This window comes from Rhinolophus sinicus, linkage group LG04 (assembly GCF_036562045.2).
Source record: "Rhinolophus sinicus isolate RSC01 linkage group LG04, ASM3656204v1, whole genome shotgun sequence".
NCBI classification, from domain to species: domain Eukaryota; kingdom Metazoa; phylum Chordata; class Mammalia; order Chiroptera; family Rhinolophidae; genus Rhinolophus; species Rhinolophus sinicus.
The window spans coordinates 178,019,805-178,162,974 of NC_133754.1; the positions used below are offsets into that span (position 1 = coordinate 178,019,805).

The 143,170-nt window shown below is 46.3% G+C and overlaps 3 protein-coding genes across 12 annotated transcripts; 1 reads left to right on the forward strand and 2 right to left on the reverse strand.

Annotated features, from left to right (window-relative positions):
* Positions 1-915: 915 nt before the first annotated feature.
* LHX6 (LIM homeobox 6) lies at positions 916-26,043 on the reverse strand. 4 transcript variants are annotated; one of them, XM_019731237.2, is made up of 10 exons: positions 25,691-26,039; positions 24,504-24,575; positions 23,990-24,172; positions 23,501-23,622; positions 14,507-14,727; positions 11,764-11,864; positions 11,455-11,550; positions 11,067-11,241; positions 7,471-7,574; positions 916-3,060 (listed from the first exon to the last, which is right to left on the reverse strand). In XM_019731237.2, the coding sequence occupies exons 1-10, from the start codon at positions 25,772-25,774 to the stop codon at positions 3,040-3,042; spliced, it is 1,179 nt and encodes a 392-aa protein (XP_019586796.2). In that variant the 5' UTR covers positions 25,775-26,039; the 3' UTR covers positions 916-3,039. The 4 variants fall into 4 exon arrangements, with proteins under 4 accessions (XP_019586796.2, XP_019586797.2, XP_019586798.2 ...); XM_019731238.2 differs by lacking the exon at positions 7,471-7,574 and having other exon boundaries at positions 25,691-26,043; XM_019731239.2 differs by lacking the exon at positions 24,504-24,575 and having other exon boundaries at positions 25,691-26,040.
* Positions 26,044-35,965: 9,922 nt separating this feature from the next.
* RBM18 (RNA binding motif protein 18) lies at positions 35,966-56,697 on the reverse strand. Of its 2 annotated transcripts, none has more exons than XM_019731242.2 (6): positions 56,561-56,697; positions 53,530-53,658; positions 46,091-46,217; positions 43,016-43,102; positions 41,207-41,292; positions 35,966-37,931 (listed from the first exon to the last, which is right to left on the reverse strand). In XM_019731242.2, the coding sequence occupies exons 2-6, from the start codon at positions 53,640-53,642 to the stop codon at positions 37,772-37,774; spliced, it is 573 nt and encodes a 190-aa protein (XP_019586801.1). In that variant the 5' UTR covers positions 53,643-53,658; positions 56,561-56,697; the 3' UTR covers positions 35,966-37,771. The 2 variants fall into 2 exon arrangements, with proteins under 2 accessions (XP_019586801.1, XP_019586803.1); XM_019731244.2 differs by having other exon boundaries at positions 53,530-53,648; positions 56,561-56,678.
* MRRF (mitochondrial ribosome recycling factor) lies at positions 56,651-108,236 on the forward strand. 6 transcript variants are annotated; one of them, XM_019731241.2, is made up of 7 exons: positions 56,651-56,783; positions 61,771-61,982; positions 65,320-65,475; positions 69,443-69,561; positions 75,873-75,964; positions 98,096-98,255; positions 105,905-108,053. In XM_019731241.2, the coding sequence occupies exons 2-7, from the start codon at positions 61,799-61,801 to the stop codon at positions 105,980-105,982; spliced, it is 789 nt and encodes a 262-aa protein (XP_019586800.2). In that variant the 5' UTR covers positions 56,651-56,783; positions 61,771-61,798; the 3' UTR covers positions 105,983-108,053. The 6 variants fall into 6 exon arrangements, with proteins under 6 accessions (XP_019586800.2, XP_074187064.1, XP_074187063.1 ...); XM_019731240.2 differs by having other exon boundaries at positions 56,659-56,783; positions 61,774-61,982; XM_074330960.1 differs by having other exon boundaries at positions 56,730-57,095.
* The last annotated feature ends 34,934 nt before the right edge of the window (positions 108,237-143,170 follow it).

A 143,170-nucleotide genomic window follows, 5' to 3' on the forward strand; every position in this document is an offset into this window, starting at 1 on the left:
ACAATTAAAACTAAACTACTTTCAAAGATACATATATATCTAGATCGACATTTGATAAATGGATTGGAAGAATGGAGAGGGAAGGGGCAGAGATGGGGTTAGGGATGGGGTGATACAGCAACTAATAAAGAGAGGGGCCGTGGCGGGGCGATGGCCATGGATACCCTGAGCTGAGGTTTACAAGCAGCTCTGCAGGGCCAGGGTGCGGGGCGGGGGGAGGGGTGGGAAAGCCTCTGTCCCAGGCACGGCCGCTGCACTCCCCTCCTCACCAGCTCTGGCTTGAACAAACTGTTCTGCTGCTAAAGAAAAAACTTGGCACCAGCTGACAGGTGCTCTCTCTCTCACTCCCCAGATTACTTGGTGGCTCTGGAACCCCTCGAGGCCAGCATGAGACCCATACTGTGCCAAAGCTCAAGCCCAAATGTCCTTCACGTCACGTCAAATTCTCCCCATCTTTCAAACAGGCTCCTCTGTGCCTCACTTGTTGGCTCCCCAATACCTCCTGGTTTGCACTTAGTCTGTGAACTTCTCATCTGATAAGATCCAGCTCCAATGCCCCCCAAACCATCTTCCAGCACATTGAAGGTACCTGTTTGTTTGCAGCATTTGCCAGATTGAGAGCTCCCCTGAGGCAGTCGGCTGGGAGGCCCAAATCCCAGCTCAACCACAGTTCCCCAACTTGAGCCCTTAGCACAGGGCTCAGCCAACCACGCATGTTCAGGAGCAAGACGGAGGATGACAGCTAGCTTGATTTCCTACAAAGCTTAGATTAGAGAAGAAATCCACCCCCACGCCTTCATGACGCTCATTGTACTAACTGGGGAATAGTACCAACTTTCTAGGAAGGAGAATGCACTGGGGGCAGGGGCCTGAGCCCTTAACCAGAGAGCAGGAAAGAAATGGAATCCCATCGCGTTCTGGATGTAAGTGCCAGCACTTCTACTTGCATTAACTTTATTTATTACACAAATAAGACATTTACAAAGCACAACATGAAAGGTATGTAACAAAACAGACATTGGTTTTACAAAAAAGTGCTTACAATTTTTTTCCATGTGTGTGTTTTCCCCTTTTGTTTTGTATTTAAATAAATAGTCTTGATGGCCTGTACATTCCCAGGCTGCTCTAACAGGTTAGTGGAGACATGTCTGAACTGCAACATGCTATGACCACATGATCCACGCAAGGAACAGACCCTGGCAGGAGGCTCAAGGCAAAATAGGTACTGGGTGACCCTGGGCAGGGCTCAACTGACCACCAACTACATGGTTGCACTTGGGACCTCAGGAGCAAAAACCAAAGGAAAGATCAGAGTTCTCCAAGGCCAGGGATCGAGCCCAAGCCACTCCTGTCAACATCAGCCCCTGGCACAGGGCTGGGGACGCCTTATTCACTGGATGAGTTCTGAACTGAGCTGTACTGACCATATCTTCAGTGGTGCCTTCTCTCTGCCCTGAGTCAGCAGGAACCATCTTCAGAAGAGAAAGCGGGAAGGTTTTCTTCTTGGGCTACACACATCTCTCACCTTTCTCCAGGTCCCAAAGCAAGAATGGCATATAGGCTTTCATTTTAAGTGCCAACTTCAAGCATGTGGATTCTGCAACCTTCTCCAGACTCAGTAAAATGGAGAGTGCTGTCATTGACTAGCAATGTCTGCCGTGGGTAAAAACAGGGACAGCCGATATGCATGTGCCATGGACTTGCTTTCCCTGTCCTAGAGCCTCCTTCCGCAAGCAACATATCAGGTTAACCAGAGCAGACAGGAGGACTTGGGCTAAAACATGCCTACTAGCAGCCTCTAGTGGGAAATGTATCAGGACACCAAGTACTTATAAAACTACGGGATAAACTCACTCGGGACAAATGGGCATCCCCTGAAAACATAAATCATGGACTTGTGTAGCCCAAGCCCTTTTGTTTGGGGTGGAAGAGCTGCAGCAGGACAGGGTGGATGTCAGCACGGCTGTGTCTAGCCTCCGTTCTCACAAGCGGTGGGAGAGCCCAGAGGTACCACGTGGAATCCTGGGCTTGGCATGCTCACCTAGGCAGGGGCACCCTCTCTTACTCAGAGTTACCATGCTGACTGCCATTTCCCTGGGCTCTGTTCCCCAGCCCTCTATAAACGGTCCTCCCAAAAAAGACATGACCCAAGCACCCCTACCAGGAGTCAACAAGTGACCGACAAGGGCCCCCAATTGTAACCTGCCCAAACATTCGGAAATGTCATCACGCAGATCCAACACCATCTCTGCTATGTCGCCTGTATACATGCTGGATAAGTAGGTGGGAGGAGGGTCTCGCACACACACCCCGAGTTGTCTCTTTCCTCTCACAGCGCAATGTGCCACATGCTTCTCCTTGAACTCCAAACCAATGGGGGTCTTTGTCCCCCCAACCCCCCTCCCCAGCTCCCTGCCTGCTGGTCTAGGCAGGCCTCCATCTCTGCCCTACTGGGCCTCTCAGGGTTGGTCAGTGTCTCTTCTCTTTCTGAATTAACTTGACATAACCAGACAGATGGAAATGATAAAATTAGAACACAGCTTCCCTTTGGGGACACCCCACAGACACTGTAGAGTTTTCCAGACAAAAGCAACAGAGTGGATAACATTGGGGGTTGTCGGCTATTCAGAATTCGGAGACGGTTCCAAGGAAGTAGTGAGTAAAGGCCAACATGGGAGGAAAGAAAACCTGTCAATTAAAAGGCTGTTGGCGTTGCACAATTCAATTCGGCCTTTTGCTATTGTAATCAGCCTAAGCTGAAGACGAGTCCTGTCTAAATGGAAAAGACTGACTGTTGTTTTCACCCTGATTCCAAATTTCAGGGAGCTCTGCCTTCCAAGAGGCGGACCCCAAGGTGCTCCTGGCGGGTTCTGGTTCTCAGCAGGAGAGGGGATGGCCAGGCCCAGGGGCCCAGCTGGTGGCGGGCAGGATGGCGTTTGAGGGGTGGGTGGATCCCTGGCAGTGGCTCGGACACTGGATCTCAGCGGCTGAGGGGCAGCTGTGGGGTGCCCACGGACAGATACGGAAGTGCCGGCAGCGTCAGTACTGGAAAAGGATGACCTGCAGAAGGAAAGCGGGGAAGATGGCTGAGCCCGGAGCCCACTCAGCAGCCCCCAGAGGTCCTCACACGTACAGAGAATGTGGGTGGCTCAGGGTCCAGAGCTGGCTTCACATCCTAGCTCTGTCACTTGTTGTGAGCGTCTCACTTCACCTCTCTGAGCCTGTTTCCTCATCTGTGAAATGGGAACGACAAAACCTCTCTCAGAATGGGGAGGCTTCGGTGAGACACAAGAGCAGCAGCAAACGCTCACTGGCCACCGCACCCTGCGACCGGCACCGCATAAAGTGCCGGACAAGCATTATTTCACGGAAGCCTCGCCTCAACCCGAGGGTGCCCCACCATTACCTCCATTTTACAGGGGAGGGCACTGAGGCTCAGAGAGGTGAAAATCAGTGACCCCGCGCTCACACAGCCAGGGAGAGGTGAACCGAGCACTGCAGCCCAGGCCTGGGTCCAGAGCGATCTCTCTTCACTGTATCCCACAGCCTCTCCCTCTCCCAGGCCGCCACCACAGCAGTCATCGACGCTTCCTAGGCCCCAGGCGACGGGCCAAGAGCTTCATGGGCACTTTGTCTTCAGAAAGCCGAGCGGCAGGTCGGTGGCTCAGACACGCCAGGTGCCTGACACAACGTGGGTGATGAGGGACTGTCTGCCCCTGTCCTTCTCCCTCTTCCACCTAAAGTGCCTGGCTGACCTCTTATTGCCGTTAACACAGCCCGTTCCCTGAAGTTCTGGTCGATTCCTGGCTGTCTGGTCAACGGGATGTGCCTTTTCACAGTGAAATGTCAGGAGGAGGTTTCAAGTGGTCCAGGGACAACAAGTGGGTATGGCCACATGGCTGTTCCATTTTCTTATCAAGAATGTTACGTGCCCAGATCAGTTACCATGAGGAGGAGATGGAGGAAAGCAACGGTGATGGTCTCCATCAGAGTAACCGCCATCTATGGAGCACTTTCTATGTACCGGGCCCTCTGCTAGGCTCTTTACATACATTACTGTCTTTGCTCTCAGCCACAGGCTTGCGTGGGGGGACCTATTATTATCCCCATTTTGTGGATGCAGGAACTGAGGCTCCGAGAAGCTAATTGTGTTCCCAGGTCTCCGAGTGAGAAGGTAGCAGAGGCTGCCTAACTTGGCGCTTATACTGCATTGCCTAACCCACTCCCCTAACCTCGGGCAGTGCTCTCCTCCGGCCTCCTGGATGCCTGGCTTTGGGCTCTTAGTCAAAGAAGCTCTCTTGAGAAGGATGACTCTGGTAAGACCTTCCCCTCCGCGGGCCTCAGTCTCTATCCGATCCGTGACAGCTTGGCTCTGATGTTCTACAAGCCTTCCAAGCTCTGGAATTGTGGGGTCAGAGGCCATGACCAGGAAGAGATGTGGTTCTGGAAACTCACAGGTATGTGTGGCCAAATGATGTGATGGGAGCAGAGGGTGCTACCCCCAAATGCTCAGACACCATTCTCCTGACCAGGCCAGTGCTGGCCTTGATGAGTGGGTTCATGGGCCTGCCCCAGGGGGCTCTGGGTGTCCTCATAGCTAGGCTGGCTCAGGCCTGGAGGCACTTGGGAGAAAGCCCTGCACCGACTGACTACATACACCTACCAGGCCCGATGGGTTTGGCAAGATGTGGACAGAAAAGGTCCCCAGGAGCTGGCAGGAAGGTCAGGCACTGAGGGGCAGAAGGTCACGAGGGGGGAGACATTGTTCTGCAGAGCTGCTGGATGTGAAATTAGGGACGCAGCCCGGCAAGCGAGAACTCTAGCTAAGCAACCAAACCCAGGGGCCAGCAAACTTCTACAGCCCAAATTGCCAGACCCCAGCCTGTCTCATCCTTCAAGCTGAACCAGACATAACCACAAGCTTAGCTGAGCAACCAGAAGGCATGGGCTCAGCTCCAAGCTCTGAGCCCAGCCCTAAATACTTCCAAGACTCCCCCCGCCCTCCAGATAACGCCCAAGCCCCTCACCCAAAGGGCCAGGCCCTTCATTATGTGACCCGTCAGCTCCACCCACCGCCCTGCACCTCAGCCCCACTAAACACCCTCAAACCCAGGTTCCTCTGTGCCCCTGTCCCTAGCATGTTCTCCTCTCCCGAAGCTTCTCTCCTAGAGCTTTAACTCCCTCTTCTGGGTCCTCAAAAGCCATGTTCGCCCCTCACCTCAACTGCCCTGTCACCCTGGGGTGTAGTTGCCCAGCTCCTGCTCTAAGCCACACACGCCCTGAGGACAGGGACGCCCACGCCCACAGGCCTCTGACGTCCCTGTGCCATCTGATAGGATGAATGCTTTCTTGCAGGAGAAAGGCAGCTCCAAGGCAGACAGTCCTAGGATGCAGGCCAGCCCTGCCGTGCTCTCTGTGTGGCCTTGGGTGAGCTACTGCCTTCTGAGCCTCAGTGTCTGCAGGTGTGACACGGAGTCAACAGTAATTACCCTCCCCCAGGAGGCTGTGGAGGGTGAGGTCCGAGAAAGCACTTTGTAAACTGTAAAGTGCTGCACGAAAGGAAGTGGTTATTGAACTAGGTGGCCTTCCGAGTCCCACAGACTCACCGCATCCCTGTGTCACCTCTCTGAGCCTCTGTCCCCTTATCGTTACCATGAGGATGCCATCCTCATGCCCGTGAAGTGTTTGGGAAGTGTCACTCAGTAAAGTGCCTGCCGTGAACAGAGGAGCTGCTCAACAAACTGCAGCTCTTGCTGTGAGTATGGCAGTCCAGAGGGGCCGTTCCTGGGGCCTGCCTGCCCCCCACCAGGTGCTGCACGATTCTGCCTTGAGCACTACCAGTTACTGATAAACCTATCTGTCCAACTAGGTTGTCTGTGCCTCCTCAACCTATACCTTCCCCCATGCAGCCCAGCATTGAGCGTAGCACACAGTAGGTGCTCAATCAGGAGACAGAGTCAGAGGGGCTGTCCCAGAGGAGTGGTCCCCACCCCTGGCTGCCTGCCAGAATCACATGGGCTGGGTATAACACTCACAGGTCCCTAGGCCCCGCCCCAGACCTCCCCATCAGCTCTCTAGGGGTGAGGCTGGGGAATCTGCATCTTTACAGACTGCCCAGGTGGTTCTGAGAATCACACCAACACTGTGTTCTGCTGGACTCAAGGGCTCCTGGGGCCCCTTCCAGCTTGAAGGCCCCAGCGCTCTCTCCCTGGCGACCACACCTGCTGACTCCCGGGGTTTCCCCCACCTGTCTGAGGACCACTAAGTGATGTTTCCTACGCCCTGGGGCAAAGGCCATACTCCCCACCTGGCAGCCCAAGCTCCCTCCTCCACCCCTCACTGTTCTTCTGCCAAATCTGTGCCAGCACACAGCGCCACTCAGTGTCCCCTGCAGCCACCAGGGATCTCATGCCTTCCCTCAAAAACTGATTCAGCCTTCGGGCCTGGGCTCAGACCTTGCTTTCCTTCAGGAAGGCTTCCTTTCATCTCTCCTAATTACACCCCTGCCCTTCACTCCCCAGCTCCCTTGGCTCCCCCATCATAGTTTGATCTCACTGTGTTGTAACTGTTGGGAGGTGGCCTCCTCAAGGTCAGGGACCATGCTTTCCTCATCTCTGTGCTCCTGGCAACTGACTTGGGGCTCCTGGGTATAGTCAGTACATAGCAAATGTCAGCTGAATAAATGAATAAGTGAATGAATACACACACAGGTTTTCACTTAGTCTCTGTGACCGTAAGCTACCTGGGCCTCAACTTCCTCTTTTCTAAAAAGGCGGGGAGGTCTTAGAGCTGTGGCTTTTGGGCTAACTGGAAGATATCTTGGAGCTGAGAGGGAGGTAGGGGGCTGACTCCCTCTGCAGTTTCACCCAGATCAGCTCCATCCTCTTTCATCTGCGTTATGGGTTTTGGAAAAGATTCAACAAAGGGCCCTGGTGCTTAAAAACAAAGCTCACAAGCCACTGGATTAGCTGATTCCCAAGCACCTTTGTGGACATTCAGTCCTAAAGCTGGAGACAATCAGAGACCCAGATTCCACAAAGGAGGCCTTGCCAGCTGACCAAGGTCACTTGCTGACCTACTATCCCTGGGCCCCACCAGCTCAGGATATGCACTGCCAACAGACAGGAATAAAAAGAAGGAAGGAGGAAGAACCAGGGATGGTGGGAGGCAGGGTGCTGTGTGAAATGAGCCTTCTTTGGGACCACCAAGTAACTAAATTCACAAATCGAAAAAGAGGCCAGCCGTCAGTGGGGCTACTGCAAGGAGGCCTTTGGAGTGCCCATGCACATAGAACACACTGGCACCTGCTAGAGTGACTGCCTCGGAGGCACAGTGGGGGCCTGACTATGCTGGGCAGAGAGGCTCTGCTACAAGGCGGTATGGTGCCTGCTCGGCGACGAAGAATGATGCCCAATACCCAGCCCCAGCAGGATGGCTCTGACCCATCAGACCCAACCTGGCTCCATTTACCTTCTCACCCCGGTTGGAGAGCGGCCCATCCATATCGGCTTTGAGGTGGACGGGGGGTGCGGTGTAAGGCAGCCGGCAGTGCACCTGCCCGCACTGTACCTGACCTGTGGATGAGAGGATGCTTGGAGCCCATACCCAGGCTCCGTGCAGGATCCCACCTGCCCTGTGCTCCATAGGCTGGAGCCCTGGGACCAGTTTCTCCTCTGCTACTTACCAGTCAGCTGACCCTGGGCAAAATTTCAATAAGGTCGTTTGCAATGGTCTATGTGAAAGTCTTTACAGAGTGCTATATACTATGGTAACTGTCCAGCTCACTGATAAACAAACACTCATAAATGAATATGTATTGAACACCTTCTACATGCAAGCACGCTCTCTCGGACCACCCTATTTACAAATGCAACCTAACACCAACGCTCACCTCCGCCCTCCCTGTCTTCTTTCCCAGCATTATTTTATCTCCTTAGTACTTAACCATCATCTGACTTACTATATATTTTTATTTTTTATTTGATATTATCTGTCTTTGCCAACTAGAACACAAGCTCTAATGAGGGCAAGGATTTTTGTCTGTTTTCTAGATTCTAGATCTTTGTTAATTTCCAGTACAGTGATACCTCAGTTTTCCAATGTAATCCATTCCGGAAGACCGTTCGAGTTCTGAGACGTTGGAAAATAGCCGACAGCTAGGCCTCAGGATCTTGGACTCAGCGGAAGCCATGTGACATGTTCGACTTCCGAGGCATGTTTGAAAACCGAAGCATTTACTTCTGGGTTTACGGTGTTCATAAACCAAAATGTTTGTCAATGGAGACGTTTGAAAACCGAGGCACCACTATACCTAGACTAAGGCATGGCATCTAGTAGGTACTCTTTAAATATTTGTTGAATGAATCTCCGTACCCTATTCTAACATCTAAAACTGTGGGAGAAAGTCCATTCTTGCGTCTGACCCAAATCTCTCACGTTTCCATCTCTTTATCACCACAGTAGAGAAGAAGTCCACGGTCTCTCTCCCCAGCACTTCAGCAGTTTTGGTAACAGGAGAAAGAGCCCTCCATAGAGACTTACAGTTGACATGCAACTTGGAACTAGTCATGTGCCTTTCTGAGCCACCGTTCCCTCTCTACAGAATAAAGTGGTTGTATAAGATTGGGGATCCTTAATCTGGGGTGTCCTAGGAGTCCACGAACAGCCTGAGATGACATGGAAAACTATGCATGTATGTGCATTTTTCTGGGTTCTGGTTCCAAAGCTTTTTATCAGATTCCAAGCTCTAAGGCTCCAGGAAACTCAGGATCCTGTGAATTTAGTTAACTGCAAAGCAAACTGCTAAGGGGACCTTCAGCCATACAAGAGGCAGAAGGTCCAAACACCCTTGACGCCTCCTGCCCGAGCTGGATTCCACCTCAAGGTGAAAAGGAAAGAGCACCTCAGTCCCTTCTCTAGGCATCAAAGACAGATCTAGGCTCAGTCAACAAAGTATATAGGCAGATTCCTGGCATGACTCTGGAGGCCATGGTCCCCCTCCCAAGAGGGTCACTTAGACCCATTCCCAACTCCACAGTAGAATGCTAGCTGGTAGCCCAGACTCGTACCTACAGAGCCCCTGGTCCTTGTTGCCTTTAACAGATAAACTAGATATTCAACGGGCTCTGTGCAGCAAATAAATCATTGTTTAGAAAAGAAAGGGAGAGAAACTCCCTCCCACTGAGCAGATGGTTCAAAAATGGAACAGGACAAAGAGACATAGTTTCCAACTGGCAGCCTGGTGCAGCAGGCAGGACTCTGCACCCCTAGCTCTGCCAGCCAAACCACCATCACCGTCAAAAGAGCAGCTAATAGTTATCCAGCACTTACTAAATGCTGAAGACGTTAAGTCCATGGTCTCATTTCATGCTCACAATACTGCTTTGAGAAAGGTATTTTTCTTGTCCTTGTTTTTACAGATGAGGAAACTGGTATTCAGGGAAGCTGAGAAGCTTGCCCGATGTCACACAGCTAGGAAGTGGCAGGGATGGGATTTTAAGCCTGATAGTCTGATACAAAAGCCCACACTCAAGTCTTTAAGCTCCCACTAACTTACTGCGGACCCTTGGTGGTTTCATCTGTATCATGGGATAGCTATCTCTGATGTTTAGAAATACGGTTAAGGGCACATGGCAGAGGCGAAGTAAATAGCAATGTCTGTCTGACATCCCTTCTCTCTCTTCCTTTTAATTGAAGCCAGAGAAGGGAGGATCTGAGTTTATGAATATATTGTACTGACTTCTATTTTTCTGCTCATGGCCCGCTTTGAGGAAACAACCAGTGAAAACCTCAAAGGGAAAGAAAATTTGTGATAAGCACCTGATCAATAGCAGATTCACTGTATGTTCATTCCCCAGAAATGCACACGGCTACTCCCTCTCTCTTCCAGGTTCCTGCTCAAAGGTCACTATGCCATGACCAACCACTATCTCCCCACAGTGCTCAGTCCCCACTGACATGCCTCCCCTCCCTCCTGTATTAATTATCCCTCCACCCACCTCCCACTCTGGAGTGATCCCCAGGAGCACAGGGCTTTATTTAGTCTATTGTCTTCTATGTAGTATCCCAGTGCCTAGAATACAGAAGGCCCTCAAAAGATACTTACTGAATAGGGAGTGGGTTCTCACAACCCTGTGAGGTAGGCGATTAATGTCCCAGGTTACAAATAAGGAAACTGAAGTTCAAGGAAATTGGGTGATTTGCCCATAGCCTCACAGCCCTGGGTATTCCCACCACACTGGCCTTCTTCTGGGATCCTAAATACAGTGGTACCTCGGTTTTCAATGTCCGTTGATGAACATTTCGGATTACGAAGGCCATAAATTTTATGGATCTATGGTATCATTAGATAGTAAAATTCATGCTAAATTTGCAGTTTTAGGGGTTGATTTTAAAGGTCTGGAACGGATTAATCCATTTTGCATTACTTTCTATGGGGAAACTGTGCCTCGGTTTTCCAACGTTTCAGAACTCACTGTCTTCCGGAACGGATTATGTTCGACAACTGAGGTACCACTGTACACCCACTGCCATCAGGCTCCCTCGGGCAGGCTGTTGGCCTGCCTACATTAGGTTCCTCTACCCCCCTGCACACCTATTTCTCTCCACTCCTGGTGTCTCGCTCACCCTACCTATGCTTCCAGCCTCAGCTTGCTGAGAGGCGGCACCTCAAACTCCCACCCAGCACCTTTCCTCTAGGAACCATCAGAACCGAAACCACGTATTCATCTACTTGGTTATTGTTCGGCGTTGTGTCTCCCACCATAAGGCAAGCTCCACCAGAGTAGGGACTTCACCCATCTTGCTCCCTCCCTAGTCCTTGGGCCCTGGCACACAGTGGGTGCTTGGAAACTACTTTTTGGAAGGCTGGAGGGAGAGCTTGCTTTTACTGGAGCAGAGCCAGGGAATTTAACCCTTCGTCCCAATCCTTAGGCCCAATGATTGCGGAGTCCACATCTTCACCCACCAGGCTCGGAAAGGCCTCCCCACACCTTCGCCGCCCGCGCGCACTCCTTTGAGCCCCTCTCTCCCGCAGGCAGAGCGGACTGGGTGTCACGGTCACTTACTCTCAATGTAGCCGTGCAGAGTGACCATGCGCGCCCGTTCGGGGCTGCTGAACGGGGAGTAGTGGATGTCTTCGGACAGGGCGGAAGGGAGGCGGGACTGAGGCGCCCCGGAGGGCGGCACAGGATGCTGCGGTGTGTGCTTTTTATGACGCGCCCGGCAGTTTTGAAACCACACCTGGAACGACAGCCTCAGCAGCTTCAGCTTCGCAGAAAAGGGTCGGACGCGCAGCCGAGGGGCTCCAGGCGGGACTGACTCGCTGCCTCCAGAGGAACGCGGCCACGTGCCCCCGAGACCTTGGCTCCGCAACCCGGCCAAGCGCTCGAGGACCCACCCCCAGGCCCTAGGCCCCGCCTCAGACCCGAAGGTCCCTCCCTTTCCCGTCCCCACCTGGATGACCCTACGACTGAGGCCGGTCATGTCCGCAAGCTTCTGCAGCGTCTGCGCGTCGGGGTTGTTGTCCTGCGCGAACTGCGCCTGCATAACCTGGGGAGCGCGGGGGGCGGTGAGGCACAAGTACGCGGAGGTCTCAAAGGCCCTGGCCCAATCAGAGGCTCCAGCCTGGAGGACACGCCCCAGACAGCTACAGCCCCGCCTCGCCTCCCACGGAACCGGGTGGGGCGGGGCCAGAAGGCCTTCTCAGCCCCGCCCACACCAACGCCCCTCCCACACCCGACCACTCGCGCCCTGCCTGGTTACCTGCAACTGCTCCGCGGTGAACGATGTCCGCGCTCGCTTGGCCGGCTTAGGCTGGCTGTCCTGCTCCGAGGGCACTGCCCCCTCCAGCGTGAGGCCGTTCCCTGGGGGCGACAGAAGTGGCTGATCACGCGTCCCCATCTCTTCTAGTGGCAGCCTGGAAAGGACGGGGGTGGGGGGAGCTGGTCCCTGGAAGGGTCAGGAGCGGAATTGGCTGGGAGCGGGGACCCCAGGGTCCTAGTCCCTGAGCTCAGTCTTTGGGAAAGGGGCTTTCATTTCTGGGCATCCCCTTAGGACCAGACGCTTCTCATTCGGTGTACCATTCATGTCTCACAGCCCTGATGACGGGTGACTTTATCCTCACTTTAAAGTTGTGGAAACTGAGGCTCAGAGAGAAGTCCCTGCCGGATCTTTCACTAGTATTCTGACAGCTGGCTGACTCAAGCCCCCCAAAAAAACACAAAACAAACAAAAAACAAAACAAAAATAAACAAAACCTGGGCTCCCTCTTACCTAATCTGGGAAAACCAAAGATTGGTGGAGATACGGAGCAAGCAGGTTACAGAATTATGGTCCTAATTTTGTAAAAACTGATGAAAGCAAAAAGGTTGGAAGGTGTTAGCGGTGGTTCCTCCAAAGAGAGCGATTATGGAGACTCTACTTTCAATATTTATGTAACTTTGGAGGTTTTTATAACAATCATATGTTATCTTACTTCTCTAAGGTTTAATTTTGTTAACTGACATACAAGTTAGTTATTCTCTTCCCACTTACTTACTTTTACAATCACACTAAATATACTCCCATTTTATTTTGAATACCTCATTTTTCTGAATGCAAAGGTAATATGTGCTCCTTATCAAAAACTCAGAAAATTCAGGTAAGCACAAAGAAGAAAATTAAAATCACTAGCAATTTCACCACTGTTTAAAATTTATTATATTCTTTTAAATTAGAAAAACACTGTGTCGAGGGGGAAAAAAACAAAAACACTCTAACATACATACATAGAAAAAAATCTGGGAACATACACACTAAAATACAATGGGTGGTGGCATTTGCAGTGATCTTTGTTTTCTCCTTTTTGCTTAACCATCTTTGCTAAATTTTCTATGATGGACGCGTGTGTGTGAATGTTTCAGTTTAAAAAGTAAAACAGTAGCCAAAACTGAGGGCTGATCAGTAAAGGAGATCCAGGCCCCAACCCATCAAGCTTCCCCACATAGTAGAAGTCTGGGGTGAGGCCTGTCTGGGAGAGCAAGAGCATTACTGGCAAGGCTGTGACTAGGGGTTATTCTGGTTGGTTCACGTGTGGAAAGAGCCTGGGGTCACTGACGGGCCATGGTGGGGGGAACCTCTGACTCCTGAGATTCCATGCCAGCTCTACTGCTGACCTGCCCACCCCCACTGCAGGTAACTTCATAGCACCCCATCTTCACTTGCTCCTCACCTAAGCCCACTCAGCATCAATCCTGGCAGGAGAAAATGATGGCCCTGATGTGGCCATGGCCAGGAACACTCTGGGAATCCCTAACCATTCCCCAGGCTGGAAACCGAGGCAGGGTGGTCCATGCCCCTCTCCAGAAGCAGTAGGGATGGGATAGATACTTTGTGGTATTAATATCTCCTAGGAGATCAGACAGGACAAGGATGAGTGTGTACCCTTTATTTCAATGGGAAAATGAAACTTAAGAGTCAGCCACATCCAAACAGCTTCCTCTGCTTGATGAGGTCTGCTTCAGGGGCCCTGGAGCTTGAGAATGGGGTGGTATAGAATGGTGGTGAAGAGCCGGGGCTTTGGAGTCAGGCAGACTTACTACTATGTAACCTTTGGTAAGTCACACACTGTAGATAACCTCTGCCTGTTTCCTCATCTGTAAAATGGGGATTCGCAGCTACTTGCTAGGGTTGTTGTATGGATTACATCAAATAATCCACATTACAGAGAAGTGAGCAGCTTCCACAGATCCAGATAGGGGGATTAAGAAAAGGGTCCCCTACCTCTGCCCACAGCCGAGCCTCTGATCCCCCTTTCCAACCCCAACCCACCTGTGACAGCCCCCACAATCTCTAGACGACCTGGACACTGTCCCTGGACTTACGTGTCTTGGGGAGTCACAGTATCAGAGCTAGAAGAGATTTAGGGATGTTTGTAGTCCACCATGCATCTTGCACAGATGGGGAGACTGAGGCCCAGAGAGGAAAGGAAACTTCATATGTCAGCAATAGCACGCCAGAAGCAAAACTGGAGCTTCGGTCTCCAGACTCAAAGGCCTTTCTCCTTACAGTCCAGGATGAACCCCACTCCCAAGCCTCTAGCTCGGAGCTGCTGGTGCTGGTTGGGTTTGGGAGAATAGAGTCTGTCATCTCTCCAGGACAGCTGGAGGGGATGAGCCGTCCAGCCAACCAGAGCTGTCCAAACAGAAAAGTGGGCCACCCCATTATGAGCATCACCTCTAGGGTTCACCTAGTGCCTCCTGGCTTTACAACACATCTGCTCATCTGCCTTTGAGAAAGTGTCCTATCATTAGCCCCATTTTACAGATAAGGAAACAGAGTCACAGGGAAAGGCACTGACTTCCAACTCCCAAGCAAATGGGGGAGCCAGAAGCTGGCTCCATGCGCAGCCTCCAGGTGATAAAGCAAGCACCTGACCCTAGAGGAGTGTGGGCAGTTCCTGTGGTGCTGGGGTGGGGTAAGGCTGGGGGCAGAGGTGTAGCGGATGCTGGGTGGGCGGGTTGGGTACCGTTCTCCGCGGCCCTCTTGAGGTTCTCGATCATGGTGTCGTAGTGGATGCGGCACAGCACCTTCTCCTCGACCAAGCCAAACTCCTCGCCCGTGGACAGCTGGCGCTTGCAGGAGAAGCAGGCAAAGCAGGCCAGATGGTAGGCGTTGCCACGCGCCCGCCGCACCCAGTCGCTGGCATAGATCTGTCGGCCACACCGTGCGCACTTGGTCCCAAATCGGCTGCGGGACACCGGGGCAGGGAAGGGGATGGCGAGGCTCAGACAGGCCACCCCTCCTCCCTCCAAATCCCAGTGGCCAGCCCGCACCCAGGCTCCAGGCCTCAGGGCCTTCACTCCTCACGAATTGCCCTCTACGTGGCTCCACCCTACCCTCAACCCTCTGGAGACGAGTCCCACTTAGAAGGAGAGCTGGTGGATGGATTTTATTGTCTTCTTGTTGCTTTTCTGAGTTTTCCAAATTTCTATAATGGTCACATTTGTATATAACATTAATCTGTCCATCAAAATATTTCATTAAGTGTTAGGGAAATATAATAGTAGTAATAATAGGCAAATCTTTGAGCACTTACCATGTGCCCAGGAAGATTCTAAGTGTTTTATGTTGATTACCCCCAATTAATCTTCATTTTGCAGACGAGGAAAATGGGGACCAGAGAGTTAAGTAACTTGTACAAGGTCACACATCTTGCAAGGACAGGGACCTGAGATGAATAAACTGTGCCCCCACGATAGAGAAGCTCAGGGTTTCTTGGAAGGATAGACAGATATGCACTTACTGGCTTGATGGCCCTGAGCAAACTGCTTAACCCCCGAGTTGTCATGTTCCTTGCTCTGAGCCGAACTAGATGACAATAGCAACGACTACTACTATTTGTCAGTGCTCTGCAGTCTATTAAGTAACCACCTAGTCCCAGAGTCTGGAGCCCGGACATTCCAACAGTAAATGTTAAAAAGACACAAAAGCCCGGATCAAATGCCCTCTCCCCCTTAAGCCTTCCTTGGTGCTGCCTCTTTCCCTCCTCCCTCCCGCTTTGTAGAGTGGCTTTTCGGGTGTGGCTGCCTCCACCACCGGACTGGGAGCCTTCCAGGAAGCAACAGAGTGTGTCCCTGTCCCAGAAGTCAGCCCAAGGCCAGACCACTGAGCACCAGGGAAGGTTTGTGCTTTAGTGGACCCTGTCCCAACCCTCTGAGCCTCAGTTTCCTCTGGCGCACACTCTATTTCAGGAAATGGTGCCACGACTCATCCAGACGCTCAGGCTTAGACACCTAAATCGTACACTCCTCCCCTTCCTTGACCCCACATCCAACCAATCGTGAAGCTCTGTTGGTTCCTTTTTAAGTATGCCTGGGACCCGTCTTCTCTCCACTGCCACTGCCGAGCTCCTAGGCCAGGCTCCCATCATGCACCCCTCTCTGCCAGTCTCAGCCCTGGTCTTCTCGCTGTTTCTAGGACCATCCCTCGCAATCCATCCTCCACAGAGCAGGCGCAGTGAAGGTTCCAGAATGCGCACTGAATCCTGTCCTGCCCTGCTTCAAATCTGGTCCAAGATCCTGGAGTTTACAAAGCCCAAAAGACCAACTCTTCTCAGGCTCGTCTCGTCCCTAACGTTCCTTCAGATCCTTCACCCCACACCCAACCAAGCACGAGTCCAGTCAGGCACAATGGAAGATCTGTCCCCGTCTTTACGGCCACCTCTGAAGCACTTTCCCGCCCCCCCCCGCCCCCAGCCGGCCTTCCCACAGGTTGTTCTCTCCCCACACGCCCTCACCCTCCTGGAAGAGTGCCACAACTCCCAGCACGACCCTTTAGGCACTGATCACACTGCTTTGCAGAAGTCGGGTTCCTCGGCCCTCCCATCCACCCCTGGCACCCCTGGGAGAGGAGCAAGAAGATTTGCTTCTGTGTCCACAGGACCGGCACACTTCCACCCAGGAGGATTCAGAAATGCCTGTGTGTGGAGGAACCAGACCAGCAAACCAACTCTGGTTACAGCGTCGCCTGCCTTGGCAAATGCAAGCAACTGCCAGTTGAATAAATGGTCTTGGATTGAACTCACTGCGGGAGCGCGGAGGCCTCGGCCAGCCCGGCTCCTGACATAATTCCAACGTCACTGTCTCGGACCAGAAGCTGTTCGCTCAGGCCGTGCTTCGCGCCTTTGCCGGGTCAAATGCTCCCTAAACGGAGGCGGTTCCCGACGTCGGAAACTCGGCTTCCCCTGGGGAGAGCCCAGCATGTGGTCTCTGTTCCCAACCCCTCTCAGTAAATGGGAGAGGAAACCGCTTTGCCCACCCCAGTGTACTCCCTCCGTGGGCCGATCCCAGATTTCGCTGCGGGTCTGGTAGAGTCCAGACTGGGGGCACTTTCTGGCCTCCTAGAGGAGGGAGCAGCCAGCTGTGTGCTGAGCCCTTGCTGCGGTCTCGGGTCCAGAGATACAATTCCTTCCCTCGGCTTCGCCGCAACCACGAGAGGTGTGGACACTGGCACCCACTTTGCATACGTGGAATCGGAGGTTCAGAGTGGGCAACTGACTTGCCCAATACAACAAAGCGAGCGGGTTCCGGGCTGAGGTCCGCGCGGAGGTGCTAAAAGGACCTAGAGCCTGCGGAGGCAGCCGGACGGGAGGTGAGAAGAGCTGGATCCCGACTGTATGAACAGGAAAGGAGCCTGGTCTGACCACGTCGAGTCCCCACTCGTGGTCGCGGGTCCTGGAAACTCCGGTGCGCAGGGCCGGGGGCCCGGCGGTTTCCGGAAGTGCGATCCCAGGGAGCGGGGGAAGCCGGGGAAGGGAAGGTCCGGCCCTCAGAGGCCGGACGAGAGCTGCTGCGTCTCCCAGCTGTGGTCTCTGTGCGCCGCCGCGAGCGCGCCGCGTCACAGTGTGCGATCCCGGGTCCTCCTCGCGCTTGACTGTGCAGGATTCCTCGTCTTCTGCCAGGGACGCATCCAAGATACCCCGCGCACCCTGACCTTACAGTTCCACGAGTCCGCGACGCCCGAGAGTGTTACGCGCCTACGGTGGCAGCGCACAGTGCCCCCATCCATCCCCTTGATCCCAGGCGTGCGCCGCGAACGATCTCTCAGCAACTTTCTCTAACAACCCCGCCGTGTCACCCCAAATGCCAGGAGCGCTAGGGAGCACCCCAGTGCTACGATCTCGCCGCGCTCGCTGTAGCTTGGCTTGGTCAACCAAATCATCCTCGCGCTGGGTCCTTGGGTGGGGATTGGGGAGCTCATGACGCAGTTTTGGATGCGTTGCGAACCACTCCTGCAGCCTGTTCCCCACCCAGGGCAGGGGTCAGTGGCACAAACAGGGGGTACGAGGAGGCTTACGGATCCAGGCTGTGACAAACCGACAGACTCCTTCCCAGGCGGGCTGTGAGGCCCGAGCTGCCGGATTCCGGAAGCAGCGAAATTGGCGGCGGAGACAACGAAACTTCAAGAAAGGGGTGTTCGAGAGCTGTGAAGGGAGCGCCAAAGGGATTAGGGGGCATAGCTACCGCCCCCGCCCCCAGCCTTGTGCGCTCCCCTCCCCGGGTCCTGGCGCGCGCCTGGGAGCAAAGGACAGAGACTCTTTGGGGATGGAGAGGTGTCCGACAGATGCTGTGCATTTTAGCAACTGCTGAAAGGAGTAGAGTGGGCATCACGCACCTCCTGGCCCTCTCTCCCCCGAGTGGGAGCAGTGGGAGCTGGGTGCTCGTGGTTGTGCGGAGGGAGCTGAACGCCCTCGACGAAGTCAGGCTCACCCTCCCGGCCTACTTTCCGTGGATAGCGAGTAGCCGCTCAGTAATAATTGGTTGGATGAACGATCCTTAACGAAAGAGCCCATCGGAGTTTCACTATGACCCCGTCCCGCATTATTAAGCTACCCTTTTTATGCACGAGGACACCGAAGCTCAGAGCGGGAAGTCCAACGTTAGTTACGAAGTTAGTGAACCAGGGTGCGGAAACAAACCCGAGCTCAATTATTTTACCTTTAGGATGCTCCCTTGATGGCCTTCGAGTCTATGAGGCCAAACAAGGGGGATTGGAAGTGGAGCCCTGCCTATCCCCTTTTCTCCGTTTCTTCTAGGCAAACTCTTAGGAGAAGAAGCCGTAAAAAAAACAAACAACAACAACAACAAAAAACAGAACCAGCAATTAAGAGGTTAAAACGTCCCGCGCCTCGGAGGTCCCGGCCCGAGGCCCCTCCCCCGAACTCCTCTCTCCGCTCCCCCAACATCTGTCCCCCAACAGCTGGCGGCCACTGGGCCGCTCTCTGCCACGGTGGGGGGCCGCTTCCCAGCTCTGAGCCTCCCCGGGGACCCTCGCTCTGAGGGGAGGAGGTGGGGTTCTCCCGCCGGAGCCAGGGGTGTAAGCTTGGGCTCTAAGCAGAAAGCTCTAGAAGGCTGGGGGCTTGCCCTAAGTCACGTGGGCCAAGTAGGGGACAGGAACACCAAGCAGAGGCCCCTTGGCCCAGCCCAAGGCACTCTCTGAAGTCCATTCTATAAACACCAGCAGCTGTACTTAACCCTTTACTCCCCTCTCTCATGGTCAGGAGGCCAGCGGGCCAGGGACCACGGTGACCTGATCTTGGCAAAGTCAATCCAGTCAGGGTCTCTGAGGAGGTCACTCCTGCCCCAGTGCTCCCAGAAGCCACCCAGGAAGAGTCACACATCAGAGCACACAGCGGGTGCTCCCTGTGTGAAGCCAACCAAACTGGGCAGGGAATCTTAGGGCCAGCAGACAGGGGTCTTTGCCATTCCACAGGCCCCGCCTAGTAGAGAGGGGCTGCTGACATATCTCATCTATAGAGGAAGCATATTGATGCAAGGATGGTGAAGTCAGGGAGGATGGTGGAGTCAGGTAGCCATGGGGCTTATCCAGGCTCTGCCACTTATTAACTGTGTGACCTCACGTCTCAAGGCCTCAGTTTCCCCTCCTATAATATGGGGATTATGAAAGTATCATAATCACTGGGTGGGCCTGAGGATTCAGTATGATAAAGCATGTAAAGGGTTAACACGGTTCCTGGCTTGGAGATGAGCTCCATCCATTCTGAGACCAGCGTCCTCATCCCTGCTCAGCCTCTCTACACTCTCTCACCCTGTGACCCTGGGCTCTTCACTTGCCACTCTCCCAGGATATCAGTCTCCCCATCTATACAATGGACATGATGCTTCCAGGAGGCTGAGGGAACCAGGAGGGCACTGCAGATCAATCCATGCCCCATTTGGGGGGCAGCAGATACAGGTCTGTGGATAGGAAGAAGCTGTCTGGGGTTGTGAGTATTGAGGCCAGTGGAGCTATGAATGTTCCCGAAAGGAACACTATTTCCTCCCAGGACTTTTCTTTAATTCTTGGAAGAAAATGGGGAGAAAAATGGTCTTAAAAAAAAAAAAAGTGAAGAAGTTAAAAGCAATATCATATTTCCCTGGTGGTATTTTTTTTTTTTTTCTGCTAGGACTCAGGGAGTGAGGGGAGGTGGGAATCTGGTTGAACCCACAAGGGCTGGTGAAGTCCCTGTTTGGAGGGAGAGTTGGAGAAACTGGGGCAGAGAGGTCCAGTGACCTGTGTGCCAAGGGCAAACAGCCAGTGGAAAACCAGTCCCTCCCAATAATGCAAATGAGCCAGGGGCAGCATTGGATCTGGACTACCCCCATAATCCAGCCTCCCTCCCTGGTGAACTTGGGTGCCTTTCTAACTTCTAACTTCCAGCTCTGCCAAAGGTGACAGACTGAAGGAGGTGTCCAGGAGGGGCAAGGTGGGGGATGAAACCCAGCAGAAACCCTTCAACTGGGGAATAAGACCCCAGGGCCCCCTCCATGGGGTCTTGGCCACTTTCTCCCTCCCTCCATCCTGTTGAGAGACTTCGGCCTCTCCTGGGCAGAGTGCTCTGTCCATATCCCACCAGATCCTTGACCCTGGAATTCAGGAAACAGAGGGCTAGAGAATCTCAGAGCACAGCCCCTCCCTGAGCCCCAGCTCTTGAGAGGGGCAATCTGCCTCCCACGCCACCATTCATGCTCTCTCCAGGAAGACCTCCCTTACAACCACCACCGGGAGTTCAGGCTGCTGCTCAGAGCAGACAATAGTCCCTGCCTGGCGCTCTGCCGGCTTTTCCTTTCCCTTTTTGTGGGTTTTATTATTTTTGTTACAGGTGGGGCTACCAGGGATGGGTTATGCCTGCAGGGAGACCTGGCTGGAGGAGAAATGATCAGAAGAGCCACAATTCTTCCCTCCTCCTTGGGAATGTGAGCTTTTATTCCCTCCATTTTCTTAACCAAAAATCTGTTTTAGTTTTGCTTTGGGGGCTCTTGTCACTGGAAAAGGATTAGCGCTCAGATCCTGCAGCCCAGAAATGGCCCAGCCCCATCTCTCCAGGCAGGCCCTGCTCCTCAAACTGCTTGAGGAAATACCATGAGGGGATTGTGCCATGGTGACCATCGGGGCACCCACAGGACCTGCCTTTTAGGGAGCCTCTACTGAGCCTTCCTGTCTTCACCCCCTCCTTCGTAGTTCAGAGAGACAACCCTGGGAGTAGGACACTAAGGGCAGAGAGAAGCAGTGATTTGTCCAAGGTCACACAGTGACTTGGTGTCGGCCTGATGGAGCTGTACCTCCACCCTTCACCCCAGTGCAGTCGGGAGGAGGATTCCGAGCCAGTGAAGGCATTGGACAGTGGGTCGGGATCTGAGTTTTGAGTAATCCTTGTAGGTCTAGTAAGCACAGCATCCAAGGAGGCTCAGTCCAGCTTAGGCATGAACTGGGCTGGAGAAGCAGCAAGGAAATGTGGGCCAGTGGTTCACAGGGCTGTCAGGTCTGTTCTCACCATGAGCGCCAAGACAGCAGTCCAGCCCAGCCTTACTCTGTAGGAGGAGGCTGAGATGTCATCCTGCTGGGTTCCCTAGGAGCCCTGTCCCTGGCCAGCTGATGAGCCCAAGGAACCCTCAAATGACAGCTGGCTTGTTTGTTTGTATGTTTGTTTTACCAACTGGAGTCAGGCCTAGAGCAGGGAGGTGGCTAGACAGGGATTCTAACCTCCATTTTCTGCCCTGGCCAGCCAATAGTCAGGTGGGACAGTGGGGGGAGACATCATACTCGGATTACACACGAAATAATGATATTCCTGCTGTGGCATACACACACACAGCAGTCCTCAGCGACAAATCCACATTTACATCACTCTTGAGCCCTCAGTGCTTGGGTTAAAGCCTTAAGCAGGAATGTCCCCCTCAGAGGAAGAGGGGGTATGTTGAGGAATGACAGGATTTCAGAATTCACACCCTCTTACCTCTGGATCCCTGTCCATATGTAACATTGTCCTGACCTCCTTGCACACACACACACACACACACACACACACTCAAAGTCCCAGCATTCGCACAGAGACACACGCTCTCCATACTCACACATGCTTGTCATAAGGGGACACAAACGTTATCTAGCCACACACCCCTGCCCCTGCTCAGTGATGTAGCCCCTCAGCGCCACTGCACAGATCCCGACAAGACAGACAGACAGACAGACACTCCTTGCACACTGAGGCCGCTTCCATGCACACCCTGGCTGCACACACTTTCACACCCAGACACAAAAGAAGAGTCCACTTCTTGAACTATGCTTCACATGGTTTCCCCAACTCACATCCTACCAAAGTGCTGCCAACTTCCCCCTAGATTCAAGGTCAGCTTCTTCCAAGTTTCAGTGGGCTGCGGGAGGTGGGTGGGTGGCCATTGCCTTCTACCACATCCCCTGACTCTCAGGGGACGATTTCTGGGGTGGAGGGGGAGAGAGGTCTTCCCAGGAAAACTGAAGCCATGGCCTCTCCTGAGACAAGGATGGAGAGGATGTCGGTGGGTAGGTGGTGGGGGGGGGTATAGGGGAGTAGCATTGTCTACTTCCTGAGACCCTTGGGAATAGGCATTCCAGGAATCAATCCCACTTCACTCTCTTTGGACTCCGTAGTCCCCGTGGCCCTGCATCAGGCCTGGTTCAGGTTTCCCGGAGGATCAGGCAGGCGGCCTTTACGCCCCTGACCTGGCAGTGACCTTGCCCCCATGACCAGGTCAGTCCAAAGCCGCATGGTTAGGAGTGAGGCGAGCACAAGCGGTGGAGATGCGGCGGTGCGGAGGGAGGATGAGCCTTGCTCCGGTGGACAGCTGCCGGGACGTGGCACTGCGCCGCAGAGAACGCAGCCCAGGTAATCCATCCCTGGTCCCTGGCTGCGGGGCCCCACTTTCCCCTTTCGTGTCCCTGCGGCCCAAAGTCAGAGCCTACACCCGCGCCAGGCTGAAGCCGGGTCCGAAAGATGGAGTTGGGACTGGAACAGGCGTCTGGGACCCAGGCAGGACCCCAGACTGAAAATGCGACATTAGATCGACGCCGGGGTCTGAGTTGAGGCGGAGCAGGAGACCGAGGTTGGGGCTTGGGACGAGGAGCTTGAGCATGGGATCGGATCTGAGGCCAATGCGTGGCTAGTGCTCGAGGCCCAACCAGCCCTGAATCCAGAGCGGAGCAGGGGTCAGAGCCGGGAAAAGAGTCTGGAGTCCGGGTCAGAGTCAGGCCCGGAAGAGACGCCTGCACGGCTGGAGTTGGAGTAGGGTTGGAACCCAGACCCTGAGCGCACTGGAGATGCAGCCAGATCGCGTCTGGGATCCAAACGGGTCCCAGCCAGAGCCAGGGACATCAGAGCTCGACCGAAGCACTGGAGATCGGAACTGGAGCCTGAGACTCAGGCAGGACCCGAGACGGAGCCAGAGACGCGACCAAAACAGAGTGGGCCGCAGGAACCAGAGACAGATCTCGGGCCCAGGCTCGTGCCGGCTCCAGTGCACGGCCTGGAGCTCCTCGTTTGTGGCACTGAGAGCAGTGGGCTGGGCCCGCCAGCGTACCCAGAGTGTACTCGGGACGCGGGGGCTCCGGAGCCAGACACCATGCGCCGCAAAGCCGACCTCGGCGCGCGGGTGGGTGGGGGGCCTGCTGCGGTGACACTGCTGTCCCAGCGGACGAAGCCTACCTGAAGTAGTCCATCTTGCAGAAGATTTCCTTATTCTTGATGTAGCAGCTGTTCTGCTGCCTCAGCGACGTGCGACACACGGAACATTCGAGGCACCGCACGTGCCAGATGAGGTTGTTGACCTGGGGATGGGGGCGGGGGGAGTAGGGGTGGCTCAGCGCTGGCCTCTTTTCACGCTGGTCCCCAGCCTCCCCGGCTCCATTTGCAGACAGAGACGCTGGAGCTCTGACGGTTCATGTGGTTTCCCCACTTTTCTTCTGTAACACCGAGGCTCAAGGAGGTAGAAATAAACCCTTCCCCTTTTTCATACCGGACCCCGGGGGCGCAGAGAGATACTAATACTTGCCCAAAGCCGCGCAACCAGGCTGCAGCTGAGCCAGGATTCGAAATTAAGCGGACCTGGTGCCGGCATTGTTTCCCTGCAGCCCTCTGGGCTGCAACTCACATCCCACCAGCACATACGCAATACCCTGCCCCCCGGGGTCTCACCTTGAGCAGATACCGATCCAGGATCTCGAGGCCGCAGCTGGAGCAGATGTTCTTGCCGGCGGACGGCACGGAGGAGGCAGCAGAGGGCGGTGAGCAGACAGATGGCGTGCTGGGCGTGCAAGGGGAGGCCCGACCCTCGTCCTTGTCCAGAGCGCCTGCCAGGGTCTCGGCGTCCGACTGAGCCTGCAGGGACAGCCGAGCGCTTAGCTGAGCGCTGAGCCCCGGACCCAGCGCACCAACTGACAACGAAATCCCCACGAGACGCCAGGCCATGGACTAGAGGACAGGAATAGAAGGGCCTATTGGAGACGAAGGGACGGCTCCAACTTTTAACACTCGCGTCCCGGATGCCGGGAATGGTCAAAGCCCACATTCTCCGCCGGAAAATCGAGGCTCAGAGAGGGTCGGCGCCCTCCGGGAGTCCCCCAGCGCCTGGGCCTAGGTTCGGGGCCGAAAGCCGGGCCAGGTCCTCAGGGCCGGACCACAGACCGAAGGCAGGGCCGAACGAACTCACCATGGCGGGCGGCGCGGTCCCTTCAAGGCAGCGGGTAGTCGCTTTGCAGCCGGACCCTGGCTGGGCCATTACCTGGGGGAGGGGGGAGGGAACGCAGGCGGCGGCGGCTGCAGAACTGGCTCTGCGCAGCCCGAGCCCAGCGCCTCCCTGCGCCTGTTATATAAACCGGCGCGGAACAATGAATCCTAACTTTGTAGTGGGCATTTAAAGCCCTTCCCCACAAAAGCGGTGTCTCTCTAATGAAGCAATTTGAATTTGGATTGGATTTTTTCCCTCTCTCTCCCCCTCTCCCTGCACTTAACCCGTGGCTCTTGAAGTAATCGCTTAGTTCCCTTGCAATCCAAGCCTCCGAGGGGGAAAAAAAACACGCGCACACACACAAACTACCTGCAATTAGAAATTGTCGTGAATGCCCAAGATAAGAGGTAGCCAGAGTGTCAATTCCAACTGTCAATCAGTGAGATCCATCAGGCCGCCCAAAGAATTGCAAATTTGATTTTTTAATGGTAGTAATTAAAAATCGAATTTTTTCTCCCTCCATCCCCCCTCCTCACTCCCTTCTCCTCCTTTCGACACAAAATGCAAAAAGGAGAAAAGAGAGAAAGAAAGAAAATAAAAAGGAGATGGGGGAGGTGTTTGAGGAAAATAAAAAGCGGAGCGCTGGGAGCATCAGCCTTTCGGCCCCGCGCGCGCAGCGAAATTGACGCGGCGATATTGACAGGGATTCAGGAGCCTTTCGAGGGCCACTCGGAGGGAAACCAGGAGCAAAATGGGGGCGAGACCCGGGTCGAAACGGGGCCCAAAAGAAAACAGAGGCGTTCAGGAGGAGGAACAGGCACCCTCCAGCCCTTCGGCGCGCCGGGCACGGACCCGCGCCGGGATCCTCGGCGTTGTCTCCGCACAACCTCCGGCACACGAGCGCTATCAGCGCCCATTCAGACGGACAATACCCGCCTCGCCTCCTCTTGATTCGCCTAAGTCTTTGCTAAATCGCTTTTTGAGAAATTCCTCCAACATTTGCATAATGTGTTCCCACTTTCCGCGACCCCCCCCCCCCGCGTTCGCGCGCGCTCTCACACTCACAGGCGCACCCCCTTCACTCCTGCTCCCCCCAGCCGGGCCCGGCTGAGTCCCGGCCCCTGCCCGACCCTGGCCGGGGCCGCTCAGCCGCTCGCTCGCACGCTCACCTGGTCCGCGGCGGGGCCGCCCTCGGCCGGCAGCCGGCAGCCCTCGGGCAGCGCCGGGGCGGCATTCTCGTGCTTCCAGTACATGGGCCAGGGAGCCGCGGGCTCGGCGGGAGCGCGGCGCGGAGAGCCGCGCCAAGGGGGGCCACCGCCGCAGTGGGAACACAGGCTGAAGCAGGAGCAGCAGGAGAGCGGAGGCGCCCGCGCTGCCGCCCCGGGCCCGGCCCCAGCCCCCGCCCCCGGCCCGCGCACAGCCCCGGCCTCCCTGGCTGCCGCCGCCGCCGCCTCGCAAGAAGGTCCCGACAAACTTGGAGAGGCCCCCGCCCCCTCCTCCTCCTCCTCCGTCTCCGGCTGCTCGTAGTCCTCCTCCTCCTCGCCCTCCTCCTCTTCCTTCTCCTCTCCTCCCTCCTTCTGCCCCCCCTCCAGCTGCGGTGGCGGCCGCCCTGCCGCTGGAGCCCCGCTCGGTTCAAGATGAGTCATGCGTGACCAATCCCCTCCCCGCCAAGGGAGAGCGAGACACACACAGCGAGGCAGCGACCCAGAGACACACACACAGTCATATAGACACACAGAAACTCAGAGCTGCTGACAGAAAGACTGAGACACGCTGACATACAAAGGAACCGGCAGGCACGCAGCTCTCACCCTGCCCCTCCCTCAAGGGGCACCCACAGCCCTCAGCCACAGCCCCACTCACGGGTACAAAAGGGACCCATGATCAAACACCATCGGCCTGAGATGGATTCCTATAGTCACACATGGTGATCTGTTGACGCACTCCCACGTCTGGTCCATTTGTATACATGCTGAGGCAAATGATCGCCCGTCCATATCATTTACAGAGCACAGGCATCCCGGGGTACCCTCACACACCTGCACAGACACCTCTGCTGCATAACAGCCAGAGAGTGCACCAGCTCCTAACCACTGACGGCGATTGGGCTGAGGTGGGGTGGGCTGGGGTGGTGTTCCCCTCAATTCTCCTGGGAGGGGTTGCCTGGGATATCCTCCTTCCCTTTAGGATGTGCTGAGCTATCTCACCTTCTCGAGGGTTCTACTGATAGTGAGAGAGGTGGGGAAGGCAGGGAGGCCCAGGTATATAGATAGGAGACACAGTCCCCAAACACAGACACAAAGCTCTCAAACTCAAAGACAGAGCCTTCCACACACGAACACCCTACAACACACACACGTGGACACACAACCTCAGCCCCTTCTCCACAAACAAACTGAGCCTCGGGAGACACATCCTCTTCTAAAAACAAATATGCACACTCAGACTTAGACCCAGCCCAGTAGACACGACATGCCACCTCCATGCCATCACACATACCATTACCTCCTAATTGCCCTCATTTACAAATGCAAACACCCCACACAAGTGTTCTTACACTTGTACACACATCCATACTCAGAGTACTGACCCCCCCCCAAGGCTCTAAACCCAGTGCTCCAAACTCCCGTCCTCTACTCAGACACCCACAGATATGTACACACATCCCCACAGGTGGCAAAATCACCATTTCTAGTCAGAAACAGCATCCACAGACACAGGGATCCCAGTAGTCAATCTCAGTCATGCACACACACAGGCACGTCCGCACAGACACAGGCAGACAAGGGTGTCTGCACACCAACATCCCCCAAAGATACAAATGTCTGTTCTTTTACCAACACCAAAGTACATAGAAATGGCCCCAGCCCCAGCGAATGCCCACCCCCTTCATTCCAGTCATTTATTGCTCTCAGACATAGAAATTCAGAGTGAAAGTTTCTCTCTGAATCCTAATCTTTTATACTAAGAGCACAGTTGCAATGTGAGAGATGGTGAGGTGTATACATCTACACACGCATGTGCACACACATACATATGCACCGTCAAACATCCACATGACCACAGACAAACAACCTCTTTCCCCTTAAACATCTCTTTTGCACATAATAAACCCAGCGACTGCTCCTGGGTACTTTAATCCATAACAGGCTTAGCGTTTTACAATCATGACTTTGTTTTCTTTTCCCAATAACTTCATGAAGTAGTGTCTCATAAATGTACCCATTTTACTGATGAAGAAACTGAGATTCAGAGAGATCACGTGATATGTCCAAAATGGCACCACATGGCTAATCACCAGAGCCAAGAACTCAAAACCAGATTCATCTGACATCAGAGCTTATACTCTTGAATTCTAGGCTGCATACGAGTACATGACCATGTCTGTTCTCTGCATATACACACACAAATGCATGCACATTTATTATTATTATTATTATTATTATTATTATTATTTCAAAAGACCTGGATATGACTCCTGGCCTCGCCACACACGGGCTAAGCTTTCTCATCTGCAAAATGGGAACAATGATAGGCAAACTTTTATCTCCCTCTTCTTCTCCCATTCTGGGTGCCTGGGGGAAGCGGGAAGTCATGGGACATTATACAGTGCTGCACACCTACCAGATGTGTGAGTGCAGAAGGACCCCAGAAAAGGAGAAGATCATGAGGATGGTACTGGGTTTGCAAAACTTCTCAGGCAAGGGGTGTGGAGGAGGCTTGAGCTGGGAACTAGAGGGCAGATGAAATTTGAATGGATTTGGGGGAGAAAAGGAAGTATTCCAGGCAGAGAGACGACTGCAAAGCTGCAGAAGCTGGACAAACAAGCTGTGGCACTCCTATGAGGATTGTGAAGCATGAACTCTCTGAATGATGACAATGATCTAACTACCGTTTATTGAGAATTTATGTGCCAAGCACTGTTTTACGAGCACTATGCTCTTTAGCCCTCACGGCAGCACTGCAAGGAGGTTGAATACTATATGTATTTTATAGTTAAGGAAACAAGCATATAGGAGCCTCATTTGAAGCTCTAGCACTCAGACTCCAGAACCCAAACTCTTTTTTTAAAAAGACATTTCATTAAAAAAAAATTTTTAAATAAAATTTATTGGGGAATATTGGGGAACAGTGAGTTTCTCCAGGGCTCATCAGCTCCAAGTCATTGCCCTTCAATCTAGTTGTGGGGGGCGCAGCTCAGCTCCAAGTTCAGTCGCCCTTTTCAATCTTTAGTTGCAGGGGTTGCAGCCCACCATCCCATGCGAGAATTGAACTGGCAACCTTGTTGTTGAGAGTTCGCGCTCTTACCAGCTGAGCCATCTGGCCGCCCCCAGAACCCAAACTCTTACCCACTATGCAATTCTGCTCCTGAATTCTGATTAGGTGTTCAGAAAATCAAAACTGGAAGGAGAGGCATTAAATTCAGCAGGAAAGCATGAAGACTCTGCAGCCAGATTGCTGTGGTGCCCATCTTGGCACTGCCCCTGATGACTGGGGTAACCCTGGACAAGTTATTCAGCCACTCTTCAGTCTCAGTTTCCTCATCTGTAAAGTGGGCATGCTAACAGAGTTCACTTCTTGTGCTTGTGAAAATTAAGCAAATGATTCATGTAAAGGGCTCCAAGAACCATCCCTGGCACGCACAAAGCAACCAATAAATATTAGCCATCCTTACAGTATGGACTAGCTGCGCTGTCCCATTGTTATTCTACTCAGTGCCATTTCAAGTATTTTATGGAGGAAGGCAGGGCATAAATCAACCAAATAATCAAATATTTTCCTGAATAACTTACCTAAGGAAGCTGACGAACCATTATTCCAACCTAGGGCTTGCCTGACTTCAAAGAGAACAGAAATGAAATTACTTTGGAAGAGAAATCTTTCTTCCAACAACTCCTGACTCCAGCGGGAAAGAGTCCAGACAGGAGTGACCTGGGCAAAATCAGGATTAGCAAATTTAGTACATCCAACCAGGATACTGGATTTCTTCCTGCAGGAGATTGGGCTTCTCTGAGCTTCAGTTTCCCTACTTGCAAAATGGGGATAACAACACTTACCTCTCGGGATTGTGGTGCCATTAACCGTATACCACTTTAAAAACTAATATTTAAGAAGTGTTGCCTTGATTCCTGGCACGGTATAAGCACCTTACACGTGTGATGTCTAGGTAGTCTAGATATGCAGTGTCATCTAGTTCTCACCGCAATCCTTCTCTTGGTCACTAAACAGGATGTGGCCATCTCATCCTCGGAGGTGAATTTTACCATCTTCCTCCACCTGAGTCTTGGTCCAAGGTTTGGGTTTGAAAAGAGGCTTTATTAGTAACTGGATAATTCTGTGGGAGCGCCCCCAGCAGCGGTTCCGCCCCGCCGGGGAGTAATTCTAGGAAGGTAATGTGAGCTGGGGGAGGCTGGAAACCCAGCTTTACATTTATTTACTCTGACAGCTAAATTGGTGAGCAAGGGGGGAAATCAGATGAAAGCCATTTCAGAGTAAATACTAAATACAAAATTTAAACATTCAGGTTGTGACAAATGGGAAGGGGCCAGTGGGAAGAGACACAGGCAGCACACCTCTCCCCACTCAGGATCCTATCCTCGCCTTGTCACCTTCCGAGACATTTCCTATTTGACTAGAGGAATAGCGCACGAACTGGGGTTATAACTGTATGACCCTAGGAAGAAATTTACCTCTCCTGGCCTCAGTGTTCTCATCGGTAGAATGCGTGTGTGTTGTTTCAGATGATGGGGGAAGTGATGGAGCGAGCTTTAGCCTTGGAGTCAGAGACCGGAGTGAAATCCTAGTCCAGCCACTTCCTGGCTGGGTGAACTTGGAAAAGTCACTTATCTGAATCTGAGTTTCCTAAACTTTGGGGATAATATCAACTTCAGAGGAGTAATGAGATAATCAGTGTGAAAGGGCTTTTTTTAGACTTCAAAGTTATTGTCACCCAAAATTCCCCCCCGCCCCCCAGTTCTGGCATCCATTGTATAAATGCATGTCAGCAGACATTTATGAAGCACTTTATGCCAGGCTCCCACAAGACAGAGAAAACACAGGGTAAACCATCCTGGTCCTGAGCCATGAGGAAGTCAGTCTGCTGGGAGGGAAAAAAGCCAGCGGGTGCTGTGCAATGGGAGCATAGGTGGTAGAGAAGCAAGGAGGGCATGTAACCTGGCTCAAGACAGGCGGCCTAGAGATGACCTTTCAGTGAAACCTTAAAGATGAGTAAGTATGAGGCAGGCCTCGCCTGAGGGGAGTTGGATTGGAATGGAGAGTGGGTGCCCAGTTAGACATTTGCTGGGGCAATGTCGGGAGATGAGGCTGGGGGGGGGAGGGAGGAGCCAGACTGTGGAGGGCTGAGCGCTGCGTTGCGGAGTCTGGAGTCAGCCTGAAAGCTGTGGGTCTATAAGGCAACAGTTAGTTCTACGGGAAGCAGCATCCTGTGTCTGGATGCAGCGTGGCTCGGTGGTGGTTAGAGATTCTGGGTTTAGAGGCGTTGATACCTAATACACACTGCTTGTGGGACCTAAGGCGAGTGACAAACTCTATGAGCCTTAGTTTATTCAACCACAAAACAGGTATTAACAGAGAACCCAGCTAGTGAATACAAGTGCTGTGATGATTCAAAGGGACCAGGATGCATCTCCAAGAGCTTGTCACTGACCTGGCTTCCAGTAAGCACTGTCATCCAGGGCCATTGTCATCTGTAAGAGGGTGTAATGGGGCACAGGAATCACTAGCTAAGTGAGGATTCCCTCAAGGGGCTGGATGTCCCCTCCTCGGAGAATTCTGCCCTGACCACACTATTTGTAGTAAATCTCTCCTGTTCATCTTTTTGCATCACAGTATAGATAAGGCTTAAAAATAGGCTCGACTGAGATAAGCCTTTTCTACCATGCTAAGGAATTTCAACTTCAAAATATAAAGTGAGGGGCTAGCAAATACTTTTAAGTAGGAAGATGACATGAATTGGGGGTTTGGAAAGATGGCTTAAGCAGTGCCTTGAGAATAGAATTGAAGGGGATGGGACCTTCACCGAGTCCTGAAGATACTGCAATAATCTAAAGGTGAGGTGATGAGGCAGGTGCAGAGACAAAAAGAATGGAAGGAATATAATAAAAATTATTACATGCCACTTTATTATGTTATATATAGTCACATATTATATACATTTATAACTATATATAGTCCATAATACGTATCCAGTGTTCTAAATAACCTTTGCATATTAAAGCTATATATAATAGAATCATATTCCAATACATATATATTAGACATAACATATGCAATATATGAGTCTATACAACATCATCTATAATGTTAATATATAAAGTTGATTATTAAGGAGTCTGGATTTGCGGAGTGGGGGAGCTCAAAACGTCCAAGGTAACTCCAGGGTTCTAATTTATTTATTTTTTCTTCATTATATTGTTTCCAAAGACATGAACTCAGGAGCAATTGCGGGGCAGAGGGGGCGAAGGGGGTAACGAGCTTGGTTTTGGTTCAGTGTATCCAGGGAACATTCAGGTGGAGGTGCCCAGCAGTGGACTGGATATGTAAGTCTGTAGTCAGAAGAGAGGCTGGAGCTGGAGGCAGGAACTTCAGAGACATCCGTGTAGGGATGGCTGGAGAGGCCACAGGAGGTGAGATTTGACAGCACCAGGATTAACTCCACATACAGAAGAGAGTTGCCTTGTTTGCTTTCTGATTTTAGGGGGAAGCAACTTGTCCCTGATGTTCATCTTACTTCCAGTGAAATAAAGTCATTTCTTAGATTATAAAACATATATACTGGATGGTGATAAGTGCTAAAACAGAATCAAGTATTCAAGAAGCAGAAATGTGACTACTGTGGGGGGAATGAAGATGTCTGTTAAGACTCATGGGGTGGAGGTGTGCGGAAGGGGACCTGCCAGGTAGAAAGACATTTTGTACAAGGACTCGGGGAGCTGGGAGATTGCAGTGTGTTTGTGTGGACAAGCGGTTTCATCTGGTTAGGAGAGAATGTGTGAGTATATTGGGGTAGATTGTGGGCCTCGTCCACCTGGCTTATCCTAGGGGTATAGGTATTCGGAAGGCTCTTAACTCTTCTGATTAGCTCTCACTTCACTGGGCTTTGTTCTTCTTCCAACTGTTCTTAAACCTTTTGCCTGGTTTGTGTTTCAACATCCTTCAGCGCTCAGCTCTGGTGTTGCTGTCTCTGGGAAATCATCAATGCCCTCACCTCTGTTTCCAGCTCAGGTAAGTGCCCATCTTCTCTCTCCTGCAGCACCCGAATCTTCCCTTTATCCTGGCACATGATAGCACGCAGGTACCATGCCTTAGTACATGCCTGGCACATGGTAGGTTCTCAGTACGTCTGAGGAAGGAACCACTTTCCTTTAGATGAGGTCCCCCACCAGAAAGCTTCTCAACAGGGAGGGGGAGGCCTGTTTCCAGAAGAGGAAAACTTAATTTGCTTTATCTTTAAGGCTAAATTTTAAATTCTATTTCTAGCCTAGAAAGGTCACAGGGCATATCAAAAATAAAATGGCAGCCTATATAATCAGTAATCCTAGCCGTAAGACTGGATGGGGAAGAAGGAAGACATTGCACCATGTTCTGGGATAAATTCTGACAGATCTGTTTTCTTCACCTGAGATTCAAGTCTCTCTCCAGAGACCACTGAGGAAAGCCTGCCTGAGAATGAAACCAACCCAGAGGAAAACACAATCAAGAGACAGACAGATTCCTGACCGTATCATCTGAACACCTGGACTTTTCAGTTACATGAGCCAATACATTTCCTAGGGTTTTTGTCACTTGAGCGAAGCTGGGGTTAGACGTCAAACTCAGGCATACCTGATGCCAGAGCTCTTTGGGCCCGAGTTTCCTCACATGTACAATGAGGGATTTAGTCTGCAATCAGTAATTTTTTTTTTTTTCTCAGAGCAGCGATGCTACTAGGCTTGGATAGCCATTTCTCTATCTCAAAAAACACACAAGGGGTCAGAGACTGATACTACTCATTGCACACCATTCTACAACCTCTGTGTTGCTTTAATTCTGTTAACACCAGAACTTTTGACACCACAGACATTTAGAAAGACATTTCCACTCACAGAATATAGTTTAGTGCAGGGGTCAGCAACCTGATTCTGTAAAGGGCCAAATAGTAAATATTTTAGGCTTTGTGAGCCATGGTCTGTGCTGTACTACTGAACTCCGTTACTGTAGTGGGACAACAGTCAGATAATACAATAGTCAGATAATACATAAATGAATGGATATGGCTACATTCCAGTAACAATTTATGGACACTGAAATTCAAAATTCATATAATTTTCATGGGTCGCAAAAAAGTATTATTCTTTTGACTTTTTCCTCAATCATTTAAAAATGTAAAAACCATTCTTAGCTTTGTGGGCTGCACAAAGAGAGCGTGCAGGTGTTTGTCGTTGCAACAAACACCAGACTAGGTGTTTGCAGCCCTGGGTTCTACCCAATGCTCACCCATTAACTCTGTGATCCTGGCCAAGTCACTTTCTCTGTCTGGTTTTTTTTTCCCCATCAAGACAATGAGGGGGGCTATATGGGATACTCCTTCAAGGGCCTTCAGCATTCAAGTACCACAATTCGGATTTTTCCTTAACAAATACTTGAGCAGCTATTACATACCAGGTATTGTTAAATGTTGGGGATAGAGCCGTGAATAAAAGTTCCTGTTAGCATGGAACTTATATTCCAATGAAAAACAAAGAAATTTATACACAATGGGTGCCAAAAAATGTATACACATTTTAAGAAAGGGAAAAACTGTACTAAAATTGTAATATTCAATGTATACCGAAAACAAGACGAATACAAGTCACGTTTGATTTCTGCAATTACAAGAGCTGCTCAAAGTGGTTCCCATCAGTGTAATTTCAATCGTTTTTTCCTTTCTTAAAATGTGTATACATTTTTTTGGCACCCACTGTATAATGTTAGGTAATGGTAAGTGCAATTTAGAAAATGAAGAAGGGGAAAAGGACTGGGGAGTGACAGGCTGGGATTTACGAAAAGGAGGTCAGGTGGCCCCTTGCTCATTGACATTGGAACAGAGACACAAATGAGGGAGTGCGCTCTGTGGAACAGCCAATGTAAAGGCCTTGTGCTAGAGGCTCACTTGTGTTCAAGGAACAGCAAGGCCAGTGTGGCTGAGCACAGCACACAAAGGATAATAGTAAGCTGTACAGTTAGACGGGTGATCGGGGACAGGTCATCTAGGGCCTTGTAAGTCTTTGGATTTTATTCTAGGTGTGATGGAAAGCCACTGAGAGGGGAATGACAGGCTGATTTTAAAAGGTTTGCCTTGGTTAATGTGTGGAACATTGGCTCTAAGGAGGCACGAGTGGAGGCCAGGGGATAGTAGGAAGGCACTGCAATAGTCCAGGCACGGCAATGGCTGGAATAAGAATGGTAGGGAGTGTTCTGGGGGTGGTGAGAAGTGGTTGGATTCAAGGTGTATTTTGAAGGTAGAGTTGACAGGATATTTTGGACTACATAGGAAAAGGAGAGAAAAAAGAGATCAAGGATAAAAATGATGGGATCCAATCATATTTTAGGAACATAACGATTACATACAGGAAATAGCTAACATGTAACTTAGAAGGCAAGGATTCATCCTGTTTTTTATATAGTATTTAAAAAATCAGATGTACTTGCTGATTAAAAAATTAACTGTACATACCTTAGTAAACAAGGGAAAGGGGTCTAGAATATTTGGCTTTAAAAACTTTTGCTGTTGGTTCTTGACATGCTTTGAAAAATCTTTCCTCATGCCATCCTCTTCCCCAAAACTGAGATACCAATTACAGAAAATCAACTTGTTAGGGTTACATTTTACATTTGCTAAAACAGGAACTGAAATTAAGAAGATGGTTCATACATATCTCTCTCCTAAATATTTCCCTTATTTCTTCACTCTTACATAAATCAAAATTATAAGTGACATAATTTTAGCAAAACAGTAAACCAACAAATAATTTTAAAGTACGGGCAATTCATAACCAATTAACACTTGTATTTTACAAACCTTTCACCAGACTGCTTTCAGCATATTTATGACGTACACATATTCATTCTTTGGGAAGCTCTACTTTGAAAGAGGGATTAAACACAGTATGAAGCTTCCAGGGACTTTCACTAACAACTTCTTCTCCAATAGTTCAAGCTGCAGTGAGAACAGCTTGTCTCTTTTCTCTCCTCTAATGACAGAAGTAGGCAGGCATAAAGGTGGAGAGAGTTGTCTGAGGTCCTGAGGTCGCCTCTAGCCAGAGCCTTCTGTAGAGAAGAGTCTTAGAAACAGCACCTGTGTCCCCAACCCTGCCCTCCACCCAAATCCTGAGGGGAAACAAGCCCACTAAAAAGCTGCAGTCTTTATTCCAGAAAATGGATGAGAGAAGACACAACCACACAGACACCATCTTACATTTATTCACACAGAGGAATAAGAATCAGTACAAATAATAAACATCGCTTTAAATACAAATAAATAGTTTTGGTTTCTAAAGGAAACAATTCTAGATAATTCAAAGTTAAGTATTTTCTAAGTTCCTGTTAAAAATAGAAGATGACTTTGCATTAAGTAAGTCCTACTCCACCACAACCCTTTGAGGACTTAAGGATCAAATGGTGGATTCCATACTCTAAGAAGTCACCAGAAAAATGGGAGGATGCTCCCACCTCCCTGAACTAGCCCCCCAAGAGGAAGAAGAGTTACTTGCATCATAGACAGAGCTAATAAATGCAGCAAGTATTGAATACCTAAAGATAGCTAAAAAGATTTACCTTGGGAAAGGTGGTAAGAATTTCTCTGAACCAGTTCTGTGAATTCTGAAACCTCACTGTGCTGAAGTTTTGGTTCAGTGCCTTACATTCATTTATGCTCATAGGAAGACTTAAGTTCTTATAATGAAAGTTTTCTCTTGCTACGAATAATGGTAAAAAGTCTGTAATCACTAAAAATGGCACCGAGGGTCAAAAAAAATGATTTACGTGGGGAAGAAGCAATGGTGCTGCCCAGTGAAAACAGTCTGTCAACCCAGCACCCAAATGACCAAAACTGCTGAGAGAAACACACTCCCAAATAAATATGATTTATTTTTCTCTCCCTCTTGTTATAAGTCATGCAGACTTTCAAGCCTCTAAAAACTACATAAGACATGAGGTCATTACAATCTTGGTGCCAGAGCAGTGCCTGCTCCATCAACTGTGTCCATTGTATGTCCCCACCTCACCCCGCACAAGACATTTCAATTTCTTCTACTCAGACCCCTAAACAATTAATAAATAAATCTGTTTGATAGAGATCAATATAGAAGCATTTAGGTTTTCAAAGAAATTTTGCTTTTCTATTTAGATTAACCATGATACAACTCCAAATAGAATAGTCTCATGCTATAAAAACAATCTCATGCAATAGCGTGATTTTAAAAGTCCCACGTTCATAACAACATTTGTAGTATTATCGAAGGCAGGATTATATTTAGATTTTTAAAAAATGATCATTATAGAATAAAAGATGGACTTCCAAATAGTACTTTTGTTGTGGTACAAAATGCTAAATTTGATTTTCCAGTTTTGTTGACACAAACAATTTTAAGATATACACCATATTTTCCTAATTGGGATTTTGAAACAATAAACATAATTCTTAAACAGATTACCACAACATTTGCTCAAACAACCAGCTCCTTTTTGCCAAGAACTTTTTCCTTTTTAGTCCAATTGGAGGGATTGCCATAGTAAATTCTGGAACAACAGTTCTGAACATGATTCAAAATCTCTCACTTCCCTCCCTGAATCTTTTATGTTGTGAGGACACTTTAGTCCCCCCAAAATGCTCTATTATTATTAATTTATTTAGGACGATAATAAATTTAGTTTCCTGATTTAAATAATAACATTTTTGTGTTTGCCTTTCTCTCTGGAACACTATATAGCGTTTCTGGAGTTACAAATACAAACAAACCAGCCAACTAGAGCATCCCAGTTTTCAAATCACAATTTTGGATACGATCCTATTTATTCTGGATGATGCTCAATTCCACACATACTTCAGGGTAGAAACATCCATAGGAACATCCAAAAATGTTATGCTACCAAATTCTTAACGTTTGATTGTGCTCTGTTGGATAGTACCGGTCACATCTATAAAGTACAAAGGCAGAGGATTTCAGGTGTGAAGACCAATTTGCTTTTGCTGCTACAGTGATTCATAACCATCATCTCCGAGATTTCCAAGCTGTTCTAGAATAAGGAGTAGTCCTTTTTTTATCTGGTGGCTTAAAGTAGGAATAAACAGGCGCTGCTGGATACTCAGCATCCGGATTTTCTGCCATCATTTTTAGCTTGGCTTCAATGGCTTTTATTTTTGCAGTGACACTGGAAAGAGGATAGCAGAGGATCAGAGTGGGCCTGGGTGCAATCGGAAAATCCTCATGCGTTTCATCTTCTGTGCACCTCTTATGCATGTCAGAGAAGCAACAAGATACTCAAGTAGGAACATTTAAACACTTTATGTAAGATACACACAAAAACTAACTAATACTCACATTTTAAGAAAGACATCAAGTCTGAACAACCTGTTAAGGTTTAACTATAAGTGCAGACACTGTTAGGAGTCCTCTGCATATTGTTACATTTAATCTGAAGACACAAACACTAATCTGCACCTTAGTGCTTAGCAGGTGGTAGGCACTCAAAAATAATTCATGTAGGAATTGAAAGCAGGGTCTGGAAGAGACATTTGTACACCCTTGTTCGTAACAGCACTATTCATATGTTAAAATGCGAAGTAACCCAAGCGTCTATTAATGGATGAATAAACAAAATGATATGTATTTTAAAATATTATTCAGTCTTAAAAAGGATGGAATTCTGACATGTGCTACAACATGGATGAATCTTGAGGACACTATGCTAAATGGAATAAGCCAGCCATAAAAAGACAAATACTGTATGATTCCACTTAATATGAGATACTTAGTCAAAATCATAGAGACAGAAAGTAGAATGGGGTTTGCCAGGGGTAGGGGGGCGGTGGGAATAAGGAGTTATTGTTTAATGGGTACAGAGTTTGTTATACAAGACGAAAATTATGGAGGTAGATGGTGGCGATGGTTGTACAACATTATGAATATATTTAATACCACTGACCTGTACACTTAAATTGAAAAAAATAATTCATGTAGGATTGAAAGCAACATGGTAAGACAGGTGATATTCTTATTTTGCGGATGAAGAACCGAGGCACAGAAAGCTTAACTTGCCCAGTGGTACACAGCTGGTAAATGATACACTTGAGATTTGAACACAACCTGACTCCAAAGCTCATGCTAGTAACTATTACACTGTACCACCTTTTGAGTCACTGAATAATAATGAAAAAACATCCTGGAAATCCTGTGAAGTCTCTCTACTTACAAATGTGTGTTTCTAAAGGCTGCCACTTACAGATGCTATAATGAGCCAGGCGCTGTCCTCAGCATTTGACTTACATTGTTTCTAACTCTTGCAGTATTGTCATGCATATTTTATAATAAAGAAACAAATGCAGAAAGGTGGTGATTTGCCCAGGTTCACACAGCTAACAAATGGCAGAGACAGGATTCAAGCCCAATTGGTTTACCACCAAAGCCCTTGCTTTTTCCTCTCCATCAGGATGGGAGCTGAGCAGCCCTATGTTAGAGAGAAAGGGTGAGGAGACACTGCAGAAGTTGTAAGGAACTCCATTCTGATCAAGGCCACTGCTATCCCTGCACCAGAATGTAAAGCACTAAGGCAGTGGATGTTTTTGGCCCATGGCTCCGTATATTTTCCATTCTTGATGCTGTCAACGGTCTACAGCCAGGGAGAGAACCTTGGAAGGGGATGTATACATGGCCTTTTAGATATCCTCAAAAGGTATACATCTGCCGCACATACTCATAATGCGACATGAACAATGTAAATTAAAAAACTAAATTAGGGTAAAAAAGAACAGAGGTATTTATTACCAATATGCACTCTAGCACCTCTTTCATTAATGGGACAGCCCGCCATTCACCCTGTGTGAGTCACAGGGAAACAACCTTCTCTAATTAGGTACAGATGTTACTAGAAAGATGTAAGGTGAGGTTCTCTGGATTAAAAAATAAATGGAAAACACTAGGTCATCAAGTAAAAAGTACAAACACTGAAAAGAAGAAACTAAAGACACGTTCGTTATAACGTGAAGATCACCAAGCATAAATGCAGTCATTCTTTCCTTAGTTCAGATTTTTGAAAACCTCCACGGACACCAATCTGTGCTCAAGGAGGTACAATCTCAGGAGGAAAACAGCACAGTGGATACAGTGCCTAGTGAATCTAGACAAGTCATTAAAAATAAAAATAATTTTTTTTCTGGAAGTACAAAATAATAAAGGAGCACAAAATTAAGAGATATGAATATTAAACTTAAATTAGTAACTAAACAATTAATTTTAATTTACCAATTTTATCCTTCCTGAAAACATTTCAGAATCACCATCCCCTATATGTTTAACGGGATATTTATAAATCTGTTTTGTTTGGTATAAATAATATACAAGAAAGGACTTTTGTTTGTTTTCTATCTGGCCCTCCATCCACATAGGCATTGCATTCCTGAACGTATTACTGAAACTTGATTTCTAAACCTTATAAAACATGGATTCGCCTTCACATATCTTCTTCCCCTCCCCTGGAACAGACTTCAGAACTGTATTTACAGTTCTGCAGAATTGATTCCTGCATTTACAGTCTGAGTTTCTCTGAAATAGTAACTGAAAGACTGAATTTTGAAGTCCGGTAGAACTGGCTTTGAATGTGCATTCTGCTGTCTGCTGCCTGCATGACCTTGGCCAAGACATTTCACCTCTCTAAACTTCAGTGTCCTCATACGTAAAATGAGAGGAACAGTACTTTTACCAGAACTTGTATGAGAATTAAATGACATATGGCATGTAAGGTGTAGCACAGTGCCTGCTTCATAGTAAGCTCAATACATCCTGGCTATTGTTATTATTAAAATTTCTCCCTAGGCTACCATGCAAACAAAGAAACAAATAACCCCACCCCAAACTCTATCTGTTCAACTATCCATTTAACTTCCCTTTACTCTGCCCAATCCTTAGTTCCTTCTGTTTTGAATTAACTCCAAAGAAGGAACTGACAATTTGTACATATTAGTTCCAAAACTGTTATAGTTGCTGAAATGGTGCACACAATTAAAGTGCTGCAAACGAAAATTTTGTGTAAAAAAACTCATAGTTGGGGAGGAATTAGTGTGTGATGACAAATGCCAAAGAGATACAAGGCCTCACTAAAATGCTTGCTTTTAAGGAAAAGACTGTGTCTGATTTACCTTTGTATCATGCCCAGTGTCAAGCACAATGGCTATATGGGGTAGGTACACCCATCCTTTTTGGAATGACTTCTATAAATGGGTAGAAGATGTTCTTGGGGGTACGGGAGGAGAGGAAATGTATACATTCTCGAGATTAACTGAACACAGCTCTCAACATGTCAAAAGTTAGTTGCTTCGATTCTATATGAAGAGTCCAAACATTGACCAGAGTATGAATGAAGGCTCGGAATGAAGGAACGGCTCAAGCTCTTGAATGACTGTTCGCGCCTTCCTACAGTACCCATCTTACCTTAGGTTAGACTGAGTGGGCTCGGTGCTGGAGGATGGCTCAAGACTGATTGGGAGGATCTTATCATTCTTGTTATGATCGTATCTCTGAAAGCAAGAAAAAGGGAAATTACTTCACCTGAGCAAAAACCAGCCCTTCACTGCAGAGCATGGGCTCACGAACTCCAATCCCATCAGTGTATTGTCAGCATATTTCTAGACAATTTTAGGACTGCTTTACATTAGAATTAATGCAAAACTCCATCCAGTTTTGGCTTAAAAGCTATAAATTTAGCAAAAGAAGTTTAGAAGAAGCCTCCCCTCTAGCTGTTAGTCCTCCTTATTTGGTAGAGAAAGAATTTCAGCTTTCAAATTCACAGATGGTACAGATACACAGCAGGATGGCCCTCTTACATTCTTATTTTAACTGTCACATATCACCTCTTACCATGTTTATTCTGCTTCATCTAAAACACTTCAAAATTTTGCTAGATTTTTTGCAAAGTACCAAGCATAATAGTCAACTCTTAGGAGGCCTGAGTGGAGAAGAAAAGTAGTGACAGCTTTCAGCCACTGATAAAGAAAAAAAACATTCTCCAGTAAAAGCAGTTTAATTTGATGTCAGATGATTATATACTTCTTGTAAAAAGTGAACATAATATTACAGAGCTGTCAGGAGCCTCTGGTCAAAAAGCCTCGTAGGAGAAGAGAACTGTGAGGCACAGAGAGTCTCAAATGAAAGACAGGAGTGAAAAATAATTTCTCTTGCGTGCCTTTTCAATGAGATGCAGAATGAGAAAATGACAGCCAGTTTGGAAAATGAGACTTGATTTTCTTTTGAGTAAAAAAGCATTTGGTAATTTCCCTTGTTGTTTCTATTTTTAAGGCAATGTATCCCAGAAATTGAGAAGACTCTGTGACTACCTGAGATACTCACAAGGATCCAAAGTGTCTGAGCTGTGTTTCAGCTTGGACACTGATCTCAAATGTTTAGTTTCTGACTCTTTACTGGGAAGCCTGTGGGGTAGAGAATCTCTGATCAAAAACCCATGTTTATAGAGCTGAAGAATGAAGCTCCCATTTTAACTGTCACAAATCTTTTTGTAGGCAAGTCTGCCAAGACCCCACTGCAGAAGGTAGAGAATCAACTCTTGGGATTACTCCAGTCCACATACTTCACCACCTCTGTACTGACTATGACAGAAAGTGACAGAAAGACATTCTGTTTTGTTTTTCTTTTTAAATGGTCATTGCTTTTCCAGTACACTCTCCCAAGGGACCTCCTCCAAGACAAATAAGGCAACATGCTACTTCTCAGGCCTTGAAGACAATACAGACACTGCAAAGTCCCCAAAATAACTCAAAATCTCTGGTGTAATGAGATGCCTGTGCTTTAAGCACTCATGCAAACTACCCATTTCTCAAGCATTTAGAATAAACACATTGAAACTCCTCACGGAATTGAGAGGCTGGGTAGAGTCTAATAATGCCTAAAGCAACTAATTTAAAAAATAAATACATTTTTTCCTCCAAAGAACCACCCCACCAAAAAAATGATAGAGGTCTGAGTATATGCACCAGCCACATGGAAAAATCAATCAAAAACAGAATCTGTGGGTATGTGGAGAGAAACAACGAAGGAACTTAATCCCTCCAGAGATGTTTCTCAAAAGAAAAATCTGGCAACACACATGGTAAATACAAGTAGGAGACCAAAGTACGGCTCTTCCAGATGTGAAGAGACCGGGATACAAACGGCTAAGAGGACAAGTATCTTCCGGCAGACTCACTTAGAATGAGCTGACACTGTCTTTCTAGCACACAGACTCACCTTTACTTGAGCATGTGCCCACCGCACAACCAGCTTTTTAGACAGCGCCAGCTTGCCATTGAGACACTGGATGGCTTGTTCTGCTTCCTGTTCAGGAAAGGGACTAGTTAGTCAAAAAGTCAAATGCCCAACTAGCTATATGTATTCTCACAGGATCTCACTAGCTTTAATGGCTGAATTTCTAACCAAACTGCTTTTGGTAAACAATCAGCAAGGATTTACAATTAAAAAAAGGCAGAATAATAAAAAGGGTACGAGTTTTTTTAGTCAAACAAAAATTCAAATCCTAGTTCTGTCATTTACTGGCAGTATAGTATTTGGCAGGTCACTGAACCTCTCTGAATATTAGCTTTTTTAATCTGTAAAATATGGATAATACTACTTGTTCTTCATTGGTTGTTGTAAGGAGTGAAAGCGTACATAGAAAGCATGGAACATATGATAAGCACTCAACTAATATTAGCTAATAGTACAGTTCTTATTAGGTGACACCTTCCGATGTATTTCTGGTAGTCAGGGTAGCACCTATTACGGGAAGAAATTGTACTCCCCCAGGGACCTGGAACTCCCTCCTAGACTAGGGCTTGTACTCCCTGGATCCAAAGTGAGAAACAGTCATGGCTTCAAAGGATATGGGAGTGAAGGAAACTAGGCCGGAAAAAGCAGGAGTGAGTCAAAGAAACTCTGAGCAAGGTATTTGTGTGAGCCAATCTGTGCACCTGGCTTTCGGAGCCAAAAGTTCCCTGACCCTTTCCCGATAAGATACAGGAGCAACAAGGTTGAAAGGAATTCCTGAAGCTGGATAATAGACACTCTAGGACATTCCCAGGAAGCCTGGCTGTACTGTTCCATCCTGCCAAACCTTCTCTGCTCCATTTGTATTCATGAGGCATCTGGCCAAGTGTACCCCACGTTTACTGAGGGTGAAGAAGCCTTTAAGGAACAGGAAGAGAAACAAGAAGAGTCTGTCTGAGGCTGCAGTGTAAGACCAGCAGGCTTTCCAGGCTGGTTTGAATGGTGGTTCTTATTCCTCCAGAGCTCGCCAGTATGACATTCGATAATATTTATTGAGTACTCACTATGTGTCAGGCATTGAATAGTCATTGGCACCCTTGCCTCACTATAGCAGACGAAGTTAAAGTGGTAGATAAGAGACATTTTAATTTTCTTTTACGTTTCATTTAGTGAATTAGAATTTACATCGCACTCTCTATAAATTCTGTAGCATCAGCAGTAATAAGATGCCAACAGAGCATAAATGCTTTAAAAAATAATCTCCTACCTCTGTACTTTGTTTCAAAGTTCATGTATTCAACATTATTATTAAATGCCAACTGTGTTTTCAGATATACCCTCATCTATTTGCTCAACTTCCTATAAAGTAAGAAGGGTATGTGTTTTTAATCCCTGTTTTTAGATGAAAACCAAGGCCAAAAGAGGTTAAGAGACTTGCCAAAGTTAGGAAATAAAAGTGCCAGAAATAGAAGCTGGGCTCTGTGACTTCCAGTCCAGTGTTTTTAAACCAACATCCATCCCCAACGTGAGCAATGATTTTAGGTGTCTGTAAGAATCCTCATCACACTCTATCATTGGGGAAGAATAAGTATTTAATAATGCTAACCATGTCAGGCATGCTTTCAGTTTCCTCAAAAAAAAAATAAATAAAAAAAATAAGAAAAAACTGAACAATTACAACAGCAATGTATCACTTATTGCCTATTCCATCTGGAAAAAATGAGAGGAAATAAAGAAAATCCCCAGCACTGGTCAGAACAAATAATACCCTCACACGGTCTCAGAAGATACTGATACTTCATTTCTTGATGGCAATCTGGCAGTTGTACTAAGAAAAAATATTCATGGCCTTTTGTTGACACCAGTCCATGTTCATGAATGTAGTAAATATGCACATAGTTAGAGATATAAATATATTCACTACTCTACTATTCACGCTTGTGAATCACGGGGGAGAACCTAAATAGCCAACAATTAGTCAAAACACTCATCATAGTTCATATAATGGATTATTATGCAGTCATCAAAAATCATGTTAACTTTTAAACTGAGGTCTAAGTTACATATAATGTAATGTGTAAATATTAAAGATCTAGATCGATGAATTTTTACATCTTTGTATCTATACCAGTGAAACCACAGTATCATGATACGGAATGTTACCTTCATGTGCATTAGGTGACAGAAAAATATTTAGTATACTCTGAGTGGTAAAGAGGGTATGATCCTATTCATATGTTATAAACTGTACGTGTGTGTGTGTGAAGTCTTCCAGGGTTGTTTTTTTGTTTGTGTGAATGTGAAGAAAGAAGAAGAGATTAGAAAGATATGTAACAATATATTCACAGTGATTATTTCTGGATATTGGGCTGGTAAGTGAATACCCAAATATAATTATTAATAAAACAATAACTAGGCAACGTTCTCTCATATAACTAATAAAGTTATAGAGAGCACTAAGTAGTATCTCTCTATTTAATAACATTCAAATTCAAGTTCTTTATCAATGCAATCCATTCTAAGGACTAAATTTTAATACAAGATACATGTATATAACATGGTTGAGAATGGATGTTTTCTTCCTCCATATATATTGAAATTCACGTGCATTTACTCTGACACACTGAGAAGAAGGGTAAATTTTTAAGAAATCAAAATAAAAGAGTTTGTGGGTGGCTCACCACAGACAGAGAGGGCTTCTGCACCACGGGGCAAAAACTACTGAAAGAAAAGGAGGCTTTGTTGGTCAGCCGCTGAAGGAAGAAACAAAACAGAAGAGGGAGGAGGACGTCCATGTGCTTCACGTGGGCACCCCAGCGCATTTGGTCAGAAAAGTAGGTCAGCCGTCTTAGTCTGCAAATCTAGGGAGGGCAGATTCTGGAAGCTGGTCCCTAGTTTATTTGTTTACAAGGATCTCCTTTAAGGCTCAGAGCAAGGCACACGGGGATCAGTCAGACCCGGCTCCTGCCCACAAAGAACTGCTATTCTGGGCTTAATAGTTAAGGGAGATGCACAAATACTTTGGAGAGTGAAGGACTGTGGCAGGGGGAGCTCAATTACCTGTTTAGTTTCAAAGTTAACGAAACAGTACCCTCGAGGCTGTCCCTCCAAAGCACCTGACTTGTGGAAGAGGAAGTCAAACTGCTTTACGGTGCCAAATTTCTGGAGGAGCTTCAGGAGGTGGTATCTGTGGAGGAAGAACAGCCTATGAGTTCGCTCTGGGAATTGTTGGCCGCTGAGCCGGGCTGCAGGGAGATAAAAGCAGGAGATAAGGTACCCCAGGGATAAAACCTCGCACCTCCCTCTCCCCCTTGCCCGCCCCATACCCCGTCTTCCTCCAAATGGCTGTGTTAGTTTATTTGGCAAACAGAGTTGTTTGCCTCTATCTGGAATGGGAACTAGAATTGTCATGGCTATGTGTCTGTCCAGCACAAAAATACCAAACAAAAAAACCACACCTAACAAACAGCTGTCTGGCCCACAAGCACCATTTGTTTTTCTTTTGGAGAAAAGCTCAAAAATAGTGTCGATTTATTTATTTTTTAATTTCTTGGCAATGAAACAGTATTTGTGAATAACTAGGACTCCGTCAGAAACACATGCCCACACTCCCAAAGCCAAAGCCTATCCTATCTCAAAAATAAACAAAGTAACAAACACATACACACTCACACAAACACAACAATCCTGGAAGACTTCCTTCCCTATTAGATTTCACAGCCAGGAGCCCAAATTGCTCTTGTAAGACACTCTGCCCAAAACCAAGCCACAGCTAGTGGCACTTCCACAAGTGCTTGAGAGTTTTAATTTGTGATGTGACTGAACGTCAGGACAATGTGGAACCACAGCGTGACTGAGGCTGGTCTCACACAGGGCAGGGGAACCTGGCCAGTCCCATAAATCATCCAGCTGCGGGTAACTAACCAGCCTTAGTTACTTAACAGTTTATACTCTGGAGCATGGCTGAATAAAGAATATAGATGGCCAAGGACGAAATTTATCCTGGCAGGAAGTTCACCCTGAGCTCTTACTTGCCACTCTGCCCCTCATCCTTTTCTTGGATTCCGTTCTCTAAAATTTATTTGGTTTCTATAGAGCTTTTAAGTTATTCAAACAGATGTGGCCTTAACAGGTTGCTGTGGCCAATCTCAACTCCGACTTCCTGTCATCTGATGTAAGGGTGAGACAAACCAACAGCTCTCCCATTTCCTTTTCCTTTGGCCTTCCTCCTGGCATCCTCCGTGCTATTCAAATGGAGTCAAGGCTTTCTCTAAACAATGCTGTCCCTGTGATACTAAAAAGGTATCAGCCCACATGCTAAATCTGTTATTACTGGGAATTCTACCCCACAGGGAGTCAGTAAAGCTGTCCTTACAGCCACATTTATATTCACATTGTTTTCTAGGAGAAAACTCATCAAGATTTTATTCTTGAGTAAGACTCTCCTTTGGGAGCAGAAAGATATGAAATGGATCATAAGCTATACTAAATTTGATACTAACGCACACCAACAAGCAAGCCCATTATCCTGGATCAGGTGCCTGACACGGTGGAGCGAGGAAGACATAATACAGGTCTTATACTGGGGCAGGATGCAAGGATCCCAAGGCATATTGTGGATATTCACCGGGTCTTTAGACCTGTTGTGAAAGGAAAAACAACTGTAACCCTCTCGTTTCCAACCTCTCAACTCCTACCAGGAGACCTCAACTGTTAGTGAGAATGTAAGAGGTGATTCTTCAGGGGAGAGGGAGACCCTCAAGTGCAAATTTCTGTTGTACTTGATTTTTTGACTGGGCTTACATTACAGCAAGGGCGAGTCTCTCTAATGCACAGACAGACAGGCTAGAAGAGTCTCCCCCAGGGTCTTTAATTCACAGCTGCATCTTTCACTGACTACATCCATTCAAACCCTAACACTCTGCTAGTTGCAACGAATGGTGGGTCAAACCCATTAAAAAAAAAAGCAAAAAAAACAACAACAATCTAAGGACTACTGTGGGCTGGTCATCTTTTCATTAGCTCCATTCAGCTTAATAGCAGGAAGGTAAGGCGATCGGCATTTCCTAGGAAATGAATTTTAATTTACTCAGGGAAAAAAAAACCCACCAGATTATTCTTTGAAAAGCTAACAAATACGTTTTGCCCGAGAATTGCGACCTTAAGATTCCAGGAACATCTGCTTAGGTCTGTGTCTTTCAACTTCTCCAGGATTTCTTTTCTTGTCTGATAATTTCTTGAAATTATCGGAACACCGAAAACAAAAGGAATGAGATGTTTACTATTTTACTTCCTGGAGATGGGGACTGCAAGCTCTGATAGTGAAAAAAGCCTGAAGACTCTTGCTTTCACATCTGCAAGCACTTTCATCTGCTGCTGAAGTATGGGATTGCTCACTACGCATCAGAGCCTTGCTTCACTTTAGGAAATGTGGGCCCTGCAGCCCTCAGGAGCCAGAGAATTAGTACACTAGTCCCATACACATTCCTGCAACTTTCATTAGCAAAATGGCCTTGCTGCCTAATGGCAGTTAAGTAACTAATGTACACAAATGTTAAAATAGACACCTACTGTGTGTCAACAACTGTATTGGGCACTCGGACTCTCCAGATGACACTTCTCCACTCCTCTTCAATCACTCTTTTCATCTCTCAGACGCACCCACTGGTCTCCAAGTTCACTGTCTCTATCTAGGTGATATTAATCGCAGGTCTATAGCTAATCTTCGTTTTCAGTCTCTGCCCCTCCTATTCATCCTACATATTGATGTCTAATGTCCCTACTAAACCATCACTTTCATGACGTCAGTCTCCTGCTAAACACCCACAATGAGTTTCTTCTATATGAAACTCAAACTTGTCTGAATAAATCGTAAAGATCCTATGTTAATCTGATAGTATTCTATCTATCCAACTATTTTCATTATCATTTAGTATTCAACCTCTTCTTTAGTCTAAACACTCTCCTTGATATTCTGCTCACACATAACCATCTTTCTTATTCCTACTATATAGTTTTATTTATGATTCACCCCATTTGGATTGCTCCTTCTTTTAGAATTTCTCCTGACTTTGTTCCCATTCATAATTCTTATGCATAATACAGTGGCTATTAATTTGGCTTTCTACATAGCACATTTAATACTTGATAAAGAAAGCAGTATTTATCCTTTTAGAGTAAACCACAGTGTGGAAAATAGACAATATCTAAGGACATGAACTTTTCTGGCTTCTCTGTTGAAAGCACTAGTAATGATATTTACAAGTGTTGTTTTACCTTTAGTTAGATTGGTCCCGTAACAAATTAAAAGAGGTCCTTACAGTTTAAAATTTAGAATAGGATACTTTAGATTATGACTATTCAGTTATGTGGACTATTAGAATATTTGTCCTAAGAGCACTAAATTAGGCAGTGGGAAAATGGGCCTATCATTAACTACTTCATAAACTGAGTCAACTCAATTAACTCGTCCTATAAAATAGGGAAAATGTTATCTATTCCACTTGCTTCACACGGTTGTTATGAGCTTAAATAAGAGGAATGAATGCAATATTAGAGCTAGAAGAAACATTCAGATCATTTAGTTGAACATTCTCACTTTATAGATAAGAAATATGAGGTACAATGCAGTTGAGAGGAACCAGAAGGCAAGAACATGGGTTTGGAATCTGCTATTTACTCCGTAAATAAGAGTATGTCAGCATTCCCCTAAATCCAAATCCCTAAGATCTGTTTAATCATACAGATATTCCTGGAAAACAAAATGAACACAAATAAACAAGAAGCAGAATATTAGTGCTAGACAGTCAGTTAGCAATGCATCTGCTGTTGAGAGGAGACTGATGGACATCCTACGTGTTTCCCCGAAAATAAGACCTACCCCGAAAATAAGCCCCAGCTAAGATAGTCAGCCAGACGGACACATTTAGTACATTATGTTGATGTTCTAGAAGACAACATGGCTGTATTTGAATAAATGTAGGTTGTTGTACATGAAAAAATAAGATATCCCCTGAAAATACACCCTAATATGTCTTTTGGAACTAAAATTAATATAAGATCTGGTCTTATTTTCAGAGAAACATGGTACTATAACTTGAGCAGGACTCAGATTAGTAACTAACAAGCACGCACACACAGGATGACTAAAATTAATTACAAAATTAACTGAAAAATTGAGTGGAAAAGTTTTTTTTTTTTTAATTTATTGGGGTGACAATTGTTAGTAAAATTACATAGATTTCAGGTGTACAATTCTGTATTACATCATCTATAAATTCCATTATGTGTTCACCACCCAGAGTCAGTTCTCCTTCCATCACCATATATTTGATCCCTCTTACCCTCATCTCCCACCCCCCACCCCCTTACCCTCTGGTAACCACTAAACTATTGTCTGTGTCTATGAGTTTTTGTTTCTCATTTGTTTGTCTTGTTCTTTTCTTGTTTTTGGTTTATATACCACATATCAGTGAAATCATATGGTTCTCTGCTTTTTCTGTCTGACTTGTTTCGCTTAGCATTATACTCTCAAGATCCATCCATGTTGTCACAAATGTTCCTATATGAAAAGTTTTTAATTGCCACTGATTTACATACTGCTGTGACCATTCACAACAGTACATATATACTATACTTCATCTTCTAACAAGAGGTAAAAAAGCATTTGTATAGGAGGGGCAGTCAGATTAGTTTAAACGAGATCAGGAAGAGGGATGGTAATGAGTATGACTATGTATAGGAAAGAGAGCTAAGAAGGGTTTTGTTGAAGGGAAAACAGCAGGAACCAGTACCAATTTATGGGTGTGGTGTCAGTTTAATTAAGAAAACTGGGGCCGGCCCAATGGCTCAGGTGGTTGGAGCGTTGTGCTCCTAAGGCCACCGAGGTCGCTGGTTCAATTCCCACATGGGCCAGTGAGCTGCGGCCTCTACAGCTAAGATTGTGAACAACGGCTCTCCCTGGAGCTGGGCTGCCGTGAGTAGCCAGAGGTTGGTGTGTGTTGCCGCGTGGGCTACCGTGTGCTGCCAGGAGCAGCCGGTGGCCAGCGTGAGTGGAGCTGCTGTGGGCTGCCATGTGCTGCATGAATGGCCAGCAGCCAGCATGAGCAGCCTGCACTCGGCCAGAGCTGCCATGAGCTGTCATCAGCTGCTGTGAATGGCCGACCGGCGACCGACTGCCTCAGCCGGGGGAGCGCAAGGCTCATAATACCAGCCTGGGCCAGGGGGCTGTGTCCTACACAACTAGACTGAGAAACAATGGCTTGAACTGGAGGGGGGTGGGGAAGGGGAGAGGTGGAAGAAGGGGGAATAAGAAAGAAGTTTAGAGATTTGGATTCAAATAATACTCTCTGAGATTGGATTTTTATCAGGTACCACATGTTCACATAAATTTTATCATGTAATCCTTCAATGTTTGGCAGTGACTGTATTTTAATAATCAGTCTAGGCCAATCATTACCCATCTTGAGAGGAACAGGATCCAGAAGTTTATGTACTTCAAAAACTGAGAAGGAAATCACATATTTCCTCAAGATAAGACCCACCTCACTAAAATGTTAGCTTTCTTTACTAAAATTAAGTAAATTAATATGAAGCATTTCATGCTTATCATAAGCTATGATTGGTAGTTACATCTTTAAAAAGAAATTTATTACTCTTTAATAAATTGGTTTGTTTAGTAGGGAAAATGTTTGAAAAATCAAAATCCATAAAGGAAAAAGAGTTAACATGATGTCTGGTGATACAGAAGGGGGAAGCCACAGGTAGAGCCAGCAAGGACCCGAGCTGCCGGTTAGCGCTTGACGTCCACCTTTGGCCTGATGAAAACAGAGCAGATATACCAATGGGAAAGGTTTGATTCAGTGCTAATGCTCTAACAGAAGAAAACATCCATATACTCCAATATATGACATTAACTGAGGTGGCAGATGCCCATTTGAACCTTCCTGTCAAGCAGCAGGACACATTAGAACAGGCGTCTCATTATAGGGAACTGCAGCCAAAACAATGAACATTGTTTCCACGCTCCAGATTTCCATTCAGACAAGCAGAGCTGGAAATGGAAAGCACTCTTGGGAGAATCCCCTCACAGCTTGCGTTTTAGATGATGGAAACAGTTTCTCTGATCAACCAATATTAACTGAGAGGGTGGGCAGATTCACATATTCATCCTCAAAGCCATGAGCCGTAAAGAAAACCAAAAATCAATGCACAGCCTGTACTCCAGGGCCCCCACGACCAAGCTAACATAATATGGGACAATACATCTTCAACACCATCCTAATTTCCAGAGGGACCCAACGGCATCTACATTTAGCTGATTTGAGCTTGAGCAGGTTTAAGGAATTAAACTTTCTGTTATGATCCCGATACATTAGTTTGTATCCCTTTTCCTCTCTCTTAATCCCCACCCTTACACACACCTCCTCTCATCCCAGGCTACCTTGCCTCTAACACTGTTACAACGGCACAGTGTTACAATCCTCCATGCTTGCTTTTAGCATTGATCTCATACAGCTCAACCCACTCACCCTTTACTATCCTGCCATCAGCCATCACCCTGCCCCTACTGAACAACCGGGGAAGGGGAAAAAAAGGGAAAAAAAAACCCTCAAAAAACCTCTTAATTCTCTTTGCAAAGAAATTCCTTTCCACTATAATGTCCACAACGGAAGGAGTAGGGAGTCAGGACAATTCAATTAGTCCTGGGACTGTGGGCAAGGCACTTCCGTCTCGTGGGCCTCAGTTTCCTCTACTGTAGGGTAAGAGAGTTGGAATATATCAGAGGTTTTCAAGTGTGCACCATGGAGTCCTATAAGTGATTGCCAAAGAAACGGTAGCAGTTGCCAAAGGCTTTGGATGTGCCTCTTCCTCTCTTTGATCAGAGCAGTTCTGAGCTTTTATTTTCTATAGGTTCTGATTAGTTTAAGACAAATTTCCTCAGTGGTAAAGTTTGAAAACTGCTTAGCATGGCAGTTGGCACACAGTAGGCACTCAAATCACTTGATAAATAAATGAAAACCAAAGTGACTGGGACGATCGCTACGATCCTTTCGGCTCTGACCTTCCACGGCTGTTTAATGTGAACTAGAGTCAAGTGGTACCTCTCTGCCCAGTTGTTAAGATACTGAGACTTCTTCTGCTTGTTCCTTCATTTCGAGGGAATCATGCCCAAGGCTGATTCTAGAAAATAATTTCCTGGCCAGTGGGTACAAGGATTAAAATAGTTGAAAACAGGAGAACATCTTTGGCAAGAAGAAAAAAAGTATACGGTTTAAAGAATATCCAAGTCCATGTACTTACAGTAGAAGAGTCCAAATGTAAGAAAAATGTCAAGATAACAGGATAACAGGCTAATAATAATATCACATCCCCTCCAAAGATAATTAAAACAAGTAAAAGGACCAAAATATATTCCACATCCCTTGAAAATTCTTCTGAACATAATCACCGCAAATATCCCTATTTATAGGTAATGAAGCAAGATGACTTCGACTTACTCTGTGATTTTGGGGTCCAGGTTGCCAATCCATAACCGGTGCCCTTCCTGTAGGGAGCCCTCTGACAGGATGGATGCATTCTCCAGGGGAAGAGTTTTGGTTTCTGCTTCCATCAATCTCTATGAAATACTAAAGGAAAAGTGAACATTCAGGCAGGAGAGGAGCAACACTGTGCGAACATGAGACTTCAAATTCAGTTCAACAAACATTTATTCGAGGAGGACATGCCCTGGGCAGTCCTTCAAAGGCAGGCCTTGGTTATTCCACAACCAGGGCCCTAGCACCAGTTCCCTTGGGACAGCTCCTCTGGCCACCAAAATGCAAAAAGCTTGTATTTAAGGTGAAAGGGGTGTGGTTCTGTGTAGAAACTAGAGTTTTCCTCTTCTGAAGCCAGAGGCTGACTGGGCAGGAGGCCAAAGTCTCTATTACTACATGATACTCCAGTGCAACAACTGTTGCCCAAAATATGCTGTGGCAACCCCCAGAAAGAGTCTTAATGACACTGAAGAAGATGGGTAGGGTAGAGCAGCAGTACATCTCTTCCTCATGAAAAGAGGCAATATAGGACATCTAAGACCATAGATTTTGGAGTTAGAACTGGGTATGAAGGCAGGTTGAGTGACCTGGTAAATTACCTGAACAGTCTAAGCCTCTGTTTCCTCATGTATATAAATGGAGATAACAGCTCTTATAGGGTCATTGTGAAGATTAAAGAGTGCATGAAAAATCACTAAACACTGCATCTCACAACAATAAGTAATCAATAAATATTAGCTATTACCATGTTTAATATTTTGGGAGAGACTGGAAGAGACTAACTTCCTTCTTAGTTATTCCAGTTCCATCATTTACTAGCTCTGTAACCTAGGGCAAATTACTTAACCAGGCTGTGCCTCAGTTTCCTCATCTGCGAAGTGGGAATAATACCTCATGAAAGTTGTTCAGATTCAGAGTTAATACACCTAAAGCACTAAGAATAGTGCATGGCACCTAAGAAGCATTCAATTAATGTTAGCTTAAATTATTATTAGGCTTAAATTATTATTATTAGTTCCAGAAATGTCTCATCACACAGCCAAAAAAGGAGCATGAGGGTTATGATGGTGACAGTAGGACAGAGCAAAATCCTTGGTGTCAGGAGATCTGGTTTCAAATTTTAGCATTTCCATTGGAAGTCACTTCTCTCTAAGTTTCAGTTTCCTCATGGCTACATAATAAACCTTGCCCTGCTTACAACTTAAGGTTGCCGAGAGGACCAAAAATGAGATGACAGATGCAAAATAAAGCTCTAACAAATGTATAATGTGGTAGAGAAAGAAAAACGGGTTGAGAAGACTTGCAGGCTGTGCCAGACTTCAGAACTCCCTGCTAGAGAAAATGTGTCCTATCTCACCTGAAGTCCTCAGAGGCCACTGCTGCAGGAACTGTCTTAGTAACAGCTGACATACATTGAACACTGCCATTACCCTCATCATTTCAGCACAGCCTATAAAGTCCAGCACGCAGTAGCCTCTAGGTAACTGTTAAACGTGTTTCTCTAGCCCCTCACGTGAGGACATTCTTCCTTTCCCACTCATATGCTCAATCTGTTCAGTAATGTGTGACAAGCAACCACCAACTGCTAACCCCTGGGCTATGTGCTCAAAATAGAGAAATGAATAAGCTTTAGCTCTTGCTCTTACCTCCTGAGAGAAAGGTGAAACCGACATAAACAGAATCCCAGGAATGGAAATGAGAGGAAAACACTTAGTCTTCTCCCTGCTTTCCTTTCCTCCTTTCTTACAGCTCATTTAAGGAAAAAAAAAAAGTGGTTCTATTTTTCTAGGCATTGTCTAGGTATTGGGGACAGAGCAGGGAACAAGCAAGGTCTGTGCCCTCAGGGTGCTTGCATTTGGAAGAGGAGCAGGACAAGACAAAAGCAAAATAAACAAACAAGACCTAATTTGTGGTCAGTGCTGCACACACAATTAAGCAAGGTAATTTGACATGGAGCTTGGGAATGGACTGCTTTAGAATTAGTGGGGAAGAACGGCCTCTAAAAGGAGGTGACCTTTGAGATGAGACTTGAATGACAGGACCCTCTGATTTACTCCTGTCTACAAACAGCAATAATACCAATAGCTACTTAGTATCACAGGGCGCTACCATTTTTAGTGGGAAGAGCACAGGAAATGTGACCAAAAGATCTGCATTCAAATCCTGGCTTTTGCACCCAGTTATTGTGCTGATTTTCTTAAGTCATGAACTCCCAGTCAGTGCCCTCTCCTCAGAGAAGCTTTCCCTGTTAGTCTCCATCACAGCCATCTTTTCCTTCCCACAGACCACTCATTCATTGTGTCATTTACCGTTTTATCTTCTGTTTCCCTCACTAGAATGTGAGCTACTAGAGGACCGGGCCTGGATTATTCTGATCATGGTTCTATCCCCAGCACTTAGTACATTGCCTGGCTCATGGCTGGTGCTTAATATTTACTGAATGAAAGAATGAATGAAGCCAGCCACTTCTCCACTCGGAGCCTCAGTTTCTTCTTTCTTCCTAGAATGGGCGCAATTATGCCTATCTCATGGGTCGTTATGAGGCTTAAATAAGACAATATGCTGACAACTCAGCACAGCACTTTTTGAGGAGCGGTAAAGTGTAACAGGAAATCAAGATGGCATGCGACTCTTAAAATCCTTTGGGTTTGCAATGGCGACAACCCCTTGAATTGTTAACAGAGTTTCATCTCTCCTGCCAGCTGAGCTGCAAACCACCCTGAAGGCCAGCAGTAGTCACTTGGGGAAACTGACGGGCAGAGAAGCAAAGGCACTTGTTCCTAAAAGCTAACAAGAACGGCGGGGTCAAGCCTGGAACCTCAGCTTCCCGATCCAGGCCACGAATTCCCACAGGCGACGGGTCACTACTCGGATTGTTATTTCCGGGCCAGCGGCGAAACAATCCGGGGCGGAGCCTGCGACGCCGTCTCCTAGGACAGCCTCCCCTAGGAGCCCCTCGCGGGGCCGGCGGTGTGGTGCAGGGGCACGGACTCACCTCGTGGCCTCGGCGTCTTCCGCTCGGCTCATGCCCCCAAAGCGGGTCCCCACTCCGCGGTCGACGGCGCTCCAGACGCGTCAGCTTCAACGCTGCCGGCTGCCAGGCCGCCAGTGGCGCACTACGCCTGCGCCGCCGCGCCGCCCCGTGACGTCACGGCGTCAGCGCCGCCGCCGCGGCCGCGGTCGTGCGAGTCCTTTGCTAATATCCTGGGCGCTAGCTGGTGAGTGGTCTCCGTACGGCCTCGAGGCGCGCGCGCGGTCCCGGTGCCAGAGACCTCTACTCAAGGACTTCTGAGGGACTTTAGGGAGCGTGACCATGATCCCCTGACACGTTCCATTCGAGTCCGGCTTGACCTTTAAGGCTGGGGACACGACCTGTCGCATCAGAGCGGGCCTCACGGTTTGGGGGCGCGACTCGTTTTTCTCAGCTCGGAACTTCGAGGATGGGGGCGGGGGTCGCTTACTAAATTGTAGCCGCCCTTTAGAAGCCCACTGCCTGGCAGAAATATTAATTTTCAGGACGATCCCACGGGGTAGGTATTATTACCCTCTGTGATGAAGAGACGGAAGCTCAGAGAAATTACCAGTGTCACGTGGCTAGTCATTAGTGGGGCTTAGATTCAAAGCCTCCACTTTTACCCATCACTCGGTGCAGTCCCGTGGCAAAACAGTTGCCATCTCTCTAGCCCTTCTGTGCTTAGAGTGCTTCTGCAGCCCTTGTGTCATTCGATTGTCCTGATAACCCCTACACATGATCGTGTCATCTACATGTTACAGATGAGTTGAGGTCCAGAGAATTTGATCTATCCAAGGTCTCATATCTAGGAAGTGCTGGAACCGAGACTTTCCCAGTCTTCTCTCTCAGTTTAGTGCCTTTTTCTTCTCACTACACTATTGCATTTCTCAGACTCTTGGACAAGTTTTATAGTTGGAAAGAATGAAGACTTGGTCTGATCCTTCATTTTATGGTCGAGGAAACAAAACCTAGGTAGCAGAAATGACTTGATACAAATCATAAATCACTGGCAGAGCTGCCACAAATGCTTTTTGGGTACAAGGTGGTTACGAATCAGGAGAAGATGGTTGGCAGGAAATGCTAGGAATATGGAATCCAGACCTAGCTTTTACACAAAAGCTCTTTTTCCACCGGTCAAAGTGTCTCCTCCCTCCTCTGTGCCAGGGACATGATTCTGTGTATAGTCAGACACGATAAATACCTTTACATGGCACTGGATTTAGAGAAGCACGTGCCCTACTGTCTCTAAGTGAAAAGTTGGCAAATCAAAAGATCATTGAAGCAGGGAAGTAGAGCTTAGGTCCTACTGTCGTGAGATTTCGATTCCAGTTTTAGTGCCAGCATTGTGATCTTGGGCAAGGAGTTAATCTTTCTAGACTTTCATTCATGTATCCATCACATTCAATGTCTTCTGTGTTCAGGGACTGGGCTAGGCACTGGGGATACAGCGGTGAGCAAGACGGCCATAGTGCTTATAGTCTCATGGAGGGAATTAGACAATGATCAAATAACTCTACAAGCATTAACTGATAATTGTTAAAGTAAGTGCTATAAAAAAGTATAGAGTATTATGTAATTGGGCTACAGGACATTTGACCTAGTTTGGCTGGGGGAGATAGCCAAGGAAGGCAGTCCTTTGAAGAAGTGATGCTTAGGCTGAAATCTGAAAGAAAAATGGGAGGTCGTTCATTAAAGAGGTGGGGGAAGATCATGCCACGCAAATTCAACAGTATGTTTGAAGGCCATGGAGCAAGAGGACTATGCAAGGAAATGACAGATCAGTTTGCTTATTTGTAAAATGTCGGTGGTAATCACGACTCTGGATGTCGTCGGAATCACGTAATACATGTTGGCGATGTAAGAAACGTCCAAACCTGTATATAAATTTTATTAGAATTTATTTGAATCAAAACTGATGACAGTTGCTGGGAAGCAGGATCTCAGATGCTCCAGAGAATGGCAGTTTGCAGCTTCTTTTTATGGAAGAAGCCATGGAGGTGGGAGAAAGCAAAGCAGGGACTGGATTACAGGATAGTTAGCAAGGAGATCTGCTCTTTTGAGGGTGGCTACTTTGAAAAGGAGACATTTCAAAGGTGTGTTAACATAGATGCACAAAAACAGTGGACAGGGCTTGCTTAAGGCAAAAATAAAACTTTATTATTAAAGAGTTATATGCCTGGGGCATGACTCCACACACACTATGACCTGCCCAGTTAGGAATTTGATCAGTTCTTTCATTAGAACCACGTTTTCATCCACAGTGTGACATTATTTTACATACAAGGGCCTGCATGTGTGCACACCCACATTTATAAAAATGAACATATTATAAGCAGTATACAGGTGGGTTGGGAGGGGTTGCTGGGGCAATAGGTAAGCTAGGACTTTGTGTTGCTCATCTAGTTCCCAAAATTAAAATGCACCTTCTGTGAAAAACAGGAAAATTCAAGTTTTGAGAACCTCAACTTTGGAAAAAGAATGTGTATTTCAAGTACTTTAAAAAAATATCTCGACCGTTTGAATAATAATGCCAATAATTGTACTGAGTGTTTTATGTTCAGTTTAGTATAATGGTTAAGAGTTTAGTATAATGGTTAATAGACTGACTGAAATAAAATCTGGGGTAAATTCTTCATCCATAAAATGGGTATAATAATAGTACTTATATCAAAGGGTTATTGTGAGGCTCAAATGAGTTAATATATGCAGAGTAGCACTTGTTTCTGGTACATAGTTATCACTATGTAAATATTAGCTATTGTTTCATTTTTGTTACAGTTATCTTTTTAAAGTCTCGTTAGTATCACCATGAGAAAGATGCGGTGGAAACTTGCTCAGAGAGGTTAAATGATCTGCCTAAGGTTACACAGCCAGTGAGTAGGGGAACTGAGATTCCAGTTCAAGACTACATGCAAAGCCCACATACTTCTTGTCATGTTTTTTTCTGAGTATAGGTTAATTTTGTCGGATAACACTTGGGCTCCCATAATGGTTCCTTTCCTCGACTTCTGTGCTGAACTGAGTGTTAATATGCAGGTCTTTAAGGTAAAGGGTCCAAGGGACTGCCTTTATTGAACTTCCACTTTGAAATTTCCTGACTTCTGTGCAATTATAATCTACGCCTTAAGCATTTCAGTAATGTGGTTTATTTATAGAGTTAGCTTCCGGTTCACGTGTACTGGGTCTGCATTTGGGTGCTGCGTTTTCTGTCAAAGGTTGTTTATTTCTAACCCAATTTGATTTCCTGTTGCTTTGTGGATTGGTTGTATGACCTGCAACAGGAACACCAGGAAACCTGTCTTAAATGGAGCAGTCAGCTTGAGACCCTGTAAATTAAAAAACAAAAACCACACATTTTTATACAGCCATATTTGGATGTGTGGTTTAGGTATTGGCTATATTAGGCGAAAATCTAGATATAGAAACCTCACTTAGAGCCAAACTTTTGTGAATGATTTTGCCAAATAGAGCAGAGCTATTAGCTCCATGCCCTTGGACCGTGCCAGTCTCTTTGAGCCTCAGTTTTTCCATCTGTAAAATGGAGATCATCATTTTACCTTTTTTTTTGGCATTATTAAGAGGATTAAATGAAATAATATGGATAAAGCAAGCAGTGCAGTCTTGACCCCAGTAGTAGCTATTAATGATAGAGAAGAAGAGGAAAAACTATTCCTTTGATGTTTTTTTTAAATCCAGGTCTGTTTTTACTGACTTCCTATACCAGTCATGGACATGTAGCATCCTTACCATTAAAAATCCCATCAGGAGGAATTATTGCCTTTGTGCTACTCATTTGCTTTGCTTTTAACAGATAACGATAACGACAGCTAGCTCTTATTAAGCAGTACTGTGTTCCTGGCACTGTGCTAGGTGCTTTACACATTCACTATGTCGTTTTAAGATCAGGATTATCTTTCTCATTTTGCAAATGAGGGAACTGATGCCCAGAAAGATGGAGTGAATTGCCCAAAGGTGATACTTACATCCAGATCTGACTCAAGTCTGCCTGTGCATCAGTAATGACATGCAAGATGTCTTTATTGTGTGTCACCCTGTCATGGAAGTTTTTGCAAGGGAAGGTGTCAAAGCTATCCTTTTTGGGGGCTGTCTGCTTGCCCCTCCAGCTGTCTGCTTGCCCCTGTGCCACATATTTTACCTGCATAAACTCATTTATTTTTATTCTTCCCAACCTATGTAAAAACTATAATTATCCCCATTCGACACGTGAGGAACTCAATGGGCAGAGATGCTCAAGGGCATTTAGGAGGTGGTGGAACTGGCATTGGATTCCAGGTCTTCCTGAATACAAAGTGGATGCTCCTACTCAGTCCGTTAGACTGCATCCAAATTTTAGGGTAGGATTTTTTTTTTAATGAAGCAGGGGACTGATTTTCAAAGATAGTAGCTTCCAGGTATTTGAGGCTAATTGTTCTTAATTTTTTGCTGAGTGATAGCCAGGTTCCTGGCAGAAGCTCCGGTTGCCAGTTAGCTAGGACTATGTGCTCTCAGAGGTAGCTGTCGGCTCTGACATCTCTCCGTAGCCCGAGCCCTCAGAAGTGTCACTGTGTTAACACAGAGAAGGGTGGCATTTTCCAGAGCTTTAGTTCTATAACATGGAAGGCCCCAAACCTCAACCATGCTTCAGACTCACATTAAAGTGCATTCTAATTGGTAATCAGTGCATAAGGAACCAAAGAAAATTTTAATTCAATGCTGTCGTGTGAATTTTCCAGTCATTTTATGCCTGTTGAAATGGTTTTCTTATTTAGTTCAAAGTCTCTTCCAGGGCTCTGCACCCTCCCTCTTTATAGTATAACTTTATCAAGACTTTGTTCCTTTTCTCCTATAAGGATTTAATTAGCATCATTAAAGAGTTAGGCTGCTGTGCATTTGCTGAACTCTGTGTTCCTTGTGTACTAAGATGCATTTGGTGCAGTGGAGAAAGCATGGCAATTTGGAGTCCTACAGACTGTGGGCAAGTTACTTAAATCTCTGTGAGCCTCAGTTTCTTTGTGCTGTAAAATGGGACTAATCATATTTCCTTGTACAGCTGTTAGGAAGAGGATTAGAGATAAATTGGGTAGCTTATAGCTCAGTTTATAAGAGTTGTTTGATAATGGGCACAGATTATTTTCTGAAGTTGTAAGAGAGTCTGTTTTACTTAGATCTCCTTTTTGTCTTATTCTTTTTAGTAGGTGTTCACAAGGATTGTCCTCAGTCATGGCCTTGGGTTTAAGGTGCTTCCGCTTGGCCCACCCTGCTGTTTGCAACTCGCTTGCAGCCTTGACCAGACCCGTTTCAGAAGTTATGCTGAAGACAGTGAATGGAAGACAAAATAACCACAGGGAATCCATGGCCTATCCAGCTGTGCCAACCCGTCATTTCGCTACCAAGAAAGCCAAAGGTAGAGACGTGTGACCTCCTCACCCCTTTCTCATATGTAGCCCTTGAATGATCATAGCTGGAAGGATCTCACAGATGTACTGAATTTCTCCCTTTGCCGCATGAGAAAATGGTGTCTCAGATACTACAACTGATGAGCTGAAAGGTTGCAGTGACGGAGAACCGAGGGCCTGTTTTCTCATTACCGTACTGCCTCGTGTGTTACCATGGCTCAGAAAATGCCTAATTTCTTTCTTTGAGATTTACAATTAGAGGAGTAAGTGCCAAGCAAACCAGGATGCTTGAGGCAGGGATCAACATATTTTCTCCTTATAGGAAGATCTGTGTTGGAAGTAAAATTAAAACCAGAAGGTTGTTGGGTAAGGGGTATTAGAGCCGTGGATTTAGATGGATGATCTTAATGGTTTGTGTCATCCAAGAATGAGACTTTGATATACCCCAGGTCTCAGCTTAAATGTCACTTCTCAGGGAAGCCTTCCCTGACCTCTTAGGCTGGGTCAGGTCCCTTGTTACACGCACTCGTGCACATTGTTATTTTACCTTTGATGTACTTAGCACAGCACTCATTAATTATTTAATTAATTATAGGTTTGGTTATGGTTTGGTATATGTCTTCCATGCAGGGCCCAATGAGGATAAGGCCTATGTTTTCTTGTTTAGCACCTAACAGGGCCTGACACATAGTATGTATCAAAAAATTTTGTTAAGTGAATGAGTGACAGAAAATTGTCAAGCAGACCTGCCATTTGCATACTGCAAATGTCCGGAGTCCACTCCCAAGGATGGTGCTAGAAATATGCTATGAATATTTTTTTCCATTGACTTTCCTTTTTTGGTTTTATGCATGTTAATAGGAAAATTAACAAGTTGCTGAAAGAGCATTAATGCTTAGAAGACTTATATTCTGTTAATAGTGACAATAGTAATCACTTTTGATCTGTATGTTGTATTAAATTTTTTTTTTTTTTTAAAGATTTTCTTTGGGAAGGGGAACAGAACTTTATTGGGGAACAGTGTGTACTTCCAGGACTTCTATTTTTTTCCCCAAGTCAAGTTGTCCTTTCAGTCTTAGTTGTGGAGGCTGCAGCTCAGCTTCAAGTTGTTGTCCTTTCAGTCTTAGTTGTGGAGGGCGCAGCTCACCTCCAGGTTCAGTTGCCCTTGCTAGTTGCAGGGGGCGCAGCCCACCACCCCTTGCGGGACTTGAGGGGTTGAACCGGCAACCTTGTGGTTGAGAGCCCACTGTCCCATGTGGGAATCGAACCCGCAGCCTTCAGAGTTAGGAGCACGGAGCTCCAACTGCCTAAGCCATCGGGCCGGCCCTGCATTACATTTTTTAAAAATTGACATTTATTTAATCCTTATAATTATCCACTGAAGAAATTTATAATTTTCCAGGGAAGAAATTCTTATAATTATCTAGTGAAGCACAGGTCTCATCATTTTGCAAATGAAGAAACTGAGGTACATGTGTGACATTTGCCCATGGTCATGTCTAGCTCGTGACAGGACTGGAAACTGGGGGCTTCTGATGCCAGCAGCATTGCAGGCTTCTAGTAGTAACTAGACGTTAGCTCCAGCATGTGAGCAGCATCTGCTCATATTTAACTGGCTATTTAGTGTTTGTCTTGTTTGAGTGCCTCTTTAAAACATTGGTTTGACTTTTCCTTTTAGTTTTATTGGATTTCTATATCAGGAATGCTAATTCTTTGTTGATCTACAGGTACCTATTTCAATTTTACTTCATGGTGTCTTTTGTATCAGGTTCCTTACCTGTAAATTTTTAACATGCATACTTGGTTAAAAAAATCTAAAGTTGAAAAATTATGTCCATTGTTTCTAGCTTCTATTGTTGCTCTTGGAAAGTATGCTATTATTCTGAACTTTGATGCTTTGTGGTTAATTTGTCTGTTCTTGTTAGCCGTTTGCAAGATCTCTTTGTCCTTGCGTTTCTGCATTCACAAGCTGTCTGGGTATGAATTTACTTTTATTATACTATTTGGAAGTTGTGTTTCTGAACCTGAAGATTTGCATCTTTCATCAGTTCTGAAAATTCTAAGCCATTAGCTTAACTTAAGGGCAGTGAGGTTTCAAGCATGATGGTGACGAAAGCAAATAAATGTTTACAAAAGAATCATTCTTCTGCTTACTGGTTGGTTGCATTAGGGAAAACATTTAAATGGCTTATGCCTCAGATTTCTCATCTGTACAATGGGGAGAATAATAATCTCTGTTCTTCCTACCTCAGAGAGCTGCTTTGAGTATCTAATAGAAGAATGTACTTGAAATTCATTACAAATTAATATGCGATACAAATAGCACAGGGTGTAGCTCACTGTAGATGTTCAGTAAATTTTGTTGTGAACGAATCTCAATAAATGTTTGTCAAACATATAGTAAATGAACAACTGTAGGATAGTATTATTTAAATATATTTATTTTTTTCTCCTTCTCCCACCCTCCATAAAAAAAAAAAGCAAGAATATTTGTATTACTCACCAGAGCAATCTATGTATATACACATGACAGAAGGTATGTGAAAAATCATCATGATGGTTTAGACATAACATATAATTTTGCTCAGCTCTCAGTGCTGTTGATTTTCTAAAATGTTAACCATTGTCACTACCACTGGTGGTGTTTAATGTTTCTGAACTACTGTTGTTCTGTTTGTACCAGCCATTAAATACTTTGCATATCCTTGTCTTGGTCTACCTTTTAAAATGAATTAATGTATTTCCTTTGTCTCCAATTAGATTTTCTGGAGGTAGCCTAATGGAAAGTTCACAGGTTTAAAATTAGGCAGATCTGGGACCAAATCTTGGCTTTACCATTTCACGACTTTGTGACATTAGGCAGGTCATTTTAGTTTTCTCATCGTCTGTTTATTTTTCTGAAAAATAAGGAAATAATTCACTTATGGAGTGCCTGCCATATGAATAGTGCTCTTTTAGGTATTTGAATGCTTAATTTGTATGCTTGTAGCAACCTAGCAATATTGATAGTATCCCTGTTTCACAGGTAAGGAACCTGATACTCAGAAAAGTAGAGTAACTTGCCCAAGGTCATAAAGCAGGTTTGCTTCATAGCCAGGATTTTCCCGTGGGGAATCTCGTTATAAAGCCTGTGCCTTCACTAGTGTCTGAGAAAGTAGTTAGCGCAGTGCAGAGTACCTAGTAGACATTCAGTAAATGGAGGTCTTTTTTTAGGGCAGTGATAATGTTCTATAATTTTCCAGCACTTGGCATTTTTCCCTGCACGTAGTAGGCATTTCTTCCCTAGTTGTTTATTGTCTCTGTTTATGCTGCTGTTCTTTTATTCATTGAATGTTGACTTTCTAGCCAAAGGGAAAGGACAGTCCCAAATGAGAGTGACTCTTAACACTGCCTTGGTTGAAGACATAATCAGCTTGGACGAGGTGGAAGAAGAAATGAAGTCTGTGATGGAATCACTGAAGGATAATTTCAATAAGGCCGTAAATATAAGGACCTCACCAGGTTAGTGACTGAACCAATCTTTGGAGAAGGGCATCGTGAGAAGAACATGGCTTTGGTAGAGCTGGGTTTCAGTTCCAGCTCCGATCCTTATTAACTGGTGACCACGGGCAGTTACTATACTTTTCTGGTCCTCAGTTTCCTTGTTTAATTCCTACCTCATAGCTTTGGGGTGGGTATTAAAATAAGTGAGGGAACATATGTCATGTGGTTCTAGCACAGCGATGGGTTAACACTCCGTTTAGTTATCCATTCAGCAAATATTTGTCTACTATGAACTAGGCATTGTGCTGGTACACAGTGGTGAACAAAAACAGGCCTGGTCTTTGCTGTTATGGAGTCATACTCAAAAAATGGGAATGTTTTATGACTATAATAAACACCGTATATACTTCTAGGTATATTTTTCCTATGTGGCCATTCTTATCCTTTGCTGGGAACCAACTGGCTGCAAACCTGCCCACCCGAGGCATTTCTGTACCCCTGAGCTTGACCAGGAAGATTACGTTTGGGTTAATAACTTCCTGAAAGTGGCTTTCTAAGTGGGAAATGTCAGAACTGTCTAGGAGAACTGTTTGCAGATGTGATGGAAGAAATGAGTTGTCAGCTAATGGTGCAGGCAGGCAGGAAAAATCCAATTGCTGTTAAATTGGCCTTTTGGAAATTGTCATCATCCTAGAGTCAAGCCTGGGACCCCCTCCGAAGGTATCTGTGGGAGCTCGGGCTGTTTCCACTCACGTCTTGGTTTGGATAGTTCGTAAGGAAACGGGAAAATATTTCATGAACTTGTTCTTAAGAAAACCAAGTGAAAAATATACAGCTGCGTTTATAAACACCAGCAGAAACATGCTGAGTTCAGAGACGAGATCCACTGTGAAACCAGAAGACCATTCCGTCATTTGTCAGCCTTTAGACTCGGGCATTTCGGCCTTTGCTGACAGTAGAGCGTGCCATTCAATCTCTCCCAACTGTTTATTTTAAACTTGCTTATTATTTTAGGTATGAAACTGATAAAGTGCTTTGTCTCCCCTGTGCCTTCTGGCCTGTTAACATTCTGCAGCCGAAACCAGAGAGCGGTTTGAGAGGAGCTCAGGGAGAAATGTGATCCTTAAAATTAGCCAGCAAGCTTCACTCTTGTTGAACTTAAAAAGATGATGGGCCTGGAAAGAGGTTGGGAGTGTAATTTGTTAAATGTTAACCTCTGAGAAAATGAGGGGCAGGAATGAGGCTAAGGGAGATTCTCGCTGGGGACAGATTGAGGGAAAGGATTTGATGCATTATGTCGCTATGGATTTAGGGAATGGGAACACCACAGTTGCATACTGGGAAGCCCATGCTGGGGCTTCTGTGGCAGAGGATCTTGTGGCAAACCAGGAAGGCTGAATTAAGACCCATTTTCAAAAGGTCTCCCATTGGTATTTCCTCTTTGCTTCTTCCTCTTTAGGGTTATGTTTGTGTAACGTTCTGTGTAGAACTTGGGGCCATGAAGACACTGGGTGAAATAGGCAGAACTTAGCCAGTCTTTTGTGGCCAGATTCTTCCATATCATCTTTCATTACTATCTGAACCAGCAAGCACTTTTCTTCTTACACCTCCATCTGTCTACCAGCAGTTTCTGTCTCCAAGAGAGTTGATTGTTTTTAATAGTTGTCTAAGATATGGGTTTATTCATTTGTTCATTCTTGCCCTCTCTCATCCATCCATCCATCCATAAATACATACATTTATTTAATACATACATTTATTCATCAAAGCATTATTGAGTTCTTATTTTGTGCTGATTAATAATAGGTGCTATAGATACAGAGAGAAAACACATTGTTTTTACCTTTCAAGAGCCTAGAGCCTAATGTGAAGGGACAGACAAATAAACCAAAATGTATAAAATCATATAGTAAAGCAGAGTGGTGAAGACATTATCTTTGGAGTTGGTCAGACCTGGGTTTGAATTCAAGCTCCATTATTAGGAGCTCTTGTGACCCTGGGCAAGTTACTCTCTGTGCCTCAGTTTCCTCATCTGTTAAAGAGTGGAACTGTCTCAGAGTTATAATGGTAATGAAAGCAAATAAATTATAGAAGTGTTTATCACAATTTCTTGCTTGTAGCAAGTGTTCAGCAGCAAATATTGGTTATTATTATTATAGAAGTGTGCGTAGGGGTGCTTGGGAACTCCTGGGGGGTTTGTAATCCAGCCTAGGAGGTCAGATGAGATTTCTGAGATTCGATGCTAATTACAGCGGAGTGTTAAAGAATGAGCAGGAGTTATTTGAACAGAGAAGTGTGTTCTCAGTAGAAGGAAAAATATATGCTAAACATCTTGAGGCAAGAAAGATCAGACTGTATTAGAGAAATTGTAAATAGGTTTGTTTGGTTAAAACATGGGAGAAAGTCAGGAAGTTATAATAGTTAGTGATTGGGCACTTACATATGCCAGGACACAGTTACAAGTGCTTTCCATAAACTCTTTTATTTAATCCTGATCACAACTCTGTGAGATAAGTACAATTTTTATGCCTCGTTTAGAGATCAGGAAACAGACGCACAAAAGGTGGAAGGGATCTGCCCAGGGTCATACAAGCAGGAGATGGGAGAGTTGGTATTTGAACCCAGGTCATTTGTCTTCAGAATCAAGGAAATTTTTACTGTTATACCTCCAGAACGTTTCCAGTTTGAAGCCGGTGGTGTCAGCACCTTCTCTCTTGTGATGGCATTGAGTCCTCTGGTTGAGTACTTCAAATCAGATCTTTGGGCCATAGGATGGTACTGTATTAGTCCAACAACAGTTTTCTGGGACAACGCCCAATTTGTTTAAAAGACCCCTTTCCAACCCCAAACCCCTCTTTCTCTTTGTGTCTCAGCATGAGCCATCCATAAGTGAATCCTACGGTGAGTGGTAAGGTTTTTCTTCTCCTTTGCGTTTGAGTGGGAAATCAAGGAGCTTGAATAATGCCCCTTTCCCATCTGCTTGCCTTGTTGGGTTTCTGAAAATTTTGCCCAGGGTTTTCTAGAATTCAGATATGGATAAAGATCAGATCCAAGATAACAGTTACGTGTTAATAGTTGGTATTTGTTTCTGAAGGGGATCTGTGTACCAAAATCAAGATGATATAAGGGGGTGGTTTCAGACCTGGCTGTGTGTCAGAATCGCAGGGTGATCTTTAAAAAAATTATAGGCTCCCCCCAAATCACAGGTTCCCAAGCCCTACAGAATGGGGATTTCTGGGGGGGGCTCAGGAATCTAAATGAAAAAGCTCCCAGATGATTCTGACAACACAGCCAAATTTGAGTTCCACTGGTATAAGGGAAAGAACTGTGACTGGAATCAGAATTAAACAAACCTGAGTTTGGGGCTTGGCTCTTGAGTGTTTTTCCTTTCATAAGCTTTATGACCTTGGCCCATTAAAACCCCACATCTCATTTTTTTTCTCATGTGTAAAGTGAAGATAGTAATACAATGTTACAGAGTAGTTGTAAGAACTAAAAGGGTTAATAAGAGGTACCCAATTTTATATTTATGCTTATTTTGGGTGCTTATTGTATACTTGGTAGTTTATATTTAGCTATAATCCTCACTTTAATCCTGTAAGGTAGTTATTTTTTGACTAAGTTGGAAACCAAGGTATAGAGATGATAAGTAATTTGCCTGTGGTTTCATAGTTAGTAAGTGGCAACTGTGTTGGAGGGGTGACCAACTCTTTTCAGTTTTAGCTCTACAAGTCCTGTGTCACAGGAAACCTTTCAGACCCAGGCAAACCAGGATGGTGGGCCGTCCTGGTTGCTGGTAAAGAATTCTATCCTAGTTCTGTCAACACTTCAAAGCTCTTTCTATCATGTGATACCGTTGCTCCTATGAAAGCCCCTTGACTGGTCTTTCCATTGATAAGGGATCCTTAAATAGTAATCAAATCTGAATTAGATGGGGGCTGCTAAGGTCCGTCTGAATTCTAAGACCCCATCATTTTTCTTTTAGGATCCCTTGATCATATCACTGTGGTAACTGCTGATGGGAAGCTAGCTTTAAACCAGATTGGCCAGATCTCCATGAAGTCGCCGCAGCTGATTCTGGTGAATATGGCGAGCTTCCCAGAGGTAAGGTGGCCTTGCTGAAAGGGTCCTTCTCCTTGGTCTCTTTTGGAATGGAGGAGGTGGGGTCAAGTCAGGAGGAAGTAGTCCCTCCACCTGGGGATGAAACCAGAGAGAAGACATAAGAAGGGAACTTAAGGATAAGGAAAAACTCTTTTCCTGTTTCTAAATTGCTTTTCTGTTAAACTCAAACACTACAAGCCAGGCAAGCAATTTGAATACTGCAACAGACCCCATCTAAGAAAAACAGCAGTGGCGATGCAGTGATTGGCGCTGGGCCAACATGTAGGGGCTGTGGTGAACTGGAGAGCCCGTGCCCGGTTTGAAGGAAGCAGCCTATGCCCAGCTCCTGGTGCTCTTTTCCAAGCAGAAATGTAGGTCTGGTGATCAGCGTTACCAGATACTAAGATTTTTATTTCCAGAAGAAGCCAGTAATCCAAATTTTTATGTGGGATCTTTGTTAAATGTTGATAACTGCTGTATTTTGCCGTGTGTAATGCACACTTTTTTGCTCAAATTTGTGAGGGAACAATGAGGATGTGCATTATACATGGGTAGTACTAATTCCGTATCTATATAAATGTTTTTAATTCTTTTATTTATGCTTATGAGTTAAAAGTGTAACTCTAGAAATCAATAATGATATTTCGCATCCAAAATAATACCCTGGAATACAATAGGTTTTGTTGAACTTACAACAAACTTGCAACAACGAAGAGTTCTTGGCCCTCTGTGATGCGTAAATATTGTAAATTTGTTATTGTACATAAAATTTCTTGTACCTTGTATCTGTTCTTGTGTTTTGTAATTATTTGTTGCATAAAATTTCTTGTATCATAATATGTTAAAAAATAAATGCTAAAATTCCTTTATAATACAAAAACAAGTACATAAATGTAAACAAATAAAAATTTGAATTAAAAAATTAAAACGAAAGATTTTTTTCCCCTGAAAGTTTGGGCCCAAAACGTAAGTGCACATTATACATGGGAGTGCATTCATGGCAAAATAGGGTAATTCACTTTTTTTTTGTTTAAAGAATATGAGACAAAACACATTAATGGGCCAGATTTGGCCTATGGGCCACCACTTTGTGACCTCTGCGTTAGTATTTGGAGCAGACCCTCTAGAAATTCACATTGCTTTCAAACTGGACTGACCATTGCAGACTATTGCATAGAGCACAGTGCTTTCAGACTGGAAGGTGGGTTGTTTTAGATCTTTTCAGCCTTGAGGCTATGATTTTAAGTCTAGTTGAGGAAGATAAATGCGCTTTTCCTTATTGGCCCAGAAGGAATTAACCTGGATTGGGAGTCCTCGGGGACCTGGAATCTGGCCCAACTCTGCTACCAGCTGGCTATTTAACCTTGTGTAAGTTGCTTCACTCTCTAGACCTCCATTTCCTCATCTGTTACATGAGATGAAGGAGTCTGAAGTCCCTTCCTGCTCTGATTGTCTGTTTCAGTATTTCTCTCCCAAAGACATAGACCAAAGTTGAACCTGCTGGGTTAGAGATAAGTAAGGAAAAGCCTTTGCTATGAACACTTTCAAATCAGAGGGCTCTTATAGCTAATGGGCCAAGCACACTTGCCAGGGGGCTGTTATTCACCATTGCCCCATAACCATTCTCCATGCCACAGCCAGAGTGAACTTTTAAAAATACACATTGGATTATGTCATTCCCATGCTTTACATTTGTCAGTGGCTTCAAGTAATCTTTAAGAAAAACACTACTGTGGCTTTGAAGCTTCGCGTGATGTGGCCCTTGCCTGTCCCTCCCAGTCTCTCCGGGCTTGTGTCACTGTCATCCTTGCAGACTGCTCTAGCCACCTTAGCTGTCCTCAGACACACTGCACCATGTGCACCCTCGGGGCCTTTGCACATGTTCTTCCCTTTGCTTGTAATAGTCTTCCCTGGCTAATTACTACTTATATTTGGGATTACAGCTTCAATGTCACTTTCTCAGGGAGACCTTCCCTAATCTACCCAGGCTAAGTTATTCCTCCACACTGACCTCTCCTATAGAGCACAGTTCTTTTTTGTCATTGCACTTATCATTATTAATAGATACACACTTATTTATGTCTTTACTTTCCATCTCACTTTCACTAAATTGTAAGCTGGGAATGTAGGAATCGTATCTGACTGGCTCGTGCTGAACACCTGAAACAGTGCCTGGCACGTGGAAGCACTCAGTGAATTTTCCTCAAAGGGATGAATATATGTTATTAGGTTGATGGAAGGGAGTCACTCATTCCTGGGGTTACTGAAGAGCAGAGAAATGACGAAAAGGGAACTGTCACCTCTTTCCCTTCCTGGCCCTCTCTGAACCGCTGAGGCCTCTCCGCCTGGTTCATCTAATCCCATAGGCACTGCAGGCCAATTTAGGGAATAGCCTCCTAATTACACAGCTTGAAGACCTCATCAGGCAGATTGCTTTTCAGAGCCAGCCACTTCTGTTATTAAATAGCAAATGTCATTCACAGAAGAAACACCTGATTGGCCACCAGAGCATCTCATGAGGCAAAAGAAGATATTAACAGCTTAATTTTTTCTTAGGAAGTTGGAGTATATTGTCATTTTTCAACCAGAGCCATCTTTGCCATTTCTCCAACTTGAAATTCTGTGGGTTTGGGAGGGGAGGGGGCAGCAACCTTTATAGGCATCTCACAGAGATCCTTTACAAGGACAGAGTGAGGAAGTGTGAGTTACATTGTCTTTTGAATTCCTTTATCTCATCTGGTGTATATATTAAACAAATAGCCCTAACTAAACATTTCCTTCCTCCTCTTTAGAAGCTGTTCATAGAGTACCCAGGTTCATAGCTTCAAAATGCTGAGCTAATCCTCTCTGTGTTTATGTAATTCCTTTCTGTCTCACATGCGGCTGGCTTTCTTTCCAAACCTGTGCGTTTCTGTGTCATGCTGTGGTGACACGATGCAGATTTACATGCATAATCTTTTCAAATGCATTGAAGACAGAAAACTGTGTTGCATTTGTTTAACATGTGTCCTGCTTGATAAATGATACACACAGTTGCTGCTTTCCATAAACTTGCCTGCAGCTAGAGTTAATGATGGGAAAGAAAAGAAGGGAGTAAAAAAACCACAGCATGATTTGAACAAGGCAAATGAAAAAAAAAATCTGCAGGCTCCATTATGCCCTTGTGGAAGGAAGAAAGCTAACGTGTACTGAGTGTCTACTGTGCACCAGGCACTACTTTCTCATGTGCTGTTTCATGTGATCAACACAGCTCCTCTATGAAATTAAGAATTATTCCATTTTATAGATGAGAAGACTGAGGTTCAGAGAAGTAAAATATCCCCCCAGTTCACACTGTTGTGATAGAACCAAGATTTGAACATAGATCTGTTTGACACTAAAGCCTGTGCTCCTTTTACCATTCATTCATTTAACAAATATTTTTTGAGTCCCTGCAAATTACTAGGTTTTATGTGAGGTACTGGAATTCACTGAGGATTCAGACAGATAAGGTCCCTGCTTTCATAGACCTTATATTCTAGGGAGTCATTGAGATACAAAGAAAATGGAAGGCCAGTAATTGAAATGTCACTAACACAGTTGACTTGAACACAAATTATCAAGGGCTTGTTTACCTGTCTCCAAAAGTTTTATTATCTTTTGTTGTTTAGCATAGATTATAAGCTTACAAATGGCAATAGCAGACATTGCTAATTGATGACAGAACCCTCTACTGCATGACCCCAGGTGGCGTCTATGATATTTCTCAACATAGTACTCCAAGCAGCACACCAGTTAGTCAGTGTTGCTGTCTGAGAACAGCCCACTTGCCCTGGGATACCGGTGAGCACCCCTTCAGGGAGGGTAATGGCTAAGATAAAAGATGGAAATGTCATAGAAATGCATGCCTTTTTGTTTGAACCATGAGGAGTTCAGAAGTCATATTGAGAAAATGACTGTCATTCCCTGAGTTTCTGCGTCCTATCTATCAAAATGAAATATATATATATATATATATATATATATATATATATATATTTAAAATATTTTAGAAGAACTACATCTTCTAATAGGTTTCTTTGCAAAATGAAACCTCTCTTGATTTATATTTTTTTCTGCATATAAATGGGCACAGAACAAGAAAAATATAAAATAAGGTTTTGGGGGGTTATATACATGAAGTAAAAGTAAGGAGATGAGTTTTTCTAATAGATCTGAGCCAGTTTATTAATATGCTCATTTGACACGCTTTTACTGAGCACTTACCATGTACCTGGCACTGAGCCTTGTATTGAGAAGATGTAAATATTGAAACATAGTGACTGCCCAGCTTGGTATCAGCAATGGATGCCCCTCTGCCTACAGGGGAAGGTTGTATGGAAACACTTGGGTCTGATTGTGAAAAGGGAGGTGATGGTGGTCGGGTGTCACCACAATGAGTTATCAGTCATTTGGTGAGAAGCGTCAGAAAAGGATGAGGAGACTTGCGATCAGGCTACCCCTTCAAAGTGGAGCTTCTCCCTTTATTGTTAACTTCAGAAGTCTGCGTTTCATTTTATTAAGGCAGTTCTCTTGCAGAGGAAACTTTCATTTCTTTATCCAGCTCTTTCATTTACCTTGGCCATACCCCTTATACAGCAGACCTAATTCCAAATTATTTTTGGCAATTTAAAAAACGTCAAATCCCCTTCTGCTACAGTTACTAAGCATATTGAACTAGGAGATCTGGAAGAAAACAGGGACAGAGTGACATCATTGGACTCGGAGTTGAGGAGCCCAGCGTCTCTGCTTAACTCTGCCAGGAAGCGGAAGTGTGGCAGGAGAGGTCCTCGCGCCCCTGCTTAGGGATGTGCTTCGGGATGTGACCTTATCCAACAGGTCCCCGTATACAGAGATCCCTACCAGCTCCAATAGTCTGTGGTCAAGGTGCCATTTCAAGAGTTTACTGTTCCAAGCAGTGGCCACACTGTTAGATTCAGTGTACAGCCTCCCTAGATGATTCATCCGCATGTAGAAATTCAGGTTTATCTTTTGATTTTATGGTAACACCCTATGTCCCTGTAGAATTAAGGTCATTTTCAGATGAAATAGATAAGCTCTTTAGGCACTCCCTCAAAAACCAAAGCAAACCCTGGAAAAAATGTAAAATAGGTATGCCACACGCCCCATTCTTTTGAACCAGAAATTCTAGGGAGGAACTTAATGCCGAGAATTGTCCCTGTGAATCCAAGGGATGTGGATTGGCTCTGGGCAAACCTAAAATTCTTTGGAAAATGTCAGAGGCCTCATCTTCATGAATTCCACAGTCATGCCAATGAAAGTCTGTCTTTCCCACTGCTATCTTTTATCCTTTAGGATTGCTTGTCAGCTGTGGTGATACTAGTGCTTGAGGTGAGGTGAGGCGCTTTGGGAAATCGGTGTGCCACCTGGCACAGTGGGGAGCAGGACTGTTGAGAAGACCCTGGGGGATGTGAGTCAGGACAGCAGTGCCTCAGCTAAGTGATGACAGCAGCTCAGCCTTGTTTGGGGCTTTTGGGCATTCTTACCTTCACATCCCGAAGGTATATAATAACTCCCCTTGCCTGGGTGTCACTGTGCCCCAGGCACAGAGCAAGGTGCATTGCTCATACTACCTCCTTGACTCGTCGCTGAGGTGTACATGGCAGCACATGGTCTCAGAGGATGAAACGGAGTTTCAGAAGAGGTCAGGCTTGTTGCCCAGGGTCACATGGTAAGCAGAGATGGGGTTTGCACTGAGATCTTTCTGAGTCCAAAGCCCGTGCTTGCAGCCAGTGTACCATGCTACCTTGCCTGGAGCACACCCCAGCAGGGATTTGTTGCTCATTCCAAAACATGAGTGAGATTGGTGTAAGTGTAGATGCGAATGAGTTAAATTTATTTACTCATTTCAAGTCAGCACTGGTATATTTTGAGTGTAAAATGTCAACTGGAATTTTTAATGTATAAAATCTTTCATCTGTCTTTACACCAATCTTTGCACAGACCAGCCCCCCCTCCCTTGAGGATTTATTGTGGTTTTGATCTGTGTTGCCTCAAACCATTGAAATCTTTTCAAAGAAGCAGAGCTGTTTTCTTTTTATTTTTTCCTTCTCTTTGCTTTTTTTCCTCCTGCAGTACACTGGTACCAGGAGTGGACATAGTTTGCTATTCAACTTGATCAAAGCACTCTACACCAATGTAACTTCCTGATCTTACTGGTAACAGAACTAAATGTTTCCATGTTCTGCCAAGATGGGTTGCCAGTTATCGACAGAGGGCTTGCATCTGGTAATAATTATTTACTAATTCTGTTTACCTTTTGATCTGGTTTTCAGTGTACAGCTGCAGCTATCAAGGCTATAAGAGAAAGTGGAATGAATCTGAACCCAGAAGTGGAAGGGACGCTAATTCGGGTACCCATTCCCAAGTAAGTTTGGCGGAAATGTGCATATTTGGATGCAATGGGGACATGCTGTTCGGCTGACAGCGTACTTGACCTGTACCTCTCCTCCTGACAAACTCCAATGTCTTTTGAGGTGCAGTTTACTGATTCAGAAATATTTATTGAGCGCCTACTATGTACGAGGGGCAGGAGAAGTAGCAGTCAACCTGCAGAAGTCCTTGTTCTCCTGTAGTTTACACTCTGGTGGGAAGATAGGACCCACAAATAGATGAAGTCATTCCAGGTGATGAAATGTTACGTGGAGAGAAAAGGCAATGGGACCCAATAGAGTGTGACTTGATGAGGCTCAGAAGAGGTCAGGCTTGTTGCCCACGGTCACATGGAAAGCAGAGCTGGGGTTTGAACTGAGATCTGTCTGACTCCAAAGCCCATGCTTGCAGCCAGTGTACCATGCTACCTTGCCTGGAGCACACCCCAGCAGGGATTCATTGGTGGCAGGGACAACCTTAGCCTGGGAGGACTCTTTAAGGAAGTACCATTCTGCTGAGAGCTGAATAATAAGGAAGAGCCCGCCCTAGGGGAAGAACGTTCCAGGCAGAGTGAACAGCCAGCGCAAAGGCCCCAAGTCAGAAAACACCTCGACACTTGTAATCTTGAATCCATGTTCCTTGCAGAGTTATTTTTACGTTAGGCCTTGCTTGTTGAAGAATTTTAGGCATAAGAACAAAAATGTACAGTAGACCCTCTTATCTGTGGTTTTGCTTTCAGCAGTGGTCAGCTGTGGCTGGAAAATATTAAATGGAAAATTCCAGAAATAAACAGTTCCTGTTTTATCTTGTGTGCCATTCTGAGTCGTGTGATGAAATCTTGAGCCGTCTGCTCCATCCCACCTGGGAGGCGAATCATCCCTTTGTCCAGCATCTCCATGCTGTGTGTGCTCCCCGTCCGTGAGCCACGTAGCAGCTGTCGGGGTTATCAGATTGACTGTTGGGCTACCGCAGTGCTCGTGAGCAAGTCACCCTTATTTTACTTCATCATGGCGCCAAAGTGCAAGAGTAGTGATGCTGGCAATTTGGAGATGCCAGAGAGAAGCCGCAAAGTGCTTCTTTAAGTGGAAAGGTGAAAGATCGCAATAAGGAAAGAAAAAAAATGGGTGCTGAGGTTGCTAAGATCTATGATAAGAACGAATCTTCTATCCATGAAATTGTGAAGGAAAAAAATTATGAAGAAGGGTGAATACAGTACAATAAAATATTTTGAGAGAGACCAGATTTATGTAACTTTCATTACAGTATGTTATAATAGTTCTATTTTGTGATTATTGTTGTTAATCTCTTACTGTGCCTAATTTATAAGTTAAACTTTATCATAGATATGCATATATAGAAAAAATATATATATATAGGTATACAGGGTTTGGTGCTACCGTGTTTCCCCAAAAATAAGACCTAGCCAGACCATCAGCTCTAATGCGTCTTTTAGAGCAAAAATTGATATAAGGCCCAGTATTATATGATATGATATTATATTAGACCTGGTATTATATTATATTATATTATACCCAGTATTATATCATATTATATTATATTATATTATATTATACCCAGTCTTATATTATATTAAAATAAGACCGGGTCTTTTTTTTCAATATAAATTTTATTGGGGAATATTGGGGGACAGTGTGTTTCTCCAGGGCCCATCCGCTCCAAGTTGTTGTCCTTCAATCTAGTTGTGGAGGGTGCAGCTCAGCTCCAAGTCCAGTTGCCGTTTTCAGTATTTAGTTGCAGGGGGCACAGCCCGCCATCCCATGTGGGAATTGAACCTGCAGCCTTGTTGAGAGCTCGCGCTCTAACCAACTGAGCCATCCGGCCGCCCCTCCGGAAGCTCAGTGGCAGCTCATTATCTTCAATATAGTTGTAGAGGGCACAGCTCACTGGCCCATATGGGAATGGAACCGGCAGCCCTGTTGTTCAGAGCTCTAGCTCTAACCAGCTGAGCCATCTGGCCGCCCAAGACCGGGTCTTAGATTAATTTTTGCTCCAAAAGATGCATGAGAGCTGATGGTCTGGCTAGGTCTTATTTTCAGGGAAACATAGTATCTGTGATTTCAGACATCCACTTAGGGTCTTGGAACGTATCCCCTGTTGATAAGGAGGGACTACTGTATGTTTATTTTTAAATTTAAACAAAGAAATGACAAGACTTTGACATCTTTGAGAAAGAGAAAGCCAGTGTGTTTGAAACTCAGTGAAGGGGAAGGGCACTGGTCTAGTGAGTAGAAGCTGATGGTTTAGGCTTTATAGGCCATGGTAAGGGGTTTGGGCTTAATTCTAATTGTACTGGGAAACCATTGGAGGGATATAAGCAGAGGAGTGACCTGATCTGATGTTGACTTTTTGGGGGGTCTCTTTGTCTGCCGATTAACAAATGGAATGTAGGGGGACAGAGCAGACACAAGGAGAATAGTTGGGAGGCAACTGCGGTAAGCTGGGTGAGGCAGAAACCCTCTCTTTGGGTTTATAGATTCCATAACATGCAGAATTAGTTTCTCCTTCTGTAATCTCATTTCTTAATTATCTTTAAGTCCCTGTTCCTCACACAGTACCTCACATATAGCAACTTCCCAATAAGTGTTGAATTAATTCATTCCATCATTCAACAGATACTTATCAAGCACTAACTATATGCCAGGTACTTTCCTAGATATTGAGATATAGCAGTAAACAAAACAAACAACAAAAAGCCCCGTGTCTTGGGGCTTGCTTACCTTGTAGTTGAGTAGGCCTAGTAAACAGAAAAACAAAGAAATATGTAATGTAATGTCAAGTGATGATAGGACTATGAAGAAAAACAAGCAGGATAAAGGGAGGGGGTTTTGTTGTGGATAGGGGGAGGTTCAGGAAGGAAGTGACATTTGAGCAGAGACCTAAGTGAGATGAATGCATGAAGTGTCCGAATAACTGGAAGGTAAAGAGAATGCCACACCAGTCAAGAGTCTTTTTGTGCCACGCGTCATCCCGCATTTCTTTATGTATATTGTCTCATTTGTCACACCATCCCCATGAGATGGGTTTTCTCCAGGTATGGAAAGTTAGGCTCAGAGGGGTAAAGTGATATCTCTGAGGTCACAAAGCTTGTGCTGAAGCTGGGACCTAAACCAAGGTTTAGTTGATTCCAAAGCTTCGTGATGCACCCATGCCAGCAATAGAATTAATCCCAACACTGAGCGTCTGGAAACTTTCCCCACTGAACTTTTTTCCTGCTTTATGTCCAGAAAATAGCCATCTTATTCCATTGTGCTTTCTATAATCTGTAAATCAGAATTAATACTCTGCCTTGAAATCATGTGAATTGGAAGCGATGCAGCCTCGTGTTTAAGACCCAGATAGACCTGGGTTCAAGTCCAGTACCTGTTTGCTCAGTGAGTTCATTGATTTGCTCAGCAAATTTTCTTCAAATGTATCATGTACCAGGCTCGGTGCTGTGTGCGGGGGTCGTACAGATCTGATGTTTGCCTTCATGAAACTCCCAAGCTGAGCCAAGGCCCCTGTTTAGATCACCTGCAGCTTATTTGTGGAACTTATTATTACCTACAGCTTATAGGTGAAAAAATGTAAATTCAGAGAAAGGAAGGGACCTGCCCAAGACCACATGGTCAGTAAGCGGCAGTCAGGATTTGAATCCTGAATTTTTCTGTTACCAAAATACAGGCTCTTTGTCCTGCATTCTCCTGTACTCATGGGCGTTAGAAGCAAGATTTGCAAGGGGAATGGACAGTAGTCAGCAGATTTATTCTGTAGTTCTTGCTCTCCTGTCTGAAATCTTGGAAAAGCCACGTAACCTCCCTGAGCCTCGGTTTCCTCGTACACTAAATGGAGGGGCTGTTCTCAGTGGTCTGCCCGGTCCCTTGTGCAGCTCCAAAATTCTGTGATGCTATGAATTTATGTTGCTAAATGCTCACTGCTGGCTTCAGTTCCTCGTAGAGTGGCCTGATTGTGTATCGTATTTTTCTTTCAAAGGTCTAGTTGATATAATGTGCACCTCTGCAGCCCCACAGGACTAAATGATTGCCCTTGGTGCATTGTATATAAGTTTGAAGGATCAGGGAGTTTAACTTAACTTGAATTTCCAAAGACATGGGGATCTGTTACATTATATTTTACGTTATTTTATGTTGGTTAATGGGCGTAATCCAAGAGAAAGTTGACGGACCAAAACCCTCTGCTCCTGCAAACCTCATTTTTTATATACTTTCTTCCCTTTGACAAGGTGGTAAGGTCATGAGGCCCCTTACTGAATTATACGTTTGGTAGTTTTCCAGATAAAAAATGAATGATCTGTTCTTTATTATGGAGGCTGTGTCATGTGAGAGGATAAAGGTTGATTTAGACGTAAAAAGGACCAAGGTTTTCATTTGGTTTTGGCAGTGACTTTCATATGACTCTGGGCACGTCACCCTAGCAGCTTGCTGCCTTCTAGTTCCTTATTTGTAAAATAAGTAAAGTAATATATAACGATAGGTTGAGATTTGGTAGGATTAGTAGAGAAAATAGATTAAGTAGTATGATTTCCTTAGAGGAAAGAAGCTATGTAAATATAAGATACTAATATTATTTCAGTTAACTTTGATATACATATATATGTATATACATATATATATGTATATACATATATATGTATATATAAATCTCAAATTTATATATACAAAATTTTACTTTAGGAGAAAAGGAAGGAGGGAGGAAGGGAACTAATATGTTTAGTACCTACTATGTGCCAGGAACTGTTAGGTGCTTTACATATACAGGGAAAGTGGAAACGTACAGTTAAATTTGTTCCTTGGTATCACAGAAGCATGAACTTGAGTTCTGGCTCATTTGCTTTTTTAGCTGTGTGACAATGGCAACTGTCTCCACCTCTCTGAATCTCAGAGCGCTCATCTGTAAAATATTTACAGAACTTGTCTTCTATGGTTATTAGGAGATTTCAGCGAGATAATGTACACAAAGCTTTTGATGTTTAGCAAGCACCCAGTTAACGCTAGCAAATGTTCTTTCATTCCCTTTCATAAGTAAGCAGGAGCGTCATTCCCTTGTAACCGCGAGGAAACAGTTTCTGAGAGGTGAGGCATTGGCTGCAGGTCACACAGCTGGAAATTGGCAAAGCTGTGAGGAGGAAAATAACTCACTAGAGCTTATGTTTGGGAGGTGGGAGGGAATCAGAAACATAAATTCCTAGGATCAGTTTCCTAGATTATAAAATGTTGAGTTCTAGGAAAATTAGCCTTTCCTGATTGATTGTGACTCCTCCTCTGCCAAGTAATAGTTTGCAAGTTTGCTTTTTTGCCAGAGCTAAGTTTTATTGTCGGTTGCGGCAGGTCTCAGCTAGTGCTAACCCTCGTTACACTCCTCTGAATCTTATGTTCCTGTTTAAATGAGTCAGTACTGAGTGTATATCTTACTGTGATCTGCCTCTGATCCTTTTAAGAAGTGGGTGGCAGATAAATCCTAAATCAGTAACCGGTCAGGCATGGGGCCCGAGTGCTCCTTATGACCAAGTCCTTTCCTCACAGCCTCTGGAAATCCAGCTCTGTGTGGCTGTGTGTGCAAGTTTTTCTCAGGGCTCTCCTCAGTAAAATACCATTGCACCTCAGAAGCTCTGAGTTATATCAGTCCCCACTGGCAGTGCGGATGGCTTTTGTTTTCTTCAGTGTCCTTTCATTTAGAGAAGTCAGTCAAGTGGATGGATTCTTTGAACATTCCCATTAATCCAGATTCACTGAAAGAGTTCCTGCCACTTTCCTTTCCTATTTACATAATCAAATTGTGGGTACTATTTATTAACCGCCTGCACTAGAGGTATAGTGACTGGAGGTGCTATGCTGAATGCTTTACAGTTTCTTCCCGAATTCTCACATCAGTGCTATGGGGTCAGGAGACTATTCTGCTGCCCATTTGACTGATGAGCGACCTGAAGCTCACAGAAGTTAATGCCCAATATCATATTGCTAGTAAGTGGCAGAAGGGGGATTCGAACTCAGGTCTTTTTACCGCCTTTTTTCCTGTTCTTGTCTCCTAATAGGTCTCCCTGGAATATCAGTCTTTCATTTCTTAATCAGGGACCCTGACAAGTTTTGAGCAGTTCATTTCGATCAGCACAGATTTTTGCCTCCACCCAATTTGCATTCTCATTATGCCCCAAACAAACAAATACATACTCCCTTACTCATTGCTTTACCAACTGTCAGTGAGAAAACCACACAAAGTAGAATGAAGCTGCTTTGGTGTGAGAATACTGAATTCATGTCCATCTTTAAATAAACCTATAAGGAATCGTAAATTCACCAAAGAAATAAAAGTACATATGATTGACTCATTCTCCAGTGAGGTGGCATCCTTCCTTGATTGTCCTCCTCTTTCATTATTTTTCATCAAAGTCTGCACTGGTTTTCTCTTAAGTAGAATTAAATTAAAAGTTAATGCCCCCGTTCTATGCCCCATAGGAAACCAGTTTTAGCATCTTGATTTTCTAGATGTTTTTCTATGCGAATTCAAACACGTCTATATCTCCTCCATTTCCTTATAATGACATGGGATTATGTTGTACATACTGTCCTGCACGTTTTTAACTTAACAAGTGTCATTGCTCTCTGATGAGAGTTCTTCCTTCCTCTTCAAAGGATGCATAGTGTTTGCGTTTAACGTATAGCGTTAGCTGGTTCCCAATTATTGAATATCTTGGTTGTTTAAAGTGTTTCTGTTTTACTAAAGGTGTTACGATGATTTTCTAAGGCCTTGCCTCTTGTTCTGCTGGGAGTGGGGAAGGGTACAGAGGGGACTGTAACTGGGGAAGATGCGAACGGGATGTGGGGGGCCCTGGAGTAGCTGTTGTTGCTTGATTGTCTCAGTGCTTGTTTGTGACAGCGTGTTGTATGTGGGTGAGCTTCCAAGAGACGTGGCCATTTCAGGGCCAGACAACTGTCTGCAACACACCCAGGTGACCCCTCCAGTGGTCCTCAGACCCAAACTTGACTTTACTCTCTTAGGAAACCCCATTGATATTTGAACGGCTCTCCTGGCTCATTGCATGGCAGTAATAAGATTAAGGAAAGTGACCGTTTACTGAGTGCAAATGTATTCTAGGCCCTATGCTATATTATTCAACTCATTTCACTCTATTGTTCCCTATTTTTTTATACCTGAGCTAAGAAAGCCCACGAGAGGTTAAATAAATTGCTCAAGGTCATTTAGCTAATAGAGTTGTGCAGGATTTAAATATGGGTTCTTTTGACTTCCAAGTCTATTCTTACATCTGTGGCCTTCTAAAAGCACTTTTTGTTTTTGTTTTTTGTTTTTTTGTAGCAAGGGGCAGCAATTGGTATTTTAACATTTAATTACATACCAATCCAAACCATGTGGAACAGACTTTCCAAATCTGAAAGTGAATTTGTGTGCCATTTTTTGGTGTGAGAGGCAGTCTGGAATGTAGGGTGTTTGATTGTTTTTAATCAACTTTATTGAGGTGTAATTTATACAAAAAATGAACCCATTTCAAGGGTATATGATGATGACTTTTGACAAATATATGTGTCCCTGTAACAGTACCTCAGTCAAGACAGAACCACCCCCTCAAAAGTTCCCCAGTACCCCTTTGCAAGTCAGCCTTCACCTTCCTCTGGCCCCAGGCAACAACTTAACTGCTTTTACGAGGGTATAAAATTTTTATGCTGCAATTTAAGACTTCTAAGACATTCATACATTTATTTAACAGATACTTATTGAGCACCCACAGTGTGTCAGGCATAGTTTTAGACATGAGGATACAGAAGTGAACAAACCAGACAAAGCCTCTGCCCTTATGGAACTTCTACTGGGGAGATGGATAGGTACAGACACTTACCACTGTGTGTTGGATGCTCATATCTTTCTGTGGAGAAAAATAAGGCAGAAAAAAAGGAATGAAGGATGTCTTGAATGGGAGTGGGGGGGAGTGGTACAACTTTAAATGGTGTGTTCACAGGAGGCTTCAGGGGAAGGTGATATTTGAGCCGAGAACTGAGGATGTGAGAGAGCAAACTATGCCCATATCCAGCACTAAGACAGGAAGCAGCAAGTGCAAAGGTCCTGAGGTGAGAATCTGCCTGAGATGTTCAAGGAAACAGCAAGGGTGCCCACATGGCTGTAGCAGAGCAATGGAGGGGAGAGAAATGGGAGATGAGGTCAGAGTGAGATGGGGAGGCCACAATCATGTAAGTTATTAGTCAGGGTCCTCCAGAACCTGCAGGAGGTAAAATAAAGAGATTTATGATCAAGAAATTGGCTCATGTGATTATGGAGGCTGACACATCCCAAGACCTACAGTCCGCAAACCCAGGAGCCCTGGACACACCACTTCAAGTTTGATGGGTCAGGATGATGATGAGGAAAACAGCAGAGGAGACTCAGAATAAGTGGCCAGGGAACTAGGAGAGTGTGGGGTCCTGGGAACCGAGTGCAGTGTATCGAAGAAGAGGCCATCATCAGGTACGCTGAATATTGCTGACGGGTCAAGAAGAGAAGGTCTGGGACTCGGTCATTGGATTTAGCAACCTGACTTATCTATCAGTTCATCTCTGGCTAAAAAGGAAAGCACAGTGCTTGGGGATAGACACACCTCGGTTCGAATCCCGTTCTGTCACTCTTTGGGTACATCTGCTTGGGTCCTCTGAGAAGCAGATGCCAGGACACAATTAGACGTGCAGGAGATGTATTGGAGGAAAGCCCTGTGAAAGAGGCAGGGTGCAGGTCTGCCACCGCTAAAGAAAGGAAAGACAGGACTGGCTGGAAGGACATGCACTGCCGCGTACCTGGGAGAGGCAGCCAGGTGGGTGCCCCCTTAGAGGAGGCCCTCTGCCGTGCGTGGTCATTGGCTGGGCACCCAGGGGGTGTGCCCGCTGCAGGGATCTTTGGCAAGCTGCTTCATTTTTTGATGCTTCAGTCTCCTTATCTGTAGAATGGGAATAATGTTTATGGTTTTGAGGAGTAATGGGATATTATAGTATGTGAGGCTCCTTGTATGATGCCTGGTGTAGCATAGGTACTTAATAAATATTAATTCCTTTATCTTACAGTATTTGTCATTATCTCCTTAACCAGGCATTCTTGGAAACATTTTTTTCTGATTATTTGGGAGTAAGACCCGTGATATTTTATTTCTGTGTATTGATTCATATTTTAGTCCTTAATACACTCTTCCTCTCTCTTGCTCACTATCCCCCTTCCCCAACCCCATGTTAATTCCCCCCTATCTTTTCCTCCATTTTTTAGGGGTGGGAGGGGTTGAGTCATTATGCTGTAATTGTCTTGGAATTTCAGTTGCTCAGGAACACTGTGGTTTGATTGTTAATGAGCACTTGGTTTATTCTTTGAATATGAATATGATGAACAAGACCTCCTGGAAGGTATATCCAAATAAGAAATTCTGATGACTGGTCCTGCCTGTGCTGTGAGATTTGCTTTGTGTTTCTGCTCAGGCTGAGGGACCTTGGCTCTTCTAGACAGCGGCAGCCCACCATTCGGCTCCCCAGGCCTCACAGTGCTTGGATGGTCACCATCATCGCCTCCCACTTTTCCTCCAGGCCTTGTCGGGGATGAGAGACTAGGCTCCCTCCCTCACACTTTGTTCCCAGGTGACAGCATGACAGAGGATTCTACTTAGGATGGACCAGGGACTTTCACAGGTAACAGCAACAAGGCCCGAGTTACAGTTCTCCTAGCCTGAATTCTCTTTCTCAAGTGTTTTTCCCCACCATCTACTGATGTACAGTTCCTCCTAGCTGATGACCAGGTTTTTCCAGGGAGAGCAAGCTGGGTGGGTAAGGCAGAGTAGGATGGTCCCCAGGCTGAGTGAAACCGGGAGGGGTAGCAGCTCTGCAGCCAGGGAGAGCCAGAATTGATGCCTAGAGGAGCCAAGATTACAGTCAGAAAAACTCAAAAAAGAAAACCAATAAAAATAGGTATGTAAATGTTGCTGGTTCTTTCAACACTGAGTCTCAGTTTCCTCATCTGTAAAATGGGATAATAGGAATATTTACTTCGATGAAGAGTTACTGGGAGAAACTCCTGTGAATGATAAAGGGGAGAGGGAGCAGGAGTAGACAGGGAGAGCCTTTAGATCTCGATGAAGGTCTGTCTAACTCTGGTGAAGAAAGGAAAGAAATTCAATGAATGAGAGAGAATGTTATTTTTTAAACTGTCATTATGAAGTTAGCTGTCATTATTGAGTATTCCTGTGACCTTTCCTGCATAGTGATTGTTACCTGGTATGGGGGAGCATTCCTGCTGTTCATAGGTGGGGAAACCAAGGGCGTGCTGCTTGTCATTAAGCTTTCCATCTAGCAGACAAGTACTGTTCAGTGACAAGAACGGACAGGCACATGACATTTGTTAACAACTTTATTGAGATATAATTCACCCATTTAAAGTGTGGAAGTTAGTGGTTTTTAGTATATTCAGAGAATTGTACAACCATCGCCACAATTGATTTTAGGACGTTTTTCATCACCCCGTAAAGAAACCCTGTACCCGTTAGTATTCACTCTCCACTTTACCCGCAATCCCCCATCCCCCATTGCTCTAGGCAACTACTAATCTGCTTTCCATTTATAGATTTCCCTCTTCTGAATAGTTCACATACATGGAATCACACAGTGTGTGGTCTTTTGTGATTGGCTTCTTAGCATCATGTTTTCAGATATCATCCATGTTGTAGCATATATTAGTGCTTCGTTCTTTTTTATCGCTCAATAATATTCCATTGTATGGATATAACACATTTTGTGTATCCATTTGTAAATTGCTGAGCATATGGGTTGTTTCCACTTTTTGGCTAGTGCTATGAGTAGTGCTGCAGTGAACATCATCGTGCAAGTTTTTGTATAAACTTATTTTCAGTTCTCTTGGGTATCCACATATAAGTGGCATTGCTGGTCAGATGCTAACTCCGTTAACCTTTGGAGGATCTGCCAAACTTTAACACAGGGACTCCACATTTTCATTTTCTCCGGTAGTACATAAGGGTTCCAATTTCTCCATCTCCTTGCCAGCACTTGTTATTTGTTTATTATTATTATTATTACCATCCTAGTGGGTATGAAGTAGTATCTCATTTCCCTAGTGACTAATAATGTTGAGCATCTTTTCGTGTGCTGATTTGCCATCTGGCAAATGGCCACATGTGTATCTTTAGAAAAATGTCTTTTCAAGTCCTTCCCCCATTTTTTAATTGTTTTGTTTTTTGGTCCTTTTGTTGAGTTGTAAGAGTTCTTTATATATTCTGGGTACTAGAATTTTATCAGATACATGATTTTAACCTCTGTTGTTTAAATTGTAAAAACGATGCACATTTATGGCAAAAATTCAAATCCCACAGAAAAATGAAAAGTTATTTTACTGCCCCCCAACTTTTCGTCCCAGAGGTAACTGTTGGTAAGTTTATATATCCTTCAGATTTAAAAAGATGCATATACAAACACACACACACACACACACACACACACGAACACATATATACATATTTAGTTTACATAAATGGAATTAAATATCTACAACAACTTGCTTTTTTTGCATAACAATATCTTGTGTACATCTTTTCGTGGTGCTCTCATTGTTTTTATGGCTGCAGAGAAATTCCCTTTTGAGATGATATCATACAGATGAGGAAACTGGGGATCAGTTTAAGTAATTTGCTCAAGGTCACAGATTAGGAAGCAGAGGAGTCATTATTCAAACCCAGCCTGTCTGTTACCGAAGCCCCTGTTCTTGCCACATTATCATATTGCTCTTTGGGCCGCTGACCTGGAACCTACCTCCGTCCAGCTCTGTGGCCTCCTTGTCCACCTGTGGTATCGCTTAGTGGATCTTGTACCAGGGGTCGTGTGTATATTGGGCACATTCCAGGAAATACTGGTAATACCCTTTTCTTACAACACCCACACACATACAGACCTTTAGCCATCTTGAAAGGGAAAAAAGAAATCAGAGAAGAATGCCTAATGACCTAATTTGGGCTGGGGCAGCCACAAACTGCATTTGAGCAACTGCAGCTGCTTTGCTAGCCCTTTCATTCCCGCCGCCTGATGCCATCGCTGCTTTCGCAGGGCCATTCATTCTGCGGGATGAATTCCAGTGCCTTCCGGGCCTGGGCGAGCCTCCGCACAGTGTAGCATGCCTGCCTTCTCCCCTTCCCACCTGGCCTGTGGCTTTTTAGGAGCGCCTCCTACTATTTCAGGTCCCAAGTGTGTGAAATGGGGGCTCCTTCCCAGTACAGATGTTCTGGTTCAAACACAAAAGAAAGTGCAATCTGGACACAAGAGGAGAGCATGGGCTGAGGAGAAAGTTGCCGCTAACACCTATGCAAAAGCTACACCCCAAAGGACAGGCTCCCCCTCTCCCTCCTCCTCGTCTGTTCTCCGCCCTCTGTGTCCTGCACCTCAGTACAGAACCTGGCAATTGACAGCTACGGGTCACTGGTCCACAGCAGTCCTCTGTAGATTCCCTTTTCCTTTCTCCCCACTGCACTTGGAATTCTAGGGGAGCTGGAAGAGTCGTAGTGTAGTAGTGAACTATATAGCTACGCAGCCTTAATGTCAGAGCAGAATTAGTAATAAGAATAGTACCACCACTAGTAAGAATAGCTGCTTAGGGAGGTCTGGAATTCAAGAGTCAGACTGCACTGGGCTCACATCTCAGGTCTACCGGGAACTTGTGTGGCCTTGGGTAGGTCACTCAATCTGTGTGCGCCTCGCTTTCCTAATGTGTGTAACCTGGGTAATAATACCGCTCATGTCATGGAAGTGTTGTGAAGGTTCACTGAGCTGGTGCTTAGAGTGTGTGTCAACTCAGAGCCTGGCATGGGGAAAGAGCTCTGCAAATGTTTATTATCGGAGGTGAGCAGGTGATGCCGCAATCTGATGTCTAGGCAGATGGAAATGGGCCCTTACTGTGATAACAAGATTCCTCCTTCTCTTCCTGTCTTCCTTTCTTTTCTTCATAGCACTTATGTGTCACGTTATATATTTGTTTACCCTCTCTCTCTACTTCACTAGAATGTGAACAGGAGGAGCTTTGTCACGTTTGTTTCTTGCTGTAGACCTAGCTCCCGGAACAGGTCCTAGCATGTGGGAAGTGTGCAGTAATGAATGCACCCAGGGTTTACGGAATCAGTGAATGTGAGCGCTCACTCTGTGCCCACTGCTGTTCCAGGGGCTATTTGTATATTAATACATTCATAGTAGTCTTTCGAGGTAGGTATGCTGTTACCCCTGTTGCATGCAGATGAAGAAACCGAGTCATGGGAATGGAGTTCTTTGTGGCCACTGTCACTCAGTAAGTGGAAGGTCAGGCAGTGTTTCTCAGAGCCTGGGCTTATAGCCTCAGTGCTATGCGCTCTCCCAGGAGGAGACATCACCAGTATTTTCAGTCCTGATAGGATGAGCAGCTTTAAAACAGTACCTACAAATGCAAAGTTCTTTAACCATCATCTCTCATTTGCTCCTAACACTAACTGTGGAAGAAAGGTATTTATTACCACCCCCCACTTGACAGTTGAAGGAAATAATAATAAATAGTGTTGATTGAGCACATCATCACAGGCCAGCACATTCAGTAACTCTCAATCCTTGTAATAATCTCACTCAGTTACTGGTATTGTACACATTTGACAGATGGGAAAACCGAGGCAAAGAGGTAAATTACTTGCCCAGGGCCATAGAGCTGAGATGGATCTGATAGATCTGCACCTCAAACCCTGGCAGTCTGGCTTCAGGGACTGTTCTGGCGCTTCATCAGACCTCCTCTATGATTCATGGAGGAAAAGTGCACTGTCCACAGTTACCCACTTACTCTAAGTGCAGAGCTGGGATTGGAAACAAGTCTGCTTTGGTCCCCAAACCCCTGCTCTTTTCCTGTACGTGACAGCTGAGGTAAGAGCTGCCTCCACTTACCCCTGGACTTGGATTTGCATCCTGCTGGGGTGACGAGGAAGAAGATGAGTGAATGAATCAAGGTCACTCAGCTGAGAGTGAGGAGCTGTGACCCCTGACCTCAGCCCCCTTTCTCTTTCCATCATGCTTGACTGTGTTTCAGGATGGTATGTCTGGGTTAGCCAGGCCTCAGTCACAGGACAGTCCCCTGAAAGCAGGTGACCAGTTGTATCTCCAGAGAGCGCCATATTTACTGCTGGTGGTAGAAGCCCTTCCAAAGGGCGTATGAGATTTCCTTTGGGCTAAGAGGACACCTGATGTCTTTCTGAGACATTAGTGTACGTAAGACAGGCCTGTGAGCCAAAGGGGAGTGGGGGTGCGAGGAAAGAGGAGAGGGGGAACTGTGTACCTAGAAGTACAGGAAGTCTGGCTGGGCTACACAAACAAAAACATTTCCTTTAGGCCAGCGGCCCCACGGCATCGGGCAGCGCCCACCAGCAAACAATAAAGCAAAGCGTGTGTCTGCTGCTGATTGCAGGCTGATGCCCCTATTGGGAGGAAGTCTCCCGAAGCCCAGTGAGGAGGAGGCAAGGTTCTCTCAGTGGGGCTGTCAGAGATGTGTTTTTGATGAGCTGTTCCCTGGAAGTGCAGCTTCCTTCTCCCGTAGCCTGTCTCCCGCAGCTGCTGGGCCTCCCACCATCCCCGCTGCCTGCTGCCCCCCTTGGTTCCCATTCTTTCCCTCTCTGCTCACCATCCACTCAGTACCATCCACAAGCTGCAAGTGACTAAATCCTTTTGATCCTTCTCTCCCTCACCACTCGCATCCTGTTATCCCCGAGTCCCAGAGATTCTGTAGAAAGAACAAGAATTCAGCCACCCGTACGGAGCATACACACTGTGAGGGTGTCAAGCCCGTGCCACTATCCTTTCACTTAATCCTTGCTTCCGCTCTCTCAGTAACATTCTTACTCCCATTTTGTACGTGAGGACACTGAATCTGGAGAAGTTGGATAGTGTGCTCACAGTTCTGAAACTAATAGCAGCAGAGCTGGGATTCTAACTGAGGCCTTCCTGGCTTTAAAGCATGTCCTTTCCACCTTTTAAAGTCTCCTCTAAGTGACCAAAGATCCTTTGGAAGTTGGGTGCTGACATATTATTATACCAGGTTTTTACTGTAATTGTCCAAGCCGAGAATAGCTCCCTCTGATGTACACCAGGTAAATGGCTTTGGACGTGTGTCCTATCCTCATTGAAACGATGGAAGTATCCTTCTAGTTAGTGGGGTCCTCCGCTGTGTGACTTAGCAGCGGGGCATGCTCTCTGCTTGCTGTCCATGGGAACATGCTCAAGGAATTTGGCAGGAAGGCCCCCATCCAGGATGTTACTGGAAGACCTGCCTGGTGGAGTTTGTACAAACAAAGTGTGACCTTGCCAGCTCAGCCCAAACCGCTGCCTTATGTGAGGAGGCTCTCTGACCCCAGCGGAAAAGGCTGCTGTCTCCATCACCCAGCCAAGAAGCTGCTGCAGGGTGGGTCCTGAGCGTCCTGTGTCTGCCTGCAGGCTCCCGGGCCAGCTTTTGGCATGTGTGCTTAGATCTGGTCTGTGTATTGCTGTCTACACCAAATGCAGATCTGACCACGTTTCCTCTGCCTCACTCAAACATCTGTGATATTGCTCCATGTTCTTAGGAGCAATCTACTAAGACATTTCCCCCCCACTTTTTTTTCCTTTTGTGTGTGTGTGTGGTAAGATATACATAAAAAATTTAGCATTGTAGTTATTTTAAAATGTACGGTTCAGTGGTATTAAGTACATTCACACTGTTGTGCAACCAACTCTCCAGAACTCTTTTCAACTTGCAAAACTGAAACTGTATCCGTTAAACAACTTCCCGTTCCCTGATCGCTCAGGTCCCTAATAATTGCTATTTGACTTTCTCTCTCTATGAATTTGACCATTCTAGGTACCGCATATAAGTGAAATCATATACTATTTGTCCTTCTGAGTCTGGCTTCTTTCACTTAGTGTATTGTCTTCAGGATTCATCCATGTTGTAGCACGTGTCAGAATTTCCTTCCTTTCTACGGCTGAATGCTATTCCACTGTATGTATTGACTGCATTTGTCCATCCATTCATCCATCGATGGATCTGCTGAGACTCAGGAGGGCCTGCATGTGTAGCCCTGCCCTTGCCAACCTCCTCATTTGGGACAGTCTTTCGTCTGCGTTCTGGACTGCAGCCACACTGCCTCTTTTCCCCTCAAGAGCAGTACTGCCTTCTAACTTGGAAAAGTGCCTTTACTTTACAGAGGCCATTCCCTCTGGTGGGAGTGAGCTTCCCCTAGCCCCTCCACTCTTACTCATCTTAACTGGAATATCTCTGCATTTAGTTCCTGGAGTCCTACAAGGAGAACTTGGTCAGACTCCCTCCCCCTGCTAATTATATTCATAGAACTCTGTGTCTTTATTGTGCTTAGTATGACTGTGATGTATTGATTGTGCATGTATTTGTTTAATGACTGCTTTTCTTGCCAGACTGTAAACGCATATGTATTTAATGCTGTATCCCTAGTATCTGACACAGTGGCTGGCACACAATAGGTGCCCAGTAAATAGCTGTAGAGTGAAACTGTAAACTGAATGAATGAATGAATGAATGAATACTGAAAAAAAAATTTCAGGGCTATATGCTGGGAACATTTGGATTTTAAAATGTGTGTGAGATGTTAAGTTACTTGTCAGATCTCAAAAAGTCATTTTGATGAAGCATAGATTGTTTGCCCTGCCATTTCTCTGTTGATAAAAGCTTTCACGAAGAAATTCTTCATTATTTGAAGATGCATCAGTGGTTGCCAAAACATAAATAACAATTGCAACAAAGGCAGCTTACATTTTTGATTGTTTATTCTCTACCGAGCTTTGTACTATATGCTTTCTTTTTATTATCTCATCTAATCCTTCCAGTAACTGAAAGGTAGATGCTGTTTTTGTTTGCTTGTTTTCAATTTCTATTTCCAGGTGAGAAGAGCAAAGCTCAGAGTTTACATAGCTTGCTTAAGGTCACTCAGCCAGTAGGTGGTGGCCCAGAAGTGGAGGGGAGTCAGGGTGGAACTATGCTTCATAGGCCTGGGATAGAGTGCCAACCCCGCCCCTACTTCCCTTCCCTCATTAACCAGAAGAGCTCTCTTTTTGTATGTTTTATAAATGGGGACTCTTCCTTGGTTTTCTTTGAAGCCAGGGTTTGGTGGCTAAAGAATTCGAAAACTCCAGGTCTGTAGAACAAATTTGACCCTGATGCCCCTTTTAGGCTTCATGCCCTCCTGTCATTATGCTTTTCACCATGCTTCTCCCTGAAATGCCCCTTCCTATCTTCTGCAACTGACCAGTTACTGGGCATCTCTCAGGCATTTTCCACACCTCACGGCAGTGTGACTTGTACTCTGCATGCTCCTTCCACAGAAGGCCTGTCTCTGTCCTAGCAACAGTCGCTCTTTCTAAGTAGTGGTTGACAAGTTTGTCTCCACCACTGGACTGAGCTTCTGGAGAAGTTGGCCCAGGCCTGTCTCCACTCTGGAGCTCCTCAGCCTGGCCCAGGATCTGGCATGGGACGCAGGGGCCTTAGCCAGTGCTTGATGAACAAATGCACACCAAGCGCAGAGTGGCTGCTCAGAACCAACTGGCTGGGTCCAGAAGCCTGGAAGACAAACTAGCATGTACTCACAGAATCCCGCGTATGCGAGATGGAGATGATCGGATGCATTAATCACTGGTTTGGAAAGGAATTAAAATATTTCCATAATATAGTATTTTTTTTTTTGTAAAACAGATGTGCCCTTGTTTCATGAGAAAGTAATTAAGTGCGTTTGATTAAGACATTCATAAACGCTGTCATTTATTCAAGGCTACTATATGCCGCTATCTTTATTGCTACTTTATAGATGTGTGTCTGCTTCTCCCAATCACTCAGTAAAGTGTTTTTATCATTTTCATTTTAGAGATGAGGAAACCGAGGCTCAGAGAGAATTAAGTAACTTGCCCAAGAAGGGGCAGCTTCTGAGTGATAGATACGGGAATGAAACAGGACTGTCCAACTTCAAAACCAGCGCCTTTCCATCACGCTAACTGCTTCTGGTCTTGGATTTCAGATACCTTTTAGCTCAACACCCCAGACTTAGCCCTTCCTGTGCTAACTGTCCTCTCCCCCTCCTCCCTTCTTTCCTCTTTCTCACTGTACTCCCTTCTACATTTCCTTAGATTATTTATTGCCTCTGTAGATACATCCTGAAACTGAAATATTTTTGTCCATATCAATAATTGGATACTATTATGTGTGGAAACTATCTGATGTTAACACTGTAGTAATGTCACTTTTTTTTTTGAATTGACAAGATGGATTTATTTAGATAATGTAAAACACAAAACTAAATTATGTTTTATTTAGGGAAACATACATGTAGCATGTAATTATTAAATAAATAAAGAAAATAAGCACCAGAAATTTTACAATAGTGAATGGTTAACTCCTCAGGGAGGAACAGCAGTCTGATTTGGAAGGGACATACAGGGGACCTCAACTGTACCGATTGTTTCAGTTCTTTTTTTTTGTTTTGTTTTTAATGAAAGCTTATTGGGGTGACAATTGTTAGTAAAATTACATAGATTTCAGGTGTACAATTCTGTATTACATCATCTATATATCCCATTGTGTGTTCACCACCCAGAGTCAGTTCTCCTTCCATCACCATATATTTGATCCCCTTTACCCTCATCTACCACCCCCCTTACCCTCTGGTAACCACTAAACTATTGTCTGTGTCTATGAGTTTTTGTTTCTTCATTTGTTAGTCTTGTCCTTTTGTTTTCAGTTTTATATACCACATATCAATGAAATCATATGGTTCTCGACTTTTTCTGTCTGACTTATTTTGCTCAGCATTATACTCTCAAGATCCATCCACGTTGTCACAAATGGCACTATTTCATCTTTTCTTATGGCAGAGTAGTATTCCATTGTGTATATATACCACAACTTCTTTTTCCAATCATCTTTCGAAGGACACGTTGGTTGTTTCCATGTCTTGGCCACTGTAAATAAAGCTGCAATGAACATTGGAGCACATACATCTTTATAGATAAATGTTTTCAGATTTTTTGGGTAGATACCCAGGAGAGGAATTGCTGGGTCAGTAATGTCACATTTACATTAATAAATACAAAATATACTTTACTAAGGCCAAATTACATGTATTATGATTTTGTTTTCTTTATATAACCTTTTACTCTTAAGATTTTTTTGAGCCCCAGTTTATTTTTTTCTTCTTCATGTAAAATATAAACCAATCTAGTGGAAAGGAAGTTGATTAGATAAAAAGAAAAATTTTTTTATTAAAGATGATCTAAACAATAGGATACCTATTTCAAATTACATATGAAATGAAAGATTGAAATACTTATTGTTAGAGATGTTTAAGAGGTTTCTTACAGACTTAGATTCATTTATTTTCTGCCCCTCCTAGTATTTCAGCAGGATTAAGTTTTTTGAATCAGTGGATCAAGTTTTAATTTTCCTGTTCCTTCCTTATACTGACATGTGCTTTGGCAGAACAAAAAAGAGACCTAAACATGTCAGCATGATTTTTGTTCAATGAATTAAAAACCATAAAAGTAACAAGATCTGATCCAAATCCCTAAACTCCTGACATGGTGGTTTTGTCCTTTTCAGTCCCAAGATTCAAATTACTGACTTTGAAAAGCTTTCTGCCTGGAAGCAGAAGTAACAGCAGCAGTGCATAATTTATTTGAAATAGATTACAAGGGGTAGGCAGCCTGGAGTGGTGGAAAGAATACAGGCCAGAAAGCTCTGGATTTGAATCCCAGTTCTCACTCAAGTTACTTAACATCTGTGTGCCTCAGTTTGCTCATTGCAGAATGGGGGTGTTGGAATCTAGTTTGAAGAGTTGTTGTGAGGATCTGTGAGGTAATGTACTTAAAGTACTCACCTGGCATACAGGAATTTAATAATGGTAGTAATCAGCATCATTTTTATTTCGAGAATACCTTCAATTAGCTGAATCCAGAAGGATTTATTTATAAAACAGCTGTCTACTTTGTCTTCGGAGCTTATCCTCTCAAAATGAAAAAAAAAAAAAAAATTCTCATCCTATCAGGGAAGATAAACATCAGGTAGATGCCACTAAATCTTTAACCCCTGCTTGCCACTGTTTCACATGGAGCGTAGACCCAGAGCTTCGGATTGTCCTTACTAGACAAGAACCACATTGATTTGAGGGTCAGGAACCACATGCCAGTGATGTCCATTTCAGGACCCAGGGGCCAGAGGAATTTTGTCCTACTCAGACCTTTGGCTTTTGAGACAGGCCAGTCTGGGTTTGACTTTGTGTAAGACACCAATCTTCTTTGGGCCTCATTTCTTAATCTCTAAAATGGAGCTTATGATCTTACAAGACGCCCCGTGATGAGGCTTTCCGGCCTCTTTTCTTGTCACTCTCTTCTTTGTTATCTGTGCTCCAGTTAAGTTTTCAAATGAAACGTGGTCTCTGTGTAGCTCAGAGCCTCTCTTCATCCTGGAGGTCTCTCTTTGCCCTGCCAGTACTGGCAGCTTGCGTTCATTCTTCAGATCCTTGTGTGGTATTAGTCAGGATAGGGTGGGCTGTGCTGTAGTAACAAGCAATTCCAACCTCCATGGCTTGTAACAGCAGAAATTGATTTCTTGCTCGTGCACGGTGGGTGCTGTCACTCTGGGACCCAAGAATGTCCCAGAGTCATAGTCACTCTGGGACCCAAGCTGACGGGTGCCCCACTTATACTGTGGCCAAAGGAAACAAATGTGGTGGAGCACACCCTGGCTCTTAGAGCTTCTGCCCTAAGGTGATACCCACCCTTTCTGCTCACGTTTCACTGGCCAAAGCAAGCTGTACAGCCACACACAACTTCAGAGAGGATGGCGAAATGCATTCCTACCGGAAGGAATGAGAACCAGACTACTAGTGAACAGACCTAATGAATACCACATTTAGATACTATTTCTGTAGGCAAGTCTTCCCTGACTGCCCCCGCCCCAAACTCGGACAGCTCCTGACGAGTTCGCTGAGCTGCTTTTGTGCTCCGCTGGCACCTTGTACTTCCCCATTTCCTTTACCACAGCACTTGTCGCACTCTTGGAAATTTCTCTTTCTCGTCTCTCTCCTTAGCTAAGCTCCTGAAAAGCAGGACAGAGCTCTGTGGTGGTCATCGTACTGCCCTCGGTGCCCACCCTTGGTTTGGTATGTAGGAGGCCCTCAGTGTGTGCATGACAACGAAACAAAGGCAGGGCTGCTGTGCTGCGTTGCTGTGATGCTTAAAGGTGAAATAGGGACAATAATAAGTGCCTCATATAGTTGTTGTAAGGACCAGCCTGTAAAGTGCCGGTCCTCGTGGTTTATAGTACACCCTCAGTGTGCTCATTCTGATTACGATGAGGATATTAATAGTAAAAATCAGGGACAGTCCTTAAGCTTTTATAATGGGCTGGACACTCTCATGGGTTCTTTACGGAAGTTAACTGCTGCAGTGGTTCTCACGTGTTATGTTGTGGCTCGCGTTATAGGTCAGTTTTGAGATGATTAACAAGTAATTTGCTATAATAATAAAGATTCCGAAGGTTGCTGCCTGCTTGTTTTGGGTGATTTAGAGCTAGCTATAGCATCATCACTCATTTGCATTGCTTTCTTTCGTGGGAGAGAAGCGGGTGGCATTATAGCTAATTATTGCTTCCTTTTATTGAACACTTAAAATGTGCCAGGATCGGTGCTAAACAACTTAACATGCATCGTCTCATACTCTTCACACCACCGCCTAAGACGGGTGCCGACAATCCCCATTATAAAGATGGGTACTCTGAGGAGAGGAAGTCAGTTATGCTTCTGTAAGTTGGCATGGCCAGGATCTGAGCCCGGGGCTGCCTACACTCCCTGGCCTGTGCTTTTAGGCACTACTTACTGGCTCTCCTCAGCTCACTCACCCGGAACTTCACTTGACCCTGAGCATACCCACAGGCATGTGTCAGAATGTGAGGGCCAACCACCAAGGTGAGTAAGGTTACAAACTGCCAAACTAGTGGACAGTGTGATGTTAAATTCTTGGCGAGCAGCTAATGTGTGTAGGATTGTTTTGTTGATCATTCTTTTGTTTTTTATCAGAGTAACCAGGGAGCACAGGGAAATGCTCGTGAAACTGGCCAAACAGAACACCAATAAAGCCAAAGAGTCTTTAAGGAAGGTTCGTACCAGCGCAATGAATAAGCTGAAGAAATCAAAGGACAAGGCATCGGAGGACACCATTCGGCTCATAGAAAAACAGGTACTGTTCCCAACAGACGTAGAGTCTATGTATCTGACCCAGAGAATCACTTGTTCATGTCTAAAGGGAGGCAAATGAAAACACAGTCGCTCGGTCTTTCACTGACAGTCTGTCCTGGGTCTCGGCTGTGTTGGACGCTGGGGATGAGGAGGAAAGCTATGGCCCTTTTCCTGTGTGCCGGGCTCTGTGCTGAACACCGACCTCCCTTCATTTATCCTCATCGCTACAAAGCTGAGAGATGTAGGGAGTAAGGAAGCAGGTCTAAAGAAGCTGAATACCTTGCCCAAAGTCACACTGCTGCTACAAGGTAGAAATGGGACCCAAACACAGGCAGACTGATTTCCCAGGCCCTGTGCTGCTGCTCTCCTGTCTGTGGTTGGTTGTCTGGGTGCTGACAAGGGAGGACGTAAGTGTTCTCAGTGTGCCGGCTAGTGGCACTTAAATCTTAAAGGAGCTACTGGAGGGGAATAGTGAGAGACGAGGGGAACGGTAGAATGGCACGTACGGAGGTATGGTGATGTCAGAGAACGTCGTTCAGTTAGCCAATCATGAACCTAGGCTGAGATAAGGGAGTGGAGAGAGAAGCCAGAGTGGCCAGCCAGTTCCCAGAAGGTCCTGTATGCCAGGTGGAGGAGTTTCCATTTGGACATGGCCAGAGATTCCCACATTGGCTCTGCCTCTTATCAGTCATCTCTGGCTACAATGACACTGCAGAACAAACTGCCTCAAAACTCAGGGATTTACAGTAGCAACCATTATTTCTTATTCTGATATCTGTGGGTCAGCTGGGATGTATCTGTTCTGTGTTGGGCTCAGTGGGCTTGGCTTCATATCTTTGATTGGGTTTAAGTCAGCTTTATGTATCTCTCAATCTTCTGGAATCAACAAGCTTCCCACGGCATCTTTTCGTGGTAGCAGTAGATACCCAGAGCATAACCCCAACCACTCAAGTACACATTAAGCACCTGTTCCTGTCACATCCCATTGACCAAGCAAATCAATGGGCTGAGCCAGTTATCGCTGGGGCAGGGAAGTATTCATATCCATGGAGGTCTGGGGAAGGGAGTGAATATTTATTGAATAATAATTTATCACAGCATTATAATCGCTTGAGGAGCTTATAAAAATCAAGTATCTGGGGCCCAACTCCCAGATATTGAGTCAATGAGTCTGAAGTGGGGCCTAGGAATCTACATTTTTATAGTACCTACCTTGAAAGATGTTCTTGCAGACAGTGGGGGATCACATCTGTGTTTATGAAAAATGGCTATGTTAGCTGGGTAGAAAACAGACTGTAGGAGACAAGACTGGAGGGAGAGAAGCCAGGGAAGCTATTGTAGAAATCCAGCCAGGAAATGACGATGGCCTGAACCTGAGTAGTCCAAGTGTGATTAAGATAGGGATCACAAAGGGCTTAAAGGGCTTAGCCAGAGCCACCTCATCCACAATAAAAGCACTATTTTAGGAAGATTGAACAGGAGCGTGAGCAGGATGGGGGAGTAAAGAGATAAGAAGCTGGAGGCATGGATAACCATTAGGGGGACATCTGGAAAAGGCCATAAATTGACTGACTGCTCCCCTTCTAGACCAACAGGTAGAATGCTAGTTGTAGACCAGACCAAGCAATCACCCAGAGGAGAATTTTAGATGGATTCCTGTGCACTGTTCCTGCATTTTCTGATTCAGTACGTCTACCCAAGAATGTATATTTTTTAAAAGTTCTCTAGATAATTCTGCAAAACAGACATGGAAGGTAATGACCAGGAAGCCTTCCGGTGTGCCCCTGGAATGGCACCAGAGTTAGGAAGAGGCTGTTCTGTACTGATGCCCTGTGACCTTGAGGAAGTTAGTGACATACTCCTTGGGGTCGGTTTCTTTTGTAAAAAGCATTTGTAATTCCTACCTTGAAGGGTTGCCCTGGGGCTGCTAGAAGCACCATTAGAGTGGCTGACACCTAGACCCTCAAAGCTCCCTTCTTGCTGTCTTTGCACTCCCCTCTCCCTGTATCAGCTCGAAAGGCCAGAGACTAGGTTGGCCTTTTCTGAGCCCTGATCAGGCCTCAGGAGAGTCTGGGCTCTGGCCCCAGCTGGGCTAGCTCCCTGTCCATCTCCCAGGGGGTTCCATCTCTATACTGACACTTGGCCTCTTCATTGCTTCCTGGTGGTAAAGCCTGTGGACCTCCAAGACCTGCCAGGCTCGCCTCGCTCAGCAAGCCTGGGCATCTGCCTCAGGGACCGGAGCCCATTCTTGAAAAATGAAGAATGAACAGATAACCAGCTCTCTAGATAAAACCCCCTGGACAAAAACCTTGCTGGAAGCCTTCACTCATTCACACCTGGCTTTTCACCTTCCTCTTCAGATTAGATTTTTTTATTCAGTGCTTATTACTGTTATGATTATTTTTCAAAATGAAAATAATGTTATTCTCTTTTTTCTGATATTAAATTAACCCATGTTTAGTGTAAATTTTTAAAAAATTGAGAAGTAAGTGAAATTTCGTCATCCAGAGATGACCGTTGTTAACATTTGTGTTGTCTCTCAGCGTACTCATGTATGGAGTAATTCAAGAAAAAAGGTCATACTGTATTTCAGAATTCATCCCCTGCAACAGTCTTTATTAAAGGTGTTATCACTTAAGTATTAGTTCTTACTATTGTTGATAATAACTTAATTTACTGTCATATGTTTCAGTAAGAAAACATAAAAGTTTCAGTAAGAAAATATTCAGGAGACAGCCTTGTGCATACTTCGTTTTGTTCTTTCCTGATAGAGGCATGGTTCTGTAGTTTTGGTGTGTGTTTTTGTTTAAATAAACAAGGCAAGGGCTGATTGTTGCTTTATCAAGCAGTTTTTAAAAATGTATTTGTTTACTTTGTTCCTGATTATCAAAGTATCGTGTGTTCATTGTAGAAAATGTAGAGTTCAGAAGACTGTTTTAAAAAAATGGGGGGAAATTAACCATCCTCCCACATTTCAGAAGCAACTGCTATTAGCATTTTGGAATAGTTCTTATTTCCCCCTTTTTAACATGATTGAGAACATGTAGTGTACATACAATTTTGTATCCAGCTTTTTATTTTCTGTTCAGCATGAAAACAATTAGCATTTAAAAAAAAAAACCTCTTTGTAAACAGCCATTTCTAACGGTTACAAAATAGTCTCTCTTGTGATTATACCATAGTTCACTTTCATGAGCCCTCTCGTTGGACATTTAGTTTGTTTAAACTTTTTTGTTATTATAAATAAGGTTGTAGTGAGTATTTTTATACAAACGTCTTTGTTGAGATGATTTCCCTAAGATACAGTCCCAAGTGTGGAATTATAGCACAAAGGGAACGCATATTTTTAAGGTTCTTAGTACATACTGCCTAAATCACTCAGAGGGTCTTTAGAATATGTATATTTTTTTTAAATTTGCCTTTTCTAATCCCTAACATTTGAACCTAAAATTTTTAATGTGAGCTTAAGATCTTGCTTATGTTAGAAGCATTGCTTTTACTTCCACACTCCACAGGAAAGATTAAGTGATTCTTTATATAAATCCATACAATTTTTCTAGAGGATAATATGGCAGGATATGCCAAAACCCATACATTTCTGATTCAGTGACTTAGGAATTTATCCAAAATAAATTGTCAAGAATCTTATCTGTAGAAGTGTCTGTTGATGTATTATGTATAATAGTAGAAAACTACAAACTGTCTAAATTTCTGACAGTGGGAAAATAAGTTGTTTTACATCTGTGTACTAGAATCTTTATGTATATAGATAGTTATGACAATATTTTACAGACATAGTAAAATATTTTTTGGAATTTATTTTTTTAAGGTAGATTACATAACAGTATTGTGATTTCATTTTTATAATGCAGAGCTTCATGTACATAAACAATTGGCAGCTTATTCACTTCAAAATGTTAATGGTGGTCATTTCAGGTAATGGGATTATGAACAATTTTTATTTTATTCTTTGTGAGATTTTTCTTAATTTTTAAAAAATTTTCCAAGTCTTTTGAGGTCAGATTTTAAAAAATGGAATTATAAAAATGTTTCATCTTTGGTGTGTGAGAAGGAAATGATTGTATTGTAGGTTCTATCCCTGCAATCACATCTGACCCCTAAACCCTCCCCCAACAACATCCCAACCCCCAGCCCAGGCCAGCTCTGCTGAAGGACTGAGGTCTTCCCACCCGAGACTCTGACATCTGTCAGCCTGCTGTTTCACCTTCGCTTGAGTTTGCTGTAAGTGGGCCTGCTGAACATTAAAGCACTTGGCAGAAACCACCAGTAAATCTGGCCAAGATCCTTTCACTGCCGCCTTTTTCTGAGAAACTGCTCTGAAGTGAAGCTGGGTGCTAGTGGCGCTGAAGGAGGGAAAGACTGCTAGCAGACTGGGCAGGCAGGGTGCCCTAAGTGAGCAGCGGAGCAGCACCCAGTGGCATTGTGGGTGTTCTGAGTCAGGCCGCGGGGAGGCCTGCCGCGAGGCTGTACCCTGTGCTCTGCCATCCCCCTCCTCTCTCCACCTTTTGTTTTCCTGAACTTGTAAGGAGCAAGTGTGATGATGCTGCTGCTGATATGACATGTGAGGATACAACGAGGACAACGATGGCCTCGATGATGTTGATGATGGTTTTACAATCGTTATGAGGCAGCACATTGTAATGGAAAGGGCTCTTGTTTAGAGTCAGACTGTCCTGGATTCAAATCCTCACTATTTCATTTGTCACCTGTTAAGGTCAGCACATGGCCTCACCTTTCTGTGCCTCTGTTTCCTCGCTGTAAAGTGGTGGCAGTGGTGCCTGTCACACAGGGCTGCAGGAGAACGAAACGGCACAACATCCCTAAAAGTGGCCTGCATGGGTGCTGGGCCTCAGTAATGTTTGCCTGTGTGTCCCTCCCACTTCGTTCCCCACCTTGTGACTTTGAATATGGATTGACTGTTTTCATGAGCCTAACACAGCCTACCTGGTAGGAGGAAGGACTAGGCCAGGTGCTGTGGACTCCCCAGAGGGAGGAGTGGCACCAAACTGGCAATTAGGGTGGGTGAGTTCTTGGCTCAGGCGCACCACTGACTTTTTATGTGGTCTTGGGCCCTGGGTTACTGCTCTGTAACACCTGCCCCACCCACTGCATAGACGTTATGTGAGGTTATTGGATGTGAATAAAATAACAGAGGACAAAACACTTTTGCGTAGTATGAACTCTACTATGTAACTGTCAGGTGAAATAATGAAGATTCATAATATATTAAGAGGAGGTGATAATGGTGTTTTGTATGTTTTGAGGATTATGTGAAATAATGCACTGTCAAGTTTCTAGCCCAGTGTCTGGAACGTAGTAAGTGGGAGATGTTGTTGGTGTCCTTGCCATTGTTGTTAATCATTATTTTAAGAAGTCTGATAAAGATTGAAAAGATGAACTTGCAGGCAGACTGTCCCCAAGGGCACGTTGTGCCTGTAATATGATAGAAACTTAGTAAATATTTTCATTAATTCATTGATTTGAAAAGAAGTCAGGAAGTGATGTAAAAATCAGAGTAACACAAGCAGCATTTGCATAGCAAATAACCAATTTATAACCTACTTGCATATTCATGACTTTAATCCTCCCAACTACTTACTCTCTGAGGAAGGGACTAACATCCCCATTTGATAGATGAAGAAACTGAGACTCAAAGTGGGGAAATGACTTGCACATTGTCACCACACCGAGAATTTCACCCAGAACCAGCATTATCAAATTGTTGCCCTAGGTACCCTTCCTCTCCTGACTCCCTGTCTGTGTCCCCAAACACCACTCTTCCAGAGGAGGCTTGCCACCTTCGTTCCTGGCCGGCCCAGGCTGCCCGCCTCCTGGTGCTGGAGTGCTTCTGGCACCCGCCACAGCCCACGTAAGGCAAGCTGCTCAGGTGGGGGCAAAAGAAGCCAATGGAGGGTGTGCAGCCCGCTGAGTGACGAGGGACCAAGCAGCCGTTCGGCACCCAGTCGCTCTTCCAGAATGCCCAGCAGCCCCTTTGCTTTTCCAGCTGAAAAATGTATAGCTGTTGCTATGGCGAAAGCCTGACTGTCTCCGTGCCTGGGACCAATTGCTCCAAATCTTTTTTAGTCTCTACCCTTTCTAGTGCATTTATTTCGCAGTTTCTGGCCAGGGCCTGTGGTCTGCAAATAAAGATGTCAAACAGCCGCTGTGCCACTGAACACACAGATCCTGGGCACCACTGCCCCTTTCAAAGCTTCCTTCCGGAGGCTTCCGGCCTTAGGTCCCTCGTAGACCTGGGAGGGAGACTGCAACTCTTACTCAGTTCTTTTGTGTTTTTCATTCTCAGAGAGAGGATATGTTTATTGCAGAAAAATTGGGAAAATATAGAAAAGCACAGTAAACCTTAATATTCATTTAGTAAATATTTCCCAAGCACTTATTAAATACTAGGTCTTCTGGTAGATGTGACAGATATCGACACAAATAATATATTAGCTATCTTCCCATGACCAAAAGGTAATTACTATGAATATTTTGACAGGTTTCCTCCCAGTTTTAAAAACTATGCATTTTGAAAAAAATCATATTTGAGATCATTTCTGCTGCGTATATGTATACACGATTTTGTGTCCTGCTTGTTCTTTAATTCGGGGGTAACATGAGCATGATTCCATAAATAGTATCTTGAAACATCATTTCTTTTTTTTCTGATTACAAAAGCAATCCATGCTTGTTATAAAACATTCAAACATTCAAATGTTTCAGAACTAGACACTGGAATGTACTCATTTATACCCTCTGCATAAGAAATGGATAGTCTTAACCAGTTTTAATGGCTCTATGTATTCAGCTACTTCCCTGTACTAGCACTTTAGATTTTCTGATTTTTCATTATTAAAAATAAAGCTTAGATAAATATCTTTGTATACAGAACTTAAATATTTTTCAGAGTCCATTCATGTGGTAATTTCCCAGTTGAGAGATTTAGGGGTTAAAAATTGTATGAACATTTGCATCAATTTGAATCTCTATTGATGATATATGACCTTATCCATTTCACCATAGCTTCCTGGCATTGAATATTGTAATTAAAAACCACAACATCAAATTTTGTTAACTATGATGACTGAATTATATCTTGTTTTAATTTCCATTTCTTCAGTGTCTGTTGAATTTTCCATGTTTGTTAACCAGATGTACTTCATCTTTCTTCAAGACATTTTTTTTCTGCTTAGCTATTGGGATCTTAATATTCTTATAAATTAATATGAGGGCTTTATATAGCAGAGTGTAGGAAATTCTACAGGCTCATTAAGAGACAGATAAGCCTGGCTTCTCTGTGTTCTATAATAATAAGAATTTGGGGTTGTGGAATCAGATTACCCAGATTAAATTATGTTATTCCTGCTTTCTAGTTGTGTACCCTGAACAAGTGATCTGTCTGCCTCAGTTTCCTCATCTTTGAAATGGGGATAATAATAGTGTCTAGCTGTTAGAAATCAGTAAGAGTTTGTATATAAAGTTCTTAGTGCCGTGCCTGGCTGGAACTCAATGACTGTGAGCTTTATCACCATATTATTTCCCAGATAACCTTTTCGTAGTCCTGGAATATTTCTCCCCCACCCTTTTCCAGCCCCAGTTATCAGGCTGTCTCATTTTATGTTTCTGCAGATCAGCCAAATGGCCGACGACACGGTTGCAGAGCTGGACAGGCATCTGGCAGTGAAGACCAAAGAACTCCTTGGATGAAAGTCCGCCAGACCCAGCAGTTCTTCAGAGCCCAGTTTCTGGTGGATCGCCCGGGTGGCGAATTGGCATCTGTCACGTGTCCACACAGAAGGCTGTCACCGTGTACTTGTCCATCCTTGCGAGGCCCAGCCTTCCAGTGGGACACCCAGAGCTGTTCATCCTCTTCCTCCTGTGCCCTGTCCACCCCATCTGCTCTGGGCCTTCTGGCATGAGTGGCTCTCGGAGAATATCTGTTGCTGACAGAGGGCCTTTACTTGGGCATTTGCCCTGAGATGTTGCCATTGGCAGGCTTAGCACCAACTGCGCTTCATGTCGGGAGCCTCCTTTTGAAACACTTAGTTGTGCCCTGTCCCCAACTCTAAACTTTGCTTAGGCTGATGTGGGCCTTCACCTGTGACTGGATAACTTTGCTAGAGGCCCATTTTCACAAAACAATAAAATTGAAAGGATTGGAAAGAATAATAACCACAAAGGAAACAGTAGAGTCGGTCTGGATGAGTGCTCTCTGAGGACCTGTGTGTAAAGCAGCCAGAACAATACTTTTGCCTCTGGGTCATCTTTACACATGCTCTTTTCTCTGCCTCTGCGTTCCTCCACTCCTCACCTGGCCAGTCCTGTTCACCCTTCACATCTCATCTGGGAAAGCACTTCCTCTGGGAAGTCTCCTCCCCACCCCCCAGGACCCTTATTATTGGCTCTCATAGCACCATCTGCTGTTTTTATCGGAACCTTAATTGTTCTTTTTGATAATTAGTCTGCATATCTTCAGTAGCCTCAGAATTTGGCATAATGCCTGGGACACAGTAGGCACTCAAATGTGTTGTGAATGAACTGTACATAGTAGCTACTCAGCAAATGCTGGCTGCTTTTCCTTTCTTTCCATCTGAACATGTTCCACACTTGCTCCATCCTGAACGTTTGCTTGGTTATGAGATACCTTTCCCCAGGGTCTGCCTGCGATTCACAGATAAGAGGTTTGCTGTGGCTCATTTTGGGGTACTGGGTTAAGTTAGTCCTCCCCCCCACAATCATTTTTCTTCTGTTCGTTCGTTCGTTCATTCATTCATAATAGAGCCATCATGCGCCAGACGCGGCTCGAGTAAACTTGCAGGATTGTGTTATCTCCACTTTACAAATGGGAAACCTGAGACTTGATAGTATTAGATCATTTGCCCAAAGTAATAAAGCCAGTGACAGGGTTTCACATTCACCGTCATTCACATTTTACAGAGAGGGAGGAGCTCAGAGGTAAAGTCTCTGGCCCAGGGTTACACAGCTGGCACATGGCAGAGCTGGGATGCAAACGGGCCTGACCTAAAGCCTGTGCTCTGCCCACTGCATCCTGCTGCCTTCGTAAACATGAGTGAGCACCAGTTGGAGTTGGGTGTCACGTACTGTGCTCCACGCTGGGCACACAAATGGGTAACACCCCTGTCTTTGAGTGAGGGGTGTGTCGGGCACCGGACTGAGCCGCTATTTATGTCTTGGGTGGAAGGTAGGAAGTTCGCTCCAGTCCTGCCAAATGTCTGCCTGTAGGACGGCACCCACCTCGGCAGCAGCAGGGCCTTGCCGTGTTCCTCAAAGCAGCACCCAGCTTCTCTTTGTTGTTCAACTCCTCTCGGCTGTCCCGTGCTAGAGGTGATGGGGTGCACTTCCCCTGCTTGTCCTGGTGGGACATGCTGACGACAGCCAGGGAGACTCAAGGTCAGAATTGGCCGAAGGTGGAAGAAGCGAACCATCTCCACCCTGATTGCTTGTTCTCAGTCAGAGCCCACTCACCAGCCCTGAGTAGCTGTCGCACGACTGGAAGTCAACTGAAGGAAGAACAGGGATAGAAAGAGCAATCAAGGAAACTTTTTGGGGGTAAGCCACATGGCGAGGGCTTTGCAACAGTTTTTCATGAGTGGCCGAAATTCCCCACTCACTGCAAATGTGCTTCTCAAAGATGCAGGATTTTTTAATAAACAGAGGAAATGATAAATTATGTTGTAACTCCACTCCAAAGGCATTTGGTTCTTAACAGCCAAATCCTCTGTAGTCTTTAAATAAACAAAAACTTATTTGGTGAACAGACGGGGGGGAAATTGAAAGATTTTCTGTACTTGGGTTCCACATGTCAACAATTTCTCTCCTGTGTGTATGTTGGCCAAAGCCGTATATCATGATAAATGAATAAAGGAAAACCTCGGGCCCAGGGCAGTCAGACAGCTCAGCAAATGGCTTTCAGCTGATTGCTCTATTTCAGTTGACATTTATCAAAGAGTTTCTCTGTTACTCTGAGTGTCAGGGCTTAGGTGGTGGCAGGGACGAGAGTAAGACTACCTGTTTGGATGTGCTGAGTAATGAGTAATGCTGGAACAATCCAGTCTCCCTCTCTCCCTCCCTCAGTGTCTCTCTTTCAAAAAGAAAAGCTGGGTATGGAAATTCTCACACTTGCCAGAAGAATTAACCACCTCCTCTATTCAATTCAACAGCTTTCAAAGTCCCATGAAAAATACAGCCCAAAGAGAATTCAAGAACTTTTTTCCTGTTTGTTATTTTCTTCTTTCTTCCATGTGTGCACACGTGTGTGTGTGTGTTGGAAATTACAAAAGAAACTAGAATGTCAAAAATTCGAAGAAACTCCTCAAAAGTCCATCCCCAATCTTACTCCCTTTAACAATTAGAGGTGTAGCCTTCCAGACTTTTCTTTATACATACATCATTTTTAAAAAGTGAGGAGGGAAGCTATTCTGTTCCTATTCTGAAGCTTGCTTTCTTTTTTTTGGCCAACAATATATGGCCATATATCCATGCATCTACATACAGACACAATGCATCCTTTTTCATTGCAGGGCAATATTCCACGATATGGATGTACCATGACTTATTTCACTGTTACCCCTACAATATTTTTTAAAAATTAATTCAAATGCATTAAGGATGTTTGTAATTGAAGACTATTTTTTTTTAAGGGGAGAAAGAACCCTATTCTATGTTTATCTGTTTGGTAACTTTGTCTTCAACCTCAGACTAAAATTTACTGAATGCCTAGTGTGGACCAGGTACCATGCTGGACACGTGTTACTACATTCAAACTTCCGAACAATCCTCATTGGTGTTTGTATTACTCCTCTCTGTGTTTACATATGAGAAAACTGAGGTTCAGAAAGGGTATTTAACAGCCCAAGGGCACACAGGTTATAAGTGCCAGAGTGAAGTCTGAAACTTCTGTCTGACCTTGAAGTGGGTGCTTAATCACTGGGCTTTGGTTCAGAAGTCTTCATCGAGTATTTAACTCGAAATGGCACCTGGCATTGTCCTGGGCCTGACGGTGATCTAAGAGAAGCAGAAAGCTTGCTTTCATAAAACAATTAGAAAGCTACTTCCAGTAAAGGACAGCATGTAAAAGAGCACACCTGGCACGTAGTAAGCACTGAAGACATGGTAGCTCTCATGGAGACAGGAAAGATTCTATATTTGTACCTCACCTGTTTGGCAGACTCTTCTAGAATGTGTCAGATAACCAGGGAGTGAGCAGAAAGACCACCCAGCAGTGAATAACAATGACAATGACAATAATAGTATTGACAACATTGGAACTGATACTGGCTTGGTGCTTTTTAGTTTTCAGAGTGTTTCTACATCCTTTATCCCACTGAAACCACCAAGCGAAGCTTTGTGGTTTCTTTTGGCCTCAGAATGATCAGTTTTCATGATGTGCCTGACAAGGTATATTCTCTCTTTGGAGAGGTACAAATTTTGACATGTAGTTTATAGATTGTGATGTTTAGGTTTTCTGCATTGCTTATTTTTGACCCTTCGATGCATCCTGGACTGAAAGTGGTGTGCTTTAGTCCTGTTACTAGAGTTTCCATTTCTTCTCGCATTTCCTGTCATTTCTGCTCTATGAACGTGCTGGTGTGTTTGATGCACAGATAGCATGACTCTCATATCTTTGTGTCATTCAGTGCTTGGAGTCCGAATTCTGTCTTCTCCTATATGAAGATTACAGGTCTATCTTTCTTTTTGTTTTCATTTGCTTGGTGTATCTTTCCTGTTCCTTTATTTTTAGCCTTTTCAAATCACTGTGTTTTAGGTATGTTTCTTTATTTTAGAGTTGGGTTTTGTTTCATGAACCATTGTGAAACTCCTTTTTAAAATTATCTTTATTTTTAATTGTTGTGAAATGTACCATCTTAACCATTTTTAAGTGTACAGTTCAGTCGCGTTAAGTACATTCACACTGTTGTGTGACCATCTCCAGAACTCTTCACCCTGAGAACTGAAACGACACCCATTCAACAGCTTCCTACAGGCCCTGGCGACCACCATTCTACTTTCTGTTTCTATGAATTTGACCATTTAGGTACGTCATACACAAGTGGAACCATAGAGTATTTTTCCTTTTGTGACTGGTTTATTTCACTAGCATAATGTCCTCAAGGTTCATTCATGTTGTAATGTGTGTCAGAATTTCCTTCCTTTTTAATGTCAAAAAATGTTCTTTTACAAGTATATATGAAACCCCTTTTAATAGGTGACTTAAACTCATTCATATTTGTTAATACAGGCAGACCTCAGAGATAATGCGGGCTCAGTTCCAGAGCCCCACAATAAAGCGACTCATAATCCTTTTGCTGGTGGAGGGTTCTGCCTTCGATTTAAAAAACACAAATTCTGTGAGGCACCGTGGAGCGAAGTGCAATAAGACAATGTGTCTCTATGCTGACATGCTTAGAGCCTGTTTACTCTGACGTGCAGCGTCGACACTAGGTGATTGGGGGTCTAAACCCTTAGCAGATGAGGGGCTGGAGATTAGATTGAGGAGAAAGGCTTGCTTCTGTAGAGAGGGACTTCACTGTTTGCTGACGGAACAAATAAGTGATGGTCCCTGTTTCTTGTATTCCTTTCTTCTGCTGTCTGTTTGAATCCCTCCTGTTAGGTTAGAGCAACCTGACATGTAGCCTTTATCTCCACTCTTCTGCTTAAAAACCTTCCGTGGCTCCCCATTGCCTGCTGAATTTGTACGAACCCATCACCCCAGGATCCAGTACCTTCTGCAATCTGGTCTTGTGATACCTGTCTCACAATTGCCCCAGTGCAACCAGTGCTTAAGCTATTAGGTTGGTGCAAAAGTAACTGTGGGTTTTGTAATTATTTGTTAAACTTTCAAACTGCAAATACTTTTGCACCAACCTGATACATAGAATTACTATCTTTTCTGGTTTCGTGCTGCTTTCTTTCTTCCACCTCCATGTCTTGTCTTAGGCTATTTTCTTTTCCTGGTCTGTGCACCCTTAAACCCCTGCCCCCTCAATAGGCAAACTTTCTATCTAGCCTTCAAAACCCTTGGTCCCGTGTCCTTTGTACTAGTACAGGCATTTCTTTATCTAGATCTGCATATGCCCACTGAGCATCTCCACTTGGATGTGCCTCACACAACCCAAACTCAGCCAGCGCCCCCTGGAATCCGTGTTCCCACCAAGGTGCCGAACCAGGACACTGGGAGCCACCTGTGCTCCCTCACCTCCACCCCCTTCATCCAGTAAGTCCCCAAGCGCTGCCAGTTTTACCTGCAAAGTGCTCTCCTCTCCTTTCTGGGCACACCCTGGAGAAGTGTGTACCCGGGAACACGTGTGGCAGATGGTCCCGGCTGGCCTCGCTGGGAACTCTGGCCCTGTCTCCGAGGCAAAACACCCTAGCACTGGGTTAGCCTTGTGTGAGCCCCTTGCAAGAAAGTTCGCTGCCCTTGGAATCTTTGCATTCCCTGACTAACTGGGGCCTAGCAGGTGCTAAGGAAATGTCCATTTGTAACGGGCCTACCGGGCCTACAATACAAATGAAGTCAATTTACATCAATAACCCAAAGTCTCTCTCATTCTCACCTGCTCGCTCAGACCTCCAACCTCACCTGCCAAGTGGGCCTTAGGAGTTTCCAAGCATCTCCTAAAGGCTGCCGCCCATGCCGTCCACAATAATGGCGCCCACCACAGGCTCAGCTTGGCGTCTGCAGCCCTGAATGCCCCTGGGGAGCTGTGCCTGTGTTCCTACTGGAGTCAGTGTGAGCAACAAGAGTGCTGGTTCCTGGGCTTCGGCGGCCTGAGCACGCTGGCTGGTCTCTTCCCTAATCCTGTGCCACCCTTGGGCCGCTGAGTACACAGCAGCCTCACCTGGGCCGAGCCTCTGCCGCCTCCCCCCACAGCGGCTCCTCCACAGGCTGAGTTCTGCCCCTGATGTGGGGCTCTGCTGGCCCAGGGGGCAGGGCACCCGACTCTTCTCTCCCAGCTCCAGCCTCAGCCCAAATTGCCCCCTCTTCGCGGATAATAATAGTGGTTAGCATGTCCGGGGCCTTTGCTCTGTAGAGGCAACTCTAGAAGGTAGCTATTATTTTGCTCGTTTTACAAATGAGGAAGCTGAAGCAGAGAGTTAAATTACTTGTTCAAAGACAAGACCCGAGGAAGCTCGGATCTCAGGGAGCCTGATGTCGGACCCCCAGCTAGGCGGCCTCAGTAAGTTGTTTTTAACTCAGAGACCAGAGGGGCTGGAAACAGCCTGGTGAGGTGCTGAAGTGGCCATGAGAACTCATGGGGCCTGTCCACGTTTTGCCCTTTCTATCCTCAATAAAGGTCACTCCATTTTCCCATGGTTACCAAGGAAGACCTTGGACAAGATCAGTGGTGTCCAGCTGAGCCAGAGAAACTGGGCTGGTCCCTGACAACATTTTCACGCATTTAGGGCAAAATAAGTACAATAAAGGTGAGGTAGCCAATGTTTGCACACATTTCAATGTGTGGAACCTAAGGGACTATTCTGTATTCCTGGGTCTTGCTTTCTCTACTTCTGTTTTTGGTGTTCAAATATCCTTTCTCTTATGATAAGAAGTTAGTGATTCTTAAAAAAAAAAATCCTCATTTAGAGAAATAAAATCTGGTTACCTTCTGTTGGTCCCCTCCATTTTTTTTTTTTAACTTTACTGATGCATGAATCCCAAAGTCTGGGAGCTATGGAACCTCACGCCTACTCCTAGAGCTGAGGTCCCCCAGGCTGTCATCCCAGGGAAGCTGGAACTGTAAGCAGGGAGAGAAGCAACAGAGGGAGGCGGTTTGACATGTGTGGGTGTCAGGGATCCAGTGGGTGAGCAACGGGTGGGGGTGAGTGAGGCAGGGTCCGAAACAGGACAATAGCCAATCAGGAGGGTTCAGAGACCCACAGGGAGGAGGGAGAGGTAAGTCAGAAGAGAGAGGCAGGGATAGAGACAAACAGGGGGAGAGGGAGATACACATGACCAGAGGGAGGGGGAGAGAGGCGGAATCACAGGGAGACAAAGACAGAAACACACCCCCACAGGCACATGTACAAACAGAGACCAGCTGGTAGAGACAGAGATAGAGACGAACAGTCACAGACACAGAAACAGGTGGTGACAGTGAGACAGTTAACAGCCCGAAAGAAACACCTAGAAATAGAGACACTGAGATAGACACAGTGACACAGAGGGAGATAGAGAAATACACACAAAGAGAAAGACAGAAATCCAGGGAGAGAGACTCACAGTGTTAAAAAAAAAAAAAAGAATAAGAGAAGAAAACGAAAACTGGAAAGAGACACACATGTAGATGGAGACAGAGTGAGGCAGCCTGAGTGGGGTGGGGTGGGGTGGGGTGGGGGGAGAGTGAGTGACCTGGTGGCTGTGTGGCCCCTGGGGCACAGGGTGTGGGTGGAGGAAAAGGCCACATTGGAGGGGCCAGGGCTGCAGGGACCAGATAAGGACGCCTGCCAAAGGAAAGCAGGGGAAGGAAAGACGTTTGCAAATCCCAAGGGGGGGAAAGCTAGGGAGGCTGCCCCAGGCCCAAAGAACAATGGGTACTTGACTTCAGTGGGTCATTAATGAGACAATTAATGGAAAGAGTAACAGAGGCCTCCCCAGAGATGCCTTGGAGAGTGGATAAGTGGAATTATTGTGGAGGGTGTGCGGTGGTTCTAAGGGGGGTGGTGCTGTTCCCCACAGTCCCAGATGTCCAGCATGCCAACTGCAGATTCCTGGCCTGGGGCATGGGGCCTCCCCCAGCTCCCCCACACATGCCCTGTACTCCCTCCACCCTGGATCCTTGCCAGCCCCCAGATGTGCCCTGGCTTTCCTATCTCCTCCCTTTGCTGCCGCCTTCCCTCTACCTGGAATGTCATCCCTTGATTATCTCCATCCAAGGAAACCCTACCCATTCCAGGGGTAAATAAATGTGGTGCATCCATAGGAGTAAACGCGTTTTAACAAGAATAGAGCCCCCGAAACATAACAGGCCATGGAAAAAGCAAGTGGAGTCTTACAGACAGTGTGGTACCACTTACATAAATTAGAATGACATAAACAAAAAACGATTCTTTTAAAAAGTTATTCCTGACTCTATTTTGCATTATAAGATCATTTAAAAAGTGTGTGTGGGGAAGGAAGTCGTGAAGCGATACTTACCAAATTCGTAATGGTGACTGCCACTGGGGAGAGGGGGGAAGACATAAAGTGTACCCTAAATTCATTTCATATACCTATGTATACATATATATAAAAACTTGACAAAAATGTTTATTTTGGGTTGTGAAAATAGGAATGATAGGAATGGTTGTTACCTTGTTTACTGTTTTATTTTTTCCCTCTGTTTTAAAATTTGTCCCAGAGAGAGAAAGAGACAGAGACAGAGAGAGAGAGATCCTAGCTAACCTCGACCCAACTCAAATGCCACCTCCTGCAGGAAGTCTTCTGGGAACACACCCACTAATCAGATGTGGTTCTTCTTCCTGGTATCAAATTCTCAGGGCTCAAAGCACTTTCCCCCTTGTATTTCCCTTTGTGATGTTCATGGACTGTCTTCCCTGCTGGATGGAACCCTTTTGAGGACAGGGACTTCCTGCACAAAGCTGGCACAGAGGTGGCGCCCAAGGATGACTGAACTTACCTCTCCCATCCCACCATGGTAGGAGGCAAACTACAAGGCTCTAATCACATGTCAGATCCAACACACACAATCGTTTTGGGGGGAGGGGAGTGAGCTCCTGAAATTCAAAGTATGGCGTCTGGAATGGGGGGGATCTAGAAAAGGGGAACAGCTGCTATTCACAAATGTTCTGGGAGGAAGGAGGAGGTCTTGTTGCTGTGACCAGGAAATCATCCCATTGCTATTTAGCTGGTTGTTTCTGAAGCTACTTCCAGCAAAATTCCCCTCACCCATTCTAGTAGGGCACAGAGGCATTTAGCACTTTCCACCCAAATCTGCCTATTAAGAACCCCCGAGTTCACTAGCCTCCAGTGAACCCCAGTTGCTGGTAAAATGGCGCCACTGTAGAGGTGGAAAGAAGGGGGACATAGTCCCAGCCTACACATCCAGGCAGCGTTGGTCCCTCCATAACCACAGCCTGTGCTCCGTGCTCTGCCCTGAGCTACCTTATCTGATTTACTCCTCACCATAGACAGCCCTTTGGTGCCTAACATTTGGTTAAGCCCATGGATTTATAACCTTATATAAGTTTCAGGTGTACAACATTATAATTTGACATCTGTGTACACTACAAAGTGATCACCATCAAAAGTCTACTTTCCACCCGTGACCATATAATTGACCTCTTTTATTCATTTGGCCTCCCTCCACCTGCCCGTTTCCCTCTGGTAATCGCCGATCTATTGTCTGCATCCATGAGTTTGTTTTCTTTTGTTTGTTTTATATATACAGTAGTACCTCCGTTTTCGAACATCTCCATTGATGAACATTTTGGTTTATGAACACTGTAAACCCGGAAGTAAATGCTTCAGTTTTTGAACATGGCTCGGAAGTCGCACATGTCACACGGCTTCCGCTGAGTGCAAGATCCTGAGACGTAGCTGTGGGCTGTTTTCGAACGTTTCAAAACTCGAATGTTCTTCCAGAACGGATTACGTTCGAAAACTGGGATACCACTGTTCATATATACATATATATATGAGGAAGGTCATACAGTATGTGTCTTCCTCCCTCTGACTTATTTCACTCAGCATAATACCCTCAAGGTCCATCTATGTTGTCACAAGTGGCAAAATTTCATCGTCTTATGGCTGGGTATTATTTTGCGATGCATATAGTTTATACACCACATCTTCTTTATCTATTAATCTGTCAGTGGGCACTTAGGTTGTTGAGGATTTTAAGACCTAAAGAAAGCAAATGGGGCCGGCCCGGTGGCTCAGGTGGTTGGAGCGCCATGCTCCTGATGCCCAGGTTGCTGGTTTGATTCCCACAGGAGCCAGTGAGCTGCGGCCCTCTACAGCTAAGACTGTAAACAACGGCTCTCCCTGGAGCTGGGCTGCCATGAGCAGCTGGAGGTCGTCGTGAGCTGTGGCTGGCTACTGTGTGCTACCATGAGCTGCTGGCGGCCAGCCTGAGTGGCCGGCAGCCAACATGAGTGGCCGGCAGCCTGCAAGAGCTGCTGTGAGCTGCTGTGAGCGGCCGACCGATGACTGGTGACCAACTGCCTCAAGCCGGGGGGAGCGCAAGGCTCATAATACCAGCATGGGCCAGGGAGCTGTGTCCTACACAACTAGACTGAGAAACAACGGCTTGAACCGGAGTCGGTGGGGGGAGGTGGACGAAGGGGGAAAAAAAAGAAAACAAATGAATCACAAGACCGCTTCGATGCCAGGAAGTCCTTGCCAAATAAAACAGCCTTGTGACCCAGAGAGTCCCTTGAATTCTCAGAACCTATTGAACCTATTAGATCCCATTTATTTATTATTTATTTATTTATTTATTTATTTATTTATTTATTTATTTTTCAGTAATTTTTGTTTGTTTGTTTGTTTGTTTTTAAGGAGGGCACAGCTCACAGTGGCCCATGTGGGGACTGAACCAAAAACCTTGGTGTTATTAGCACCACACTCTAACCAGCTGAGCTAACTGGCCACCCAAGATCCCATTTAATAATAGGTGACTTAGTTGCCAAACTCAGAGCAGATTGGAAATTGTGAGTTAGAATGTGGAAAAGGGCAGCTTCCACGCTGAGAGATCTGTTGAGTGCTGAATACATGAATGAATGAGTGAATGAATGAATGAATGGCTGCCAGCCTGATTTCTACCTTGTACCTGATTTCCCTTCCTCTGCTCCATCTCTTGCTGTCAGATGAATCATGTTAAAACAGCCCTTTGCTGTGACATGGTAACATGGTCACTGGTAACGTGACATGGCCCTGCTCATAAGCCCTCCACGGTTCCCCATTGCCTGGATAACTGAATAACCACCTAACCAATTTCTGTTCCCCCATAACTGGCCCTTCTGACCCTTCTCCCCATGGTGACCTTTTCAAAACGCACATCATGCCACTCCCCTTCCGAGGCTCTCTATCACCCCCAGGAAAAAGCCCCAAATTCTTACCTTAAGGTCTTCACTGCAAAGTTTGACCTGGACTGGTTTCTAACCTCATCTCACACCAGACTCTCCCTTGCTCTGGCTCCAGCCACTCTGACTTCTCTCAGGTCCCCACAGTGTCCCTTCAAGGACTTCGCACATGCCATCCCTGTCTGGGGCTCTCCAGACCCTGCTCTGCCTGTATATCCTTTAGATCTCAACCCAATGTCACTGCTTTGGGACAGCCTTCCCTGACCTTCCCAGGTTGGGTTTGTACCATCTGTCCCCCAGCACCACACTGTCCCATTTGATTATGTGTAATGTCCTCGATGTCTGTCTTCTGCCCAAACTGTGAGCTTCAGGAAGGCAGAGACTCTTATTCCCCATCACATGTTTGGTGCCCCAAATGAAGCCTGGCATCCACTGTGCACTCTACAAGTATTTGCTGAATGACTGAATACGTACATTTGGCTGCTCATTGAAATTGATTTATTCAGTCAACAAATATTTATTGAGCATCTACTAAGTGTCAAGTCTGGTTCTCCACACTCCACAGAAGTGAATAAACCAACTCTGATTCCCTGCCCTGATGGAGCTCACAGTCTACTTGGAAGAGGCAGATATTAAACAGATAAAGAAGTAAGGCAATGCCAGCACGGCTAAGTGCTATGAGGAAAACAAAGCAGAAGGGAAGAGCAGTGTGTGTGTGTGTGTGTGTGTGTGTATGTGGGGGCGGGGGGAGGGGGTGGCAATTAAGATGGGGTAGTCAGGGAATGCCTCATGGAGGAGGTGACATTTCAGTGCTGAGCCAGAGTTCCTAAGAAACACAGGACTCTCTCCCACTTTGGGGCTGGCTGGGCCCCAGGTGTGTCCCTGTATAACAGTCACTGATCCCCACACCCTCCCTGCCTCCCAGGACTCCAGCAAGGACTCCAGCAGAGGTCTTTGGCGAGGCTTTGGGGCGGGAGCGAAAGCCTGAAACTGCTCTTCACAACAGCTGTGGTTGGGCTCTTTCTGCTAGGCGAGAGGCAGCGATTGCTTTGTGCAGTGAGGACTCACTGATTGTGGCCGGGCGAGTAGCACCCACAGACCTCGGCCGCCAGGGTTTACCGCGCACCCCCAGCGCCTTGGCGGGCCGTGCGCAATGCGTCAGCCCAATCTCGCCTCCTATATTCAGAGTTGATTAGACGCTATTTCTGCCTGGATTTTCAGAAGGCTCAAGAGCTTTTTTAATCACTACAGTGGCTCATTACGGTTTTGCAGTGACACTCATGTCCTTCAGTTCTCTTCTCAGATTAGATTCTATAGTCAGATGAATATTGGATGATTTCATTACATACAAATGCAATCAACAGTTTTGCATAAATTTCTTCTCTTTTTCTTGAGTTTCAATTGACCCCAGCACCCATGGTGGCAGGCGCGATCCACATGCAAATGAGCTGGGTTTGCAGCAGCGGAGAGGGGCCGGGATCAGGTGGGCACTTGCACCAGCGGGGAGGGGGAGGGAGCGAGCCTTGATTGCTCAGCCTTTGAGAGAGGCTTGGAGGAGGGGCGCAGCTCCCGGACAACCGCTGTGGCCGAGGGCACGCCCGTGCGGGATGGTGTTCCTGAAGATGCACTGAGGCACAGGGATGCCCAGGGCGGGGCAGGCTCTCTCTCTGGGCAGAGAATGGAATGTGCAGCTTCCGCCCTGGCAAGCTGGCCAGAGTGGTGTGCTTAGGTGGATTGGGCCAGAGCTATTTAACAAGTGGTATGGACATGTGTCAATATTTTAACAACTGGTCAGGCCTGAACAGTGCATTCCTGCGGTTGTTGTCTGTCACTGCCCTCGGTTCCCCAAGTCGGAGTTACAGAGATCCAGACTCTGAACTGAAGCAGGGGTGCCCGGTAATGCTCCCACGTTGGTGGTGGCACCACTGAGTTCCAGAGGGGGCGAAGGTTGGGCATAGAGCCACACAGCACTGAAACCAGAGCCTCCTGCTGCAGTCTGGGGGCTGCTTCCTGGTCCTCTGGTTGCCCCTGAGGACCACTCCTTCATCATTCTGTCCTGTGCGCAGTCATGAGGGTCCCTGCCTCCCCAGCTGAATGGACCCAGCCCTCACGGGCTGTGTGTCTGGCTTCTGCTGCCTCTCAGCCTCCACACACTCCCCCTTCTGTGCATCTCTGCGTGTGTTTCTCTCCTTGTCTCCATCCTTGAGTCTGTCCCTCTGTCTCTGTGTCCCTTCCTCTCCTTTCTCTCTGCCCCCATCCCTCTCCCCATCTCTTTGTCTGACTGCCTGTTCCCTTTGCCGGGCCACATTTGCTCCTTGCTCTCCGTGCCTGTGTTCCCAGAGCTGGCCTCTGAGGGGATTGGTAGATCTGAGGCCCCAGGCTGCAACCCCCGCCCCCCCATAGAGCTCTGGTCCCTGGAAGGAGGTGGTGGGGGAGGGGCTTGGTGTCTGAATTCTTCGGAGTCTTCCTACAGTAGCCAGTACTGGGCCATCCATTTTCTCTCCCAGTCAAGGACAGCAGGAAAGCAGCCATGCCTCTTTCATCACACACCTATTCTCACTCCGGCCTGGAGGAGGGAGCTGAGCGGTGGGGGTGGGTACGGGTGAAGAGGGCTCCCACTGAGCAGACTGGGTCATCCTGTCTGGCTCAGTCCAAACCTGCTGCTGTCGATGGCAGGCTCCCCATAGGAAACTCCCCTCCTGCCCACCCTCCCTTCAGCTCCTCCCGATAGAATGAACCTGTTCCCCCAACCCAGTGGAAATCTAGTCTGCACCCACCTCACCACATCCTTTCCTTTCCCTCCTCACCTCTCTCTCATCCAGGCAGAGGACTGCTTTCCTGGGATTCCCCTGCTTTCCAACCCCAGGCCACAGCACATGCAGGGTAGAGAGGAAAGACCTGGGCTCTAGATGCTGCAGCTCTGTGCCAAATCCCAGCTCTGCCACTTGCTAGCTGGGCCATCTCAGGCAAGTGACTTAACGTCTCTGAGCCTAGTTTCCTCCTCTGTAAATGCAGATAACACTCCTTCCCTTGTAAGGTTGGCATGAGGACTGTGTGAGGTAACATATGTAAAAGTACCTGGTGTAAAGTAGACATGCAATAAAGCGTTTGTTATGAATAAACGAATGGGTAACGATGAATGAGTAGTAGAATTTAGACATGCACAAATGGGGCTTGGAGGAGGAATTCCAGGGTCAGGAGTGACACAGGCAAGGGCATGGAGGTAAGAAATCTTGACGAGGGAACAGGGAGCCATGAGTGCTTAGCATGAATGCGGAGTCCAGAATCCCAAAGGGAAGTCTCAGGTAGCAGGGAAAGGACTGGTCGGAGAATAAGGAATTTACTCAGTGTCAACGATGCACCAGGCAGCTAAGACTAATTGTGGCAGCAGCTACCAGGAGTGGAGGCCCCGTGCTGAAGCATCTGCAAACATTATCTCATTTAATCTTCACAACAACCCTCTGAGGGAGATACTATTATTATTCCCACTTTACAGATGAGGAAATTGAGACCCAGGGAAGTAAATGGTTTTCCTGGGTCATACAGCTAATGATTGTTCCAACCGGGATTTGAACTCTGGTCTATCTGGCTCCAAAGCTGGTCCTCCATCCCCTTCCAAAGGGAGGACCCCCTCCACTCCTCCACCCCCACCCCCACACAATTTCTGGTGAGGTCATGTGAATAAAATGGCTTAAAAACACTTAACGGTTAGTGAAGGAGAGTAAAGAAAGGCATAATCAGAGGGCCCAAATATCAAGAAGATAGAAGCTTGGCACAAATGAATCAGGGAAGGCTTCCTGGAGGGGCTGGGCACAGAGGCAGAGACACGGCCCAGAAGTGAGGCTGAGGCAGCCATGGTGAGGGTAGAAGTAGGGTGGGTACTGTTACCCTGAGTGACACGGGAACACAGTGGCTCAGCCTGGGGCTGAGGCTCTTGACCTCGGTCTGCTTTGCACTGGGGTCGATTTGCTTGGCCCCAACTGGCCCAGCTTGTACTTCCTTCTTCCCAGTTCCTAGAAAAGCCAGAAGGGCAGGTTCCCAGTGACTCCAGATCTGGGCCCCATTCCCAGCTCTGCTGCCCTCTTGCTGCAGGACTTTGGCCAAGCTGACTCCCTTTTCTGATCCTTGCTTTGTCCACCTGTGCAATGAGGCTAATGGTGCCCACAAGCTGGGTACAGCTGAAGGTCAGGGGCAAACAGAGCCAGCACAGAGCCAGGTTCAGAGCAAGATCTGAGCAGTGCTGGCTCCTCCCTTCCACAGGGCCCCTTCCCCTCCCAGCAGCCTCAGACCCCCATTTCAGAGCATCCAAATCTGAAAGACGGGATGTGTGCGACAGTTGTCAGACTCCAAAGCCAGACTGCCCACTCTTTCTTGCTTCGTGATCTTAAGTAAGTTATTTAACCTAGTTCCATAGTTTCCTCATCTGTAAAATAAAGATGACAATATAAACCCACAATCCCTTATCTAAAACCTGTGAACTTAGATGATTTCAGAGCTTTTCTGATTCTAAAGTTTAATTCAGAATATATCCCATAGGCTGACTGCACAGCCTCCCCATGAGGCCTGGGGCATTTCTTATAACCAAACTTATTCATATTTTTTTCAACAAAACGTGAATGTTTGTACAAAGTAGTGGAATGAAGACCCAAAATAGCTTCTCCTTAGTTCAGGTCATTTTTGACACCACATAATTTGACACCAAACCTAAGTAAAACTTTTTAGTCACCAAAGCTCTTAGGATTTCAACATTGTGGAGAAGGGATTGGGGCCTGGGGTACTTGCCTAATGGAGCTGACATGCGGATAAGATGAGTTAGTACACGTGAGGCATTCAGAGCCAGGCCTAGCACGTAGTGAGTGCACAAGACATACTCTACAACGGGTCCCTCCCCTGCTCAAAACCCTCCATGGCTCCCACTTCGTCAGGGGCAAGTGCAAGCGATTTTGAGCGAGTTCCTTTATGGCTGGAGCCCTAACTCCAACCTCAGGTCTTACCTCTGCCTCGCACACCCTAAACTTTAGCTTTGCTATCTTTCTTCAGTTCCTCAGACACATCGAGTTCTCTCTCTGCAGGCTGTTGCACTAGCTGTCTTCTGCCTGAAATGCCCTTCTCCCCTACTCCCCTTTCTTAACTGTTTCATCCTATAGGTTTCACGGCCCTCACCTAAGCACAAATCACGTGCTAGGAAAGTTGCCGGTCCCCTCTGCCAGACTGCGTGATCTCTGGGAAAGCAATGGCCTTGTGCATATTCTCTCTGGCATACAGTAGCTGTTGAATGAGTGAGCGTCCTCACCCATCAATGGCGCTGTCATTAGCTTGGACTGAGTATGTGTTTGTTGAGTGAATAAAAGAAACACAGCTCTGGAAGGAAGATCCCACCACCCTATGCACCCCAGGAGAAGATTCTTAGAATGTTCTTCTCTCCCTGATCACTCCCTCTCCAAATTCCTTAAGCGATTTTTCAGAAAGGGACCCAGTCCATGCAGGGGGCCAGTGGGGCCTCCAGGATCACAAGGCCTAGGGGAGGTGGCTTTAGTACATTAGGCAGAAACCACTTGTCCAGGGTTAGTAGAGGCCTCTGGGGCCTGGGGAGCAGGGGGTGGGGTGAAGGGGGCCTCCAGCATTCTGGACAATTGCTATAAAATAAACTCCATAATCAGGTAAATGCATTTGTGCGGGGGATGGTTCCCGTGCAGCTGTGGGCGTCCTCCTGGCTGGAGGGGACCTGTCTAATCTCAGGGTAATGAAAACGTGGGTCCAATTATGATGGAGGGACGAGGCCTGGGCTGGGCCGGAGTGGGGGACCTGGGCCCCTGGCAGTGAAATTAGAACATTTAAGCTGTCAGGCCGAATCCGGGAGAGGCCTGATTACCTGGTCCGCGAAGGGGCCGCTTGGTTTGGTGTCGACTATAATTTCCTGGCCGCCAGCTGTGAAGCCAGGGGCCACCTTCTCTCCCCTGTGATGGGGGTCCAGGCCCTGCCTCTCTGACCTCCAACCCTTCAGACCCACCCAGAGGGGCTGGCCCAGGCCTCCCAAGCTGCCCATGTGGGGCAGAGACAGGAACAGGTACATGAGTGACACATGCTGAGGGTGTGTAATGTGTGGACACAGGTTAAGGAAACTGTGTACACCAGCCATGTGTGAATGACATGTGCCCAGGAGGTGGATATGGTACATGTGGTATGCATACACTGGGTATGTGTCAATGATACAAGACACGTGTCTATGTGGATTATGGGCAGTTGATCCAACAGTGGGGCATGCAGGGGACTCCTGCACACGACTGTATGCACAGTGTACCTGCGTGTGGACACAGGCACATGGCAGGGCCGTGTGGACACAGGTTAAATGTGCTGTGTGCTCACACTGTGTGTGCTGGTCTGTAAGGGCCATGAGAGCAGAGATCAAGTCCGGCTTGCTGACTTCTGGGCCCTCAGCACCTCGCTGGGTGCCTGACCAGGTGGGTAGGTGTTGGTTATTAAATATTGAAGGAATTCATATCTGTGATAGGAGTTATGTAACGTATGTATTACAGGTAGGAGTGTGTAGAGTCTTCATGGAAGGGGCCTGGGGTGTGTGTGTGTGTGTGTGTGTTCTTGTCCCCGTGGGTGAGATGGGGGCATAAGCAGTGGAATTCTTCAAGGGCCTGAACTGTGTGGTCACACAGACCTGTGCTCGAAGCCTGTCTCCTCTGCTTACAGATTGTGGCAAGTCATTCAACCTCTCTGAGCCTGACTTTTCTCATCTGTAAAAGGGATACTATAACAATCACAGCTAGCATTTACTGAGTACTCACTATGTGCTGGTACTGCACTATATGTGTCTCATGTATTCTTACTGACTTCACAATAACCCTAACAGTAAGAACTACTGCCCCACTTTAAAGGTAGGGAGACTGACACTCTCAGAGGTTAGATAGTGGTGAAGCCAGGATCCAAGTCAGGCAATCTGACTGCAGGGTGAACTTTTAACTGTCAAGCTAACGGGACAGTGCCTATTGCATAGGGTTGTCCTACAGACTGAATGAGATAATCCAAGTAAAACACCTAGCATTGTATCTGGAACAAAGTAAGCACTCTGTTAATGTTACTATTATTATTTGCACATAATACATGTATATGGGATCTATAAACAGGTACAAGGGAATATGTGGGAAATATGCGTACAGTATATTTGTATAAGAGAGAGACACATATGTAGGTGTATTTGTGGGTGTGTACAGTATAGGCACACATTTACACAAAGTTTATGATATATGTACTTGTGTATATGCATGTGATATATTTTACATAGTGAACACAAGGTGTGTAAATATATTATGATATTGGTAAGTGGCTTATGAAATTAGAAAAAAATGCATACACACTTGAAGTATGTGATATATATGAGTCTACACTGGCCCTGTACTTGTGAATTGAAGAATATACGTAAATGGGGTAATGACAGATATCTGAGGTGCAGGCATGGTCATAAATATGCACATTTGTGTGTGCATAGAGGTGATACATACAGATACACAGATACACATGGGGGGTGGATATACCATGTTTCCCTGAAAATAAGACCTAGCTAGACAATCAGCTCTAATGCGTCTTTTGTAGCAGAAATTAATATAAAACCCAGTCATATTTTACTATAAGGCCGGGGATAATATAGTATAATATAATATATAATTTTTGCTCCAAAAGACACATTAGAGCTGATTGTCCAGCTAGGTCTTATTTTCGGGGAAAAACAGTACATACCATACTATACAATGCATTGTATGTGGTCTGGTATGTGCACATGTATGTAAAGTGCTTATGCAGGGGGTATATGTACGTAGGGACACTGATGTAAGCAGCGTATGTTTGCGTAATGCACATACTTGGGGTATATTGTATATCCTTTTGAGATGTATATGTGTATTTGTGATTCATGTTTTGTGCGTCTTTGCTTAAATGTCACCTTCTTGGTTAAAATATCCATAACCACCCTATTTAAAACAGACTCAATTTCCCATGGAGTCCCTTCTTTCTTTTCTCCAAAAAAAGATCACTTTTAAATAATACATATAATTCAGTAATTTATGATGTTCATTGCTTTCTCCTTCACTGGAACGTAAGCTTCAGGGGGCCAAGGGCTTTTTCTGTTGTTCACTGAGGGCCTGGCACGTTGGAGACGCCCACCCACGATTTGTGGAGGGGACAAGTGGGTGTCTGCGCCTGCAGTGCCGCTCCACGGAGTCTACACAGGATGCAGCCAGGACTCAGGTGCACAGACAGCACAGCCAGGCGGCTGAGCCCAAGGGCAGTGCGACCGACCTCAGGTATTGGCCCGCACGTACACACGCGCTTAAACAGAGTGCTCTGTGCACGCGTAAATGACAGACATACACCAGCTGCCACCGGGCCAGCGCTGGGTCACCTCCGCCTCTGCCTGTAGCCCTGGGTCAGCACCGAGGCCCCTCCCGGCCCCTGCTGTCTCCCGGGGCGCGACCCGGTGTACCGGCGCTGCAGGCCGGGCTCCGGCCCATTTCCCGGCGGCTCAGGGCGGGGAGCGGGAGCAGGGCCGGTGCCCCGAGGGGCGGCAGGAAGCAGCACATTGTTCACGGGCCGCAGCCCGGGGCAGGGAGTTCCCGGCCCCGCACGGACATAAAAGGAGAAAGCAGCGCCCGCGCAGCGGCTGGCCGACCCGCGGCCTGGGCGGCCGGAGGAAACGCAGCCCGCGCTCCGCTGACCTCGGCATCCGCCCCGGGCCCCCAGCCCGGAGGGTGGGACGCGCCCGGCCCCTAAGGTCTCCGAAACACCGGTTCGAGTCCCGACTCGCCGCCTTCGGAGCCTGCGTTTCCTCACCTGTAAAATTCAAACAAGCCACCTTTTAATTTAAAAAAGTAAATGGAACCCCTCCCCCAACTGAATTCCCCAGCCGCCCCCTTTATCTCACATCCCCACTCCACTTTGCTTGTCTCACTAAAATCCTAATTGCGTGCTGCAGTTCTCAAGGAAAAATGTAGATAGTAAAATCTAGGCTGCAGGGGGGATGTTTTACCTACAAAGGAAGCCCACCAATGTAACTTGACGGACCTCTTTGTGCAAACGGGGCTGCCCATGACAGGGGCCCAAAAGACCCTTTTTGGGGTGGAACTTTGCAGGCACCTTTATTGATGGGGAAACTGAGGCATGGAGGGGGAAAGACTTGCTCAAGATCATCAATCACAGAAACTGTATCATGAAGACTTTTTGTTTTTTTAAACAAATCCAGGGTCTTTCTCCCAAGGCTTAGAAGTACAGCCACTTTTGTGGTTGTTGTTGATTGTAAGATTGATCAAATGAACATGGTTACTGATGTGTATCTTTTCAAACCAGCTTTACACTTGTTACTCATTTGATTCTCACATCCCTCTGGAGGTGGGCATGGGTAAACTGAGGTCTAGAGAGGTGAGTTGTCTTGCCCAAGCAGGATGGGGCAGATATTCTCCCTGGTCTGTTTTAGAAGATATTAACCTGACAACTCCAGCATCACAGTCTTGGGCAGGGAAGTATTTGCATGAGGATTAAGATCTAACCCAGGCAGGAAAAAGTAAGGGATTAGCAGCCGCACCCCATTCCAGCCCATCCCAACCCACCCCAGTGCAACCCAGGGTACTGAGCTTTGCTCTCCAGGCCTGGACTGTACTCTTGCCTCATCCGGAAGGAAAAGGCAGATTCTCCCCCATTTCCACAGGGGACCAGAGAGGTTAAGTGACTTGTATCAGGTCACATAGCAAAACAGCTATAAAGCAGACGCCCTCTACCCACAGCGAGCCCTCTTCTTCTGGGGAGAACCCCCTCTCTGAGTCCTAAAATTTGGGGACCTGTCCTGGGATTGCCTTCACCCCCTGGGCCAGGATATTCCGAGGGTGGGGAAATGGCCTTCCCTCCACCCCTGCCCCCGCCCAGCCCGGGAACCCTACACCGGGGGTAATTGAGATCAGATGCGGCTGTGACCCACAGAATGCTCCCCAGGAACCTGGAAGCATTTATTGTCTGGAAGGGAATCCAGGGCCCACTCTAGGCTGCCCTCCCTCCCTTGCTGTCTCCTCCCCAGGCGGCTGAAGGTGGATGGGGGCCCTGAGGAGCCTCTGGTGCTGCCTGGGGGTTAGTGCAGCGGCCTTGATGAATACAACTGCTGAAAGCGCCTTCCTGGCTTCCTCCTTCCTGGGGATACAGTTACAGGGGTCCAGACTTCCTGCCCAGCCCGCCCAACTTCTCAGTGTGGATCTGCAGGCTCTCCAGGCCGGCAGCTCCACAGCCCCTCTGTCAGCTGGGGCCACAGAGGGCCCCATCTCATTCAGAGCTCAGCTCAAATGTCACCTCCTCAGGGAGGCCCTCCCTGACCACCCTATATGAACTAGCCCACCTACTGGCAGTCTCTCCCTCTCGCTCTGTTTCATTTCCTTCATATCATTTTATCTCCAGCTGGCTGGTTCCATTTTTTTCTTTTTTTCTTATAATAATGTTTATTTCCTAACAACACTCCCCTCCCCCCACCCCCCCACAAGAATGTGAGCCCTGTGAGGGCAGGGACTTTGTCTTGTTCACTGCTGTATCCCAGAGCCTAGAACAATGCCCAGCACATAGTAGGTGCTCAGTAAATACCTACTGAATGAACAAAGCAATGAATAAACAGCCACCTTTGGCCTCTGAACTTGAAACTTGACTTTGAATCTCTGCTCTGAGCTGAGATTTACCATCCCTGAGCTCCACCCTCTGGTTTCTCTCACATCTTGATTTCACATTTCTTGTATAAAAATCCAGTTTCTGATGCTCATTCTTCTGCCTGCATTTTATTGCCTCAGGTTATCACCTGGAAGCTCCCAGCTCACCTCTGGCCTCACATCGCTGATCCCTCTTTTTTGCTCTTGTCTCCCCAGCCTCTGCTGAGTGACTGTGGGCGTCTCTTACACTTCCTGAGCTAGCAGAATTCTTCTTCAAACAAAAGTGTAGAAGCCCAGTATATGACAGTGAAAGGTGGGAAGGGGGCCTGATCCTTGAGTGCCTGGCTTTTCCTGTGTCCCCTAGTGCTATCCCCAACACACCTTTCCAGATCCCTACAGCTTTAAAGAACATTGTTTGAAAACACTAGATTTGGTGCTTTCTCAGTCTCTTGTAGCTCCGTAATTCCCTAGTGCCTTTTCTTGGGCGTCTGGTCTTAAACGTTCATTTAGTCATTCATTTACTCGCTTATCAAACATGAATGGGTCACAACTGTGTGCCAGACTTTGCTCTAGTCCCTGCTCTCCAATTTCTGTGTTCCGTTTCTGGTCCCCTTTCCTCATTCAACAAGCAGTCTGAGAGTACAGACAGTTCAGCTGCCAGGGCCACGAAATCTGAGCACAAACGATTAGGAAAAGGCGCCCCCTACTGGGCAGATGCAGCCTTGCTGGACTCCAGCTTGACCAGCAAATGTGCCCTTGAGTGAAGAAAAAGGCGACTGTCTTCCTGGGGGATGAAGCCTCACATTTGGGGATGCGCTGGCTGGATTTCAGACCCCTTTAGTGTGCACAGACTTCACGGGTGGCTCCATAGGTATGCGACCTGTGTTTGGTTTAATGCTCTACTATCATTGTCTTGAAATTTAAAAATATTTTGGAACAAGCAGTTGTACATTTTTATTTTGCATTGGGTCCCACAAATTATGTAGCCAGCTGTGATCCTACACACAGTCCTGTGTAGCAGCCCCCCACTATACAGAGGGGGAAGTGGAGGCCCAGGAAAGGTGAACTACATGCCAGTGTGGCTCAATGAAGCCTGCAGGGGCAGAGGCTGGTCTGCCAGCTCCCAGCTGGTTGAAGCTGGGCACTCTAGGCTGTGGGGGTATCAGGCTTGGTCCCCACCTGGAGCAGGTGGGAGAGACATGTGAGAGCCTATTAGAACCTGAGACCTTCAGAGCCAGAGGAAGTGTTGTTGGCTGATTGGAAGTGCCCAGCCACAACCCTACCAGGGGCTTTAGAGAAGGCTTCTTAGAGGTGGTGACAAGGGACTTGACATGAAGGGTGAAGAGGGCTTGAATCAGGAGGGGAGGCACAGGGCCTTCCTAAAGAAGAGTCCAGCATAGGCAGAGACAGAGAAGCCAGGAAGAGTGTGGTCTGGGTGGGAGAGTGGGGGTGGAGGGGGCAGTGGGAATTGGCACTGGAGAGGGAAGGATGTGGGATTTGGCCTTTAACCTCTGTGTGGGTTTGGGAGGGTCCCCAACCCCCACTTTGACTAAAGCAGGTCCATATAAATCTAGTCTGTTTTATACATAGGGTGGAGAGGGGGGAACACTTAAGATATTGTTTGTAAAAAAAAAAAAAAAAATGTTGCCTCTACAAATATGTTTGAAAGCCACAGCTATTGGGGTGAAAGCCAGAGAAGGGGTTCAAGTCCCTCTGCCAGCTTCTGGCTCCCTTGCAAGGCTCACACTTTTTGCAGGGAGGGGAGAAAACCGAGCCTCAGAGAGGGACAGGTGCTGGCTCCGGGTCACAGCAATACCTAGAACTCAGTAATCCTGCCTCCTAGAGTGGGACTCTTTTGACGCTGTACCTGCGGGAACTCACACCCATAGGCCCCTGGGTGGGACTTCCCCAGTGGGTCTGCCTCCCTTCCTCCTCTAGTCAGCCTTCCTGGAAAAAGGCAGCCTATGCTGCCACCTGGTGGCCACTCTGAGGTAGGTGAGGGCACCACCTCTTCTCTGCAGCTCCAGCACTATTCTGGCGCAGACAAGGAACCCTGCGCCTCAGTGGGGACATTCCTGTTCTGGTGTATCGACCCCTTGGGGACTCTGGGACCATTAACAATGGTATAGCCCACCCCGAATCTGTTCCTCCTTCTGTCTTCCCTGTCTTAAGGACTTAGCACTCAATTGTCTAATTTGGAAGTCTGGGCGCTACCTTTGGCTCCTTCTACTTCATTGTGCCCTATATCCAGACTGTCCGCAAGTCCTGTCAAGTTGACCTTTTAGGCAGACGTGCGGGAGACCCTGCTCGCTGTGCCATTTGTTATGCAGGGTGTCAGGTCTCTGCTCCGGCTCCCCACATAAGAACGCAGGATATGCTGAGGCCAAAAAGGAATACCCACGGAGCCATAAGTAGGGGAGTCATATCACTATATTCTCTGGCGGCATCAGCCTCTCTGCAATCCGCTCTTGTTAGCTCAGCCACCATCTTCTTGCCAGCCCCCATTTTTCTGCTAGCGTAGCCACAGCAGTTATATTAGTGGCCAATGGCTCACTGGTTACAGCTGACGGCCAACTAGCCACAGCTGATGGCCATCCAATCACAGTTGATGGCCATTTACTACCTGAGCCAGCACCTTTCTATGTGAGGCCGAGAGCCTGGAAACTGCTTTCTGGGGCTCTGTCCCCACACCCCACCCCTACAGGCTCTCACCTCACAATCTACGCGACAAGCATCTTCCGCGAGGGGCCCTGTGCGAGGAGCCTGGAGGTGAATGCAATATCCTGGACACAGCCAGGCTCTCTGGGCTCAGCCAGGGCTCCCAGGGCACTGCCACTCTCTCTGGGCACAGCCAGACTTCCTGGACTCAGCCAGGGCTCTCAGGGCACTGCCACTCTCTCTGGGCACAGCCAGACTTCCTGGACTCAGCCAGGGCTCTCAGGGCACTGCCACTCTCTCTGGGCACAGCCAGACTTCCTGGGCTCAGCCAGGGCTCTCAGGGCACTGCCACTCTCTCTGGGCACAGCCAGACTTCCTGGACTCAGCCAGAGCTCTCAGGGCACTGCCACTCTCTCTCTCTCTCTGGGCCTCTCTGGGTACCCTGCTGGAACAACAGCGGCTCACAGTCAAGGTGCTTACATATTCTCGATGGCTGCCAGTCAAGATGCAAAAGCAAACATTTGCCAGTTCCACTACATGGTGGTATGTTCCCAAGCAGTCAAGCTGTCCATTAAATTTGGGATGGAAGGCAATTCCCCATAGTCCAGTCATTCGCCAGGGCTGTCCTGGGGGTGAGGGACGACCTTGACCTCACCCTCATCTCCCATGGAGGACTCAGCAAGCCTTTCCTCCTGGGACTACAAGTCCTGCATCCGGGCTGCCTCAGCAAGCACTTCCCAGCGCACAGGGCCACAACGACCTTTGCTTTCTCAGGCCTGTGCTGGTTGGAGAACCATCCACGTCTTCCCACCCCTCCACGGGGGTCCAGCTCTCTGGCAGCTGCTCCTCCTGGTCTTCCTGAGACTGAGCGTTCATACACACAAATTGCTCCACCGCCCTTCAGGGAGCTTTGGCCGGCACCGTACCCTGCTTATGAAACTGAGTTTTTATACGTGTAAACTGCGTCAGTACATTCCGGAGGGTTTTGGCCAATACCACACCCTGCTCGCTGCGCCATGTGTCGGGCGGAGGACCCTGCTCGCTGCTCCATTTGTCATGTAGGGTGTCAGGTCTCTGCTCCCGCTCCCCACAAGAGAATGCAGGATATGGTGAGGCCAAAAAGGAACACCCACGGAGCCATAAGTAGGGGAGTCATATCACTATATTCTCTCTGGCGGCATCAGCCTCTCTGCAATCCGCTCTTGTTAGCTCAGCCACCATCTTCTTGCCAGCCCCCATTTTTCTGCTAGCGTGGCCACAGCAGCTATATTAGTGGCCAATGGCTCACTGGTTACAGCTGACGGCCAACTAGCCACAGCTGATGGCCATCCAATCACAGTTGATGGCCATTTACTACCTGAGCCAGCACCTTTCTATGTGAGGCCGAGAGCCTGGAAACTGCTTTCTGGGGCGCTGTCCCCACACCCCACCCCTACAGGCTCTCGCCTCACAATCTACGCGACAAGCATCTTCCGCGAGGGGCCCTGTGCGAGGAGCCTGGAGGTGAATGCAATATCCTGGACACAGCCAGGCTCTCTGGGCACAGCCAGGGTTTCTCAGGGCACCACCAGTACTTCTGGGCACAGCCAGACTTCCTGGGCTTCTTAGGGTACCACCAGTCTTCCTGGACACAGTCAGGGTTTCTCAGGGCACCCCCAGTGCTTCTGGGCACAGCCAGACTTCCTGGGCTTCTTAGGGTACCACCAGTCTTCCTGGCCACAGCCAGGGTTTCTCAGGGCACCACCAGTACTTCTGGGCACAGCCAGACTTCCTGGGCTTCTTAGGGTACCACCAGTCTTCCCGGACACAGCCAGGGTTTCTCAGGGCACCCCCAGTGCTTCTGGGCACAGCCAGACTTCCTGGGCTTCTTAGGGTACCACCAGTCTTCCCGGACACAGCCAGGGTTTCTCAGGGCACCCCCAGTGCTTCTGGGCACAGCCAGACTTCCTGGGCTTCTTAGGGTACCACCAGTCTCCCTAGGTACAGGCAGGGCCTCTCAGGGCACTGCCACTCTCTCTGGACACAGCCAGACTTCCTGGGCTCAGCCAGGGCTCTCAGGGCACTGCCACTCTCTCTGGGCACAGCCAGACTTCCTGGACTCAGCCAGGGCTCTCAGGGCACTGCCACTCTCTCTCTCTCTCTCTGGGCCTCTCAGGGTAATGTGCTGGAACAACAGCGGCTCACAGTCAAGGTGCTTACATATTCTCGATGGCTGCCGGTCAAGACGCAAAAGCAAACATTCGCCAGTTCCACTACATGGTGGTATGTTCCCAAACAGTCAAGCTGTCCATTAAATTTGGGATGGAAGGCAATTCCCCATAGTCCATAGTCATTCACCAGGGCTGTCCTGGGGGTGAGGGACGACCTTGACCTCACCCTCATCTCCCATGGAGGACTCAGCCAGCCTTTCCTCCTGGGACTACAAGTCCTGCATCCGGGCTGCCTCAGCAAGCACTTCCCAGCCCACAGGGCCACAACGACCTTTGCTTTCTCAGGCCTGTGCTGGTTGGGGAACCGTCCATGTCTTCCCACCCCTCCACGGGGGTCCAGCTCTCTGGCAGCTGCTCCTCCTGGTCTTCCTGAGACTGAGCGTTCATACGCACAAACTGCTCCACCAGTTTCGGGGAGCTTTGGCCGGCACAGTACCCTGCTTACAAAACTGAGCTTTTATACGTGTAAACTGCTCCAGCACATACCGGAGGGTTTCGGCCGACACCACACCCTGTTCGCTGCACCATTTGTCATGCAGGGTGCCAGGCGGGGTCTCTGCTCCTGCTCCCCACATAAGAACGCAGGATATGGTGAGGCCAAAAAGGAACACCCACGGAGCCATAAGTAGGAGAGTCATATTCTCTCTGGCAGCATCCTCCTCTCTGCAATCCGCTCTTGTTAGCTCAGCCGCCATCTTCTTGCTAGCCCCCCATTCTCTGCTAGCGTGGCCACAGCAGCTATATTAGTGGCCAATGGCTCACTGGTTACAGCTGACGGCCAACTAGCCACAGCTGATGGCCATCCAATCACAGTTGATGGCCATTTACTACCTGAGCCAGCACCTTTCTATGTGAGGCCGAGAGCCTGGAAACTGCTTTCTGGGGCTCTGTCCCCACACAGACCTAGAACGTGTCTGTCATGCAGGGTGTCATGCGGGGTCTCAGCTCTCGCTCCCCACATAAGAACGCAGGATATGGTGAGGCCAAAAAGGAACACCCACGGATCCATAAATAGGGGAGTCGTACCACTATATTCTCGCTGGTGGCTGGGTTGGAGACACAGGAAGCAGGAGCCACACTATCCGCAACCTGCCGTCCACTTCTCTACCAACCGACCCCACTTGCTAACTGCAATCCCCACTTGCTACCTTAGCCATGGCAGTTATATCAGTGGTTAATGGCTGACTGGTAACAGCTGATGGCCAACTAGTCACAGCTGATGACCATCTACTACCCGAGCCAGCACCTTTCCACATGAGGCCGAGAACCTGGAAACTGCACTCCTGGCTCTGTCCCCACAGTGTCCATTGCTCTCCATCCCCAAGACTATGGCTCAGGTCCAGCCACTATCATCCTCACTGGTCTCCCGTAGTAGCCTCACATTTGACCTTTTCCTCGCTTGGTCCTGTCTGCAATCCAGCCTGTGTGCTGCACCCAGAAGGACCTTGCTAAAACCCTCAGCTATGCACATCACTCCCTATTTAAGACAATCAATAACAAGACAAAGCTCAGCCTCTTTACTGGAGAACCCCATTGGGAATTGTCCCCTGTAAATCCCCAAGCTCCACCTCTCTCCGTCCCCCCCATGTGGGTAGTATAGCTCAGTGGTTACAGGGGTGGACTCTAGTGCCTGGGTATCTGCTTTCAAATTACACTTTTGTCATTTGCCAAGTGTGTGACCTCGATCAGTGGGTTATTAGGAGGATTCCATGAATGATCATGGAAACAGTTGTGTTAAGTTGGTGCCAATTATAAGCATAAAGGCGCAGTCTGCACCTGAGGCCGCCCTTGCTCCTGATACGAACTGCAAGTTCAGGAGGTGCCCCAAACTGCCCTCAGGTTTGATAATTTACTGGAAAGACTCACAAAAGTCACGAAAAGCTCTTACACTGACAGGGAAAGAATAGAGATTCGGGTCAGCCACGGGCAGGGCTATCCAAGGCAGATCACATGGGTCCCATCGCTAGACGGGCAGAGGCAGGACTCGGGCCTCTGGAAGCACTCATGCTGCTGGGGAAGGTGACTGCAGCTGGCCTGTCTCTGAGGGGCCACTGGGCAGAGGAAGTGACCCTTGCTGTGAGGTCCTGAGGCAGCAACACGGAAGGAGATTTCAGTTTCATATGTTAGGACCTTCCAAGAATGAAGACTGCTTGGTGGGTTGGGTGTGAATGAGTCCAGCCCTGCAAGGTTGGCCACAGGGATGGGACCTGGCCTGTCTAGAGGTCCAGGCAGGAGCTTAGAGGGGGTAGAAGCAGGAGGCTCAAATCCTCCCTCCCTGTCAACCCCCAGCTCTGCTGGACCCAGAGTGGGGATGGGGAAAGGAGAAGGAAGAGCCAGATCTGGCCAAGGTCAGTGGGGGTGGGGCTGGAGGAGGTGGGGAGGGTCCTGCCTGGCCAAGGCCATTGGAGGGAGCTGGGATTCCGGCTGAGCTGAGGGTTCTGAGGAACAGGGAATTCCCGGGTCTGGGGCAATTCATGTAGGGTGAGAATTTGGCCTCTTGGGTATGTGGGGCAGATTCAGGGGCCCAAAAGAACTCCTCCTAGAGAGTCTACAGGAGAAAGACCCAGTCAAGGGCCAGGAGCCTTGAATTGCTGCTGCCTCTCTGCTACGTGTCCTTGGGCAAGCTCCTTCCTTCTCTGGGCGGTCTCCTCATCTGTTCCTTGGAGGTTTGGGCCCAATGAGTTGAGGCCCCTTCTACAGAGAGGCAGGAAGCAGGGGGTTTTGAGAGGTGGTGTGAGGGTACTGGAGGTCAGGCTAGGACTGGTCCTGCTGGCGTCTGTCTGTGGGTCTAGAAACTAGTTCTGCTCTCACCCCACTCCCTCCAGCTTCCCCTCCGCCCCCCACACTGACCACAGCCTTTGCTTCTCCTTTTCTATTTTCAGACATCCTAGAGTTCTGAGAAAGGCCCAGTGCAGCGCTGCGCCTGCCTTGGAGCCCGAGCTGCTGAGAGAGGCATTTCCTGAGGAGTGAGACCTTCAGCGAGTCAAGGGCTTAGGAAGAGAGGGTTGGGTCCTCACTTCTGGCTGGAGAAGGGCCTTTTGCCTGGCTTGGTTCTGGCTCAGCCCCCTGGGGGCACTGGTTCCTGCTGGAGCCCGGACTGCTGGTGGGTGGGGTTGGGGAGGAATGCAGTCCTGGCCCTGGGCCCTGAAGGCTCAGCCTACCTAGAGCTGGAGAGTCTTGTGGGCCTTGGGGGCTGGGTAGGGAGCCTGAGGCTAAGGGCTCCCCTGGTGGATTCTGGATTCAGTCTGGCTAAAACAACAGCCCTGCCCCTCACAGGCAGCTGGCTTTGTTGCAGGAGGTCAAGCCCAGGCTTCCTCCTCCCCCTGAACTATGAGGGCTTCCCCTTGGGCTCTCAGAGTCCTGCTTTCATCACATGTTGGGTCCTGACCCCAAGAGGTGGGAAGGGTCAGGTTGAGTGGTGAATAACCCTCACCCAAAGGGCACCCAGAACACTTCTCTCCTTTTCCCCCCACTCCCCAGAGAATACCTTTGACTAGGAGTGGGGGAGGCACTGCTCTGAAATGGTGGCAAGGCAGGTAATTCTCGTGATCATGGAGATGGCCCGGGGCGGGGGTACACTATTTCGGTCTGGTACCCAAGCCTTCCTACTCTGGGTCAGAGTCTGGGGTCTCCAGCTCAGGAGGCCTCATTCTCACTCCTCTAACTCTGAGTGACCTTGGGCAAGTGCCCTGCTGTCTCTGGGGCTCAGTTTCCCCATTCATAAAATGAGAAGACTGACCTAAATTCCCTTCCAGGTCTAGTGTGAATAATTCTGATTTCCTGACTGGGGAAGTACTTTTAGCTCCTGGGCTCAGGATGGCAGGCCTGGTTTAGCAGCCTCATGGGGTTCTCAGGCAGCCTGGGTGACTGTGGTTCCCTTGGTAGGATAGAGGTGGGGGGAACGCAGGGGCGGAGGCTTCAAGCAGATTATACCAGAAATAGACAGCAATGGAAAGGGATAGAGTCAGTTTCTGGGAGATAGCACAGAGATAGTGAAAGAGGAAGGAGCGTCCAAGACGATAATGACAGAGAGAGAGAGAGAGAGAGAGAGAGAGAGAGAGAGAGAGAGAGAGAGAGATAAAGGCAAAAAAACAACAACAGGGAAAGTGTTCTCCTGTCTGGGAGTCAAGCCAGATCTTGCTTTTGTCTGTAAGGTGCCCAAGTATGCTGGTCCCTCTTCTGTTCATCAAATTTCTTCTAGGATTGGAACCCTCTCTGTCCCCAATCTGAATGTCCTCCATACCTCACCTCCCTGAGGCAGTGTGTACAGAAATGAGAGCCCACACAGGATTGGGGTCTCTGAGGCTTCATGGCCTTGGGGTTTCATTAAAGGGAAGGGGTAAATGGTGGGGCATCAGAGATGAATGAGGGTTCTTGCCTGTAGGGGAATATGGTTAAGATTGGGAGAAGAGCAAGGAGATGACAAGCCCAAAGAAAAATTTCTTCATCTTTCTTTAAATCTGACATTAACTCTGTGTCTCACTATTTAGGGAATGATAGGGAATCTGATAGTGGAGAGAGGGTTGGGAGACAGGTATTTAGTGTTGGAAGGAAGGAGGCAGTATGAAAGGTGAAGAACAGCAGGGCAAGGATGGATTTAGTTGAGTTGAATTATGTTGACCTCGGTTGAGTGGCGTTGGTTTGGTGTGTGTGGAGTGCAGCGGAGCTGTGTTATGTCATGTTGGGGTGGGTTGGCTTGAATAAAATTTAGTTTGGTTGAATTGAATGGAGTTGGATTTGGGTTTCGTTGGGTGGAGCTGAACTGAGCTGGTTTGTCTTGAATTGAATTTAGTAGAGTTAAACCAAGTTGGGTTGTGTTGAGATGGGTTGGGTTGGGTTGAGTGGAGTGAAGTTTGATTGAATTGAGTTAGGCTGGATTGGTGTGGGTTAAGTAGAAGTAAGTTGAGCTGAGTTGAATTTAGAGTTGAGGTGGGTTGAGTTGAGTTGAATTAGATTGGGTTGGTCTGGAGAAGAAAGTGAAAAATTCCAAGTAGGAAAGAGGGAGGGAGAGTCCAGATCCAGCATAATCCAAGTTATGCTGCCAGGAAAAGAAGGTGGGGTGAGATGCCATTAAGGAGAGACCTGGTGAGGGGAGATGTCCAAGGCTGACACCTAGGCGGATCCACGAGTTTGAGATGGTTTGGCATATAAATGGTCTAGCTCAGTGTTTCTCAATCTTTTTACCACTTTACTTCCACTGGTGTGGAGGCTCATACAGCTGGGAGTCGCATCTTGGCATAGGATGAAGGGAATATCAGAATCTCCTTACTTGTATGTACGTGTGTGTGTGTGTGTGTGTGTGTGTGTGTGCGCGTGTTACGAGTGCTCTTTCTCCATCCTTTGTCTCTATTCCGCTGAGGCTCACCTCCTTGTCTGAGAGCTTCTTGAGAGCAGAAGCCTCCAGCAGCCTGTCTGGAGGTTGGCCCAGATGCTATCTTCACGAGTGTTTATAGGAAGGGGGGAGTGGAATTAAAAGGAATCACAGCAGTGAGGTCACTCCTGTGTGTTGGGTGCTAGGTGCCCCTCAGAGACACCCAGTTCCTGTCCTGAGGGTGGCTTGGGGGCGGGGTCCAAGTTTTGTGGGCTCGAGGTGTCCACAGAGGCACTGCTCCTCCTCAGGGAGTGGGAGGCTGCGGGCAGGTTGCTGACCAGTCCTCACTCACCACCCACTTCTTTCTTTGTGGTCCTGTGGTTCTGGCTGCACGGCTGGGCCTGTGCCTTCCCCAACCCCTTGGTGAATCAGACACACACACACGCACGCACACCAAACACAGCGCTGGCAGCCCCATCAGAGCCCCGGCTTGGATGGAGGGGCGATCGGACAGCCCCTCCCTGTCCAGGCACTCTGATGGTCAAAATCACTGCAGCTCCTTCATTCACTCCTTCATTCTTGGCTTAAAAATTTGTATCTGCAGGTGGCAGGGGATGGAAAATGCAGAGAAGCCAGTCTGGGATTCTGGAGCTGCAGGTGAACAACCAGAAGACTTCAGCCATGTCACCTCACCTGCTGAGTGAGTTTCTTCAAATGTAAAGTGCACATAATGCTCTCTTACAGGGTAATGGGGACAAATGAGATAAAAACGAAAGTCTTTGTAAATAGAAAGCTCTTGATTGTGTGTGTGTGTGTGTGTGTGCGTGCGCATAAACAAGTCATTCATTCATTCATTCATTCATTCATTCATTCATTCATTGGCTCATTTAAGAAAGACTGATATAGTGCTCTTTAAACGTCGGACGTGTCCTAAGCATTTTACAAGAGTTAGCTCATTTAATCCTCAGAACAGCCCTATTAGAATGGTACTAGTATTGTCCCCATTTTAAAGACAAGGAAACTGAGGCACAGAAGGGTTAAGTAACTTGCTTAATCCTGAAACCGGAGGCCAAAGGAGTCCAGGGGCTCATGCTGCCTGCACCGCTCAGCCAATAGACTAACACAGGAGTTGGGCCATAGAATAAGCGTTTATTATCAGAGCACCAGTGGTTTGAGAAGGCCGCGGGTTAACACTTCCAAAAATTGCCTTACCATTCTCAGACCGGCTGGGGATTTTTAAGGGACATTCTGGGCATTCCTCCAGAGGCTACGTGAGGGTTCCAGGGGTCTGCATGGAGCCTTCCCTGTGGCCACATGATTCTATGGTAGAGTCAGGAACCCAGGAACTATGATGAGATTAGCCCTGAACAGAGCATAGAGATTGTGATCAATAAGCCTAAGGGCATTAATCATAAATTTCAGGGTAATTTTCTAAAATAGGGAACTGGTCTAAATTTTCTAAAACAGGGACAGGGGACATTCTGAGCTCCAGCCCCAGGGGATTGATCTACTGTTAAGTAAAGGTGAGGCCAGTTCAGAGAGGTCTTTACTATGGGGGTAAAGACCCTGCTTCAACACCTTACAGCTTATTAGTGGTAGAGCTGGGATTCGCACCCAGGCCTGTTTGACTTTAGAGTCTTCCTTTCTTTTTTTTCATTCATCAAACACTTATTCAGTGCTTTCTCTGTGTCAGGCCCTGGGTCCACTGAAAGGAACCAGAGTTGGTCAGCATGGTGTAGTGGTTCTCATGTAGGGATAGACGTAGCCTCCTGGAGCGGGGTGGGGTTTGGAAATGCATGGGCAACTTTTGGCTGTTGCCATGACTGCGTTTACTCTTAACCAGCTAAACTTCCTGCCCTGTGTGCCGTAATCCTACACAACATATCAATGGCACCCCATGGAGAAGTCATTCAAGAAAACAGCACAGGTGTTGGAGTCATTCCAGGACTGGATTGAGTCCCAGCCCTGCCATTTGCAAGACTGCGTGGCTTGGACAAGTCGCTTTACCTCTCTGAGCCGCAGCTTCTACCTCTGAAACACATGATGGGAAAAATTATGTCTGTGAAGTGCACAGCGAGATTTGCCAGGCCTTGGTTGTTCAGCAAACATGGCCATCTTTTCCTGCTCAAGGAAATACCAGGAAGTACACAGGAGAAGCAGCTTGGATCCCAGCATCCCTCCAAACCCTTCTCCCTCCAGCCTGGGGAGCCTCTGCCACCTGCTAGGCTCAGAACAGGCAGGGGCCCTGTCACCCACACAGCCCTTCCCTCTTCTCTCTCCAGGCTCATGGCCAAAAGTCAAGAGAGCCTCCCTTCTTACCAGCCCTGAGGCTTCAGGCCAAAGCCACTTCGCCTCTCTGAGCCTTGTTCATCAAATAGAGAAACGGAACATGAGTTGTTTCCACCTGCCCTGCACCCCTTCCCTTTTCTTTTGATAACAGTACCCAGTTTTCTTTTGGGGAACATCCCTCTTCCATTCTCAGGTGCACGTAGACACATGTCTAGGACTGGCCAGTCAGAATCAGGACATTCCATTTTCCTGGTCACAGCATTTTGTTCAGGAATGGGCACATGAGCTAAGCCAGAGAAATCAGAAGTGTCCAGGAGAGAGACATTCTCTTTTTACATGGGACTGGGGCACTGGGACAGTGCAAGCCTGGAGCTGCCTGAGTCCTTGGGGAGCACCTACCTGAGAGAGGCCAATAAGATGGAGAAAGGATGAAAGAGAGAGAAAGAGAGAGAGAGAGAGAGAGAGAGAGAGAGAGAGAGAGAGAGAGAGAATCTGACACCTGGATGCAGCCATACCTGTCACCAATTTTCAGCTTGGGAGACAACACTTCCCCTTTTTTTTACCAAAATATGTTGGAATTCATTGTCACTTGTAATGGAAATAATCCTGCCTTATTCAGGGGCTAAAAACATCTACGTCAAAAGATTGCCAGTGGATCAAAAGAGATAATAATGTAAGTGAAAATGTTTTTCTAAGCTGTATCGAGGCACTGAATGACGGTAAGTTATTAACGAGGCGTTAACGCAGGAACACACATTCCAGGCAAACGATGAGTCAGTCCCATTCTATTTGAAAGGCTCAAGAAAATGGACTTTTAAGGCTCTAGCCTGAGAACTGCAGAGTTGTTTGGAAGTGTGAATCCTTGCTCACTAAATTTTCAGTTCATAGGGTGTAAGTTTTCAAAGGATGAGACGTCCTTGCACTGGGACACAACTGTTTCTCTAATGTGACTTGTTCAAAGGTTGGTCATTTTACAAGAGGTCACAGGACACAGAGTAAAGATACCTGGCCTGTTTGGGCAAGTCCCTGCCTTGCTCTGAGTCTGAGTTTGTTACCTGATGGGGGTTGGGTTGCACTTTCTCTTAGCTCCTGGCTCTGAGCTGCTGTGGTCCTATGATCCTGACCCTTTACCCTGGAACGAAGAAGGTCTGCTCACCTCTGGAGTCTGCAGCATATATTTGCTCCTAGAATCTCTGGAGAAGCCACACATCAGAAACCTCATGCTAAGGGAGGCAGTGTGGAGGTTCCTCAAAAAATTACGAATAGAATTACCATGTGTCCCCGCAATCCCTCTCCTAGGTATCTACCCAAAAAATCTGAAAACATTTATCCATAAAGACAAGTGTGCTCCTATGTTCACTGCAGCTTTATTTATGGTGGCCAAGACATGGAAACAACCAAAATGTCCTTCGATAGATGACTGGATAAAGAAGTTGTGGTATATATACACAATGGAATACTATTCGGTGGTAAGAAAAGATGAAATAGGACCATTTGTGACAACATGGATGGATCTTGAGAGTATAATGCTAAATGAAACAAGTCAGACAGAAAAAATGGAGAACCATATGATTTCACTGATATGTGGTATATAAAACTGAAAACCACAAACGAATAAGACAAACAAATGAAGGAACAAAAACTCATAGACATAGACAATAGTTTAGGGGTAACCAGAGGGTAAGGGGAGAGGGTGATGGTCGATGAGGGTAAAGGGCATCAAATATATGGTGATGGAAGGAGAACTGATTCTGGGTGGGGAACACACAATGTGAGATATAGATGATGTAATACAGAATTGTATACCTGAAACCTTTGTAACTTTACTAACAATTGTCACCCCAATAAACTTTAATTAAAAAAAGAAAAAGAAAAGAAAAAAAAAGAAAAAAAGAAAAGAAACCACAGCCCAGGGGGGAGGGGAGTGGTAGATGAGGGTAAACGGGATCAAATATATGGTGATGGAAGGAGAACTGACTCTGGGTGGTGAACATACAATGTGATACATAGATGATGTGTTACAGAATTGTACACTTGAAACCTATGTAACTTTACTAACCGTTGTCACCTCAATAAGCTATACAATAAACTTTAATTAAAAAAAAGAAAAAGAAAAAAGGAAACCACAGCCCATACCAGAAAGAGACTCTCCAGAGTCTGGCAGACACCAGAGATAGACTGGCCCAATCTCCATTTCCAACTCCCTGTCCCTTCCTGTCTAATCCCAAAACTCAATTTCCCAATCCCCTTTGCAGCTAACTGAGGTCACATGACACTGCTCTGGTGAAAGAGATGTAAACGGGACTCTGCTGGGGCCACCTCTGAGGGTGATGGAGCAGAGGTGCTGCAGAGGCCTGGGCTGGTTACCTCTAGACTTTCCTTTGAGAAGAAGAATCTCCTCTCCTTTTTTTTTTCTTTTTTTTTGGTGTGTGTGTGTGTGTGTGTGTGTGTGTGTGTGTGTGTGGTTTAAGTTTCCATGTTTGGGACTCTGTTATATGTAGCCAAATATATTCCTGGTACTCTAAGCTAGCATTTGCCTGCAACGCATTCTCTCAAATTCTTTTAAGGCACCTAGTACAAGGTTTTTCACATCTAGGCTCACACTGACAGAATCAGATTAATTATTTGATTATTAATTGTAATAACTCCACCAATAATGATCATTAACCAAGTGCCTCCTGGGTGCCAGGAATTAGAGCTAAGG

What these genes read in the sequence shown, in the direction of transcription:
- LHX6 (XM_019731237.2), bottom strand. Translation starts at nt 25,774, where the DNA reads ATGTACTGGAAGCACGAGAATGCCGCCCCGGCGCTGCCCGAGGGCTGC. An exon ending in GCGGCCCCGCCGCGGACCAG is followed by an intron (nt 24,576 to 25,690) that starts GTGAGCGTGCGA and finishes CCCCTCCCCCAG; the next exon opens with GTAATGGCCCAGCCAGGGTC. An exon ending in TCACCGCGGAGCAGTTGCAG is followed by an intron (nt 11,551 to 11,763) that starts GTAACCAGGCAG and finishes CGCGCTCCCCAG; the next exon opens with GTTATGCAGGCGCAGTTCGC.
- RBM18 (XM_019731242.2), bottom strand. Translation starts at nt 53,642, where the DNA reads ATGGAAGCAGAAACCAAAACTCTTCCCCTGGAGAATGCATCCATCCTG. An exon ending in TTAACTTTGAAACTAAACAG is followed by an intron (nt 43,103 to 46,090) that starts GTAATTGAGCTC and finishes TTTCCTGAACAG; the next exon opens with GAAGCAGAACAAGCCATCCA. An exon ending in CCCACTCAGTCTAACCTAAG is followed by an intron (nt 37,932 to 41,206) that starts GTAAGATGGGTA and finishes TCCTCTTTCCAG; the next exon opens with TGTCACTGCAAAAATAAAAG.
- MRRF (XM_019731241.2), top strand. Translation starts at nt 61,799, where the DNA reads ATGGCCTTGGGTTTAAGGTGCTTCCGCTTGGCCCACCCTGCTGTTTGC. An exon ending in ATTCGGGTACCCATTCCCAA is followed by an intron (nt 75,965 to 98,095) that starts GTAAGTTTGGCG and finishes GTTTTTTATCAG; the next exon opens with AGTAACCAGGGAGCACAGGG. An exon ending in TTCGGCTCATAGAAAAACAG is followed by an intron (nt 98,256 to 105,904) that starts GTACTGTTCCCA and finishes ATGTTTCTGCAG; the next exon opens with ATCAGCCAAATGGCCGACGA.